Consider the following 130000-nt stretch of genomic DNA (forward strand, 5'->3'; position numbering starts at 1 on the left):
ACTATTTTGTATCGTCTAGACATAAGTCCATGGGAAGGAGGGTGGAAATGTACAGATTATCAACATCAGGCTAAAAATTTCCATTTATAACTGACTTCTAGAGAAGGAAACCAAGGTAATTTATAACTTAAACATAATATAAACAATTAAAATTTTCCTAATTACATACCAATGTACCTCAACACCATATAACTAAAACCAGAATTTTTAAATATATCAATCAACTAAACCCAAAAATTATCCTCATTATTACTAAATAAACTACAACCCTAGTTGGAAAAGCAAGATGCTGTAAGCCCAAGGGCTAAATGGGAAAAATAGCCCACAAAGGAATGAAAATAAGTTAATGAACTACTTTATATGAAAAGATATTTACAGAATATATATCTCAAAAAACAATGTTAAATGACTGTAGATCTGTCCTACATAAACTATGGAAACACTTATGTCAGCCTCTTCAACATAGCCTTATGATGAAGGCATGACAATTAGAATTAACAGCATACCTAGTATTGCATACAGGATGGTATAGTCTGGCAAGGTATGAATGCAAAAGATGGTCAAAATTATGAAACATCTTATGCGACATGTATAAAGAACTATGGTAACTGAATGATGATATCAGTTTAATATCTAGACCATGAATAAGAAATTTAATATGGCGAAGTCTGTCTAACAAATCCAGATCAGAATCAGAAGGTGAGGACCAGAGAGGAGAATTAAACACATTTCTTCAGAACAGATTGATCACCAAAAATCGGAAAACTTCCTAAGTAAGCCTATTTTTTGTGCAACTGAAGAAGAAACAGACTAAATATGTTTCCCCAAAGTAAATTAACAATCAAGAATCACACCTAATATTTTAAAAAGTCGTAGAGTTAAAGAAACGTTATCAATCCCGAGATCTGGATACAATCATACTTCGAATTTTGTTAGGATTTAACTTCATGTCCCATAATTAGCACCATGCACTAATTTTAGCTAGATCTCTATTAAGGAATTCAGCCAACCCAGATCTACATTCAGGAAAAGCAACCGAGGCAAAGAGTAGCATCATATGCAACAAGCTATTTTCTAAGCCATACCACATCTGAGTATATTTTGTGAAGAATAATAGGCCAAGAACACTACCCTAAGGAACATGAAATATCCCATTCCTATACTCACAATGGTGCCCATTACCAGTTACTCTTTACAATATGCTTGAAAATAAAGGCTTCATGGTTAACACGGCCAAAAGCAGCACCACAAGGTAAATCATATGAACTTCCTGAACACAATAAAGGATTTCTGTACAGCATTGGAAATTTTAAATAGGGCTTCACATGCTCCAAGACCTTTGCGAAAACCAAACTGCAAACTAGGGAACAGGCGATTACCTTCAACAAACCTATTAGAATATTTTGCCAAAAGGCATTAAAAAAATTTAGATATGGAGTTATGAAAATTGGGCAGTAATCAGCAGGGCTAGAACCTGTTCTTGCTAACTTGCAGAAAATAATAAACAACTTAGGAGCTAAGAAATTAGTGGTCTTTATAAAGAAAAAAAAAAATAGAAAAGCACGGCAGCTCATTTCTCAAAACCAACTTGTCTTTCCCAGATTAAATTTAAACCATAAGGGTATTTGAAGTATGTGACAACCATGGACAAAATTGGGGTTAAGGTTGGGGTTAATTCAGTCGACCTTGACCTTTGACCTACAGTAGAGCTTTCAAAATTGAATCATTTCCACATCTCAATATAACAATTAATCCCTGAAAGTTCCACTACGCTATGAGTAAAAGTGTGGCCAAGTAGTTGTTTACAAACAAGCAAACAGGCAAAAGCCTAACCTCTTCCCCACTTCGTTGGCAGAGCTAAAAAATACCATTTGAGTCTACACCTTCGTAAGGATCAAGGTCCATTAAGAGTATTTTAATTTCAATGGACCGAACAGCTAAACTAGAAAGTTTAGCCTCGGAAAAACAATAATGAGGAAGATAGTTTCTCATTACTGTGCTTACTGTCAAACACATTAGCCAAAAGGGTTGCCTTTTCCTTTGGACTGCGGGTGACAGGGCCATCTGGTTTAAGTAAAGGAGGAATTGTTACATCAACAGCAGAAAGTGCAGATTTAAGGGTAGCCGACCACTCATGTTCCTGGGTTATACCAGAAAGGAATTCTTTTATGATTAAATTGTATTCCTTTTCATGTGAAAACTAAACTCTGAGCAAAAGCTCTTAACTATTATCCTTCCAAAGATGATAGGCCTCCTGCTTCTCCAAATAAGCAAGTCTACAATCATCATTGAACACTGGTTTGTTTTTCACTTAGTACCAAACAAGAAGGTATAGGCCTATCAATTATGTTGACCAGATTCTCATTCAAGAGAACAACAGGCTCAATACTTCTATGCAAATGTGATCAATTCAAATGCAAAAGATCCCTCGAAAGGCCATTCCAATCTGCCCAAGATTTCTTATCTATTTTACATAAATATGACACATCAGGGACAGGCTGCTAAGTCTTAATTACTAATGAAATCAAGCCATGATCAGACGTCCTAATTGGAGAATCAACCTTACTTGCCAAAACACCAGTGAAGTTGGTGTATACAAGGTATAAGAGTTACCACACCAGTGAGTAGCTTCACTTATCTACTTTAAGCCTGATTTGGAGGCAAAGTCCAAAGCTCTTGAGCCATGGCAATCAAGAGAAACAGAATTCAACCAATCCCTATAGTGAGTATTAAAATAAAGGTCCCAAAGCCCACAATCATAAGCAAATCAGCATTCTTCACAGTGAGGCATAGCAAAAGGAGACTTGTGCAGAAATTAAGAGCTGCCACTGCCTTACAATTTAAGGAACCTTAACCTTCAAGGCTTTCATTACACTTTGATCCAATTCTTTGAACATTTTGACACACAAAATCTTAAAAAAAATGGCATTGCAATTTTGGACAGGCCAATTTTGGACTCTAATACCAGAAAAACAAATTAGGAATACTACCTCTAACGTCCACAGTTTTGCACAAAAAATTATTCTTAATGGCTTTTATCAGACAAAACAAATCTATTTTCTGGCAATCACCAGGCAAGGACATTACCACAAGGCCACTGCAATATGTTTCTCAAATCCTATCTAGAAGATGTTGCTTCCTTTACCTACGAGATCTCAAAAGATTTTTCAACAGTTTAAAAGTTGGGAATAGAGTAGGTGGATGTAAAAGGGAGCTAGTGAGGGTTGAAGAGCTAATAAAACCTGGGGTAAAAAGTAAACATCAGGAAAGGTTGAAAATGGCATATGACGAAATGAAAGTAAGAGAAACTGGTAATTTAGAGGAGTGGAAGTTAGTAAAAGAAAATTTTGTTGGGATTGCAAGTGATGTGTGTGGCAAGAAGGTTGTTGGAGGCAGCATGAGGAAGGGCAGTGAATGGTGGAGTGAAGGAGTGAAGGTAAAAGTGGAAGAGAAAAAGAGGGCTTTTGAAGAATGGCTGCATAGTAATAGTATAGAGAAGTATGAAAAATATAGAGAAAAATGTGGAAGTAAAGAGCAAGGTACGTAAGGCAAAGAGGGCAGCTGACCTGAGGTGGGGTCAGGGATTGGGTCATTCATATGAAGAAAATAAGAAGTAGTTTTGGAAAGAAGTGAAGAGAGTAAGGAAGGCTGGCTCAAGAATTGAAGAAACAGTGAAAAATGGAAATGGAAGGTTGTTAAAAGGAGAGGCGGCAAGGAAAAGGTGGGCGGAATAATTTGGAAGTTTACTGAATGTTGAGGATAATAGGGAGGCAGATATAATTGCTGTTGCAGGTGTTGAGGTGCCGGCGATGGGAGAGGAGAATGAGAGAGAGATTACAATAGAGGAAGTGAGGAGAGCACTAGATGAAACGAGAGTAGGAAAAGCATCTGGTATGGATGGTGTGAGAGCTGAGATGTTGAAGGAAGGGAGTGTGACTGTACTTGAATGGTTGGTGAGATTGTTTAATGTGTGTTTTGTGTTGTCAATGGTACCAGTAGATTGGGTTTGTGCATGTATTTTACCACTATATAAGGGTAAGGGAGATGTGCACGAGTGTTGTAATTCAAGAAGTATTAGTTTGTTGAGTGTAGTTGGAAAAGTGTATGGTAGAGTACTGATTAATAGGATTAAGGATAAAACAGAGAATACAATTTTAGAAATACAGGGTGGTTTTAGAAGAGGTAGGGGTTGTATGAATCAGATTTTTACAGTTAGGCAGATATGCGAGAAATATTTAGCTAAAGGTAAGGAGGTGTATGTTGCATTTATGGATCTGGAGAAAGCGTATGATAGATAGGGAAGCAATGTGGAATGTGATGAGGTTATATGGAGTTGGTGGAAGGTTGTTGCAAGCAGTGGAAAGTTTCTACAAAGGTAGTAAAGCATGTGTTAGGATAGGAAATGAAGTGAGCGATTGGTTTCCGGTGAGAGTGGGGCTGAGACAGGGATGTGTTATGTCGCCGTGGTTGTTTAACTTGTATGTTGATGGAGTGGTGAGAGAGGTGAATGCTCGAGTGCTTGGACGAGGATTAAAACTGGTGGACGAGAATGACCATGAATGGGAGGTAAATCAGTTGTTGTTTGCAGATGATACTGTACTGGTTGCAAACACGGAAGAGAAGCTTGGCCGATTAGTGACAGAATTTGGAAGGGTGTGTGAGAGAAGGAAGTTGAGTTTATGTGGATAAGAGTAAGGTTATGAGATGTACGAGAAGGGAAGGTGGTGCTTTTAGTAAAATCCTAACATAGATGTGAGACACTGAGTGGTACTGCTTATTTCTATAAATGATACCCTAACCTTTAGATGGCACAAGACTTAAATTAGGGTAAATTATAGAAATTTGATGGATCGCCGAAGTTGATCAAGGGCTATGCAGGGCTGTTATCTTCCACCAATCCATCTTGATCCAAAATACTGAAGGATTATCTGCAATAAGTTGATCGAGGGCTATGCAGGACTAATCTCCCATCACCCCATCATGATCCAGAATACTGAAGGATTATCTGCAATAAATTAGAAATGTTATCAAGAAGTCACTACCTTTGTTTCCTCAACTATCTAGGATTATGTTTAGACTTCTCACATGAAATAGTAAAAACGCATTCATTAGTAGTCTGACAAAATGAAAAGTAGTTGCTTTGTTAAGTAATAGGTTGTCACAATTCATGGTAAATAGACCACAAAGTTTAGACCCCCTCTTCCTCACACTACTGTACCATTGACATACCCTTTTCTTTCCCACTTTTATCTCTATGTTACAGTTGTCTTTTAACAAAGACATCCTCTTCCACCAAGCCTCTTCTCTCCATATCATCCTTTACCTTATATAGTCATCTAATTCTCTGCCTGCCTCTGATCATCTTCTCTTAACGAGAAACTCTCCTCACTACCTCCTCACCATCTTCTTCAACAAACGTCCACACCATTTCAGTTGTGACACATACTGTGTCTCTTTCAATGATTTAAACAGATTGAAGAGTACAAACATTGAATGACCAATTTTTCCCATATAAAATTGTTTTTGCCCAAAGGCTTGACATGACCATTATTTATACACAGTATATTTAACTAAAAACAGAATTATTGTTATTGTTATTATTAGCTAAGCTACAACACTAGTGGGAAAATTAAGATGCTTTAAGTCCAAGGGCTCCAACAGAAAAAATAGCCCAGTGAGGATAGGAAGTAAGGAAATAAACTACGAGAAGTAATGAAAAATTGAACAATTTAAATATTTTAAGAACAGCAACAACATTAAAATAAATCTTTCGTATATGAACCATAAATACTTTAATAAAACAAAGAGGAAGAGAAAGAGAACAGAATAGTGTGCCTGAGTGTACTCTCTAGCAATAGAACTCTACCCTAAGACAGTGGAAGGCCATGGTACAGTCTATGGCACTACCCAAGATTACAGAACAATGATTTAATTTTGGAGTACCCTTCTCTAAGAAAAGCTGCTTGCCATAGATAAAGTGCCTCTTCTACTTTTACCAAGGGGAAAGTTAATTACTTAAGCAAACAAGAATTGTTTGGTAAACTTGCGTGCGAGTACACTCAGGCACACATTCTATTTACTTTCTCCTATTTTACTGAAGTAGTTATAGTTTATATATGAAAGATATATTCTAAAGTTGTTATTGTTCTTAAAATACTTAAATTATTCAATACTTCTCTTGGAGTTTTATTTATCACCTTATTTCCTTTCCTCACTGGACTATTCTTTCCTGTTGGAGCCCTTGGGCTTATAGCATCTTGCTTTTCCAACTACTGTAGTGTTGTAACTTAGCTAGTAGTAATAATAATAATAATAATAATAATAATAATAATAATAATAATGCTGTTTTGTAGTTAAATATATCTAAATAATGATCATGCCAAACCTTTAGGTAAAAATAATTTTGTAAGGAACGGTCAGTCTGTCTGGAGAAATGCTCCCACTGATCTGTGAACATATTCCCCCCCCCCTCTCTCTCTCTCTCTCTCTCAGGAGAAATGATGTGTACATATCCCCCCCTCTGTGTGTGTGTGTGTGTGTGTGTAAGAATCCTTATGTTACGTATATTAAAATTAACATCTCTTTTCAAATATCTTATCTACAATATTTTCAGCCTATTATTTCCTTTTAATAATATTTTATTCCTGCCTGCAAAATATATCAATACAAGCATTTTAGATTAAATATTAGATAAAATTAAAAGGACACCACATCCAAATCTTAAGTAGAATTTATATTCTACGTAGAAAAATAATTCTGTGTGATATCACTGCCACCTGGCTGTTGTAAGCAGATACAGTACAGCGTCACTTTGTTTCACAAATCAATGTTTTCCTCTATCTCCCTTATTCCTAAAAGGAAAATTCTAAATAAATCTCTCATAATAAATCTCTTTAAGCATCGCATAAGATGAAAACAAGAAATATGTCTCACCATATTTTTCAGCTGTTGCCAGCTTTGAGTAATTTACGAGGAAGGGGCCGGATATGGTCAAATGTTTGCTTTAAACTGCTACACTACACATAATGCACAGTATCAAGAGTTGAGATAATTATATATGTACAAATTTCATATCAAAAGATGGTAATTTTGAAAAGATTCCTTTAAGAAAATATTTTCATTTTTTCGTTGATAAGGAAGTTACTGATAATTCTTTGTTAACTGTAATTTACTTATATTTCTTCATTGAAATAAACCTTCTAAAAGAAAATGGTTCAAGCATGCATAATTAAATCAAAATAATCCAATGGCAAATCTACATTTGTTGAGAGAGAGAGAGAGAGAGAGAGAGAGAGAGAGAGAGAGAGAGAGAGAGAGAGAGAGAGAGAGAGAGAGAGAGAGAGTTATATTTTTTCTCCCCATTTTATATAATATGATATTTTAATTATAAAATAAATTTTTGAATATACTTACCCGGTGAATATATAGCTGCAACTCTGTTGCTCGACAGACAAAAAACTGTACAAAAAACTCGCCAGCGATCGCTATACAGGTTGCGGGTGTGCCCACAGCGCCAACTGTCGGCCAGATACCATACTCTATGTAAAGAAAGACTCAATTTCTTCTCATCCCACTGTGTCTCTATTGGGGAGGAAGGGAGGGTCGTTTAATTTATATATTCACCGGGTAAGTATATTCAAAAATTTATTTTATAATTAAAATATCATTTTTAAATATTTAACTTAGCCGGTGAATATATAGCCGATTCACACCCAGGGTGGTGGGTAGAGACCAGTTAAATATGTTTACATCTTATGAGCTAAGAGTTTTTATTTCATTTTAGAAGTTATCAAAATAACAAAAACAAAATAAATAGGTACCTGGTAAGGAAGTCGACTTAGACGATTACTCTGCCTTATAAGTACGTCTTCCTTACGGAGCCTCGCGATCCTCTTAGGATGCTGACAGACCCCTAGGAGCTGAAGTATCAAGGGCTGCAACCCATACAACAGGACCTCATCAAACCCCTAATCTGGGCGCTCTCAAGAAATGACTTTGACCACCCGCCAAATCAACCAGGATGCGAAAGGCTTCTTAGCCTTCCGGACAACCCATAAAAAACAACATTTCAAGAGACAGATTAAAAGGACATGGAATTAGGGAATTGTAGTGGTTGAGCCCTCACCCACTACTGCACTCGCTGCTACGAATGGTCCCAGTGTGTAGCAGTTCTCGTAAAGAGACTGGACATCTTTCAAGTAAAATGACGCGAACACTGACTTGCTTCTCTAATAGGTTGCGTCCATTATACTTTGCAGAGATATATTTTGCTTAAAGGCCACGGAAGTTGCTACAGCTCTAACTTCGTGCGTCTTCACCTTAAGCAAAGTTCGGTCTTCCTCACTCAGATGTGAATGAGCTTCTCGTATTAACAATCTGATAAAGTATGACCAAGCATTCTTTGACATAGGCAAGGATGGTTTCTTAACTGAACACCATAAAGCTTCAGATTGGCCTCGTAAAGGTTTAGTACGCTTTAAATAGAACTTAAGAGCTCTAACAGGGCATAAGACTCTTTCTAGTTCATTGCCTACGATCTCCGATAAGCTGGGAATATCGAAAGATTTAGGCCAAGGCCGAGAAGGCAGCTCATTTTTGGCTAGAAAACCAAGTTGCAGCGAACAAGTGGCTTTTTCCGACGAAAATCCGATGTTCTTGCTGAAGGCATGAATCTCACTGACTCTTTTAGCCGAGGCTAAGCATACCAGGAAAAGAGTCTTAAGAGTGAGATCTTTCAGGGAGGCTGATTGAAACGGCTCCAACCTGTCTGACATGAGGAATCTTAGAACCACGTCTAAATTCCATCCAGGGGTAGCCAAACGACGCTCCTTGGTGGTCTCAAAAGACTTGAGGAGGTCTTGCAGATCTTTATGTTGGAAAGATCTAAGCCTCTATGCCGGAAGACCGATGCCAACATGCTTCTGTAGCCCTTGATAGTGGGAGCTGAAAGGGATCGTCCTTTTCTCAGGTATAAGAGAAAATCAGCTATTTGAGCTACAGAGGTACTGGTCGAGGATACAGAAACTGACTTGCACCAGTCTCGGAAGACTTCCCACTTCGATTGGTAGACTCTAATGGTAGACGCTCTCCTTGCTCTAGCAATCGCACTGGCTGCCTCCTTCGAAAAGCCTCTAGCTCTCGAGAGTCTTTCGATAGTCTGAAGGCAGTCAGACGAAGAGCGTGGAGGCTTTGGAGTACCTTCTTTACGTGTGGCTGACGTAGAAGGTCTACCCTTAGAGGAAGACTTCTGTGAACGTCTACTAACCATCGAAGTACCTCGGTGAACCATTCTCTCGCGGGCCAGAGGGGAGCAACTAACGTCAACCTTGTCCCTTCGTGAGAGGCGAACTTCTGCAGTACCTTGTTGACAATCTTGAACGGTGGGAATGCGTAGAGATCCAGATGTGACCAATCTAGGAGGAAGGCATCTATATGTATTGCTGCTGGGTCCGGGACTGGAGAGCAATAGATTGGAAGCCTCTTGGTCAGCGAGGTTGCAAAGAGATCTATGGTTGGTTGACCCCAAGTAGCCCAAAGTCTCTTGCACACATCCTTGTGGAGGGTCCATTCGGTTGGAATTACTTGCCCCTTCCGACTGAGACAATCTGCTATGACGTTCAAGTCGCCTTGGATGAACCTCGTTACTAGGGAGATGTCTTGACCTTTTGACCAGATGAGCAGGTCCCTTGTGATCTCGTACAACGTCAGTGAGTGGGTACCTCCTTGTTTTGAGATGTACGCCAAGGCCGTGGTGTTGTTCGAGTTTACTTCCACCACTTTGCCTCGAAGGAGATACTCGAAGCTTTTCAAGGCCAGATGAACTGCCAACAGCTCCTTGCAGTTGATATGCATGCTCCTCTGACTCGAGTTCCACAGACCTGAGCATTCCCGACCGTCCAGTGTCGCGCCCCAGCCCAAGTCCGATGCGTCCGAGAAGAGAACGTGGTGGGGAGTCTGAACAGCCAGGGGAAGACCCTCTCTTAGGTTGATATTGTCCTCCCACCAAGTCAGACAAGACTTTATCTTTCCGGAAATCGGGATCGAGACCGCTTCTAGCGTCTTGTCCTTTTTCCAGTGAAAAGCCAGATGGTATTGAAGAGGACGGAGGTGTAGTCTTCATAGGGATACAAACTGTTCCAGGGATGACAGTGTCCCCACCAGACTCATCCACAGCCTGACTGAGCAGCGTTCCTTCTTCAGCATCTTCTGGATGGATAGCAGGGCTTGATCTATTCTGGGGGCTGATCGTCTTGTTGTTCAGCAACGTCCTCATCAGATAGTTCCTCATCCGAAAACTGATGAGGAAACGGCAACGGAGTGGGCAACGTCTGGCTCGCTGAGTCCGGTCGCACTGGTGCATGCGTGACGGAGCCGGACGCAACGTCATGGAACTGCTGCACAGTCTGTGAACTGTCAACAACCATGGGTGCGCGAGGAAGCACAGCGTCCACCCGAGACTGTCTAGACCGTCTGGGTTGTGCAGTCAACACCATACCGGGTTGCGGAGGTTGATGCACCGCGTCAAAACAAGTCACCTCTGATGGTTGTTGAACGTCCTGAACGTAAACAACCACCTCCGAGCGTCGCTTAACGTATACGTGCGGCTGGCAATCCACACTGGGTCGCATCGGTGGAGGAACCACCTCAACTGGTAGACGCGAGAAGGTTACCTCAGCGTCAACAGGACGCACAACCGACCGCTTGGAAGGTTGTTGGCCAGAAGGTTCAGCAGCAACCTTCTCCGCATTAAAGTCCTCTATCAAGGACGCAAGCTTGGACTGCATGTCTTGCAGCAAAGCCCATTTAGGGTCTACGGGAGCAGGTGCGGCAACAAACGGGGTTAGCGACTGAGGCGGTACCGCTTTCCATCCCTGAAAGCCTTGTTTATGCATGACATAATTGTACAGCAAAACTTCAAAGGCTCGAAAACAGCAGTGAAGTTGACCTGTAAAAAACTTGGAGCGTCTCCTGGCCAGGCGCCAGGGAGAGTCTACGAGATTTGAGAAGTCTATCTGGGCAGAGGCAGGAACTCCCAAGCCGAGAACTACTCTCGTGTCATATCAGACTCTCGCTCTATAAGCCAGTTTAAAAGAAGGGAAAGCAAAGGCAGTATCCCCCAAACTCCTCCTGGTGATAAACCAGTCGCCTAGCAAACGTAAAGCTCTCTAGGAGAGCGAGAGAGCACTAGCTTATAAACAACGGCTTCGAAGTAGCTAGGCCTAGTGTAAGCTCTGACGTTTAGGCGAACGAGGAGCAGCAGTTACAAAAAGATCCGGACAAAGATCCTTAAAAAATCAGCATGATTTAATTAAAGTCCATAGAGGGCTAAGCAGCTTTAGGCTCCTCTCCGTCTGACAGAGTCCTCAAAGGAATATCAGTAGGAGGGGGAACAGCAACTTCCTCATCTAAAGGAACCTTGTCCGATAATAGCCGAGTCTCAAGCAAGGGAGAGACCTACCGTGGTGGCAATGCTTTACAAGCAGAGTCCACACGCACTGGTGCATTAGTAGCGGACCAGGACGCAACGTCATGTAACTGCTTGACAGTCTGTGAACTGTCAACAACAACAGGTGCGTGAGGATGCACAGCGTCCACTCGAGACTGCTTTGACTGCCTAGACTGAGCAGTCAAAACAACTCTAGAATGCGGAGGTTGACGCACAGCGTCAAAACAAGTCAACTCCGATTGTTAGCGAACGTCCTGAACGTCAACAGGAGCATCAGCAAGTGGCCTAACGTCCAAATGTGGCTGAAAAACCACACGAGACCGCATCGAGTGTGGTTCTAAACAACCTGACTGACGTGACTTAACTACGCCAACGTCAACAGGATGCACAAAGGAACGTTAGGTTGGCTGAAAGCCAGGATATCGATGCGATAAACGGCTAGGCTCAACGGACTAATCGGCAGAATAGTCTTCCGTAAGGGAGGCAAGCATATTCTGCATGTCTTGCCGTACAACCCATTAAGGATCAACGGAAATGGTTGCGGTAAGAGACGAGGGTAACGTCTGTGACCGCAACACTTTGCCAACAAAAAAGACTCTCGGAGTCTGTGTTACGCTTTTGTTAGGCGGAGAGAAGTTTTCCGATGACTGCATAGGGTCAGAGCTGTCCTAATGGCTGCAACCAGGACGCTGGACCTGTCCTGAAAGGACTGACTTTCGCTTAAGGGCCTCGAAACCTTGTTTCAGGTTTCTTATGCGAAAAGCCTTCGGATGACGAGGAGAAAATTGTCTCTCTCGCCTTATGGTAGGGGAGATCTTGGTAAGATACACCCGATACCATAGAGGGAAACGTCTGTTCGCTGATCGAGGCCTCTCGAACCCATAAGTCGTACGACATTACTTCTCCCCTGGGCTTGGGAGCTTGCAAGAGGTCCCGGACTAGGTGAACGACAGGCACGAACAGACGAACCCTCGGACGCAAAACTGTAACACTTTGCGCAATATCACTTTATCACTACGATTTTCTGTTTTGCACTTATTTCACTGAAATCGAAACTTTTACTGCTTTCTACCTGAAGCACGCAATTCTACCCTCATCAAAAGGTAGTAAATGCGAAATCAGTCGTATAATGCAAGCACATTAATACCAGCAAAAAAAAAGAAAAAAAAAAAAACAGTAAACATCTTTTAAGATAAAAAAATTCAGTGGTTGGGGAAGAGAATAAATACTAGTTCATTCAAAACTACGTTTTCAATCTCTCACCGTACATTGCCTGGGGACGAGAATAAAACTAAAAACGTTTTATCCTTTCTCCCCGTACAGAGACTAGGGACGAGAGTAACTCGAGAACAACGTTACCCGCTTGAACGGAACGTTTTCTCTCCTCTCTCTCCCTCCGTCTCTATCTCTCTCTCTCTTTCTCTATTGATTTCGCACCTAAGAGAAGAGCCCAATTACGTTTCGTCAAAAAAACATGTTATTTGACCAAAGGAAAAAACTGAAAGGTTTTTCAATTAAAAAGTTCCTTTAAAATAGAATTTAAAACATTCAAGCTTTGAAAGAAGAATGAACAAAACGTCAGAATCGATTTACTCTTTCTGCAAAGTGAAACCGTGATACACTCTCTCTCTATCGTAACGATAGAGCGCAAACTGCGTAGCATAAATAAACTAAACGTTAGTTCATCTTTGAAAACAGTACGAAGACTATTCAAAGAAATTCTTTCATAAAATATTTCATTTAAAAAGTTTTAAATCATTAGCTCTTTAAAAACTATTTACGATTGAAAGGGCTCAACGTTGATTAACTTCGGAATCCAAGTTAGGACCGCCTACTCTCAGGAAAGGTCGCATACAAACAAAACATTAAAATTTATTTTTTATGTTTATTATAAATGGAAAGTTAATCGAAGAGGCCTAATAAAGGCGGTGAGATATAAAATATATAGAGGAAAATCTATAATTAATTTATAACGTGATAAGTAATTACTAAAAGCCTAAACACACTTCCGTCTAAGAGAAGGGTCGGCCATTTAAAAGTCAAAGAAAGTCCATACTCTCTTTGTCACCAAAAAATAAATCTATCCAAAACGAGTTCAAGATTTAAGATGATAAAACACCTGCACTGCGAAAGCTCAAACCAAAATGAAGTACTTCACCAAATATGTTGAGAAAACTCCAGGTTCTACAGCGAGTAAAAGTACGTCTTGTCGACACGTCGACAGAGAAGAAATTGAGTCTGTTTACATAGAGTATGGTATCTGGCCGACAGTTGGCGCTGATGGGCACACCCGCAACCTGTATAGCGATCGCTGGCGAGTTTTTTGTACAGTTTTTTGTCTGTCGAGCAACAGAGTTGCAGCTATATATTCACCGGCTAAGTTAAATATTTAAAAATACACTATTGTAAATCAAATATTAATCAAACATAATATATGTATGAACTTCTTTTAATAGTTTTATGACTAAATTAGAATTACTGAACAAAGGGTTTATCATTAAATAATGTACATGTGTTAGCTTTAAAAATCAAGCTGTTCTGCTTTGCCCGGTTGGTTTGAAAACTTGGTCAGCGAGAGTAATCATTGTGAAACCGCGAGGGATTTTTAAAAATACTGTATGTTATATTATTTGATTTTCTGTATCATGAATAACCAAATCAAAGATCGAACCTGTGATTAAGGAGGGCAACTGAATAACATTACTAACGATATCAAAGTAATTTTATTTTACTTTTTTTAATTGATAAGATTTTTAAAGCTACAAATTATCGATAAAAAGTATGTAAATTAAAATCTTTATTTAAACCGAAGTGTGACATAACTATTTTATTTGTTATCTTCGAAAATTCATTCATCGAAGGTTCATATACACACAGTGGGGTGTAACTACAGTCATAACTAAGCCATCTGTACCTCCTAACCAGACATTTGGCAGCAAACTCATCTTAATCTTGAACTTGACAAATATTTCTCAATGAATAATTTAATAAATACAAACCATACATGGTGATAAACTGATTTAATTTCCCTTTTTTTTCCACAAAGCTCTCTCTCAATGATGCAATAAAAACTGTAAACGTGTAGTCATTCCAGACCCCAGAACACTACTTACGGGTAAATTCCAAATCAACAATGGCAAACGAAGCTGAAAAAATCCTGTGGAATCTTGAGGCCATTGGAGCTGGATCAATCTACTATTGGAGGCCTCTCAACCATCGATGGTTTAATGCACATTAGTTTCATCCTGGAGAAAAAAAAACACAAAAGTCAGCATTATAGAATACTGTATATTCACTGAAACCTTGTACACACTTGTAAAGTATGCTGTTGGTATTTTAATGTGACATACAGTAATAGTATATATACTGTATGTGTGTATATCTTCTTTCCCACCTTTATCCCTACATTAAGGGATCGGTTGCCTGAAGTGCCCCTCTCCAATGCCATCTATCAAAAGCAACCTTTTCCACCGAACCTCTTCTCTCCATATCATCCTTCACCTTACCTTACCATCTAATTCTCTGCCTCCCTCTCAATCTCCCCTCCATAACAGGTTGCTCCCATACCCCTCACTCCCTCCCCACCATCCATCCTCGACATAAGCCAAAACCATCTCAGTTGTGTCACTTATCACCTGTAATCTTTACTACAACTTACATTCCTCTTATATCATCATTTTCCAAAGTTTCAAGCAGTGATATCCCCATAATCGACCTCAGCATTCTGATGTCTGCTCTCTCAAGCTTTGCTTCCTCTTTGTCTCAAGAGCCCATATTTCTAACCCATACATTAATGCTGGTTTTAATACTGTTAAAATAATTCTTGACTTTCAGAGCTTCTATGGCATTTCTCAAACTGGAACAAATTTTGTACATTAAGCTGTACTTATCATTATACATATTTACCCAAGGTGACTTATATGCCTACCATTTGAATTTAATGGTTGACCTCATGAAAAATAAATTTACAGCATTGGAGGTTAGGTCAAAATACATGATGACAGTAAGGCTTTAGTTCATGAGAACTAGGCCCCCATCTCCCTATCTCCTGAATATACTCAAGCTACATCTTACTGCAGTACTTTACTATCTTAATGATCATAACCTAACCACAAAGTCAAACTATCATTAAGGAACCTGCACTACAAAACTTGATTTGGTAAAAAAATTTAACCCTTTCACTACGAGGCCATGGATTCGCTACTGGAGCTCTATACGAGATTTGTCATCATCGGATATACCCGCTCATTTATCCTATAATAAGCTACATGTCCATGTTTATTTGTTTTACTGCTGATTGCAGAATATTCTATTTCAAAAGTTTGCTTTATTCTCCATTATATTTCACTCTAAACAACGGAAATGTTTTTCAATTCATTGGCAAGTGATTATAAAATAATTTTGAAAAAAAAGTTTTATATAATCATCACTAAAAAGTGGTAAAGCACTGTGATTTTTTGTAAAAAAACTTTATAATCATTAATGTGACTCTCATTAGTAATAATGAACTTTATGTTGTACAGAAATGTAATGAAAATATCCATTTATTTCCTTCAACACAATAAGGATTATATAATCTATAATTATAAGGTATGGTAAACCACTGTGAATTATGTGTAAACAAAACTTTATATATTTATTGAAGTGATCGTGTTATTCCGTAATAATTCCACGATACAGCCGTCGAAAGATATAAAACAGCTCAACAGTAATAATGAAATTTACATTATACAGAAATATAATGAAAATATCCATCTGTTTCCTTTGACACAAGAAGTACTCTAAAATATAAAATTTATAAGGTATAAATGCGATAAACAAGTACGAATAAGCAAAGAACATATTTTTCAAAAAATTCAATCAAGAAAGAGAGAGAGAGATAAATTTCGTTCATCAAACATAAGGTTTGCTAGTTTGTTTGTCATTCCACCTTGCATGTGACTGTGACAGTCACTATGAACTGGATCATTCCTGTTTTGGGTATTTCCCGAGCTTGGAAATAGTGTAGACTGCGCATTTAAGAACATCATGAATGCTGCGTAGAAATGGTAGAATGGCAATAAATGGAAATAATCACAATAGGCTAACTTTTACTTGTGAACACAATGAACAATACTAATATGAAATATACAAAACATGATATTATTTTGTAGAAATGATAGGAATAAAATAGGAAAAAATTATAAATCTCATCTTCTGACAATTATTTTCTTTACTGGTAATGTTAAGTTTTTATATCATGGGTGGGACTTACTGTATATTTGAAGGCAGGGAGACTTTCTCTGTGATTTGAACACTGTGAGAACATAGAAAAACAATAAAAGGTACCTTAAATAATCATGAATTAGTTCTGGAATTGCAAGTATTGTTGGTTATTGATGAGGTTAGATGTAAATACACTAAATTAGACATTATATAATAATAAGGACTAGAATCGCAAGTATTTTGGTTGGTGGTAGCATGACCGTCTCCCAATTTGGGGGTGTCAAGAGGTGGGGGGGGGTGAGTAATGCCCAAGGTAGGGAATGTCACTATTGGGTAGAGAGAGTGTGGTGTGATTATTCTATGGTAACATAAAAAGACTAAAATAGCTCTTATATAACCAGAAAATAAAGGCTAGAATCCCAAAAATTTTGTTGGTTGGCTAAAGACCGGAGGAGGAGGGGCTAATATTAGGGAGAGGAAGTTTTTTTTGAGAAATTTCCCCTAGTGTGAACTTGTGTGATAAGACAGCCATGTGCTATACTCTTTCATAGCTTATAAAAATTATAATAATAATGATAATAATTATAATGATAAAGATGACGTATCGTAACGTCACCGTCTCTATTACCGGGCATGTTTTGATGTATACTGACATCAATGAGGTGAAGGGGTTAAATTGGTAGCAAAGTGGAAAGAAAGCACAGAAATATGACAAATTCGTAGATAATTTGTATTTTTCCTAACTATACAAACCTTAGCTATTTACATGGGGTAATTACTTCGGCGCAGCCGATGACGAGCCTTGAAGTTTTAACGAGGGTTTCCTACCCCACCGCTAGTTAGCGGGGGGTAGGGAGGGGTATCTAGCTACCCCTCCCCCCTCACACACTGGTGAATAGCTCACTTTACTTAGAGGTAGGACTTATCATGGGGGACAGGGCTGGCGGCCACATAACTGTAAATAGCTAAGGTTTGTATACTGTAGTTAGGAAAAATACAAATTATCTACGAATTTGTCATTTGTTCCGTAACTGAAATACAAACCACGCTATTTACATGGGGTGACTTAACCCTTAGTAAGGGAGGTAAGTCCCCTGCCATACTGGCTTTGGCTTGCCCGGGGGCCAGAACCCAAGTTCGAAGAGCAACTCAAGGGTTGGGGCCCCTGCGCCTCGCAGGCAGCTGAGAGGCTGCTGCGGCCTACGTAAGTTGTGTGTGAAGGTGAGCAGTGACACGTCCTAGGAAGTTGACCTGGAGTTCTCTAGAAGAAAATCTAGGCTAGGACTTACCCAATACCACCTCGTCAGGGTATGGGAACATGACAGTATTACAACTTAATACTAGGAACACAAGGAAGCATGGCTTACCTGCAGAGGTTCGAGGTCAGCTGTTTTTCTCCAAGGGAGGAGAGGATGAAGAAAAGATCAGGATCAGCCAGCCGTCCAGATAACGAAGGAGACGGATGCCGATCCTGTGAGCCCATGAAGAGATGATGGTGAAGACTCTGGTGAACACCTGAGGAGCTGTGAAGAGACCAAAACACAGCACCTTGAACTGGTAGATCTTGTTGTCTAGGCAAAATCTCAGGTACTTCCTTGAAGATGGGTGGATTGGGATCTGGAAGTACGCGTCCTTCAGGTCCAGTGTGCACATGAAGTCTAGTGGTCTCACTGCAAGCCTGACCGTGTCTGCCGTCTCCATGCTGAACGGAGTCTGCTTGACAAACCCGTTCAGGGTCGAGAGGTCGATGACTGGTCTCCAGCCTCCAGACGCCTTTTTCACAAGAAAGAGTTGACTGTAGAAGCCTGGGGACCCGTCCATGACCTCCTGGAGAGCGTCCTTCTCCAACATGGTCTGGACTTCGGCCCGGAGGGCCTGCCCTTTTGCCAATCCCATGGCAAAAAGAGCTCAACGACACTGGATTCGCTGTCAGGGGAGGTAGAGATGCTGTGAACGGGACGCGATACCCTAGAGAGATCACGGAGATCGTCCAGGCATCCGCCCCGAGTTGCTGCCACCTTGCTGCTCAACTCTGAAGGCATCCCCCTACTGGTGGACATGCAGGGGGATTGCCAACCCTTGCGTTTCCGGCCTCGGCCGATACCTCTAGGGTTTTTGCCTCCCCTGGAGGACTTCTTGCCCCTCCTGCTCTTGGCAGGAAAGGGCTTAGACACCTTGGGCTTCGCTGCTACGGTCGTCTTCTTTGTGTCCTTGGCAGGACGGGGCTGCTGGACTGCCGGAGGCTTGTAGGGCCTCGATGTCAGGGCCCTATGGATGAGGGAATCCTGGTTGGATTTCCTCCACCTCTCGGCAGTGAGCTCCAAGTCCTTAGGCTCGAACAGGCTCTTACCGAGAACGGAAGTGTGTCTGAGCCTGCTAGACTCCGCGCTGGGAACCTTATGGTGGAACCTCTCGGCCACAGCGTCCCGGCGCTTGGGGATCGTGTTGGCCCACAAGCGCCTGACTTGGTGGGACAGAAACTCAATGGTCCGAGTGCCCGAGAGGAGAAAGGTTTCCAGTGCTTTCCTGGTGCTTTTCTTGGAGAGGTCCTCGGACTGCACCAGGATGCCCAGAGACCCCAGCCAGATGTCGAGCCATGAAGTGGCCTGCATGGCGCACTTGACCTTCTCCTAGCTCTGGATCTCAGTGGCTGAGGACACGTGCTGGTTGGAGTGTCTCTCAAGAGGGACTCCCCCTGTGAGTTCTTCCACGGAGTGATGCAAGGGAAGACTCAGCGAAGACTCCTCGAGGATCTCAAAGTACCTCCTCTGATGGACTCGAGGAGGAGGGAGGAGCTTATTCCCGGCACTCTATCTGCTGGAGGAGGCAAGCTCCGCGAGCTGGCCCTCGATCTTTTCCCTGGCACTCTTCATCCCTTGGGACCAGGGCAAAGCTGCGCTGGCCCTAGAGGGTTTCTGAGTGCCATAGACGCGATCCAGAACCGTGTCCTTTCCTTCACGAGGTGGGACCTCAGGGTCTGGGATCCCATTAAGGTTCCTCATGAGGGTCAGGACTTGCCAGAACGCATGTTTTGACTCCTGGTGCTCTCCTCCTGATGGACTTGCAGTGAAGTCTCCCATCCCCAGGGGCTCTTCCTGGGGGGAAACGTGGGCATCCTCGACGGCTCTGGACTGTTCCTGCCTGATCCTAGCTGACGATTTGGGAATCGTCTTAGAGTCCTTAGGTTCCCTCCTGGGCGGGATACAGGACTCGAGAAGCGAAGGAGGCAGGTCCTTCTCCACCTCGGGGCGAGGAGACCTCTCGGGAAGAGGAGGAACCTCCTCCATTGGTGCGATGGGGGAGTATTCCTGCTCAACCGACTCTCCTGAGGAGGGGTAATCCTCCTCCGCAGGGGAGGGCGAGAAGGTCTGAGGGGGAGTAGGAGCCTTGCGTAAGGATCTGCGCGGGGACAGCCTAGGCCTCGGAGGAGGATCCACGGGAGAGACTCCTCTCTTCCTCTTCAGGGGGGAGGAAGCTGCCGCTGGCTCTCGACCCGAATCAGAGAGGGTTGGCTTAATAGCCCGCACGAGAGCTCTGAGTAGGGTGTCGAACCAGGGCTGTTGACTAACAGCAGCGCTGTCTGACACTCCCTCTGGAGGGAAGGGGATCGAGGGATCCCTAGGAGGAGTCGACAAACGAGGGTTCGCCTGCAGGGCTGAAAGAGAAGATTACCTAGACCTGTCCGGGGAGTGTTCCCCCTCTGGCGAGCGCGCTGGTCTGCGCTTGCGGGGAGGGGAACGCGACAAGGAAGAATCCGCCTGTTGGCGATCGCGCTGGGGCTCGTGCATCGGGCCCAGAGCAGGGTCGCGCGTGGATGGGTGGCGCGATGCTGGAAAATGGCGCGCGTGCGCACCCGCATGGCGCGGTGGCGACAGAGCGGGAGCGTGGGCCCACGGCAGCTTGAGCGGGAACATGGTCGCGAGAGCGCGTAGGCGATGGTGTAGGCGTGCGGCAATCAGGAGCTGGAACAGGAGGAGGCCGAACGCGAGGGCACGCAGTGACCTGGTGCGGCTCCGGAGGGCGTGAGATAACAGGGGCACCTGAGCGCGTGTCCGGAGGAACCGGCCGAGGGCGCGATAGCGCTGGAGCAGGGTCGTGAGCGACCTGGGGGCGAGAGGTATGGCGACGGTCTGGAAGGACCGGTCTACTACCTGTGGGTGCGCTAGTTGCGCTGGCGATCGTGGGCGCGCATAGCGCACATCAGGAATAGGTCGCACCGGGGTTCGCTGCTTTGGAGGTCGCGCGGTGCGAGCCGCGTGAGGGCGCTCTGGAGTTAGTTGGGCAACCATCGTTGTCTTAAATACAGGCACGGGGCGTGAAGCAGGAACAGGGCGCGATATTGGTGCGTCGGGCGCGATACTGGTGCGTCGGGCGCGATATTGGTGCGTCGGGCGCGATATTGGTGCGTCGGGTGCGATCGTGCCTGAAGCAGACTCGCGCGGTTCCAGAGGCAGCCGTGAGCGCCCGTGCGCTGACTTGGCAACCTCTGGGGCGACGCGTGGTCGCGTTGGTGCTGGTACAGGAACTGCGCGCGGACGCGCATCGCGAACCTCCCTCGTATCGCGAACCTCCCTAGGTGGGCATGATGGGTCCAAGGCGACACGTGGGCGCGTTGGAGTGCGCGTGAGCGCTGGAGCTGTTATCGCGCGGGGACGCGTGTCGTGTCTATCCCCCGAGGGGCGCGACGAGTCCGCAGGAAACTGAGGGCGCCTGTGCGCCAACTCAGGAACCTCCTGGATCCCGCGCGATGAAACAGGAACTAGGGGGCGCCGAGGCGCTGGAGGGCGCGTGGGCGCAGGAGGCCGCTGGGGCACCGGTGGACGCGTAGGCGCCATATCAGGAACTGGCCGCGAGTGCGCAGGTGAGCGTGGCGGCGCTATATCAGTAGCAGGGCGCGTCTGCGCAGTTGGGCGCTTGCGTGCTACTTCAGGAACTGCTGGAGGGCGACGGGGCGCCGATGGGCGTGGGCGCGCAGGGGAACCCTGGTGCAAAACAGGAACAGCGGCGCGAACGCCTAAGGGTGAGCGCCGAGGCGTTATGTCAGGAACATCAGGAACGACAGCAGGAGGGTGCGCAGGTGGAGCCTTACGCTTAGGGGCGAGAGGCGCAGTTTCGCGCTCAGGTCCCTGAGACCCCGAAGGGCCTGGAGATTGCGCAGTGGCAGTCTCAGGTGGCGCGTAAAGCTCATCAGCAGCTTTGGATGTCGAAGGTCTGGGCGACAGTTCACCTTGTCCCGAAGGACAACCATCCTCCGAAGGGGATCGCGAACGATCCCCGGAGAGGTCAAGGTTGGTAGCAGGCAGGACAGGAGAGCGGCGAGTCGTCTCCTCCGCAGAGGACTGTGGTGACGATGAGCCGAAGAGGCGCCTCCTAACCCCTTTAAAGGGGGAAAGGAAGGCCTCTACGGCGAAGGGGAGGACGAGCCTTCCGCCTTATACGCCCACGAGGGGCCGTGGGATCAGCAGGCTGACCATCAATGGGCCTCCGAAGAGGAGTCTCTACCAGAGAACTCCCCCGAGAGGGAGTCTCTACGGAAAGAGAGACCGTAGGACTAAGCTCCTCCCTCGAAGTATGTTCGGAGGGGGAGACAGAGCCTTCCGCTACCGTAGCCACAGGAACGGGCATTTGGCCAGACCCACGGGATGTTTCCGACACAACAACGTCAACCACACACAGAGGATCTATCTCCGCTGAAGTTGACAATTGTTTGGCGGCCGCACCCCGTTTGATCATGTCAAACAGGGCTTCCTTGGAGGGCAAACCCTGCAGCCCCAAGGAAGCCCAAACCTGAAAAAGATCATTATTAGAATCAACCACCTCCTCCGAGGGGAAGGGGCAGCCGCCTCGCTATGGGAGGCAACGACCTCTCCCTCACCACGGGATCGGTTAATGACATCAACATTACGGTCTACGCTACCACTCGCCGGCCTCTTGGAAGAGGCCGCCCGAGCGGGAGCTTCGGAGGAGGAATGCCAGTCTCGGGGTCTGAGACTGGGGGGAAGAACAGCGGAAGCTTGAGGTTCCAAGCTGTCGCGATCAGGTCCCCCAGACCAGTACTTGCTGGTTACCCAAGGTCAAAGACCCCCAGGTACACTCTCTCTACGAGGCTCTGCTCAGATAGTCGGAGAGAACATTCCCCTGTCTGGAATGAGAGAGCCGATGGTGGTATTGAGAGAATCTCAATCATCCCGGTATCTCTACTGCAAGATGTGAAGGTGTGAAAATGCGTCCCCTGCTGGTTAGAATACGCCAGAATCATGAAGTCGACGCGCACTGGGCGACTCGGCAGGAGCTGTAGGATCTGCAGAGGGGCCAGACTACGGCCCCTAAGCCTGCCTGAATGATGGAGAGGTATCCTTCAGGTCTTGACCATAGGCCTGGACCGGAACATGCCCCCCCCCCTTCCTTTGACGAGTCCGAGAACAGCATCAAGAATGTGGGGAAAGGACGAGAATATCCACTACCATCAAGAGGCTCCATAGGTCAACACCCATTGCAGGTCTAATAGTTCCGCTGGTCCCATAGGGGCCAGGAAGTCCGGTTAAACATTGCCTGAAGCCACCGGAACTTGGACCGCCCCACATGGAACTTATCCTGAGGCGACCGTTCGGACTATAGATGGGTCAATGAGGAAAGGAGAACTAGGAAACGTTCCAAGGTAGGGCTGAAAGCTCTGCTTGACTGAGAACAGGTACTGCGACTCTCCTCAGTCTTGCCACAGTCAACTGAAAGGAAGGCTCGGAGGATGTGGTAACAGAATCTGGCGTCCCCAGGTGGTCACCCATCCAAGTACCGACGTTGCTTAACCTCGCTGGACGGACGAGAAGCGGGGTTTCCAACGTGGTAAGGCCGTTGACTCAATATCATGGCCAGATACTCCAGATGCTGAGGCAGAGGAAGAGAAGGCTCCAAGCAAAATACCATGAGCCCACACTCATGGTAAGCATCCGGAAGCTTGTCCCGGCGCTGAAGAAGGTCGAACCCGAGCCTACCGGAGTTGACCAGCCCTCCAAACAGCAGAGGAGGTGGAAGCCTGCACCTGAGCGGCCAAGAGGAAGGCAGGGAGAGTTCTCTGGGGAAACAAACCTGCTATGCCACGGCGGGATAGCCACACTGCATCATAAGCAGGAATACTTGCAGTCTAAGCTGAATTCGACGAGCTCCCTGGAAGATGGATGGAATGGAAACTGAAAGAACCCGTCCTTCCGATCCAGGGTTTAAGGAGTCCTGTCGCCTCGTTACCAGTCTGATCGATTCTGCTGGTCTACGCTGGCCGAAGTTTGTTCGACAAACTTGATCAGGGCTGAGAGGTCAACTACGGACATCCCCTCCCAGATCCTTCCTTACAAGAAAGGATCGACTGAAGAGGCCGGGGGCGAAGCCGTTGATGATCCTAAGGAAGACCTTCGCCTAAGGAATGGATCATTCTGCCCAACCGGGCAACTCTTGCTGACGCTATGGCATAGAGCTTCAGAGACACTGAATTCGCTGACAGAGACGGCAGGCGCGATATCCTTGGCTGATCACAGATTGTGCGGGAATGGGCATCGGGAAGCTGTCATCCAGATGAGTAACCTTAAGCATCCTCCCAGCGAAAAACCTGCAATCCTAGAGTTCGTGAACTCTGCCGCTGCTTTTAGGACTATGCCCCCCCGGGGGAGCCTCCCGTGCCATCTGTTCCTGACATGAGGAAACTGCAATTGGACACCTTGTCCCAGTTGTCGTAGCCGATAACTTAGGCCGACGTGGTTGAAAGAAAAGGGCGCTGGAGCCCTGCAGTCTGGAAGAAAGCGCCTTGGAGGAGTGAAAACGGAAGTCGATTTCCTCCGCACAGCCGCTGTCCAAGTCTCTGTACTTGGGCACAAACAAACTCTTCTCAAGGATGGAAGGGTGTCTGAGGTCGTCGACCTCCACAGATGACACACCCGAAGGAAGCCCTCAGTCAGCGCGTCCAGATGGTACAACATCGAGCTTGTCCGCAAGTTAGATACTTACCGACGAAAGGCCAAAGTGCCTGAGCTCGAGAGGAGGAAAGTACCCATGATCTTCCTGTAGCTTCCTTGAACCAAACCTCGGGCCGTAACCGAGGAGGGGAAGGACCTGGTAAGTTCCCAGAGGAAGGGGTAAGCAGTCACCCCTTGTCCGATGGAGAAATCTCGAACGGAAAGCCCCCCTGCCAAAAATCCTTCCAGGGAATGACGGGGAAGGGCTAACCCAGGTTCAGGAAAGAGGAGTGTTGCTCAGATCTCCCTGAAGTTTCTCCTCTTCGTGCAAGTGCCATGCTCTGCGTTTACGGGGTGAGGCCGTGTTCTGGAAATACGCTCCAGAAGAACTCGCCAGGCTGGCCATGCTGCGAAAACCCCATTGGAAATCGTGGTCGCAATCGCCCTGGAGCTCGCGCGACGGTAATTCAAAGATTTGCGCGTGGGCGAACGTGGAAGCGCCCATGCACGGTAACGCAGGAACGCAAACGAAGGTGAGCGAAGGAGGACGAGCGTGGTAAGGAGGGCAAGAGCTGGTGGTCAGCGAGCGATAACCCATATCCGAGCAATGGATACTGCAAGGCATAAGCCGACGTTTGTGCGAAAAAACACTGTAGGTTCGAGCGACGGAACACCGTCGGTTCGCGCGACGGCTTGCGACGGAACACCGTCGGTTCGCGCGACGGCTTGCGACGGAACACCGTCGGTTCGCGCGACGGCTTGCGACGGAACACCGTCGGTTCGCGCGACGGCTTGCGACGGAACACCGTCGGTTCGCGCGACGGAACACCGTCGGTTCGCGCGACGGAACACCGTCGGTTCGCGCGCGGGCGAACATTGGAGAGCATGGGCGCGTGGGCGTGGTGGCGCGCGAGCGAGCGGTCGCGCGGGCGGGCGGGTCGCGCGGGCGCAGGCGAGCGGTCGCGCGGGCGAGCGGTCGCGCGGGGCGGGCGGTCGCGCGGGCGGGCAGGCGAGCGGTCGCGCGGGCGGGCAGGCGAGCGGTCGCGCGGGCGGGCAGGCGAGCGGTCGCGCGGGCGGGCAGGCGAGCGGTCGCGAGGGCGGGCAGGCGAAGGAGCGCGAGTCCGAGGCGGCGAACGCAAGCGTTAGCGAGGAAACGCGCTGCCGCGTGGGCGAGGAAGACCGCTGGCGATATGGATCAACAGGCGATCGGTGAGTGGTGAGCGGCTGCGCAGGGTCGCGCGATGGCGAGCGGCCTGCGCAGGGTCGCGCGATGGCGAGCGGCCTGCGCAGGGTCGCGCGATGGCGAGCGGCCTGCGCAGGGTCGCGCGATGGCGAGCGGCCTGCGCAGGGTCGCGCGATGGCGAGCGGCCTGCGCAGTTGAGGGTCGCGCGATGGCGAGCGGCCTGCGCAGTTGAGGGTCGCGCGATGGCGAGCGGCCTGCGCAGTTGAGGGTCGCGCGATGGCGAGCGGCCTGCGCAGTTGAGGGTCGCGCGATGGCGAGCGGCCTGCGCAGTTGAGGGTCGCGCGATGGCGAGCGGCCTGCGCAGTTGAGGGTCGCGCGATGGCGAGCGGCCTGCGCAGTTGAGGGTCGCGCGATGGCGAGCGGCCTGCGCAGTTGAGGGTCGCGCGATGGCGAGCGGCCTGCGCAGTTGAGGGTCGCGCGATGGCGAGCGGCCTGCGCAGTTGAGGGTCGCGCGATGGCGAGCGGCCTGCGCAGTTGAGGGTCGCGCGATGGCGAGCGGCCTGCGCAGTTGAGGGTCGCGCGATGGCGAGCGGCCTGCGCAGTTGAGGGTCGCGCGATGGCGAGCGGCCTGCGCAGTTGAGGGTCGCGCGATGGCGAGCGGCCTGCGCAGTTGAGGGTCGCGCGATGGCGAGCGGCCTGCGCAGTTGAGGGTCGCGCGATGGCGAGCGGCCTGCGCAGTTGAGGGTCGCGCGATGGCGAGCGGCCTGCGCAGTTGAGGGTCGCGCGATGGCGAGCGGCCTGCGCAGTTGAGGGTCGCGCGATGGCGAGCGGCCTGCGCAGTTGAGGGTCGCGCGATGGCGAGCGGCCTGCGCAGTTGAGGGTCGCGCGATGGCGAGCGGCCTGCGCAGTTGAGGGTCGCGCGATGGCGAGCGGCCTGCGCAGTTGAGGGTCGCGCGATGGCGAGCGGCCTGCGCAGTTGAGGGTCGCGCGATGGCGAGCGGCCTGCGCAGTTGAGGGTCGCGCGATGGCGAGCGGCCTGCGCAGTTGAGGGTCGCGCGATGGCGAGCGGCCTGCGCAGTTGAGGGTCGCGCGATGGCGAGCGGCCTGCGCAGTTGAGGGTCGCGCGATGGCGAGCGGCCTGCGCAGTTGAGGGTCGCGCGATGGCGAGCGGCCTGCGCAGTTGAGGGTCGCGCGATGGCGAGCGGCCTGCGCAGTTGAGGGTCGCGCGATGGCGAGCGGCCTGCGCAGTTGAGGGTCGCGCGATGGCGAGCGGCCTGCGCAGTTGAGGGTCGCGCGATGGCGAGCGGCCTGCGCAGTTGAGGGTCGCGCGATGGCGAGCGGCCTGCGCAGTTGAGGGTCGCGCGATGGCGAGCGGCCTGCGCAGTTGAGGGTCGCGCGATGGCGAGCGGCCTGCGCAGTTGAGGGTCGCGCGATGGCGAGCGGCCTGCGCAGTTGAGGGTCGCGCGATGGCGAGCGGCCTGCGCAGTTGAGGGTCGCGCGATGGCGAGCGGCCTGCGCAGTTGAGGGTCGCGCGATGGCGAGCGGCCTGCGCAGTTGAGGGTCGCGCGATGGCGAGCGGCCTGCGCAGTTGAGGGTCGCGCGATGGCGAGCGGCCTGCGCAGTTGAGGGTCGCGCGATGGCGAGCGGCCTGCGCAGTTGAGGGTCGCGCGATGGCGAGCGGCCTGCGCAGTTGAGGGTCGCGCGATGGCGAGCGGCCTGCGCAGTTGAGGGTCGCGCGATGGCGAGCGGCCTGCGCAGTTGAGGGTCGCGCGATGGCGAGCGGCCTGCGCAGTTGAGGGTCGCGCGATGGCGAGCGGCCTGCGCAGTTGAGGGTCGCGCGATGGCGAGCGGCCTGCGCAGTTGAGGGTCGCGCGATGGCGAGCGGCCTGCGCAGTTGAGGGTCGCGCGATGGCGAGCGGCCTGCGCAGTTGAGGGTCGCGCGATGGCGAGCGGCCCTGCGCAGTTGAGGGTCGCGCGATGGCGAGCGGCCTGCGCAGTTGAGGGTCGCGCGATGGCGAGCGGCCTGCGCAGTTGAGGGTCGCGCGATGGCGAGCGGCCTGCGCAGTTGAGGGTCGCGCGATGGCGAGCGGCCTGCGCAGTTGAGGGTCGCGCGATGGCGAGCGGCCTGCGCAGTTGAGGGTCGCGCGATGGCGAGCGGCCTGCGCAGTTGAGGGTCGCGCGATGGCGAGCGGCCTGCGCAGTTGAGGGTCGCGCGATGGCGAGCGGCCTGCGCAGTTGAGGGTCGCGCGATGGCGAGCGGCCTGCGCAGTTGAGGGTCGCGCGATGGCGAGCGGCCTGCGCAGTTGAGGGTCGCGCGATGGCGAGCGGCCTGCGCAGTTGAGGGTCGCGCGATGGCGAGCGGCCTGCGCAGTTGAGGGTCGCGCGATGGCGAGCGGTCCTGCGCAGTTGAGGGTCGCGCGATGGCGAGCGGCCTGCGCAGTTGAGGGTCGCGCGATGGCGAGCGGCCTGCGCAGTTGAGGGTCGCGCGATGGCGAGCGGCCTGCGCAGTTGAGGGTCGCGCGATGGCGAGCGGCCTGCGCAGTTGAGGGTCGCGCGATGGCGAGCGGCCTGCGCAGTTGAGGGTCGCGCGATGGCGAGCGGCCTGCGCAGTTGAGGGTCGCGCGATGGCGAGCGGCCTGCGCAGTTGAGGGTCGCGCGATGGCGAGCGGCCTGCGCAGTTGAGGGTCGCGCGATGGCGAGCGGCCTGCGCAGTTGAGGGTCGCGCGATGGCGAGCGGCCTGCGCAGTTGAGGGTCGCGCGATGGCGAGCGGCCTGCGCAGTTGAGGGTCGCGCGATGGCGAGCGGCCTGCGCAGTTGAGGGTCGCGCGATGGCGAGCGGCCTGCGCAGTTGAGGGTCGCGCGATGGCGAGCGGCCTGCGCAGTTGAGGGTCGCGCGATGGCGAGCGGCCTGCGCAGTTGAGGGTCGCGCGATGGCGAGCGGCCTGCGCAGTTGAGGGTCGCGCGATGGCGAGCGGCCTGCGCAGTTGAGGGTCGCGCGATGGCGAGCGGCCTGCGCAGTTGAGGGTCGCGCGATGGCGAGCGGCCTGCGCAGTTGAGGGTCGCGCGATGGCGAGCGGCCTGCGCAGTTGAGGGTCGCGCGATGGCGAGCGGCCTGCGCAGTTGAGGGTCGCGCGATGGCGAGCGGCCTGCGCAGTTGAGGGTCGCGCGATGGCGAGCAGCCTGCGCAGTTGAGGGTCGCGCGATGGCGAGCAGCCTGCGCAGTTGAGGGTCGCGCGATGGCGAGCAGCCTGCGCAGTTGAGGGTCGCGCGATGGCGAGCAGCCTGCGCAGTTGAGGGTCGCGCGATGGCGAGCAGCCTGCGCAGTTGAGGGTCGCGCGATGGCGAGCAGCCTGCGCAGTTGAGGGTCGCGCGATGGCGAGCAGCCTGCGCAGTTGAGGGTCGCGCGATGGCGAGCAGCCTGCGCAGTTGAGGGTCGCGCGATGGCGAGCAGCCTGCGCAGTTGAGGGTCGCGCGATGGCGAGCAGCCTGCGCAGTTGAGGGTCGCGCGATGGCGAGCAGCCTGCGCAGTTGAGGGTCGCGCGATGGCGAGCAGCCTGCGCAGTTGAGGGTCGCGCGATGGCGAGCAGCCTGCGCAGTTGAGGGTCGCGCGATGGCGAGCAGCCTGCGCAGTTGAGGGTCGCGCGATGGCGAGCAGCCTGCGCAGTTGAGGGTCGCGCGATGGCGAGCAGCCTGCGCAGTTGAGGGTCGCGCGATGGCGAGCAGCCTGCGCAGTTGAGGGTCGCGCGATGGCGAGCAGCCTGCGCAGTTGAGGGTCGCGCGATGGCGAGCAGCCTGCGCAGTTGAGGGTCGCGCGATGGCGAGCAGCCTGCGCAGTTGAGGGTCGCGCGATGGCGAGCAGCCTGCGCAGTTGAGGGTCGCGCGATGGCGAGCAGCCTGCGCAGTTGAGGGTCGCGCGATGGCGAGCAGCCTGCGCAGTTGAGGGTCGCGCGATGGCGAGCAGCCTGCGCAGTTGAGGGTCGCGCGATGGCGAGCAGCCTGCGCAGTTGAGGGTCGCGCGATGGCGAGCAGCCTGCGCAGTTGAGGGTCGCGCGATGGCGAGCAGCCTGCGCAGTTGAGGGTCGCGCGATGGCGAGCAGCCTGCGCAGTTGAGGGTCGCGCGATGGCGAGCAGCCTGCGCAGTTGAGGGTCGCGCGATGGCGAGCAGCCTGCGCAGTTGAGGGTCGCGCGATGGCGAGCAGCCTGCGCAGTTGAGGGTCGCGCGATGGCGAGCAGCCTGCGCAGTTGAGGGTCGCGCGATGGCGAGCAGCCTGCGCAGTTGAGGGTCGCGCGATGGCGAGCAGCCTGCGCAGTTGAGGGTCGCGCGATGGCGAGCAGCCTGCGCAGTTGAGGGTCGCGCGATGGCGAGCAGCCTGCGCAGTTGAGGGTCGCGCGATGGCGAGCAGCCTGCGCAGTTGAGGGTCGCGCGATGGCGAGCAGCCTGCGCAGTTGAGGGTCGCGCGATGGCGAGCAGCCTGCGCAGTTGAGGGTCGCGCGATGGCGAGCAGCCTGCGCAGTTGAGGGTCGCGCGATGGCGAGCAGCCTGCGCAGTTGAGGGTCGCGCGATGGCGAGCAGCCTGCGCAGTTGAGGGTCGCGCGATGGCGAGCAGCCTGCGCAGTTGAGGGTCGCGCGATGGCGAGCAGCCTGCGCAGTTGAGGGTCGCGCGATGGCGAGCAGCCTGCGCAGTTGAGGGTCGCGCGATGGCGAGCAGCATGCGCAGTTGAGGGTCGCGCGATGGCGAGCAGCATGCGCAGTTGAGGGTCGCGCGATGGCGAGCAGCATGCGCAGTTGAGGGTCGCGCGATGGCGAGCAGCATGCGCAGTTGAGGGTCGCGCGATGGCGAGCAGCATGCGCAGTTGAGGGTCGCGCGATGGCGAGCAGCATGCGCAGTTGAGGGTCGCGCGATGGCGAGCAGCATGCGCAGTTGAGGGTCGCGCGATGGCGAGCAGCATGCGCAGTTGAGGGTCGCGCGATGGCGAGCAGCATGCGCAGTTGAGGGTCGCGCGATGGCGAGCAGCATGCGCAGTTGAGGGTCGCGCGATGGCGAGCAGCATGCGCAGTTGAGGGTCGCGCGATGGCGAGCAGCATGCGCAGTTGAGGGTCGCGCGATGGCGAGCAGCATGCGCAGTTGAGGGTCGCGCGATGGCGAGCAGCATGCGCAGTTGAGGGTCGCGCGATGGCGAGCAGCATGCGCAGTTGAGGGTCGCGCGATGGCGAGCAGCATGCGCAGTTGAGGGTCGCGCGATGGCGAGCAGCATGCGCAGTTGAGGGTCGCGCGATGGCGAGCAGCATGCGCAGTTGAGGGTCGCGCGATGGCGAGCAGCATGCGCAGTTGAGGGTCGCGCGATGGCGAGCAGCATGCGCAGTTGAGGGTCGCGCGATGGCGAGCAGCATGCGCAGTTGAGGGTCGCGCGATGGCGAGCAGCATGCGCAGTTGAGGGTCGCGCGATGGCGAGCAGCATGCGCAGTTGAGGGTCGCGCGATGGCGAGCAGCATGCGCAGTTGAGGGTCGCGCGATGGCGAGCAGCATGCGCAGTTGAGGGTCGCGCGATGGCGAGCAGCATGCGCAGTTGAGGGTCGCGCGATGGCGAGCAGCATGCGCAGTTGAGGGTCGCGCGATGGCGAGCAGCATGCGCAGTTGAGGGTCGCGCGATGGCGAGCAGCATGCGCAGTTGAGGGTCGCGCGATGGCGAGCAGCATGCGCAGTTGAGGGTCGCGCGATGGCGAGCAGCATGCGCAGTTGAGGGTCGCGCGATGGCGAGCAGCATGCGCAGTTGAGGGTCGCGCGATGGCGAGCAGCATGCGCAGTTGAGGGTCGCGCGATGGCGAGCAGCATGCGCAGTTGAGGGTCGCGCGATGGCGAGCAGCATGCGCAGTTGAGGGTCGCGCGATGGCGAGCAGCATGCGCAGTTGAGGGTCGCGCGATGGCGAGCAGCATGCGCAGTTGAGGGTCGCGCGATGGCGAGCAGCATGCGCAGTTGAGGGTCGCGCGATGGCGAGCAGCATGCGCAGTTGAGGGTCGCGCGATGGCGAGCAGCATGCGCAGTTGAGGGTCGCGCGATGGCGAGCAGCATGCGCAGTTGAGGGTCGCGCGATGGCGAGCAGCATGCGCAGTTGAGGGTCGCGCGATGGCGAGCAGCATGCGCAGTTGAGGGTCGCGCGATGGCGAGCAGCATGCGCAGTTGAGGGTCGCGCGATGGCGAGCAGCATGCGCAGTTGAGGGTCGCGCGATGGCGAGCAGCATGCGCAGTTGAGGGTCGCGCGATGGCGAGCAGCATGCGCAGTTGAGGGTCGCGCGATGGCGAGCAGCATGCGCAGTTGAGGGTCGCGCGATGGCGAGCAGCATGCGCAGTTGAGGGTCGCGCGATGGCGAGCAGCATGCGCAGTTGAGGGTCGCGCGATGGCGAGCAGCATGCGCAGTTGAGGGTCGCGCGATGGCGAGCAGCATGCGCAGTTGAGGGTCGCGCGATGGCGAGCAGCATGCGCAGTTGAGGGTCGCGCGATGGCGAGCAGCATGCGCAGTTGAGGGTCGCGCGATGGCGAGCAGCATGCGCAGTTGAGGGTCGCGCGATGGCGAGCAGCATGCGCAGTTGAGGGTCGCGCGATGGCGAGCAGCATGCGCAGTTGAGGGTCGCGCGATGGCGAGCAGCATGCGCAGTTGAGGGTCGCGCGATGGCGAGCAGCATGCGCAGTTGAGGGTCGCGCGATGGCGAGCAGCATGCGCAGTTGAGGGTCGCGCGATGGCGAGCAGCATGCGCAGTTGAGGGTCGCGCGATGGCGAGCAGCATGCGCAGTTGAGGGTCGCGCGATGGCGAGCAGCATGCGCAGTTGAGGGTCGCGCGATGGCGAGCAGCATGCGCAGTTGAGGGTCGCGCGATGGCGAGCAGCATGCGCAGTTGAGGGTCGCGCGATGGCGAGCAGCATGCGCAGTTGAGGGTCGCGCGATGGCGAGCAGCATGCGCAGTTGAGGGTCGCGCGATGGCGAGCAGCATGCGCAGTTGAGGGTCGCGCGATGGCGAGCAGCATGCGCAGTTGAGGGTCGCGCGATGGCGAGCAGCATGCGCAGTTGAGGGTCGCGCGATGGCGAGCAGCATGCGCAGTTGAGGGTCGCGCGATGGCGAGCAGCATGCGCAGTTGAGGGTCGCGCGATGGCGAGCAGCATGCGCAGTTGAGGGTCGCGCGATGGCGAGCAGCATGCGCAGTTGAGGGTCGCGCGATGGCGAGCAGCATGCGCAGTTGAGGGTCGCGCGATGGCGAGCAGCATGCGCAGTTGAGGGTCGCGCGATGGCGAGCAGCATGCGCAGTTGAGGGTCGCGCGATGGCGAGCAGCATGCGCAGTTGAGGGTCGCGCGATGGCGAGCAGCATGCGCAGTTGAGGGTCGCGCGATGGCGAGCAGCATGCGCAGTTGAGGGTCGCGCGATGGCGAGCAGCATGCGCAGTTGAGGGTCGCGCGATGGCGAGCAGCATGCGCAGTTGAGGGTCGCGCGATGGCGAGCAGCATGCGCAGTTGAGGGTCGCGCGATGGCGAGCAGCATGCGCAGTTGAGGGTCGCGCGATGGCGAGCAGCATGCGCAGTTGAGGGTCGCGCGATGGCGAGCAGCATGCGCAGTTGAGGGTCGCGCGATGGCGAGCAGCATGCGCAGTTGAGGGTCGCGCGATGGCGAGCAGCATGCGCAGTTGAGGGTCGCGCGATGGCGAGCAGCATGCGCAGTTGAGGGTCGCGCGATGGCGAGCAGCATGCGCAGTTGAGGGTCGCGCGATGGCGAGCAGCATGCGCAGTTGAGGGTCGCGCGATGGCGAGCAGCATGCGCAGTTGAGGGTCGCGCGATGGCGAGCAGCATGCGCAGTTGAGGGTCGCGCGATGGCGAGCAGCATGCGCAGTTGAGGGTCGCGCGATGGCGAGCAGCATGCGCAGTTGAGGGTCGCGCGATGGCGAGCAGCATGCGCAGTTGAGGGTCGCGCGATGGCGAGCAGCATGCGCAGTTGAGGGTCGCGCGATGGCGAGCAGCATGCGCAGTTGAGGGTCGCGCGATGGCGAGCAGCATGCGCAGTTGAGGGTCGCGCGATGGCGAGCAGCATGCGCAGTTGAGGGTCGCGCGATGGCGAGCAGCATGCGCAGTTGAGGGTCGCGCGATGGCGAGCAGCATGCGCAGTTGAGGGTCGCGCGATGGCGAGCAGCATGCGCAGTTGAGGGTCGCGCGATGGCGAGCAGCATGCGCAGTTGAGGGTCGCGCGATGGCGAGCAGCATGCGCAGTTGAGGGTCGCGCGATGGCGAGCAGCATGCGCAGTTGAGGGTCGCGCGATGGCGAGCAGCATGCGCAGTTGAGGGTCGCGCGATGGCGAGCAGCATGCGCAGTTGAGGGTCGCGCGATGGCGAGCAGCATGCGCAGTTGAGGGTCGCGCGATGGCGAGCAGCATGCGCAGTTGAGGGTCGCGCGATGGCGAGCAGCATGCGCAGTAGGCGATCAGCATGCGCAGGGTCGCGCGATGGCGATCAGCATCCGCAGGTGTGCGGTTGCGCGATGGCGAGCAGCATCCGCAGTTGAGGGTCGCGCGATGGCGAGCAGCATCCGCAGGTAGGCGAGCAGCATCCGCAGTGTGCGGTCGCGCGATGGCGAGCAGCATCCGCAGTTGAGGGTCGCGCGATGGCGAGCAGCATCCGCAGTTGAGGGTCGCGCGATGGCGAGCAGCATCCGCAGTTGAGGGTCGCGCGATGGCGAGCAGCATCCGCAGTTGAGGGTCGCGCGATGGCGAGCAGCATCCGCAGTTGAGGGTCGCGCGATGGCGAGCAGCATCCGCAGTTGAGGGTCGCGCGATGGCGAGCAGCATCCGCAGTTGAGGGTCGCGCGATGGCGAGCAGCATCCGCAGTTGAGGGTCGCGCGATGGCGAGCAGCATCCGCAGTTGAGGGTCGCGCGATGGCGAGCAGCATCCGCAGTTGAGGGTCGCGCGATGGCGAGCAGCATCCGCAGTTGAGGGTCGCGCGATGGCGAGCAGCATCCGCAGTTGAGGGTCGCGCGATGGCGAGCAGCATCCGCAGTTGAGGGTCGCGCGATGGCGAGCAGCATCCGCAGTTGAGGGTCGCGCGATGGCGAGCAGCATCCGCAGTTGAGGGTCGCGCGATGGCGAGCAGCATCCGCAGTTGAGGGTCGCGCGATGGCGAGCAGCATCCGCAGTTGAGGGTCGCGCGATGGCGAGCAGCATCCGCAGTTGAGGGTCGCGCGATGGCGAGCAGCATCCGCAGTTGAGGGTCGCGCGATGGCGAGCAGCATCCGCAGTTGAGGGTCGCGCGATGGCGAGCAGCATCCGCAGTTGAGGGTCGCGCGATGGCGAGCAGCATCCGCAGTTGAGGGTCGCGCGATGGCGAGCAGCATCCGCAGTTGAGGGTCGCGCGATGGCGAGCAGCATCCGCAGTTGAGGGTCGCGCGATGGCGAGCAGCATCCGCAGTTGAGGGTCGCGCGATGGCGAGCAGCATCCGCAGTTGAGGGTCGCGCGATGGCGAGCAGCATCCGCAGTTGAGGGTCGCGCGATGGCGAGCAGCATCCGCAGTTGAGGGTCGCGCGATGGCGAGCAGCATCCGCAGTTGAGGGTCGCGCGATGGCGAGCAGCATCCGCAGTTGAGGGTCGCGCGATGGCGAGCAGCATCCGCAGTTGAGGGTCGCGCGATGGCGAGCAGCATCCGCAGTTGAGGGTCGCGCGATGGCGAGCAGCATCCGCAGTTGAGGGTCGCGCGATGGCGAGCAGCATCCGCAGTTGAGGGTCGCGCGATGGCGAGCAGCATCCGCAGTTGAGGGTCGCGCGATGGCGAGCAGCATCCGCAGTTGAGGGTCGCGCGATGGCGAGCAGCATCCGCAGTTGAGGGTCGCGCGATGGCGAGCAGCATCCGCAGTTGAGGGTCGCGCGATGGCGAGCAGCATCCGCAGTTGAGGGTCGCGCGATGGCGAGCAGCATCCGCAGTTGAGGGTCGCGCGATGGCGAGCAGCATCCGCAGTTGAGGGTCGCGCGATGGCGAGCAGCATCCGCAGTTGAGGGTCGCGCGATGGCGAGCAGCATCCGCAGTTGAGGGTCGCGCGATGGCGAGCAGCATCCGCAGTTGAGGGTCGCGCGATGGCGAGCAGCATCCGCAGTTGAGGGTCGCGCGATGGCGAGCAGCATCCGCAGTTGAGGGTCGCGCGATGGCGAGCAGCATCCGCAGTTGAGGGTCGCGCGATGGCGAGCAGCATCCGCAGTTGAGGGTCGCGCGATGGCGAGCAGCATCCGCAGTTGAGGGTCGCGCGATGGCGAGCAGCATCCGCAGTTGAGGGTCGCGCGATGGCGAGCAGCATGCGCAGGTGAGCTAGTAGCTGGCGAACCATGTTCCTTCAGAAGTGTTGGAGAACGTTGGCGTGCCGGCTGTAACACACGCACGCGGGCGATCCGGAGATCGCCGAGAGACAGGTGATCGCTGGCGAGCTGATGATCGCTGACGAGCAGACCTGAACCGCGAACGTGGGCGCACAGGGCGCGTAACAGGAACAGCAGGGATGATCATCATGAGAGCGCTGACAAACAGGAGAGCGCTGATGAGCAGGAGAGCGCCTGTGCGCTAACACTGAGCAGGAGCAGGAGAGAACACAGCAGAAGGGCGCGCAGGAGAACCCTGACACGCAAGGGAAGAACCCCCGTGGGAGGCAACCCTTCGCCCCGAAGGGATCGTTGTCCGCCGGGAGACTGATGTCCGTCGGAAGACCGTTGTCTATCCGCCGGAGACTGATGTCCGTTGGAAGACCGTTGTCCGTCGGGAAGACCGTTGTCCGTCGGGAAGACCGTTGTCCGTCGGGAAGACCGTTGCCCGTCGGAAGACGAGATCAGACTGCTGTCCATCTGCACCAAGGCGGAAGATCAAGAAAAAGGAGTTGTAGGCTGCAAACGGAGATTCAAAAAGGCGCCTCTAGCACCCTTATAGGGAGATGAGAGGCCCTTACGACGAGGCGGACGGTGGGCCTTACGGCGAGGGAGGCCAACAGCAACAGCAACAGAAGAATCCTCCGAAGAGGAGTCTCTATGAGTGTACTCTCTCGCGAACGAAAGAGAAACACTTCGTAGAAGAGACTGGTCAGCCAGTGACCTAAAAGGAGCAATCCTCCGAAGAGGAGCTCCTGCAGTTGCCCAGCCCCTTGAGCGAAACTGCAGGTGTGATCGCTCAGCACCAAGAGCATAGTCGCACGAAAAAAAGGCAAGAGAAGAACCCCCCAAAAGGGGAAAAACTCAAGCCTGGACAGGAAAAAAAACTTCCCTCGGAAGGAAAGTTACCCGCCCAAGGAGGCAAGCCTCCTGAGAGTTCTAAAATGAACTGGAGAGCTGTCCGTCGTCACGGGAGTACTTCCAGTAGAAGGAGACACGCCCCTAACGAAAATACAAGGGGGGAGGCAGCAACAGCCGAATCCCCAGGACTCAACAAGACAGCTCACACCATTGCCATATTACAGAACGAACTAGATCGGTAACTGTAAAAAAATAAAACAAATAACATTAGTACTGTACACATTCATTCCCCCGGGAAGGCTCCGAAGAGGAATCCCGAGGGAAAGGAAACAAGAATTACACAACAGGCACGTGCCCTCACAACCACTTACACTCACGGAAGGAGAGCTGTAACCAAAACAGAATTATAACAATTATAATTATGTAACTATGTAATTATGTAATTTAAAAATGAATGAACACTAAAGAAAGAACGAAAACCCCGAAAGGAATCGTTCTACAAGCTGAAAAAAACAACTACAATTAGATTCATAAACTAATTGAGACAAACGTACGGCGTAGCAACCCCCCCACACGGAAAGGAAGCTACAAGGGCGTAGTAACACGTAGTAAAAGGGTGAACGACCTCAAGAGAGAGAGAGAAAGACCGGAGTCAAACTCGATCGCCACCCATAAAAATACGCCGTGGAGGCCTAACTGCCGAGGACACCACGTAGAAATCGTACACTACACACACAAATCTGAAAAGGAAACTTACTGATTTCTATACTCAAATGTATATACAAACATGAAAACATGTTTACATATATATTGAGTAAAAGAAAAGTAAGTGATTAAGTAAAGACAAAACAAACAATGGCTGCCAGAGAGGACCAAGACAGAGACGTCTGTCACAGTCCGAGCCAAAAGTGAAAGTGAGCATTCATCTGTGTGTGAGGGGGGGGAGGGGTAGCTAGCTACCACTCCCCTACCCACCCGCTAACTAGCGCGGGGGTAATACACCCTCGTTAAATTTTAATGGCTCGCCATTTCAGCTGCGCTAAAAGGTAAACCCTCTGTAAATAGCGTGGTTTGTATTTCGGTTACGGAACAAAGCGTGGTTTGTATTTCAGTTACGGAACAAACCCTTATTTACATCCAATCAACTTACGTTAAGTCTCTCGTAGTCAAATATTTGATACAGAAACGAAATCCGTTACTTTATTTTTCTTGAACTTTCGTCCGTTTTTCTAACTTATAATAGAAATTAAGATACGTACTGAAACAATACAATACTGTTCTCCACATGGTACCTTGTTTTTATAAAATGACAGAGTTAAAAATACTTTTCCGAGTTACGAATGAGTACATTACGAGGAACACACATCCTTCCATTAGGGGAATCAATTAATAATGTACTGTACAGCGGGTTAAGGAGACTATGAATGCTATAAATGCCATACCCTATCTGGGAGGCAGTAGGAAACCCACAAAACCACTAAGTAACTTTCGTTAACCTGTGGACCCCACATACTGGTCGGGAATTTCAAGTTATAGCAGATACAGAGCGACCTTTCATTTCTAAGTAATTAAGAAAGTATGTATTTACTTTTTCTAAGCTGTTCCCTTCCTTCCATGGGTTTTTTTTTCAACAACCCTTAAGCCATAATCTAAGCTTTCCTTAATGCAGATTTTCATCGCTTCCCCTTGTCCTATTGAAAATGCCCTAGCCTAGCAATCTACTGGACTGGGGTTGAGACTGGCTCAAGCTCAATAGTTTCTTGTAGTGTCTGCAACCTCACCATCATTGTGAGCTAAGGATGGGGTCTACCTATTGAGTCATCAGCAATCATTGACTGGTTTTCCCTGGTCCTAGCTTAGGTGGAGAGGGGCTTTGGGGCTAATATGTATATACATTCAGTCTCAAGGGCATTGTCCTGCTAGGTAGGCCATTGTAACTGTCAATTGTCTCTGCCATTCATGAGCAGCCTATAAGCCTGATAAAGATTTGTCTGTACATTTGAATTGTGTAATGTAAGTCTTATGTCCTACATTTTCTATCAGTGCTGCCTGACGAGTCAGGTTTGAATACTGTACTGTTATCGTAAGAATTATTGTTACTCACTTGCTAACATCATCAAGACTGCAGGCAGCTAAAGGCGTGACGAAATCAAGAGGTTAGAAAAGTAGCATTCAAAGGATAGATGTCTGAAAGCAGCTTTGATTTTTCGTAAGCTGAGATGTCTTTTGTAGAATTCCTGCATTGTGGCAGCTACAAAGATGATTGCCACCATTCTCGGACTCCCTAGTTAATGATAGAAATATTTAATTAAAACTTTAAGGCATAAATCAAAATAGAACAAGAAATACAATTTATAACATATTGAATTGTAAATAAACACTACAATAGAATACAGTAAATCTAGGTATTGTACTATACAAAGATTAACTTTAAGGTCTAACAATAATGTTAGTAAAACCACTGGTCTAAATCACATACCCTTTTCTGGGAAATTATAAATTTAAAAAAAAATTTAATTTATATTTTTCCTAACTGAACAAACCCAAATCCTTTAATAGGCGTAAATATATGTGAGAGCTCTCCATTCCGTAGGAAGAGAAGCCCGAACTAATAACCCAGAAAAATCCCGTTCACGACTCTGTCTCTTCCGAACAACAGTTGAACGTGGCGGGCGTAAGCGGTGGGAAAGTATTCATATCTGTGGTAATAACCACGCAGGATTACGTCTAACGAGAATCATTATGCCCTGGGAGTACAATGTTGGCATACGGTAGGTGCAAGCGGTTGGCAATAATCTTTATTTGTGGTAATAGCCCCAATGGGGTTTGCCTTGGGTGAGCGTGCATGCGTAACCAAAGAAGCTTGTATCTGCTCCCTTATTATGGGGGTGTTAGCGAACACCTGTAGTTGTAGACCTCCTCAGGGAGGGGAGTTTGGCTACAAATCTTGCTATGCTTAGTATCAGCCAGGCTCTCCTCCCATGAAGAAGCGTCTCGCATGTAAGGGTTTGTTGGCCGAGTACGCAAAGAACAAAACTAGCCAGGTTCCAAAAGGAGGTTGCAAAGTCAGGACTAGTAAACTAGTTATTTGTCAAGGCTTGCACACCAGCAAACGTTGGCGAGCATTAGCGAATGCTGGTAAGGAGAATTGACTCTCTCCCGTCATGATGGGTACTGTATAGGTAATTAAGTGTAAGTGCGGGCTACCGAAGTAGCGCATACTAGAAGCAACAGTAAGCTGAAGCTCTGTGCGCTGGAGAGCAGTCTCACAAACTCGCAATGGGTTCTATGGTAAGCACCCCGGTTGTTCGCAGACCTTCATCAGGCAGAAGAGCTAGTTCACCCACCTCGCTAGAGCTCAGTGGATGGGTGCGTAACACTACTGTACACATGACTTCTCTGTGAGACTTAGGTCTTTGCAAAGTACTCAAGATTGTTTTAACCCCACATGGTGTTGGTAAGTAGCCTTATGTCCTCCCATCGCAAGGGGATGAAAAAGGCTGTGTTGTACTTGAAGAACAGCAGTTTCTCCCTCTTAAGAGATTGAAACCATGAGGCACAGGTCCCAAAGGGCCTAGCCTCACAGGCCATAATCTTGAAGATATACAGTACACAGTAGTTTACGACTCATCGATGGGAGAGGTGGCGACCACAATCTGTAAGCATTTATCACCATCTGCGGCAAAGACCGCAAAGGGAAAATGCTCAAAATTTGTCTTTGTACACAGAGGGTACGACAGCGAGGACAGGAACTGCAAGCAGTCACATAACTCCGTCGTTGCCAAGCTCCGAAGAGCAAGAGCAGGGCATAGATGAATCCAATTCCCGCTGGAGGAATCCCCGGGGGAACTACTGGTGAAGACAGTCTCTCCCACAGACGGGAAAGAGGAACAACCCCTATTGCCACTATTGGCAATTCTCCTCATAAGTGGGAAGATTGCTGTTAAGTGGCTGGTGGAGGGAACTCGCTCTTGGAAGGTAAAGTTACCCCAACACCTGGAGGTGAACCTCCGGGCAGAGCACATTGCTTTTCATCAACGAACTGAGCTCAAATTGAAGGTCGGCATAGAGAGCTGCCTGTGAAATGTAGTAAAGGCTAGTCTCTGGGTTCAGCACAAAGGGATCCCCGACTGGAAACCATGATGGGAACCAGACTGCCACTGCTCTTGTTCCCACGCTGGAGCTGTAGGAACAAATGTGAGCTAAAGCAGAGTGCTGCTGTTAGCTATAGCAACCTTGGAAACCATTTTTTAGCAGGGAGACCCAAACGCCCCATGGAAGGTAGCAGTTGCCTTTGTAGCAAAGAAAGACTCCCGCAGTGTTGCCTGCTGTTGCTTTGTTAAGGGAAGTCCAGGGCCAGAATCTGAAAATAAAAGTTTTAAGCCAGTTGCTTCTATAATTGTTAGTGGGTTAAAAGATTTTGACAGGAGAATAAGGCTACGTCTTTACCAAGCTGAAATAAAAAGTGACGGTTTCTTACTCGTGCAGATGTGAGCAGAGTGGCTGGTCTACTGCCAGCTAACTAGCGGAGGGTAATTACACCTCGTAAAAAACTTAATATGTTATTTTCATTAGTAAAATAAATTTTTGAATATACTTACCCGGTGATCATATAGCTGTCAGCTCTGCTGCCCGACAGAAAAACCTATGGACGAAATACGCCAGCGATCGCTATACAGGTGGGGGTGTACATCAACAGCGCCATCTGTCGAGCAGGTACTCAAGTACTCCATGTCAACACAGAACCAATTTTCTCCTCGGTCCACTGGGTCTCTATTGGGGAGGAAGGGTGGGTCCTTTAATTTATGATCACCGGGTAAGTATATTCAAAAATTTATTTTACTAATGAAAATAACATTTTTCAATATTAAACTTACCCGGTCATCATATAGCTGATTCACACCCAGGGGGGTGGGTAGAGACCAGCATATATGTTAACATTAAGAGCTAAGTATTTCGTATTTCATTTTAGCAGTTATTCAAAATAACAAACATAAAATTAATAAGTACCTGGTAAGGAAGTCGACTTGAACAATTACTCTGCCTTTTTAAGTACGTCTTCCTTACTGAGCCTCGCGATCCTCATAGGATGCTGAGCGACTCATAGGAGCTGAAGTATGAAGGGTTGCAACCCATACTAAAGGACCTCATCAAAACCTCTAATCTAGGCGCTTCTCAAGAAAGAATTTGACCACCCGCCAAATCAACCAGGATGCGAAAGGCTTCTTAGCCTTCCGGACAACCCAAAAACAAAAATAAAAAACATTTCAAGAGAAAGATTAAAAAGGTTATGGGATTAGGGGAATGTAGTGGTTGAGCCCTCACCCACTACTGCACTCGCTGCTACGAATGGTCCCAGGGTGTAGCAGTTCTCGTAAAGAGACTGGACATCTTTAAGGTAAAATGATGCGAACACTGACTTGCTTCTCCAATAGGTTGCATCCATTACACTCTGCAGAGATCTGTTTTGTTTGAAGGCCACTGAAGTTGCGACAGCTCTAACTTCATGTGTCCTTACCTTCAGCAAAGCATGGTCCTCCTCATTCAGATGGGAATGAGCTTCTCGAATCAAAAGTCTGATATAATAAGAAACTGCATTCTTCGACATAGGTAAAGAAGGTTTCTTAATGGCGCACCATAAAGCTTCTGACTGTCCACGTAATGGTTTAGTACGTCTCAAATAGTACTTAAGAGCTCTTACAGGGCATAGTACTCTTTCTTGTTCATTTCCAACCAAATTAGCAAGGCTTGGAATATCGAACGATTTGGGCCAAGGACGAGAAGGAAGTTTGTTTTTGGCTAAAAAACCAAGCTGTAAGGAACATGTAGCCGTTTCAGATGTAAATCCAATGTTCCTGCTGAAGGCGTGTATCTCACTGACTCTTTTAGCTGTTGCTAAGCAGACGAGGAAAAGAGTCTTCAAAGTGAGATCTTTAAAAGAGGCTGATTGAAGTGGTTCGAACCTTGCTGACATAAGGAACCTTAGTACCACGTCTAAGTTCCAACCTGGTGTGGCCAACCGACGCTCCTTCGAGGTCTCAAAAGACTTAAGGAGGTCCTGTAGATCTTTGTTGTTGGAAAGATCTAAGCCTCTGTGACGGAAGACTGCTGCCAACATGCTTCTGTAACCTTTGATCGTGGGAGCTGAAAGGGATCTTTCCTTCCTTAGGTATAAAAGGAAGTCAGCTATCTGAGTTACAGAGGTACTGGTTGAGGATACTGATTTCGACTTGCACCAGCTTCGGAAGACTTCCCACTTCGACTGGTAGACTTTGAGAGTGGATGTCCTCCTTGCTCTAGCAATCGCTCTGGCTGCCTCCTTCGAAAAGCCTCTAGCTCTCGAGAGTCTTTCGATAGTCTGAAGGCAGTCAGACGAAGAGCGTGGAGGCTTGGGTGTACCTTCTTTACATGCGGCTGACGCAGAAGGTCCACTCTTAGAGGAAGTGTTCTGGGAACGTCTACTAGCCATTGCAGTACCTCGGTGAACCATTCTCTCGCGGGCCAGAGGGGAGCAACCAACGTCAACCTTGTCCCTTCGTGAGAGGCGAACTTCTGCAGTACTCTGTTGACAATCTTGAACGGGGGGAACGCATAAAGGTCTAGATGGGACCTATCCAGAAGAAAGGCATCTATGTGAACTGCTGCTGGGTCCGGAATCGGTGAGCAATAAATTGGGAGCCTCTTGGTCATCGAGGTTGCGAACAGATCTATGGTAGGCTGACCCCATAAGGCCCATAGTCTGTTGCAAACATTCTTGTGAAGGATCCACTCTGTTGGGATGATTTGACCCTTCCGGCTGAGGCGGTCTGCCATGACATTCATGTCGCCTTGAATGAACCTCGTTACTAGGGATACGTTTCGATCTCTTGACCAGGTGAGGAGGTCCCTTGCGATCTCGTACAACGTCATCGAATGAGTCCCTCCTTGCTTGGAGATGTACGCCAAGGCTGTGGTGATGTCGGAGTTCACCTCCACCACCTTGCCTAGAAGGAGGGACTTGAAGCTTCTCAAGGCCAGATGAACTGCCAGTAGCTCCTTGCAGTTGATGTGCAACGTTCTTTGATCCGCATTCCACGTGCCCGAGCATTCCCGACCGTCCAATGTCGCACCCCAGCCCGTGTCCGATGCGTCCGAGAAGAGAAGGTGGTCGGGGGTCTGAACAGCCAGTGGCAGACCCTCCCTGAGGAGAATGTTGTTCTTCCACCAAGTCAGTGAAGACTTCATCTTCTCGGAAATAGGAACCGAGACCGCTTCTAGCGTCTTGTCCTTTCTCCAGTGAGCAGCTAAGTGAAATTGAAGGGGGCGGAGGTGGAGTCTCCCTAACGCGATGAACTGGTCCAGTGATGAAAGCGTCCCTATCAGACTCATCCACTGTCTGACTGAACATCGGTCCTTCTTCAGCATGGACTGGATGCATTCTTGGGCTTGACTGATTCTGGGGGCCGACGGAAAAGCCCGAAAAGCTTGACTCTGAATCTCCATTCCTAGGTATACTATAGTTTGGGATGGGACGAGTTGGGACTTTTCCATATTGACCAGGAGACCCAATTCCTTGGTCAGATCCAGAGTCCACTGTAGATTCTCCAGACAGCGACGACTTGACGCAGCTCTTAAAAGCCAGTCGTCCAAATAGAGGGAGGCTCTGATGTTTGCTAAATGCAGGAATTTGGCAATATTCCTCATCAGTTTGGTAAAAACTAGAGGTGCCGTGCTTAGGCCAAAGCACAGGGCTTGGAACTGGTATACAACCTTCCCGAAAACGAACCTTAGAAAAGGTTGGGAATCTGGGTGGATGGGAACGTGAAAGTAAGCGTCCTTTAGGTCTAACGAGACCATCCAGTCTTCCTTCCTGACCGATGCTAGAACCGACTTTGTCGTCTCCATGGTGAACGTCTGCTTTGTGACAAAGACATTCAGAGCACTGACGTCTAGCACCGGTCTCCACCCTCCTGTCTTCTTCGCCACTAAGAAGAGGCGGTTGTAGAAGCCCGGGGATTGATGGTCCCGGACTATGACTACCGCTCCCTTTTGTAGTAAGAGAGACACCTCTTGCTGTAAAGCTAGTCTCTTGTCCTCCTCTCTGTACCTGGGAGAGAGGTCGATGGGAGTTGTTGCTAGAGGGGGCTTGCGCAAGAATGGAATCCTGTACCCCTCCCTGAGTAACTTCACAGACTGTGCGTCTGCGCCCCTGTTCTCCCAGGCCTGCCAGTAGTTCTTGAGCCTGGCTCCCACTGCTGTCTGAAGAAGGTGGCAGTCAGACTCTGCCTCTAGAGGACTTGGAACCCTTCTTCTTGCTCCCACGTTGACTTCCGGCACGAGCACCTCCTCTGCTGGAGGCTCTGCCACGAAAGGGCGGAATGAACCTTGACGCTGGAGTGTCCATCCTGGGTCTAGGCACGGAGGGCAAAGGGGTGGCTTTGCGTGCGGATGACGCCACCAGGTCATGAGTGTCTTTCTGGATCAAGGAGGCAGCAATCTCCTTGATCAACTCTTCAGGGAAGAGAGACTTCGAGAGCGGAGCAAACATGAGTTCCGACTTTTGACATGGGGTGACTCCAGCTGACAAGAAGGAGCAAAGGTGATCCCGCTTCTTGAGGACCCCGGACACGAAAGAAGCCGCAAGCTCACTAGAGCCATCCCGTATGGCTTTGTCCATGCAGGACATAATGAGCATGGAAGTTTCCTTATCAGAAGGGGAGGTCTTCCTGCTCAACGCTCCCAAACACCAGTACAAGAAGTTAAAGACTTCGAATGCACGGAAAACTCCCTTCATAAGATGGTCCATATCCGAAGGAGTCCAGCAAATCTTGGAGCGTCTCATAGCCAGCCTGCGGGGAGAGTCTACCAGACTTGAGAAGTCGCCCTGGGCAGAGGCAGGAACTCCCAAGCCGAGAACTTCTCCCGTGGCATACCAGACGCTAGATCTGGAAGCAAGCTTGGCCGGGGGAAACATGAAGGATGTCTTCCCAAGTTGCTTTTTGGACTGCAACCACTCTCCCAGTACCCTTAAAGCTCTCTTGGACGAGCGAGCGAGTACGAGCTTCGTAAAGGCAGGTGCTGCTGACTGCATGCCTAAAGCGAATTCAGAGGGAGGCGAGCGTGGTGCTGCAGACACAAACTGATCCGGATATAAATCCTTGAACAGCGCAAGCACTTTCCTAAAGTCTAAGGAGGGAGGCGTGGTCTTGGGTTCGTCGATGTCCGAGTGTTGGTCGTCAAGATGTGCAGCTTCGTCATCATCAGAGAGTCCATCGTCTGAATGTTGAGGAGGAAGAGGCAAAGAAGTAGGTAAAAGCTGGACGGCTGAGTCCGGCAGCACGGGTGCATGCGTGGCTGCACTGGACCCAACGTCATGCCACTGTTGGTCAGTCTGAGAACTGGCAACAACCATAGCTGAGTGGGGGCGCAAAGCGTCTACTCCCGACTGTGGTCGGATAGCGGAGACCACCGTGGGTTGCGGAGGCTGACGCACTGCGTCAAAACACGGCAGCTTAACTCCACCCTCCTGTTGTTGTGGTAGCACACGAACGTCAACGGAGGGTTCCGTGCGTCTGTGAACGTCAGCATGCGTCTGGCAGGGTCGACTGCGCATGGGTGGAGGAGCTCTCACAGCTGGAGTGTGGGAGCAGGCAGCCTCAGCGTCTGCTGGGCGCACAACCGTGGTTGGTTGTAGGCTAACGGGTGCAGCGTCAACCTTCTCCGCACGATACTCCTGCATAACAGCAGCTAACTGAGTCTGCATAGACTGCAGCAAAGACCACTTAGGGTCTACAACAGCTGGTGCGGCAACAGACGGAGTTACTGCCTGTTGCGGTACCACTTTGCCTCTCTTAGGAGGTGTGCAGTCGTCGGAGGACTGCAGCGAGTCCGAACTGACCCAGTGGCTACACCTGGGCCGTTGGACTTGCTCGGAAGGGACCTTGCGTTTAAGAGGCCGTGAGACCTTGGTCCATCGTTTCTGGCGTGAAACCTCTTCCGCAGACGAGGAATGAACGGGCTCACTCGTCTTCTTGTGGGTGGGACGATCTAGGCAAGATACGTCCGAAACCACGGAGGGAACGTCTGTCCGCTGATTAAAGCCTGTCGAACCCTTTGGTCGTACGATATTGCTTCTCCCCTGGGCTTGGGAGCTTGCAAGAGGTCCCGGACTGGGAGGACGACAGGCACGAACAGACGCACCCTCATGCGTAACACTGACACTTTTCACTGCACTAACACTCACTTCACTTCCCACTGCACTTTTACCTTTCAACTCCCTGACGTCAGCCATGAGTTGATTGCGGTCATTCGCCAATGACTCGACTCTCTCACCTAGAGCCTGGATGGCACGCATCATATCTGCCATCGAAGATTGATGAGAGCTAGCAGGGGGGTCGGGTGCAACCACTACAGGGGAAGGAATAGGTTGTGGGGCATGGGGAGAGGAAAAATCAATTGAGCGAGACGAACTCCTCCTGATCCTATCCTTCTCTAGCCTACGTGCATATTTCAGGAATTCTTGTAAATCGAATTCCGAAAGCCCAACGCATTCCTCACATCGATCTTCCAATTGACAGGCTTTACCCCTACAATTGGAACAAATGGTGTGCGGATCGATAGAGGCCTTCGGAAGACGCCTTGAACAGTCCCTAGCGCTACACTTCCTGTACTTGGGGACTTGAGAAGGATCAGACATCTTGAATTAGTCAAAGGGGGGAATTCAAAATCTATCCAAGTCGTCAACAAATAATCCAAAATCCAATAAAAGAATGCAAGGAAGTATTGAAGATAACTTCTGCACAGCGATAGCTAATAACCAGAAATGAATACTTCACCAAATAACGTGAAAATCAATCCAGAAAACAACAGCGTATTTAGTAGGTCTTGCCGGTGGCACGACAGAGAGAAAATTGGTTCTGTGTTGACATGGAGTACTTGAGTACCTGCTCGACAGATGGCGCTGTTGATGTACACCCCCACCTGTATAGCGATCGCTGGCGTATTTCGTCCTTAGGTTTTTCTGTCGGGCAGCAGAGCTGACAGCTATATGATCACCGGGTAAGTTTAATATTGAAAAAGGCAGGTTTCAGCTATATATCTCCAGTAAAGACCGCAAGGGTTTGTATATAGTGTGAGACCAAATAAAAGAGTGCCAGATTTATCTACTGTAGATTAATTATGTCGTCATATACCTGTCACAATTCATTTTATTTCCTTTTCTCATTAGGCTATTTTACATGTTAGAGCCCTTAAAGGGCTTATAGTATTCTGCTTCTCCAACTAGGGTCATAGCTTAGCAAGTAATAATAACAACAACAACACTACCCCAGTATTATTATTACTACTACTTGCTAAGCTATAACCCTAGTTGGACAAGCAGAATGCTATACGCCCAAGAGCTCTAACAGAGAAAATAGCCCAGTGAGGAAAGGAAATAAAGCAAACTAAAAGAAAAGTAATTAATCAAAATAAAATATTTTATGAACAGGAAGAGAAATTGAATAGAAGTGTGTGCCCAAGTGTACCCTCAAGAACGAGAACTCTACCCCAAGACAGTGAAAGACCATAGTACAAAGACTATGGCACTATCCACGAACAGAGAACAATGGCTTGATTTTGGAGTGTCCTTCACCTAGAAGAGATGCTTACCATAGCTAAAGAGTCTCTTCTACCCTTACCAAGAGGAAAGTAGCCAGAGAACAATAACATTACAGTAGTTTACCTCTTGAGTGATGAAAAATTGTTTGATAATCAAGTGTTGTCAGGTGTATGAGGACATAGGAGAATATGTAAACAATAGGCCAGAATATGTTATTTTTATTAATAAAATAAATTTTTGAATATACTTACCCGGTGATCATATAAGCTGTCAGCTCTGCTGCCCGACAGAAAAACCTAAGGACAAAATACGCCAGCGAATGCTATACAGGTGGGGGTGTACATCAACTGCGCCATCTGTCGAGCAGGTACTCAAGTACTCCATGTCAACACAGAACCAATTTTCTCCTCGGCCCACTGGGTCTCTATTGGGGAGGAAGGGAGGGTCCTTTAATATATGATCACCGGGTAAGTATATTCAAAAATTTATTTTATTAATAAAAATAACATTTTTCAATGTTAAACTTAGCCGGTGATCATATAAGCTGATTCACACCCAGGGGGGTGGGTAGAGACCAGCATTACATGTTGACATTATTATGAGCTAAGTATTTTGTATTTCATTTTAGCAGTTATTCAAAATAACAAACATAAAATAAATAAGTACCTGGTAAGGAAGTCGACTTGAACAATTACTCTGCCTTTTTAAGTACGTCTTCCTTACTGAGCCTCGCGATCCTCATAGGATGCTGAGCGACTCCTAGGAGCTGAAGTATGAAGGGTTGCAACCCATACTAAAGGACCTCATCAAAACCTCTAATCTAGGCGCTTCTCAAGAAATGACTTTGACCACCCGCCAAATCAAGTAGGATGCGAAAGGCTTCTTAGCCTTCCGGACAACCCAAAAACAATAATAAAACATTTCAAGAGAAAGATTAAAAAGGTTATGGAATTAGGGAATTGTAGTGGTTGAGCCCTCACATACTACTGCATTCGTTGCTACGAATGGTCCCAGAGTGTAGCAGTTCTCGTAAAGAGACTGGACATTCTTAAGATAAAAAGACGCGAACACTGATTTGCTTTTCCAATAGGTTGCGTCGATTATACTTTGCAGAGATCTATTTTGTTTAAAGGCCACGGAAGTTGCGACAGCTCTAACTTCGTGTGTCCTTACCTTCAGCAAAGCTTGGTCTTCCTCATTCAGATGGGAATGAGCTTCTCGTATTAACAGTCTGATAAAAATAGGATAAAGCATTCTTTGACATAGGCAAAGATGGATTCTTAACTGAACACCATAAAGCTTCAGACGGGCCTCGTAAAGGTTTTAAATAGAACTTAAGAGCTCTTACAGGACATAAGACTCTTTCTAGTTCATTTCCAACCATACGATAAGTTTGGAATATCGAACGATATTGGTCAAGGCCGAGAAGGCAGCTCGTGTTTGGCTAGAAAACCAAGTTGTAGAACATGTAGCCGTTTCGGATGAGAATCCGATGTTCTTGCTGAAGGCATGAATCTCACTGACTCTTTTAGCTGTGGCTAAGCATACAGGAAAAGTGTCTTTAAGGTGAGATCTTTCAGGGAGGCTGATTGTAGCGGTTCGAACCTGTCTGACATAAGGAATCTTAGTACCACGTCTAAATTCCAATCAGGTGTAACCAAACGACGCTCCTTCGTGGTCTCAAAAGACTTAAGGAGGTCCTGTAGATCTTTATTGTTGGAAAGATCTAAGCCTCTGTGACGGAAGACTGATGCCAACATGCTTCTGTAACCCTTGATAGTGGGAGCTGAAAGAGATCGTTCTTTCCTCAGATATAAGAGAAAGTCAGCTATTCGAGTTACAGAGGTACTGGTCGAGGATACGGATACTGACTTGCACCAGTTTCGGAAGATTTCCCACTTCGATTGGTAGACTCTAAGGGTGGATGTTCTCCTTGCTCTAGCAATCGCTCTGGCTGCCTCCTTCGAAAAGCCTCTAGCTCTCGAGAGTCTTTCGATAGTCTGAAGGCAGTCAGACGAAGAACGTGGAGGCCTTGGTGTACCTTCTTTACGCGTGGCTGACGTAGAAGGTCCACCCTTAGGGGAAGTGTTCTGGGAACGTCTACTAGCCATCGAAGTACCTCGGTGAGCCATTCTCCCGCGGGCCAGAGGGAAGCAACTAGCGTCAACCTTGTCCCTTCGTGAGAGGCAAACTTCTGCAGTACCTTGTTGACAATCTTCAACGGAGGGAATGCATACAGATCTAGATGTGACCAATCTAGTAGAAAGGCATCTATATGAACTGCTGCTGGGTCCGGGATTGGTGAGCAAAATATTGGGAGCCTCTTGGTCATCGAGGTTGTGAAGAGATCTATGGTTGGCTGGCCCCAGGTGGCCCAAAGTCTCTTGCATACATCCTTGTGGAGGGTCCATTCTGTTGGAATTATTTGTCCCTTCCGACTGAGACAATCTGCCATGACATTCAAGTTGCCTTGGATGAACCTCGTTACTAGTGAAATGTCTAGACCTTTTGACCAGGTGAGGAGGTCCCTTGCGATCTCGTACCATGTCAGAGAGTAGGTCCCTCCTTGCTTGGAGATGTACGCCAAAGCCGTGGTGTTGTCCGAGTTCACCTCCACCACTTTGCCTTGAAGGAGAGACCTGAAGCTTTCCAGGTCAGACGTACTGCCAGTAGCTCCTTGCAGTTGAAATGCATAGTCCTTTGACTCGAGTTCCATAATCCCGAGCATTCCCTACCGTCTAATGTCGCACCCCAGCCTACGTCCGATGCGTCCGAGAAGAGAACGTGGTTGGGAGTCTGAACAGTCAGGGGAAGACCCTCTCTAAGGTTGATATAGTCCTTTCACCAAGTCAGACAAGGCTTTATCTTTCCGGAAACCGGGATCGAGACCGCTTCTAGCGTCTTGTCCTTTTTCCAGTGAAAAGCTAGATGGTATAGAAGAGGACGGAGGTGTAGTCTTCCTAGTGACACAAATTGATCCACGGATGACAGTGTCCCTACCAGACTCACCCACAGCCTGACTGGGCAGCGTTCCTTCTTCAGCATCTTCTGGATGGATAGCAGGGCTGGGGGTTGATCGTCTTGTTCAGCAACGTCCTCATCAGAGGGTTCCTCATCCGAAACTGATGAGGAAACGGCAACGGAGTGGGCAACGTCTGACTCGCTGAATCCGGTCGCACTGGTGGATGCGTGACGGAGCCGGACGCAATATCATGGCACTGCTGCACAGTCTGTGAACTGTCAACAACCATGGGTGCGCGAGAAAGTACAGCGTCAACCCGAGACTGTCTAGACTGTCTGGGTTGTGCAGTCAACACCCTACCGGGTTGCTGAGGTTGACGCACTGCTTCACAACAAGTCACCTCTGCTGGTTGTTGAACGTCTTCCTAGTGACACACTGAACGTCAACAACCACCTCCGAGCGTCACTAAACGTCAACGTGCGACTGGCAACCCCCACTGGGTCGCATCGGTGGAGGAACCACCTCAACTGGCAGACGCGAGTAGGATACCTCAGCGTCAACAGGGCGCACAACCAACCGGTTGGAAGGTTGTTGGCCAGAAGGTTCTTCTCCGCATTTAAGTCCTCTATCAAGGACACAAGCTTGGACTGCATGTCTTGCAGCAAAGCCCATTTAGGGTCTACGGGAGCAGGTGTGGCAACAGACGGGGTTAGCGACTGAGGCGGAACCATTTACCATCCCTGGAAGCCTTGTTATGTGTGACATAATAGTACAGCAAAACTTCAAAGGCTCGACAAAAGTTGAGAAGTTGACCTGTAAACAACTTGGAGCGTCTCCTGGCTAGGCGCCAGGCCGAGTCTACCAGAATTGAGAAGTCTATCTGGGCAGAGGCATGAACTCCCAAGCCGAGAACTTCTCTCGTGTCCTACAGACTCTCGCTCTATAAGCCAGTTTAAAAGAAGGGAAATCAAAGGCTGTATCCCTAAAACTCCTCCTGGTGCAAAAACCAGTCGCCTAGCCAACGTAACGCTCTCTAGGAGAGCGAGAGAGCACTAGCTTAACAACAACGGCTTCGAAGTAGCTAGGCCTAGTGTAAGTTCTGACGTTTAGGCGAACGAGGAGCAGCAGTTACAAGATCCGGACGAAGATCCTTAAAAAATCATCATGATTTAATTAAAGTCCATAGGAGGCTAAGCAGCTTAAGGCTCCTCTCCAAATGACAGAGTCCTCAAAGGAATATCAGTAGGAGGGAGAACAGCACTTTCTCATCTACAGGAACCTTGTCCGATAAAAGCTAGGTTATCTTAGTGAGTCTCTCACTGGTGCATAGGTAGCAGACCAGAAGGCAACGTCATGTAACTGCTTGACAGTCTGTGAACTGTCAACAACTGAACTGTCAACCACAACAGGTGCGTGAGGACATACAGCACTGGTGCATTAGTAGCAGACCAGAAGGCAACGTCATGTAACTGCTTGACAGTCTGTGAACTGTCAACAACTGAACTGTCAACCACAACAGGTGCATGAGGACATACAGTGTTCACTCGAGACTGCTTTGACTGTCTATACTGAGCAGTCAAAACAACTCTAGAATGCGGAGGTTGACGCACAGCGTCAAAACAAAGCAACTTAACTCCACCCTCCTGTTGTTGTGGTAACTCGCGAACGTCAACGGAGGGTTCCGTGCGTCTGTGAACGTTAACGTGCGGCTGGCAGGGTACACTGCGCATGGGTGGTGGAACTCTCACAGCCGGAGTGCGGGAGAAGGTAGCCTCAGCGTCAACTGAACGCACAACCGTGGTTGGTTGTAGGCTAACGGGTGCAGCGTCAACCTTCTCCGCACGATACTCCTGCATTAAAGATGTTAACTGTGTCTGCATGGTCTGCAGCAAAGACCACTTAGGGTCTACAGTAGCAGGTGCGGCAACAGACGGTGTTACTGCCTGTTGCGGTACCGCTTTGCCTCTCTTAGGAGGTGAGCAGTCGTCGGAAGACTGCAGCGAGTCCGAACTGACCCAGTGGCTACAACTGGACCGTTGGACTTGCGCGGAAGGGACCGACTTGCGCTTAATAAGCTGCGAGACCTTGGTCCATGGTTTCTTACGAGAAAGCTCTTCCGCAGACGAGAAGTAAATGGGCTCTCTCGTCTTTGTGTGGGTGGGGCGATCTTGGGTAGATACGCCCGAAACCACGGAGGGAAACGTCTGTTCGTTGATCAAGGCCTGACGAACCCATAAGTCGTTCGACATTACTTCTCCCCTGGGCTTGGGAGCTTGCAAGAGGTCCCGGACTAGGTGAACGACAGACACGAACAGACGAACCCTCGGACGCAACACTGTAACACTTTGCGCATATCACTTTATCACTTTGATTTTCTGTTTTGCACTTATTTCACTGAAATCGAAACTTTTACTGATTTCTACCTGAAACACGCAATTCTACCCTTCATTAAAAGGTAGTAATTGCGAAAACAGTCGTATAATGCAGCTCATTAATACTAGCAAAAACAGAAAACATATATAAAGATAAAGAATTCAGTGGCTGGGAAAGAGACTAAACACTAGTTCAAATAAACTACGTTTACAAACTCTCACCGCACATAGCCTGGGGACAAGAATAAAACCCTAGAAACGTTTTACCTTCTTCCCCGTACAGCGACTAGGGAGGAGAGTAACACGAGAACGTTACCCGCTTGAACGGAACGTTTTTACTCCTCTCTCTCCCTCCGTCTCTATCTCTCTCTCTCTTTCTCTCTTGATTTCGCACCTGAGAGAAGAGCCCAAATATATATCGTCAAAAAAACATGTTATTTGGCTAAAGGAAAAAAACTGAAAGGTTTTCCAAATAAAAAGTTCCTTTAATTTAGAATTTAAACCATTTAAGTTAAGAAAGAATGAACGAAACGTCAGAATCGATTTACTCTTACTGCAAAGTGAAACCGTGATACACTCTCTCTCTATCGTAACGATAGAGCGCATGTTGAACGTCCTGAACGTCAACAACTGCGTAGTCTAAAAAAACTAAACGTTAGTTCATCTTTGAAAACAGTACGAAGACTATCAAAGAAATTCTTTCATAAAACATTAAATTTAAAAAGTTTTAAATTCCTTAAAGGCTAAATACGATATAACGGGCTCAACGTTGATTAACTTCGGTTCCAAGTTAGGACCGCCTACTATCAGGAAAGGTCGCATATAAACAAAACATAAAAATTTATTTTTATATGTTTATAATAAATGGAAAGTTAATCGAAGAGGCCTAATAAAGGCGGAGAGATATAAAATATATAGATCTATAACGTGTTAAGCAAAATTACTAAAAACCTAAACACTTCCGTCTAAGGGAAGGGTCGGCCATTTAAAAGTGAAAGAGAGTCCATACTCTCTTTGTCACCATAATTAAATCTATCCAAAACGAGTTCAAGTTTTGAGATGAAGATAAAACCCCTGCATAGCGAAAGCTCAAAACTAGAATAGTGTACTTCACCAAATAGTTGTGAAAACAAATCCAGTTAGTAACAGCGTATTTAGTAGGTCTTGCCAGTGGCACGACAGAGAGAAAATTGGTTCTGTGTTGACATGGAGTACTTGAGTACCTGCTCGACAGATGGCGCAGTTGATGTACACCCCCACCTGTATAGCGATCGCTGGCGTATTTTGTCCTTAGGTTTTTCTGTCGGGCAGCAGAGCTGACAGCTTATATGATCACCGGCTAAGTTTAATATTGAAAAAATTGGTTTATGTGTAGGAAAAGGAAAATGAGCCATAACCACAGAAGGATCCAATGTAGTACTGTCTGGCCAGTCAAAGGACCCAATAACTCTAGGCGGTAGTATCTCAACGGGTAGCTTAGCTAACATTATTATTATTAATAATAATAACACTACCAGCATAATCGACCTGGCTTTTAATTTTTCTAACACTACCGGGGTCCTCAGCTAACACGCCATGGAATATAAAAACCTCTAGTACTTAAAAATGTTATTTTCATTAGTAAAATAAATTTTTGAATATACTTACCCGATAATCATGTAGCTGTCAACTCTGTTGCCCGACAGAATTCTATGGAGGGATACGCCAGCTATCACAATACTAGAAGGGGGTGTTCTTACCAGCGCCACCTGTGGCCAGGTACTCAAGTACTTCTTGTTGACACCTCCTCAATTATTCCTCGGTCCCACTGGTTCTCTATGGGGAGGAAGGGAGGGTCAATTAAATCATGATTATCGGGTAAGTATATTCAAAAATTTATTTTACTAATGAAAATAACATTTTTCAATATTAAACTTACCCGATAATCATGTAGCTGATTCACACCCAGGGGGGTGGGTGAAAACCAGTGTACAAGATTAAAGGATAGCTAAGTATCCCATATTTCATATAACAGTTATCTCAAATAACAATGAAATAATAAGTACCTGGTAAGGAAGTCGAATTGAACCGTTACTCTGTCTCTTTTTTAAGTTCGTCTTCCTTACTGAGCGCAGCGTTCCTCTTGGAGGCTGAATCAACCCAAAGGTGCTAAAGTATACAGGGCTGCAACCCATACTAAAGGACCTCATCACAACCTTTAACCTCGGCGCTTCTCAAGAAAGAATTGACCACCCGCCAAATCAACAAGGATGTGGAAGGCTTCTTAGCCGACCGAACAACCCATAAAAAGTATTCAAGAGAAAGGTTAAAAAGTTATGGAATTATGGGAATGTAGTGGCTGAGCCCTCGCCTACTACTGCATTCGTTGCTACGAATGGACCCAGGGTGTAGCAGTACTCGTAAAGAGACTGGACATCTTTGAGATAGAATGATGCGAACACTGACTTGCTTCTCCAATAGGTTGCATCCATAACACTCTGCAGAGAACGGTTCTGTTTGAAGGCCACTGAAGTAGCCACAGCTCTCACTTCATGTGTCCTTACCTTCAGCAAAGCAAGGTCTTCTTCCTTCAGATGAGAATTTGCTTCTCTAATCAGAAGCCTGATGTAGTAAGAAACTGAGTTCTTAGACATTGGTAGAGAAGGCTTCTTGATAGCACACCATAAGGCTTCTGATTGTCCTCGTAATGGTTTTGACCTTCTTAAATAGTACTTAAGAGCTCTAACAGGGCAAAGTACTCTCTCTAGTTCGTTCCCCACCATGTTGGACAGGCTTGGGATCTCGAACGACTTAGGGCAAGGACGGGAAGGAAGCTCGTTTTAGCCAAAAAAACCGAGCCGCAAGGAACATGTAGCCGTTTCAGATGTGAAACCTATGTTCCTGCTGAAGGCGTGGATCTCACTTACTCTTTTACCTGTTGCTAAGCACACGAGGAAAAGAGTTTTTTAATGTGAGGTCCTTAAAAGAGGCTGATTGGAGCGGTTCAAATCCTGATGACATTAGGAACCTTAGGACCACGTCTAGATTCCAGCCTGGAGTGGACAACCGACGTTCCTTTGAGGTCTCAAAAGACCTAAGAGGTCCTGTAGATCTTTGTTGGAGGAAAGATCCAAGCCTCTGTGGCGGAAAACCGCTGCCAACAAACTTCTGTAACCCTTGATCGTAGGAGCTGATAGGGAGCTTACGTTCCTTAGATGTAACAGGAAGTCAGCAATCTGGGTTACATTGGTACTGGTTGAGGAAAACTGCATTGGCCTTGCACCAGCTTCGGAAGACTTCCCATAAAGACTGATAGACTCTGAGAGTGGATGTCGTCCTTGCTCTGGCAATCGCTCTGGCTGCCTCCTTCGAAAAGCCTCTAGCTCTTGAGAGTCTTTCGATAGTCTGAAGGCAGTCAGACGAAGAGCGTGGAGGTTGGGAGTACCTTCTTTACGTGAGGTTGACGCAGAAGGTCCACTCTAGGAGGAAGAGTCCTGGGAACGTCGACCAGCCATTGCAGTACCTCAGTGAAACATTCTCTCGCGGGCCAGAGGGGAGCAACCAACGTCAGCCGTGTCCCTTTGTGAGAGGCGAACTTCCGAAGTACCCTGTTGACAATCTTGAACGGCGGGAATGCATACAGGTTGAGATGGGACCAATCCAGCAGAAAGGCATCCACGCGAACTGCTGCTGGGTCTGGAATCGGAGAACAATACAAGAGGAGCCTCTTGGTCATCGAGGTAGCGAATGGATCTATGGTTGGCTGATCCCACAGGGCCCAAAGTCTGCTGCAAACATTCTTGTGAAGGGTCCACTCTGTGGGGAAGACCTGACCCTTCCGGCTGAGGCGATCTGCCATGACATTCATATCGCCCTGAATGAGCCTCGTTACCAGCGTGAGCTTTCGATCTTTTGACCAAATGAGGAGGTCCCTTGCGATCTCGAACAACTTCCTCGAATGAGTCCCTCCCTGCTTGGAGCTAAAATAGAAGTTTCCAGTAAAGCGACAGCCGAAATCAAAGAGAAATACTTCACCAAAGTCGTGAAAATACTCCAAGAACATAAGCGTATCCCAGAACGTCTTGTCAGAAGCACGACAGAGGAATAATTGAGGAGGTGTCAACAAGAAGTACTTGAGTACCTGGCCACAGGTGGCGCTGGTAAGAACACCCCCTTCTAGTATTGTGATAGCTGGCGTATCCCTCCATAGAATTCTGTCGGGCAACAGAGTTGACAGCTACATGATTATCGGGTAAGTTTAATATTGAAAAATTGATGGTTTATCTCATTCAAGTAGACTTTAATATTTTGTCTACGTTCTAGTAGCTTCAGGGTCAATTTATCCTTTGATACACTCGTAATCTGGCTTAATTCAACGGAGACTCGAACCCAGCCCGTTGTCTCACCAACAGCCCCAATTCTCTTTCAAAAGACATCTTCAAAGACTAAAGGTCGACATATGAAACTATCAATTTCCTCAGTGCCAAGTATCTTATTCAATATAGATACTGTAACTCTTTGCTACATGGGAAGACTATGAAACCATAAATCCAAGAAATATACAGAATATTGAACAAATGCAATCAATGACCCATAAATCCTAAATACTCTAGCCTAACTTAGGAGCTGTATCCTTACCTAATTACCTACCCGGCCGAGTCTAAGGCCCATTGCAATCTCCCCGTAGAGTACCATATTCTTAGCTTACCCTGTCCAAACAACTACATTTACCTCACCAAAGCATAACCTCGGTACTGTATGTTATGGGTTACCAACCTTTCAGAAAACTTGCCTATGAGTTTACAAAAAACAGTATTATTATAGATCTGGTTGTGACAATTTCAAATAAATTAATTCCTATAAGAAAACTTCCCTTTCCTTTGAAAATACAATTATTTTCATCCTAATATATCTGCCGACAACAAGGGCCACCCAGTGAGAAACAGAGAACCCAATTTTCTCTCATATTCAAGTACTGTATTCTACCAAAATTGATCCTAATAATTCCATTTTGTGGGTGTTCACCGATGCAATATCATTATTGTTATTACTTAGTAATCTACAACCCTAGTTGGAAAAGTAGGATGCTATAAGCCCAACGGCTCCAACACGGAAAATAGCCCAGTGAGGAAAGCAAATAAGGAAACACTACAAGAGAAGTCTAAGAACTCCTATACAGTATAAATTTTTCATCCTGACAAGTTTAAACGGATCACTTTCTCGTGTATTATTTTTGCGCCAATTTGGCCGTGATTACTCAATTACACATACTATACAGTGGTCTGTTCACAAGGAAAATACCTGCTTTTGGACAGGGTGTGCTCTAAGATGGCTTATATTCATAGTTTCATTTCTTGTTAACTAACCACAGCCCATAAGTAATGAATCTGACCACATTTAGCAGTTTCTCTATTTCTTACAACAGAGATCTTGGTATGACTTACCCAATGTTGCAGGTTAGTGTATATTTACTGTGTTGTTCTTTGGTGAATAAGGTCTCTTTGTCATGGATCGTTCTATACCCAGGTGTAATGGTTATCACAAACCTTCTACATCTCAAACATAAAGCAAGGAAATCATGCCCCACATGGTTGGCAAATGCAACTCAGCATGTACCACTTGCCAGAACATAGGAACAGTTTTTTTATGTTTTGCGAACGAAATAAGCCAGAGCAAAAACCATTATTAGCTTTAATAATCATCCCCAAAATAATGCCCAACAGGGTAGGCAAGTGCAGTCCAACTTGTACCATTTTCCAGAACATACTTTAGAAGCAGTGGTGTTTTTCTCATTTGCGAGCAAACGGGGCCACGGCAGAGCAAAAACCATTGAAGTTTTAAGATATATCCCCAAAATAGTCACATGGTGTTGGCCAGCACAGCTCAACATGTACTGCTTGCCAGACCATAGGAGCAGTGGTTTTTTTTTTGCAAGAGAAGCAAGCCACAGCAGAGCAAAACCCATTAAAGTTTTAAAAAGCTTCACCAAAATAGACCCACACAGCCGTTGAGTGAACCATTCTTAATACTGTAGTTTGCTTATGGGAAAAAACTTTTTTTTCGAGTTAATATGTTTTCAATGAATTTAACCTTATTTCAGTCACTCCCACGATACATCCTAATGATCGAAGATATTAAGGCTTTCAAGAGGAAATTGAAGACTTTCTTATTTTGCGAGTGCTTCGATTCTGACGATTTAACAGTAAATGAGCAATGTGTGATGTGAAATGTTGAATGCTCTAGAATGAACATGATAAAACAACTATAGAGGTCCTGTAGAGAGTAGGGTTACCCTGCTATACAGGACCAGAAAGCAGCCCTTAAGAGTTAATATTTTTTTTCTGTTTTTCCTGGCCAAAATCCCTGGTTCCCTCCTGGGTCTGGTGGAAAAGAGGGGATAATGGGAGAACAGCTTATTTACAATGAAAATAAAGGTAAAATTTGATGAAAGCACACCATTTACTACAAGTATAAACTTTTTTCATAGTCTTGTAGTTCATCAAAGGACTAAGAAACCACATTTTACAAGGGAAACAGGGTAAATATATGATGCTTTAATTTGTAGCCAAATACAAGAACCATATATTCATCCTACTCGCTGTCTTGTGTTTTATGCATTTCAGACCATGATTATTTAGGCAAATCATCGGTTTAAGAGTTTTTGGAACCCCCCTTGTATAAAGACAATTATGGGGAACACCAGTGGCAAGCCAGGGTTTCTTGGGTGGTGAAATGCCAAAATAGAGTAATTTGCACCAATAATAATGGTCAGAAATGCAAAATAAACACAAGATAAGCAGTTTGAAAAAGTAGACAAAAATTAAAGTAACCAAATTCTCTACAATTCACTTCATGTCTTTCTAATGGTTTTTGCTCCGCCCTGGCTCGGTTCACTGGCAGATAAACAATTTCCCTGCTATGTTCTGGCAAGCGATACATAGATGTGCTGCGCATGCCAGCCCCGTGGGTTACTATTTCAGGGATATTTTTCACTTTCACATGAGCAACAATAGCTGTACAGTACAGTGACGGAGAGCGTTTTCTTAACCAATTGCCAACACAGAGGAAATAAGGAGAAAAATTAAGGAAAAAAAGGAACTTAATAGTAAAAAGAGAAATGAAAAAGATGTTAGGTTAAAAACAGAATTAGAAGAAAAATACTATCATAAAAAGAAAGAAGTACAAATACTGGTGAAAGATAGTATAACTTTATATGAGAAAAAGACGACCAGTGAGATAAGAAATGATAAAAACAATAAACTATGGGAAAACATAAACAAATTAAGAAATAGCAACGAAATAAAAAGCAAGGCAATACAATTAAATGGAGGAAGAGGAAATAAACTAACAGATGAAGAGGCTAAAGAAGAATTAGTAAAATTTTGGAAAACAGTCTACAATATACATGAAAATAGAATAACAGAGATCTGGAATGAGGAGAAGGAGAAAATGACATTATAATAGTAAATGAATTTAGTATATCAGAACACCTAAGAGAGCATTATGATGCTGTACTAAATGTCAAAGGAGTAATTAAACCTATGCCTGCCACTGAAATGAATAAAGGTAAATTAAAAAAAATGCCTAAAACGCCTAAAGAAAGGTAAAGCAGCTGGGCCAGATGGACTAAAGCCAGACTATTACAAAGCTATGATAAGTGATGTATGTAAGAATACACTAGTGAACAGCTACAAAGAGGAATTAGCCAGTAAAGAAAAACACAAAAGCTGGAAAGAATCCAGAACAAAAATGTTAAAAAAGAAAAACCAACCAACAGCAAAGGAATTGAGACCCACAGCACTCACAAATGTATCATATAAAATATACATAGCTTTTATCAAGGATGAAATAGAAGGACACCTAAAAAGTAATAATGCCATAGAGGATAGTTAAGCAGGATTTACAGAGGGAGGAAGGATTGAGGATAATGTATTCATCTTACAGTACATGGTCCAAGAAATTTTCAAAAATAAGAAAAAACACATAGGTGCCTCTCTAGATTTCAAAAAAGCTTTTGATTTCATAAAAAAGGTTAACACTGATAGAAACATTAAAGCAATATAAAGTACATACAGTACAAGTATAATGAACTCTATAGCAGAAGTATATGTAGGAGACTACTACGTTTGACATAGGGGAAAGAGTAGAACAAAAATTGAGCGTAAGTAGTGGAATAAAGCAAGGCTGTACTGGCTCTACAACATTGTTCAAATTAATCACTTATCAGATTATAAAACAAGTAGAAAGGGAAGGTAATGGTTTTAAAAATATTATTAAGCTAGTAGTAGTATTTTTTTCTGATGATGTCCTAGTGCTTGCTGAGAGTATAGAGGATGCTGAATTGAACATAAGGAAAGTGATAAATATAGGAAAGCAGTGTGGTTTAGACATAAATAGAGATAAAAGTAGCGTCCTTATATAAAATATGAAGGAGAAACCAGATAACATAGAGGAAATAAGAGTAGTAAGCAATATTTAAATACCTAGGTATCAAGGTAGATGACAGTAAGAATATGTTCAAAACACAGAAAAGTGAAATGATAGTCAAGGCGCAAAGGCTAGCTAATCTTACATATTCAGTCATAGAAAAAAGTTGCAATAAAATACTGATAGGAAAAACATACTGGAAAAGTGTACTGCTACCTTCTATTTTGTATGGAACAAATGTAATTAACCTAACGGAATCTGAAATAGAAAAGTTGCAGAGAATAGAGAATGGAGTGTATATGATATTAGGGGGTGTAAAGAATACAGTAATTGTAGCCTTGAGAGGGGATGTAGGAGCATCTGCTATGAAAACAAAGGTAATGGATGGAAAGCTGAGGTACCTTAATAGCATTTATAAGGGAGAGAAGGACATACTAACAGCAATAGTCAATGATAGGGAAGAAAAAGAGAGTAAGTGGTGGATACATGTGAAGAAGTATGCTGAAGAATGTGGGATGGCGATGTGAGAAGTCAAGAGATGTACGAAAGAGGACATAAAGAAGAGAACAAGAGAATGGGACACAAGCAAATGGAAGAGTGAAATGGAGTGCAAATAAAGGCTAAACCTGTATAAAAACTGGAAAAGTGAAATCAAAGAGGAGGAAGTATATGACAACACATTTTCGTCAATTTTATTATTAAGAGCAAGGACAAACACATTGGGCTTGAATATAAAAAACAGACAGCAAGATGGAAATATAAACTGTGTATTCTGTGATGTAGAAGAAAATGCTAACCACCTCAAGTTATATTGTCCACAGTTTAGTGATACAAGAATAAAAGCAATTGAGCTCAAACAACCTTTCTAAGAAGATAGTGAACAAACAGATGGAAAATTCCTTTTTTGTGAAGAAAATATTGAAAATAAGAAAAGTGTACAACAACAAATGTGGGTGTAGAGAAAAAATAGTGAAAATAAGGAACACACAAAACTAAAAGACACAGAGGCACCATTGCAAAGGCGAAGCCTCAACCTGAATCTGATCTGATAGATTGAACTTCCCTCTTGGAGACATCTTTATAGGATGGTAATTGAGTAGAAACTGAAGGGGAGGGTGAAAAAAAAATTGCTGTTGTCAAACATCCGGCAACTTGTGCATAAATATTTGGAAGCTTGTAATTGGTTAATAATCCAGGTAATGATTACGTCATGGAAAAAAAAAAAAAAAAAAAAAAATAAAAATAAAAAAAAAAAAAAAAAAAAAAAAAAAAAACAGCTTGCAAAAGCGAATCCACACAACGATGTACAATGCCAAAAACTCGCCATCAGTCTCCCAAATGAAACCAAACAACGTAATTAAGAGTGAGAAATGTTTCACATTTTAATCGCCTGATATGCAAGTTATTATGGCCCAGCCTCCATTAAACATAGAGAAAAATGCCAGACTAGCCATCATTCGTCTATTTCTTATAGTGAATTCCAGTTTTGCTAGTAATCATAGAATCATACATGAACGAGAAACAAACAAGAACTCTGCCTAACCTAAGGTTCTCGACCTAATGTAACCTAGGTGCCGTATCCTTACCAACTTACTTGAGGGAGGCTATGCCCCCAGCAACAAATGGATTTTGACTTACGAAATATCTATTTTTGGGTGAGATAGCCATGTCATCCTGATGGAAGGTGGAAGGTTTTTCTGGGAGTGATATTACAAGAGAATTACCGTCAGGTATCACGGGGTTCTAACCCCCGTAACGACCATCCTAAGATATCGTGTATAATCATGGACGTATCCATAGATAACTGCACCTCTAATAGACTTCACCTAGTCCAGGAAACTAGGGGGAAGGATAGGTGAGGAGCCCCCCCTATACAATCGTATTCTCAGCTTACCCTGTCCCAATGAACTACAGTAACATGTAATTTTTTCAGGATAGCCTACCTCCTAATGTATGCGCTATACAAAGCCAGCCTACTTGATGAACAAAGCGTCTTTCCATTATAAAATATGCCAAATCGTAATAGTTCAAGTGAAATGACCAAAAACAGACATTTCAGAAGGCATTCAAAACGTAAACAAACAAATGGCTCCCCAACGACATACATAAAGAAGTACATAACTTTGGTTAATGACAAGAGCTTGCAAACACCAATAACTAAAATTTTAGGTATTATTTTAGAAAGAGGAACCAACTTAGCGACCTATAAATACTTCAGAAACGCATAAATCGCACTTTTCTGATTAGGAATATACCATTAGTTATGCCCGGAGATGAATAGAACATAAGTAATTGATTTTTGTTACGTTTACATAAAATGAGGACATTGTTTTTTACTAAGGGGAGTGGCTATTAAAGAGAGATGTTCACCTTTTGACTCCCGGCAAAAAATGACTTCATAGCTCTGCCCCCTCTTTTTGGTCCACCTATACAATTCGTTTGATTGCCCCACGTGACTTATTCACGCACCACGTGACTTGATACTTTGAAATAATTGGCTCATTTTAAACAAACGAAAGCTAATTACATTTAAATATTCCTACCATTGTGGCACTTCAGGCAGTACTAAGCATGGCCATCGTTCAGATAACTTGTCGTGGTTGTGATATAGACTATTTTGAATTTATAAGACGATATCACTCGCAAGATTCCGAATTCATCACATTTTTGCAGGCACATGGTGTTTTACCTACAGCAGTAATTTGTCCTCACTGTGATATAACTTATACATATGGTGAAACAAGGCATAAATTTTCGTATGGCCGTCAAAGGAAGCTTAATAAGCAGAAGGGAAGTAGAAAGTGCGCGTATTCGGTTAGCCTTTTTTAGACAGTATTCATGTGAAACCCTGGGCAGTTACTTTGTTTGTAAATCATTGGTTAAGAAAATCTTTTGATCATACCACTATTATAAGGTGCCTAAAGTGGTCAAGTAGAACAAGCGTAGATTGGCGATCGTTTTGTTCCGAAGTCACAGAACAATGGTTTTCCAACCAACCGCAAATTGGTGGTCCTGATGTCATTGTGGAAATCGACGAAACGCTCTTCGTACATCGCAAATACAATCGTGGTCGACAACTTACCCAAGTGTGGTTGTTTGGGGGAATAGAGCGAATCTCTAAGAAAAAATTTGTTATTCCTCTTAACAAAGAAGGCCAAGACAGAAGTGCAGGGACGCTTATTCCACTTATTACCCCTGGAAAGGTATGATGGGTCGTATGCGACCCCTACAGCATTTTCAAAACCTGTTTTTTCCCCATAAATTATCAGCTGTCTCGAATATGGAAGTGATCGACCTGCAAGGGGTGACTAGTCTACATGCAATTGTCTGCTTTAGGACTGATTTTCGTCTAACTTCCCTCCTTCCCCGTTTTTTTACCCCCCCCAGGGGTCGACCTCGACCCTGACATACCTTTATAGGGGTAAGTGATCAAACAGCAAAGTTATTACATAATTATAAATTGTCGAACAGTGTTGATACATGTTTGGTTCTTTATAATTGGAAAGTGTGGATGGATGGTGTGTCTACCACTTGCATGACATTGGTTTTGGCTTAGATGCCATATATTGCCATGAGGTCCATTTTCCCTCAAATGCTAATTTCTGAATTTTTTTTATTTTTTGCAAATTTAATTTTTTTCTATTTATTTTGAATTTATCTTCAATAATGGCCAGCAGGCAGTATTCCCTCGGCATGGATGTCATCAACACACTTCTAATGGAGTTAAAAAGAGATGTTGATGATAATATGGAGTTTGCAACCCCATTCTTCATTTCAAGAGGTAGATTGGGCTGTAAGAGTTGTTGCGGTCTGCGGCCATTTTGTTGACAAACCCGAAAGGTAAGTTGGCATATCTCTATATATTCTTGTTCTGTATAGAATTTGTGATATTTTGGTATATTTTAATCCATAAATATCATATTTTATAGGAGATACAATGATTTTCATAAGAAATTTACGTTGTGAAACTAGGCCATCAAAAAATGACCTTTAGATTTCGCCCCTGATATAACAGTAAATTACATCTTAGTGCACATTTTTTTATGTATTTCTGTTCTAGGATAATATGAGTTTATTCTATAAACGAAATTAGCCTCTTCCTATTTCATTTGGGTACCCAAAAAAATTCATGAAATTTGGACAAATTTTCTTGGCCAAAAAAAGTTACCCTTTTTTTCTCATTTCAGATCTTGACTTCTATGGGTCCAACTCATTTCCAGCAATTACACGCTGTTGCTTTGCCATCTAAGAAGGTGTCCCTAAAGGGATTTATGTGTATATGTATATTTCTATTTTCTGTGAATATTTACGTCGTCTTTTTTTTGTATACTTAAATTTTTGTAGATGGGTATCATTTATATTTTCAGTAGTTTTTAGCATTCTTTGAAGTATTTTTAGCAAGTCAAACAATACAGATTGATGCATAACTAAATTTTTCCTGAATATTTTTCGGAGTCGGGGTCGCGCGTGACCGAGTATACCCTTAAAGGGGTGTCCGGGGAGCGTACCTATCCAGGGTTAAACAATTTATTTTACCTGGTTTTGTTGTGATTAGTGATGGGTGGGCAGGGTATCGTACACTTGCTGAAGGAGGATATATGCACAAAGTGATCAATCACGGCGAACATTTTGTCAACAGAGACGATAATAAGTGTGCACACGCAAAACATTGAACACCTTTGGCGTGATATAAAAGAGTGGTCGAGACGCCCTGGTAACCGTAAACAATATCTCAAACAATATTTAGCGAGATATTTGTTTATAGACAATTTCAATAAAGAACAGGGTCAGATGCATCACAACTTTTTTATTGAAGCTGGGAAATTATATGTACCCCATAGTGACCGACAACGACCACAGGCCGATACCGATAATTCATCAGTAATTTTTTATTGTATTACAGGGTGAGATTTCGAACAGAAAATATATGTTTCCCTAAAGTAAATAACGTGATTTAACCGAATTTGCTGTTCATTTCAATCGGAAACAAACAGATCAACCAATTCGGCTAACTTTAAGTTGCACGGTGTCACTTCTCTTACGAATGTACTGCGAACGATAACATTAGAAACGTTACCAATAATACACAGTGTTACCAACGTTGACGTATGGTACACAGAGTTACCATTACTAACGATAGCAATGATAGATATTTCCATGCGAATTTTAAATAATTTCTCCATATACCCAATACATAAAAGTACAAAAAGGGCACAGAACCTAACAAACCCATCTAACCTAGCCTAGTAGTATGACAGGTTACAAAATAACATTTGATCTACATCGGACGTTGGCAGCACTGGTTACTGTATTTTTTCATGACAATCTTTGCAACGGCGCCTCCAAAGTTTATTCAGATAAACTGATTTGTATTTTCCTCTGGTTATTATAATTTCAAGAAGGTAATGAATAGAGAAGAAAAGGCTTGTTTTACGTTTAAATATCGATTCCCCAGTATGTTTTCCCCACCCAAAACCCCGAGTTCCTACTGGGGGTCCCCCATTATCGGAGGATATAGATGTATATATATTTCTGAAACTATTCATTTGCGACGGGAACGAGTGTCATTTTCGAAGAGCGTAATTTTTTCTATAAGAAAAAATAGTTGTTTTTCTAGGTTACATCGCCCTGTAATACACTACAATGAAACCAATTCATCTTCGGACAGCGATATCGACCAACCAGGGCCTTCTTTTTAAGGTAAATATAAACTTAGGTTCAGGCTGTAACTAGAATTGGGTGTTATTTTACTGCCTTAGGTTCGGTAGTGCCCCGAAAATCACTATGGCCTTAAGGGGGGGTCGTAGGGGGGGGCGGAGGCCCCCCGCTAGGCCTATTATTATTATTATTATTACTAGCCAAGCAACACCCCTAGTTGGAAAAGCAAGATGCTAAAAGCCCAAAGGCTCCAATAAGGAAATATAGCCCAGTGAGGAAAGGAAATAAGGAAATAAATAAATGAGAATTAATTCAAAATATATCATATTAAAAACAGTAACATCGTCAAAACAGATAAGTTCCATATAAACTATTGACGTCAAAAACAGATATGTCATTTATATAAACTATAAAAGGACTCATGTCAGCCTGGTCAACATAAAACAGGGGGTAGGGGTACAGGGCCCTAGGTTAGGTTAGGTGGTTGTGTTAGGTTAGGTTTGATATACAGTAAAGTCTAAAACCGTTCATTTCCGAGGAAAATGAAGGTGATATTCGTGCAATACACATCAAAATCACCTAGAAAAACATATTTACATGTCATTTTGGGCTGGTTCTTCTTTCTAAAAACTTACCAAATCTTATTCAAACTAGGATAAAGGGTCACATTATCATTTAAAAAAAGGTGTTCAAATCTTTTTTTATTTTTATAACTTAATGCTGTAAATTTTGATACCAATGTGTGTATTTAACGTATAAAATTAGGGTATTATCTTACTGAATATAGCGGTAGTATCTCTTTTCAAAACGAGGGGGACAGCCGAATTTTGTAACCTCTAGTGAGCGCCATCACACCTGTTCAGCAATACACTTAGTGTCTTGGCAGTGTTGCCAGATGACCTTGGCAAAATTTCTGTATATTTTGTTAATTTTTTTCTGTAGATTTAATGAAATTTCTGTAGATTACTCATATGAACTTTATTTGCTATCTAATACAAATATTCGAAATTACTGATGCATAACTAAAAAAAATACCATAAATTTGATCCTTTTACATGTACAGAAAGACTTTAACGTAATTCTGTAGAATTGTGTTTTGATGTTTAAATTTGCATAATTAATATAAATGTTAGTCCCTTTATATGTAGACACACTACCATAATTTTAGAGATTAATAAATGCAAACTTTTCTAGGCCCACAAAGAATGACACTAATGAAAACAAAATTATATGTCATAATTAAAGCTTATGTACAATTCTGGCTGTACCCCTTAATGATATATAGGTACTTGGCAAGTTATTAGTAAATCAAAAATATTAGTTCACCAATTATACTCTTAATTACTACACTAGTCTGGGAGTTATGTTGTTGGAAATTACCATACTAACCCTCATCACTATCCTCTGTATCCTTATTAATGCCCTTTTTATACATGCTGCTATTGAATTTAGCTCTACCAGGGTAATTTCTTGAGAATTCCTGAGTCATGTGCAACAAAATCCAGTAGATTTATGATGAAAATGAAAAAAAAAAAATCTTTATTTCTGTAGATTTGTGGAAAATCCAGTAGAAATACAGAAATTTCTGTAGATCTGGCATCACTGTCTTGGTACCACCTGCGCAAATAATTTGCGCAGTATCAGGTGACTTTGGCGAGAGCTTCGGTTTAAGACAGGTGTTTTGAGTAAATGAAGATGATTAAAATAATAATGATTAAATAAAAACAAAGTTTTCACATTATACTATTGATTTCTAGCAACTTACACGAACCATATACTGTTCCAACTGGTAATCTTATTTGTAATTAATTTCTGACCATTATTATTGCTGCTAATCACTATTTTTTTTTTCACTAAACAAGACAATTGAACCGGTGGTTTATCCAAATATTTATGGTCAGAAATGGACAAAACATAAGAAAGCAACTTGGAATAATATATGGTCCGTGTTTTTGGCTAGAAATTAGTGTATCATATTTACCTATATCTTGAACAAAAATAAATCAATGCAATTAAATATTTACACGAATAATTAGTGAAATAGGTATAAACCACTAAAACACAAAATCATGAAACCTATGTAAACACAACCTAAACGTCATGCAGTCTTTTCAGAAATACCTATTATTATTATTATTATTATTATTATTATTATTATTATTATTATTACCCTAGTCGGAAAAACAGGATGTTATAGGACCAAGGGCTCTAAGAGGAAAAATGGCCCAGTGAGAAAAGGAAATAAAATTCATGAAAAGTAAAAAAGTTAAAATATTTTAAGAATAACAACATTAAAACAGACCTTTCTATAAAATGAGACTTATGTCAGCCTGTTCAACATGACAAAACATTTTCTGAAAGTTTGAACTTATGAAGTTCTACCGATTAACTACCAGAATAAGAAAATCAGTCCACAACTTGGTCACAGCCGGAATAAAACTTCTAGAATATTGTGTAGTATAGAGCTTCATGGTGGAGAAAGCATGACTATCAGAATTAACTGCATACCTAATATTACGAACAGGATGGTACTGTCCGGGAAGATTTGAATGCAAAGGATGGTCAAAATTATGAAAAAAATCTTATGCAACATGCATAACGAACTAATTAAACAGTAGCGCCAGAGATTAATATCTAGATGAGGAATAATAAGAAATTTAATAGACCGTAAGTTTTTGTCCAACAAATTAAGATGAAAATCAAGGAGCTGAAGATCAAATAGGAGAACAATACTCGAAACAAGGTAGAGTGAAAGAATTAGAAGACTTCAGAATAGATCGATCTCAATTGGCCATTTTATTTTTGTTTTCTTTTGCAATTGAAGAAGACAGTAAACTTGTTGTCGAGAATCACTCCTAAAATTTAGTCATACAGTTAAAGAAACATATCAATGCTAAGATCAGGATTTTTCTTTTTCTTTTAAATTTCAAAAACATTGGAGGGATATCTCTTCAATATGTCCTTTTCCGAGAACTCGTACAAAACCTTACAATAAATTATTTCTCTAGCACTATCAAAAGTATGTGTGAATATACCCTCTCAATAACATCATAAAGAAGAGATGTAGTTTTGTTTGTAAGAAGCACTGCTTGTGTATCATTGCCAGCCTTGACCAGCACACACACACACACACACACACACACACACACACACACACATATATATATATATATATATATATATATATATATATATATATATATATATATATATATATATATATATATATATGTGTGTGTGTGTGTGTGTGTGCATATATATATATATATATATATATATGTGTGTGTGTGTGTGCATATATATATATATATATATATATATATGTATATATATATATATACATATATATATATATATATATATATATATATATATATATATATATATATATATATATATATATATATATATATATATGTGTGTGTGTGTGTGTGTGTGTGTGTGTGTATACAGTATACGTGAGGAGCAATTGTCCTTGACCTATTTACAACCATACTTTGAGTTTTGTTAAGATTCAGCTTCACGCCTCATAATTTGCACCATGCACTAATTTTAGCTAAAACTCTATTAAGAAATTCAGCAAACCCCGATCTATCGTCTGGAGATGGAATTGATACAAAGAGAGTAGCATCATCTGCATATGCAACAAGCTTGTTTTCTAGGCCAAACCACATGTCGTGTGTATATAGTATGAGAAGTAATGGGCCAAGAACACTACCCTAAGGAACACCAGATATCATATTTCTATACTCACTATAGTGTCCCCAACAACAACTCATTGCAATTTATTATTTAAAAATTCAATAAAGATGCTAAAAAATTACCCACCCACTCCCAACGGTTTGAGTTTTAAAACAAGGGCCTCATAATTAACACGGTTAAAGGTAGCACTAAAATCAAGGACAATCATACAAACTTCCTGACAACAATCAAGGGATTTCTGCACCGCATTGGAGATTGTAAGAATGGCATAACATGTTCCAAGGCCTTTACAAAAGCCAAATTGCAAACTAGGGAACAGATGATTACCTTCAGCAAATCTATTTAGACGTTTTACTAAAAGACGCTCAAAAACTTTAGATAATATGGGAGTAGTTAAGGAAACTTGAGCTACCACAAACACATTCACATAGAGGAATAACATTACCAATTCTTCAGCAAGGGCTAAAAGCTCCTCTTCTTTTTAAATTTTGCAAAATAACAGAAAAATTTGGAGCTAAGAAATCTGTAGTCTCTATAAAAAAAAAAAAAAAGGAAAATACCGTTTTGGTCTACACCTCCATAAGCATCAAGGTCCATCAAGAGAGTTTTAATTTCACTCGACAATCAAAAAGCTAGACTAGTTAGTTTAGCCTCAGGAAAACAGGAATGAGGAGATCAAGTTTCGCATAACTCTGTTTACCGTCAAACACATTCAGCCAAAAGGATTACCTTTTCCTTAGGAAAGTGAGTGACAGAGCCATCTGATTTAAGTAAAGGAGGAAGTGTTGCATCTACACCAAATAGTGCAAATTTAAGGGTAGCTCACCACTTATGTTCCTAGGTTGTACCAGAAAGTGTTTTTTTATGGCTCAATTGTATTCCTATTCTGTTGAAGCATAAATGCTCTGAGCAAAAGCTCTAAGCTGAGTATAGTTATTCCGAGTCAAATCTGATCTGTTACCCTTCCGAAGATGTCAGGCTGCCTGCTTCTCCAGGTATGTACGTCTACAATCATCACTGAACCATGGCATGTCTTTCACTCAGTACATTAGCACACAAGAAGGAATACGCCTATTAATTATGTTGACTAGATTCTCACTATAAGGAACAACAGGTCAACACTATTATACAATTTGGACTAATTCAAGCCAAAAAGATTATTCAAAAAACAATTCCAGTTTGCTTGAGATTTATATAAATCTTACTTGAGTATGATACATCAGGGACAGGCTGCTGTCTTTACCACTAATGAAATCAAGGCATGATTCCATATCCCAACTGGAGAACCAACCTTACTTGTTATAACGCCAGGGGAGTCGGTGTATAAGAGGTCCAAGCAGTTACCAGACCTATGAGTAGGTTCACTCATGATTTGCTCACAGCCTGATTCAGAGGCAAGGTCTAAAGCTCTCAAGCCATGGCGATCAGTAGGAGAAATGGAATTAACCACGCCCTGTGGTGAGCATTGATATCACCAACAAAAATAAAAGGTCTTTCTACAGTATCATCTTTTTGTATCTTAGCCATAATGGTAAGAAGACAGTCAAAGATGGAAGTTGTTATGTCTGTCACAAACTTACATTCACTGAATCTCATGACATCCACATTCATAGCAGGGCATATGAAAAGCAGGGTACTTGGTCCTAACATACTCCGCCATTCCCCTGGCCCTAGAAATGGCATCCCGTTTCAAAATTATTGGCTTCTTAAAACCAATTATAAGGAGCTCAGATGAGTACCTCATATAAGAAACCAAAGTTTCTGAGCATAAAATAATATCAAACTGCCTGCAAGCAACTTTAAGGTCTTGATTATTTGCATGAAGACCACGAATATTGCAATACAGTAGACGACACTGAAGAAGTCTAGGACGTACTGGTCCTGGATTTCGCTCAATGTCTCTAGACAGCATAAAAATTAATGGCAATACAAAATACATCATACTTCAAACTAAATTAACAGTAATAATAATAAAACCAGTATATATAGAAATATAAATCAAGTGATTGATAAAACTCATAGACTAGAGTTATAAAGTCGTAAAAACTGGTCAACATGGCCGAGCGATACACCATGTAAGGCCAAATACCCTCCAGGAAAGCCACTTCAACTGAAGGGAGGACAATAATGATGGTTTTGAGAAGAAAAATAAATAGATAAGGAAAAGACAACCTCTTGATAAACCACCAGGCATCCACGGCCCTTCCATTAATCCTGCCCAACACACCATTAAAAAAAAGAAAAGAGGAAGAAACAAATAAGATGGAATAGTGTGCTCAAGTGTAGACTCAAGCAAGGAAATAAATAGCGTAAAACAACGTAAAGGAGTATAAAATTTGGATGTCACTAGTCAATACTAGTCAGAAAGTGATTGGTAGTAGCCTACACCTTGCGATGAGCATTGGTGATTTCCCCTAACCCACTTCTAACAGACATGGACAGACAAAACTTGGAACAGTTATTAGCCTTTCTCTACGTAGGCACCACCCATGGTTATGAGTTTTTCCCATCATTTTATGCAACTCTGGAGACCTTGTTTGTAAAAGTCAGTGGGTTGAGCCTCAAACCATGACTTCACCTTAGAAATCAGTGTCTCATCATATGGAAAACGTGTTTCCTTCAAAAATTACTTCATGGTTGGAAAAAGGTGAAAGTCAGATGGTGCCAGGTCAGGAGAATAAGGGGGTAATGGAAGAATTTCATAGCCACAAGAGTGCACTTCTGTCTGGGTGATATGCAAGTTGTGGACTGGAGTACTGTCTTGCAGGATTCGGACTGCTCTGGTCAGCATGCCGCCCCTTTGAGTTTGATGGAATCTAGCAATTTACGCAGAAGTGAAGCATAGAAAGTCCCGGAAATTGTGGTACCCTTGGCCACAAAATCCGTCATCACTACTCCGTGGTGGGCCAAAAAAAATGTTAAACATGACTTTTCCTGCAGAGGGTTACACTCTTGCCTTCTTTAGGGGTGGTGAGCCAAAGTGCTTACAATGCATAGACTTAGCTTTAGTCTCAGGATCATAGTGGTGGACACATGTTTCATTCTGTGTGATAAGTCTGTCAAAGAGGCTTCCTGGTTTTGTTGACCCATGTCCAAAAGAGCCTTCGATCAATTTACTTGTTTCTGCTTCTGAAAAGGAGTAAGGCGCCTGGGAATCCACTGTGCAGACACCTTATGCATGTGCAAATAATCCAGAATGATTTTTTCCACAAACCCTACACTTATCTTCACAATTTGGGCTAACTGGCGAATAGTTATATGGCAGTCTATACTTGATGGATGATCTCCTCATCAATGGCAGAATGGGGGTGTCCAGAAACAGGCGCTGTTGCGACATATGTTTGGCCATGCATGAACTAGAGATGACAGTGTTTTATATAATCATATGATGGGGCAGTATCTCCATAAGTTTGTTTAATTTCATTAAAGGTTTGTTTCAGTGAACAACCTTTCAAATTTAGAAACCTTATCACTGCTAGGTACTCGACTGGGTCCATAGTCACACCTTACTTCAATCTAACACCCGTAAAAAAAGGAAGCAAAGTTAGTTCAGTGCTGAAAATTATCATTTGACCTATACACTAATGTACCAATACACAGGTGAAATATCAGTCAGATATAATAATCCTAAGTGGGTCTAGGAAATCTTTAAAGAAAGACTCTCGTAAAAGACTTTTAATCTGCAACCCTCCAATGTGGGTCCAGTCTTACTCGTGTTACAGAGTTTAATAGACTTAATCTGCCTCCCTGTACAGTACTGTGGTTTCATTCTTGTGTTGTTGAGTCTAAAAGACTTTTAATCTTCCTCCCTACACTGTGGGTCCAAACTTACTTATATGGCCGAGTCTAAAAGACTTTTAATATGCCTCCCTGCACTGTGGGTTCAATCTTACTTTTGTTGTGTCTAAAAGACTTTTAATCTTCCTCACTGCACTGTGGGTCCCGTCTTACTTGTGCTACCAAGTCTAAAAGACTTTTAAATTGGTTCCTCCACAGTGGTTTCATTTTCACTTGTGTTGTAGAGTAAAAAAAGACATTTAATACGCCTCCCTACACTGTGCGTCCAGTCTCACTTGTGTTGCCAAGTCTAAAGAATTTTTAATCTGCCTTCCTGAATGGTGGGACCAGTTTTACTTGTGTTGCCGAGTAGTTTCAGTTCATGGCTACAAATATTGGGGCTGTTGCTCATGAAAATTTGTTGCTTTTGTTTTGATTCTGAGTAAAAGGAAACCAATAGTTATAAGAAAATTTATCAAGAAACTTTATAGAATCCTTATAGCACATTTTTTTTTTTAATAACTATAACCTAAATTGTTACAGTTAAAGATTTATTCATTCATTCAAAATTAAATCCACTTTTCTTGTTTTAATTTGTGCAAAAAGATAAATAATTTTCTCCTTGATCTTTGGATGACAACTGAATAGATTTTTCTCCACTAAAAGCATTGCAATTGTATTTAGTCTTTCCAAATTCATAGTGCTTCTTAGAAAACTTTTGATTTTTTATTCAGAGTTGAAAAGCAACATTACGTCTCATGTTGTCATAATGATCGTTACTAGAACCGGAAAAAAATAGTAAAAGAACTAAAAATAGAATTAATCAAACAGAATAGCTGGAAGTAGTATATTAACCTAATTCTACACGTTATAACATTCAATATTATGATAAATGGTTTGCTAGCACAACACACGTGGAGTAAAACAAATAATTACCTTCCACCAACACGCCAAGGTCGGCACTGCGGGAGTGACAGTGCTGCTCTCCCTCTCAACCTCACATGCAGCTTACTAAGTGCACATATGGGCAACAGTCAAACAACACGCAGCTGGAACTATGGCGTGCACAGTTCTGCACGGTTTTTTTGTGTATTTTTTCGTAAATTGAAGAATGGCTACTGACATAAAGTTTAGGGATTATCGGCTATATTGTACAAGTATGGAGAAATAATTAAAGAAAATATAATTAAATTGAATATTCTTTTATAATATCGAGTGAAAATCTTAAGCCAGGCAGGATCAGGAAATGATAGTCAGTATGGTTTTGTATCTTCACTGCAACCGATTCACAGTGGAAGGAAAACAGATAGCCCGTGACGTGCACAATGACGTCATTTTTGAGGGCACTGCTCAGGCGCTACAAGCAGCCTCATCTTAACACATGTTCAGGTATTGTAGCATAATGATACCTTGCCGTTATCGACGCTTCAAGTCCCACTGATACCTGTTCTAATTATCCTCTTTGCGGACTTAATTGCAGCCTTGGCTCTCCCATTTGACTGCGAGTAGTGGGCCGATGATAGGCGTATGTCAACTCTCCATCTCCTGTAGAAAGTCATCATCTCTTCACTCAGCAGGTTGGTGCTGCCGTTGGTAGAAAATTGTTCAGGTGCTCCCTATCGAGTGAAGTGATGCCTAAGTTTTGTCATGACCTTTGCAGATGAGGTGCCATTAGGGAAGTGGGCTATTTCTAGCCAGCCTGTAAGCCTGTCACAATACGCCATACACATGTGCCCTTCAAGCTGAAACAGGTCCATGACAGTCTGTTGGAATGGATACTCTGGGGCAGGGGTCATTTTCATGATTTCGGCAGGCAGTGATGATGAGTGGGCGTCGTACGATGTACACCACGAACAATGATGCTGGAGGTCACCCTTGATGCCCGGTCAATAGACCGAATGTCTCTCTTCTCAACATTGTATCTAGGCCTTGATGTCCAACATAGAGGTTGGCGGTCATCTGATGGTGGAGCCCTTCGGGAATGACAAGGTGGATGCAGTTGTCGTTGAAGTAGTGTGTGACCAGGTTACCAGATATAAAGAAACGTTCTCTGATGCCATAGAAGGGACTCAAACATGCAATTTCTTGAGATTTCTTCGGGTTCCAGTCCCCTGCAGTCACTCGAGCAACTAGTAACTGATATGCTGGGTCGTCCACAGCTGCCTCTTCAAAAGTTTTCTCGTTTATGGTGCACTGCTCCTGTAGGTTTTCTTTGATTGCTGACACCATAGCAATCGAAGCTCGCATCCTGTCTATCTGGCGCTGTCCTCAGGGCAAGAAATCGAAAGGAGGAAGTCAGCATCATGATTTCTCTTGCCTGGTAGGTATTTAACGTTGAAATTATATAATAATATTTTCTCCTTTAATCTAAATAGTCTGGGGTTGGTAATATCGCCGAGACTTCTATCGCTTAGTAACTTGACTAAAGGGCGGTGGTCCGTGACAATGGTTAAATTCGGGCAGCCCAATGAGAATAATCGTGTCTTTTTTAAGCACCAGACCGCCGCAAGGGCTTCCCCCTCCACAGCTGCATACCCAGACTTGGTGGGAGTGAGGAAACGACTGCCACAAAGCGCTATTCGCCAACCATCTCTACAACAGAAGGAAGTTTCGACGGAGGTACAACTGCAATATTGTTGGAGGATGATGAAGCCTACGCCCTCCTTATTCCAGTCGGTGACTGCAACAGCCAGCCGCAGCTTGTCGTAGTAGGTGAGGCCGTCCTTGGCCAACTTGCAGACGATATCTTGCACTTGACAAAACTTCTCCTGAAGGTGCTCATCCCAATAGATCTGTTTACTGGAGGGCTTTTTCAGCAGGTCTCTAAAGTGAGTTATGATGGGTGCTGTTGTCAGGAAGGGGGCCAGCTGATTGACAAAACCATACCATGACCTGATGTCAGATATTGTGAGCTTTTGGGGCACAGAAACTTTTGATGGCAGATAAATAATCTTCAGAAGGCTTGTAGGAGTCCAAACCAATGTCGAACCCAACGAATTCAACTTCTTTCTTGCAGAACTTGAATTTTTTCTGGTTTCAAAGTGATGCCTTTATATGCACAGACTACGAGGAAGTCACACACATGCCAAAGGCGCTTTCTACACTCAAATCATACAGAAGTGTGTCGTCCACACACTTAAAATGCTTGGGTACTTCTTGAATTACATCATTGAAATGGCGTGTACATGCATCGGAGGCAGAACAATATCCCATTGGTGTCCTTCGGTATTGGTACCTGCCCCAAGGTGTGATGAATGTGGTTAGGGGTATGCTTTCCTTATCCAGTTCTACCAGGTGAAATCCCAAATAGGCATTGGCCACAGTCTTGTATGAACAAAAAGGAGAATGCTAGATACCATATCGAAGGGCGTAGGGGTATGGTGCGTCTCCCTTCTACAACTTGCGTTGAGTTTTTGATAGTCAACTGTACGCCTTGGTTGCCACAATTTCTTGGCCATGACCACCATACGTGAACACCATTCTGAGGGCTCTCCAGGGGGAGCTCTTTCTAAGACCCCTTTCTTGTCGTCCTCCTCTAACTGGGCTTTCACCTCCTTTTCCCAGTGCTTAGGTACTGATGCAGGTGTGTGGCAGGCATAAGGAACTGCATCAGGTAATAAGTGGATATGATGGGCTTCCCAATCCATTACCGGGAGGGGTTCTCTCTCGGTGTTAAAAGTTGTACTTGAAAAATGGGCTAATAACTAATCTGGTAATATTCTCCTCACTAGGGGGGAAACGGAATGGCCAACAGTCTTGCAGGTTCATCGGTTGCTTCAGCTAATGTATGGGTTGCTGCTGTGGGGGTAGAGTCCGTGAAGGGGGCGTGGTTTGGAAACGTTTCTGGCACAAGACCAAGTTTCTTGCAAGCATCCAGGGATAAATAAAATCAATGGAGGACTTTACAAAGTCTACTTCCTGAGTTGTGTGCATCCCCTTGTATTCTATGATACAAGAGGTCGACTCTAAACACTTCAGATGCAGGTTGGCAAAGTCTCGTAATCCTCCCTTCAACCTCAGTTTAGCAGGTTTTATGTTCAACGTCGCAAGAATAGCGGCTCCCGCAACACAAACCTGGGCACCAGTGTCCGGCACCGCTTGTACACAGGACCACTTTCCCAAGTTGCCCAAGCATACATCGACACAAATAGTGGGTTGCGGGGACGGCCCATTCTGCAACCTTGCCTCTGCCGCTACGACAACCGCGATCACTGCACCCGCTATGTCCGACTACGTTGCCAGACCACTAACGTTATTCGTGGCGCTCCTCCCTCTGCAACACTTCTTCGGGTGACAGGTTTTACCGCACCCGTGACATGTCATTTTCCTTGCGGGACATGAGGAATACCCAGGGGTATGACGACATACGATTGTACTTTTACAGGGATGCTCCTGTCACAATTACTGAGGGCGGCTGCCACCTCCACCTCGTGTTCCTCCTCAAACCCACCAACAGCAGCTGCTCTAGGGGAGTTGCTAAGCCATGCCCTATTACGAAGGGCGTCGTCACAGGCGGCCTCGAATGCACTGCACATGACTCTGAGGGAGTCGATATCACGAATATTATTGCACTCCTGTTTTACTGTTATCTCCCCTATGTAAAGGACCCAAATTTGTATAGACAAGAAAATTTTCTCATATCCTACCAATATTATTGTGTCTGATTTGCCGACTCACACAGTGGCAGAGAGATTGGTCCCCTTTGCATAGTGATACAGTAAAATTTTCTATGACATCTGTTTGGACTATGCCTTATTCTTTGAGAACTCTGCCCACTGCAAAGGAAGTCTCTCCACAACTGGAACAGGGGGAAGTCTGCGAGGATTTATACCCCATGCAGAATCTAAATACATATCTGCCTTACTCGTGTACCAGCTGCAGCCTAAGCATGGCTTACCAGGGCACAGCTGCATGTCTGCCCAAGGGCTCAACATCATCAGAGCACAAGTAAACAGACGAAAAAAAGGGGAAAAGCATAAATTTGGTTAATGCAAGAAAAAGTTAAAGTGTAGGTAGCACTACCTGTCTATTAAAAGACAAAGGTTTGAATTATGTTAAAGACATGTATAAGAGCACAATTAAAAAACAAGGAATAGATGAATCTTATGTTAGAATAATTGAAGATATCTATAAAGGAAGTACAGGAATCCTAAAATTACATAAATACTGTTAGAAAATTCCGATTGAGAAAGGAGTTAGACAGGGAGGCCACATCTCCCCTAAATCATTCACAGGATGCCTAGAAGAAGTTTTTAAGAATCTAAATTGGGAAAATGTAGGAATAGATATTAATGGGGAATACCTTAACAACTTAAGATTTGCAGATGGCATAGTAATGTTTATTGAATCATAGGAATTACAAAAGATGATAGAAGATTTGAATAGAGAGAGCAGAAATGTGGGACTGAAAATGAACATGAGTAAAACTAAGATAATGTTCAATGAAAATGCAGAGACAACAAATAAGTTATGGATAAACCTGAAAAATGGTAAAGTATTCGGAATCTCGGTATGATTTCGAACAGAGAGCATTTGGTGAACAAAAAGAGATTATGAAAAGAAACATGCAAATTTCTCTAAAAGGAAAAGTATGTAATGAGATGATCCTACAAGTATTAACCTAAGCATCAAAATTTTGGAGCCTTAGAACATAAGCTAGTTACAACTCAAGAGCTATGGGAAGAATAATGATGGGAATTAATACTAAGACACAGAAAAAGAGCAACATGGATACGAGAGCAAACTAAAGTATAGTAGAGTATATTTTAACATGTACGAAAAAGAAATGGACATGAACAGGACATATAATGGTAATGACGGACAATAGATGGACATTAAGAATAACATAATGGGTCCCTAGAGATTATAAAAGAAGCAGGGGAAGGAACGGAAGATCGACTAAGGAAGTTTGCAGACATGCACCGGCACAGAAAGACCATAAATAAATGCAAGTGGAAGGATATACCTGAGGCCTTTGTTTTGCAGTGGACTAGTAACGGCTGATGATATATTGGTAGATATTAGAGGGCAGGAATGACCAGTCTAACTAAGACAATACAATAAACGTCAACATTCACAAAAGAACAGAAGTTGTCTTTATATTTCTACCAATTATAGGTGCTTCCAGTTTTCAATGTTTTTCGTTGAAAGGGATTGTCAAGTTAACTAGCTGTCGCTGACGACCTTGCAAACTGATACTGCTGTCAGAGAAACTGAACCCCGCAACCAAAGAAGGCAAATTTAAAGTATAAAGATGTCGTAAGAAAATAAATGACACCTGGTCATATAGTCATTTTGGTTTGAATATTGGAGTACCTCAACATCATACATTTACTTTAATGGCAGACAACAGACGAAATTACTGAGTCATGCCATTTCAAAAAGTAGTTTAAGAATGAAATTAACAATCTTTAAAGGTTTCACATAACCCTATCTTCTGCTGGATGATCACTTTTATTTCAAATTTATACTTGTATGTAATTAACTACAATTTCAAGGGAAGGGAAAAGTTTTTTAGATATTATTACAATACTCATAATATTGCAAATAATAATTTAGTTTCTATTTATTCATCATCATCTCCTCCTACTATGCCTATTGACGCAAAGGGCCTTGGTTAGATTTTATCAGTCATCTCTATCTGGGAGCTTTTAACTCATTACTTCTCCATTCAGCATCTCCTACTTCACGTTTCATAGTCCTCAGCCACGTAGGCCTGGGTCCTCCAACTCTTCTAGTGCCTTGTGGAGCGCAGCTGAACATTTGGTGAACTAATCTTTCTTGGGAGTGCGAAGAGGATGCCTAAACCATCTCTATCTACCCCTCATCATGATCTCATCCATATATTGCAATCGAGTAATCTCTCTTATAGTTTCATTTCTAATCCTCTCTTGCCATTCAACTCAAAATATCCTCCCGAGGGCTTTGTTCTCAAATCTACTATATCTATTAGAGATTGTTTCATAGTCATATCATGACTCATGTCCATACAGTAACATCGATCTCCCCGAACTGATATATAGTCTGATTTTTATATGTAATTTCAGGTGGTTTGATTTCCAAATTTAACTCAACCTAGCCATTGTCTGGTTTTCTTTTTGAATCTTTCACTAAACTCTAATTCTAAAGACCCTGTATTTGACATTATAGTTCCTAAATACTGCAATGATCCTACCTCATTAATCCTTTCTCCTTCCAATAATATTTCATCTTCTATTGCATACTCTGTTCTCATTATCTCTGTCTTTCTTCATCAATCTAAATCCTGCTTGTTCATCTCTAAGTTTTTCATCAATCTTTCTCTCCAGTCTCTTCCGAATGAGCATACTATATATTTTCATAACTGACGTAAGTGTTATGCCTCTGTAATTATTGCAATCAGTCAGATCTCCTTTCTTCACTATTTTCACCAACACTCATAACTCCCATTCATCAGGCTTTGATTCTTCATGCCACAAAATAATCTTATAAGTAGTCTGGGAGTCACTTCATTTTCGGCCAGTATCATCTCAGGAGTTATTCCATCGTATCCAGGAGCTTTCCATGACTTTAGTTTTTTTCAGGATAGCTTTGATTCCTTACTTCCGGGGAATCATATGTTGGTGCATAGCAAACTACAATACTCATATTGCACTGCTTTGATTTGAACTTTGCTACTAATAATCTACTATTTACAGCTCTACCCTTGGTTAATGTCTTTCCTGCTCTTGGTATAATTACCATTCCTAGACCCTTCTATTCTAACTTCATCTCCTATTCCTGAGTAGATATTTACTTTGCATTGGTCTAAAGTTTCCTTACCAATCCCCTTACAATGTGTTTCACTTACGGCCAAGATATCCAACCTATATTTCATAAATTCACTCTCCACTTGCTGTAACTTCCCAATCTGATTCATAGTTCTCATATTCCAGTTACCCATTTTCACATTTTCTTTAGCATTTATAAACCGGGAGATTCTTGGCATCCTGCTACGCCCTGGACTGGGGGGCCATTCCGTCATTTTCTCTTTCCATGACTGACTAAATCCACAGAGGATTCATTGGCTAGATACATCAAATGATAACCAGTTTCTTGTGATGCGCAGTGCTTATCTAACTAAGGTAAGTGACCCCTGCCAATCCATACTAATTCTAGTAAGATCAACAGTCCGGTATCAGGAGTAAAAGCCGACGAGACAATTTGTCCACAGCCTTAAACACAATCCGTCACCCTTCTGCCATCTCCTCCAAACCCAACGCTCTCATTACTCCACCAAGTTGCTCATCTGCTTATATGAGTATAACCGTTGCCAAACATGGATTGCTATGTTATAACGGCTAACACGGTAAATATATATATATATATATATATATATATATATATATATATATATATATATATATATATATATACATATATATATATATATATATATATATATATATATATATATATATATAGCAAGGCACTTTCCCCAATTTTCAGGGGTAACCAATATAAAAAACTGAAATAAATGGGGAATTTTCTTCTCTTTGTTCTTCCCAACCTGACGAGGGATTCAGCCGAGTTTTGTTGGTAGTGCTAGGGTGCCACATCTCACCTTCCCCCACTATCCACCACAAATGAAGCTTCATATTTTTAATCCCCTACTACTGCTACCTCAGCGGTCACCAAGGCAACCGGAGGAAGAAGCAGGGCCTATCAGAACTGCGCCACAATATCTCGTCATTCATTCCTATTTCTATCAAGCTCCTTTGCCTCTCTCACATCTATTTTCCTATCACCTAGAGCTTTCTTCACTCCATACATCCACCCAAACCCTCGCCATCCTCTTGTACTTCTCCCATCAACTCTTGCTTTTATCACCACCTTTAGCAGACGGCCATTTTCCATTTCTTCTTCATGGCCAAACCACCTCTACACAATCATATCTACTCTAGCAGCGAATTAATTTCTTACACACCGTTTTTCACCGTCAATACTTCTTTCATAACCCTATCTAATAGAGATATACTGTAGCAGCCATACTCCTCAGACAATTCTTATTGAATTCATTCAATTTCTGTTTCTCCGTCACTTTCATTCCCCACAACTCTGATCCATACATTACAATTGGTACAATCACTTTCTCATACAGAAATCCCTTTACATTCATTCCTAACCCTCAATTCTTTATCACTCCCTCCAACACTTTACACCCTTCATATACTCTCTGACGCACGTTTCCACTCCACCATTTGCAGCAACAACAGACCCCTAGTATTTGTGTTGCTAGCGATAAGTCATATATTCAATTTATTAGATTTTCAGAGGAAGAGTTTCCATTACTCTTAACCTTAGAAAAAGTGATTTATGTTTTGGTAGAAAAGTCCTGTATTATCCATTTTGGGGGTTCCAGTTCTTTCTTTAAACAAGAATATACAGATATAAGATGATTATATAAACATAAAATAACCTAACAATTATTTTAAAAAATGCCATAGGATATACCCTTAATATAAATATTAGTAACTATTTCGATTGATTTATTTTGAAAATATTTCATTGTGTTAATTTAGGAGCTGTGTTCATCACCCAAGTTATCTGTGACTGACAGAACCAGAACCTCAATTGAAGAGAAGGAAACGTTCGTAGTGTATTAAAGCCAACTCTTCTCGTTGGCAAGGGCCTTTCCCTTGGTCGGCCCGTAGTGAAGGAAATGGGTTCCTTCAGTTTATATAGGATTCCTGGCAGCTAAGTTTCTCAAGTCCCTGACATAGGTTAGGGGGGGTTGACTTTATGTGCCTAGAGGTCAGGCGAGGTCCTTTTATAAGTTGCCCAGGTGTCAGCTGTCACTTGCCAAAGTGCAAGATTAGGCAGAGACAGCAGATAAAGGTGTTACTTAAGGTATTCTAAAAATCATATTTCGTATAAATTAATATTGCTACTAGCATCTGAAAACACAGGAAAATGTACATTTTCCACACGTTTTGACATGACTGCCCCATCATTGCCAACACTAAACTCCACAATTGTTATAATTTGTATATTCTTGACCCCCAAAATAACATGCCAGCCCTAAACAACAACTATCATTGCCATTAATGAATGTCATTAACACACAAAACACCTGAAAATGCAATATTTAAAAAAAACTCAACATTCCACATAGTAAATCCCAAATATATTGTTAATATGTGCAGCTTTGGTCACAAGCCCAGCAGTTTACCTCCCAGAGAACTCTACTACATTTGACCACTGATTCTTCTACAAAGGCCACAAAACCCACCAATAACTAGATTTAACAATAATATCAGCACCATGCTAGGTGGTATATCTTAGTAATCCATGTTTGCCAGCGTTCATACTCGTATAAGCGGATGAGTAACTTGGTGGTGTAACGATACCTTTGGGTGTGGATGACATACCCTCCAAAATCTCAATGAAATCACTGGCAGCAGGATAACAGATTGGGTTTAAGGCCAAAATATCTCTTCAGCTTTTACTCCTGATGCCTGGCAGTTGATCTTACTAAAATAAGTATGGATCGGCAGGGGGCCATTGCCTTAGTTAGATAAGCACTGCGCATCACAAGGAACTGGCTATCCTTTGATGTATTTAGCCAATGAATCCTCTATGGATTTAGTCAGTCATGGAAAGAGAAATGACAGAATGGCCCCCAGTCCAGGGCGTAGCAGGGTGCTAAGAATCTCCCAGTTTATAAATACTGAAGAAAAATTGAAAATAGGTAATTGGAGTGGTAGAACCATGTATCAGAATGGTAAGTTACAGCAAGTGGAGAGTGAATTTATGAAATATAGTTTGAATAACTTGGCCATAATTAAAACCCGTTGTAAGGTGATTGGTTAGCAAACTTTAGACCAAGGCAATACATACATACATATATATATATATATATATATATATATATATATATATATATATATATGTATGTATATAAATATATATATATATATATATATATATAAATATATATATATATATATATATATATATATATATACATACATATATATATATATATATATATATATATATATATATATATATATATATATATATATATACACTTACTCAGGAAGATGAGATGGAGTTGGAAGAGAAGGATTTAGGAATGATGATGACACCTAGAGCAGAAAAGGCATTAACCGAGTGGAGAGCTGTAAATAGTAGATTGTTACTAGCAAAGTTCAAATCAAAGCAGTGCAATATGAGTATTATAATTTGCTATACCCCAACAAATGATTCCCCTGAAGAAAGGAAAGATGAATACTATGAAGAACTGCAGAGGGTAATAGATGATATCTCTGAGAGATATATTAAAATTGTGATTGGCGACTTCAATGCTAAAGTTGGAAGAAAGAAATAGAGAATGTGATAGGTGTCGAGGGTCTTAGCAAAGTTGCAAATAAAAATGGAGCACATTTATAAGTTCCTGTTCAGCAAACAATCTTGTCATTTGACACTCTTTTTCAACTCAAGAACATTCACAAGTATACATGGACTTCACCATGTGGCAATTACAAAAATCAAATCACATTACCATTAATAAAGAGAGAAGGAGGACTCTGAGAAATGTAAGAAGCTATAGAGGTGCAGATACTGGTAGTGATCACCAGCTCATCATTGCCACACTGAAATTAAAACTGAAATTACCCAACAGAAAGATAGATAGAATACCTAGGTTTGATACAACTAAGCTTTTAGAGGAAGAACACATATAAACATTTGCAATTGAATGTAGAAATCTATTTGTAGTCTTAGAGATTTTAAGAGACGATGAACAGACAATTAATGAAGAATGGTGTTATATTGAAAACATATATCAATCAGTTGGTAGTGAAGTCTTGGGACACGCAGTTACAAGGAGAAAGCCATGCCTATCAAATGATACTTGGGATACTATAAAAAAGGAGACTACAAAAGAAATTGATTGTTAAATATTTTCGAGGAAGTAATGTAATTACAAGGTAGAGTATGCTAAGTATTCCAGCATTGACAATGAGGTCAAAAGAAAAGCAAGGAATAACTGGAGAGAATACCGGGTGACAAAAAAAAAAAAAAAAAAAAAAAAAAAAAAAAAAAAAAAAAAAAAAAAAAAAACGGTCATCACCTAAACTTGAATAACTTTTCAAATGAATAATCAATTCCTTTTATTTTTCAGATTTATCAAGAAAAATTAATGTTCTAAGAGTCTAACAAATTCGACCTTCGAGATGCCATGGACTACTGAGGAAAACACATTTATAGTTGAGGCATATTTTCGGTTGAAGTCTATCCACGCAGCTCAATTGCAATTCAAAGAACGGTTCAGATGTCACGTGAACTCGAAGAACAATATCTTCTGGGGTAGTACACCCCCTGAGCACTGTCTGCAAAGGCCATTACACTCGGTGAAGAGCATTGCCTGGGTCGCCATCTCCAAACATGGCATCCCTGGACCATCTTGGTTGGAGGACGACAGCGAGCGGTCTGTGACAATCAACACCGAGTGATATGTCCAGGTGCTTGGCAAGTTCTGGACAGCACTTGGTCGATGGAGAGGAGTCATCAGGGTCCTCCAGTGGTTCCAGTAGGATGGTGCCACCCGCCACACTTCAAACGAATCATTGGCATGGCTACAGCAGTGTTTCCCTGACCGACTGATCAGCCGCAGGTGTGACCCGGAGTGGTCGCCGCATTCACCGGACCTGAACCCCCTAGATTTTTATCTCTGGGGATACCTTAAGGACAGGGTATATGGAAACAACCCCCAGACTATCCCTGACCTGATGGCAGCAATCACAGTCGCAATAAGAGTGATCCCAAGGGAGGAATGCGGGATTGTCATTGCGAACTTTGCCCGCCGGATCCAAATAAGCCTGCAGCGTCGGGGAACTCATTTGGAGCACATTTTGGAGAGCCAGTGAAACAAAGAGTTTTTGTTGCACAGACTTGAAACTTTGGAGATGTCTGCTACACAGGCTTGACCTAATGTAGCTAAAGTTTTGTGTCGATCTAAATAAAATATTGGAAGTTATTCATCTTTTGGTGATGACCGTTATTTTTGTGTCACCCTACATTTCGACAGTAAAGCAGATGAAGCTGACTCTGCTTTGAATTAAGGAAGTAGCTATGGTATAAAAATTACTCATAGAATTATTAATGAAATCTCGACTGGGGCAAAGAAGAAGCATATACCCATCATAAAGAGAGATGGATCTGTTATAGCAATAGAAGAGACAACATTGGATGGAACACTTTAGTGAGGTTATAAATATGAGATATGAAGGGAATAATTTGAATGATATACTTGAAGCTGATGAAGACCTTGATGTACCCATGAAGGAATTCAGTGTGTTTGAATTCGAAGCTATCGTAAAAAAAACTCAAGAGATGGAAAGGCCCTGGATACTATGAAATAACTGCTGAGATGATACTGGCCGAAAATGAAGTCACCCCTCAGAATACCTACTAGATAATTTTCTAGAATAGGGCATGAAGAAGCAAAACGTGATGAATGGGAGTTTGGAGTGTTGGTGAAAATAGGAAAAAAGGAAACCTGACTGATTGCAATAATTACAGAGGCATCACACTTACATTAGTTATGAAAATATATAGTGTGCTTATTCTAAAAAGACTAGAGAGAAAGATTGATAAAAAGCTGAGAGATGAACAAGCAGGATTTAGAAAAGGTACAGGTTGCACTGACCAAATTTTCCTTTTGAGACATGTTGTACAGCAATGCATAGAATATAGAAATCCCCTTTTGATGGCATTTGTGGACTATGAAAAAGCCTTTGATAGTGTGCAATGGCCAATTTTGTGGAGAGTCCTGCACTATTATGGAATTCCTCTTAAATATGTAAATTTGATTGTCTGTTCATGGGCATAGCGAGTGCAAAGTTAATGTTAATGGAGTCTTACCAAATGTATTTCCAGTGAACAGCGGAGTACTCCAAGGGAATATGTTGTCACCAATGTTGTTTATCCTCCTCATGGATTTTGTAATGCGTAGAACAATCAGAGACGGTGGAGAAGGATTGGATTGGATTGGTGATAGGAATTTAGAAGACCTAAAGTATGCTGATGATGCTGTCCTTGTTAGCATAACACCTCAGGATTTGCAATGCCTTCTTACCAGAATGCATGAAATCAAAGAATTTTGAGCTGAAGATAAATAAAAGAAAAAAAGAAATGATGAGAACGGAATATACAATGGATGATGAAATATCATTGCAAGGAGAAAGGAATAATGAGGTAGGATCATTTCAGTATTTAGGAACTATGATTTCAAATACAGGGTCTTTAAAATTAGAGTTTAGTGAAAGATTGAAAAAGCAAACCAGACAATGGCTAGGTTAAGTAAAATTTGGAAATCAAACCACATGAAATTACATATAAAAATCAGACTATATATCAGTTTAGTGAGATCGGTGTCACTCTATGGACATGAATCATGGTATGACTATGAAACAATCTCCAATGGATTTAGTAGATTTGATAACACAGCCCTCAGAAGGGTATTTTGAGTTAAATGGCAGGACAGGATTAGAAATGAAACTATGAGAGAGATTACTCGAGTGCCATATGTGGATGAGATCATGATGAGGGGTAGATGGAGATGGTTTGGGCATGCTCTTCACACTCCCCAAGAAAGATTAATTCTCCAAACGTTCTGCTGGGTTCCACAAGGCATTAGAAGAGTTGGATGACCCAGGCCTACATGGCTGAGGACTATGAAACGTGAAGTAGGAGATGATGAATGGAAAAGTGTTGAATTAAAAGCTCAAGATAGAGATGACTGGCGAAATCTAACCAAGGCCCTTTGCGTCAATACGTGTAGGAAGATATATATATATATATATATATATATATATATATATATATATATATATATATATATATATATATATATATATATATATACACATAAATTTATATGGTATACTCCTTCATCAGAGAATGTCTAGCCTACACTATATAATAGAAACCTGTTGACTGCAATTTAGTAGGATTAGAAATTTTTATATAACAGCAATTATCATTGAAAACTAGCAGAGAAAATATCATCATATTTCAACACCCGACTCATTTATCCAATGGACGGCTCTCTCATTTGCTTCCTGCATACAGTAAGGTAGAAACTCAACCAGAACATTTTATGTACATGATAAAAATGCCTATTGGTTACATCCTCTTTCTACATTGAAGCGTGTTGAAATTAAGCAAGTATGATGGATTAGCTGAAAGAAAAAATGAACTCTATAACATCACCTTACGCTAGGATGCACCGTTATCCCTTTAGGAGGGTTTACTGATTAGGTTCCTAAAGTTATGCCACATAATTGCTTATAGGTCAAGTCACCTAGCTAAAGTAGTCAAGTCACTTAACTGAAGCTAGTCTTATGATTATTCTCTATTCTGTAAGTAAAATTAAATGCTTACAAATAATCGCACTATCAGTAACTCTCTACAGTATTAATGCCTGTCAGCCCTTGTAGTGTTGAAAGTGCATTGGGCAATCTTGGAAAATCATATTTGCCCCCAAACCATCTACAATTAGTCCTCCAACTTAGCAACTGGTTCTCCTTACGGAAAAGTAAGGAGACTAATTTGAATCTACTGTTGTCTGATTTTATTTGAAGGTTATGGTTCAAATCCAGACTTGGATAAAAGCATTTAACATAAACCATTTTGAAGGATTAAAGTATTTGCAGAGCTGCATTTTGGCAATAATAGAAAGACTGAACTCACAGTGTACGGATGCAAATTTACCCTTTTTTAAACAAGTAAGAGAATTCAGCTGAATTTCATTGGTAGACAATAACAGACAAAATTGACTAAAGTCTATCATCATCATCATTATCTCCTCCTACGCCTTTTGACGAAAACGGCCTCGGTTAGAGTTCACCAGTTGTTTCTAACTTGATCTTTTAATTCAATACTTCTCCATTCCTAATCTCCAACTTCACGTTTCAAAGTCCTCAGCCATGTAGGCCTGGGTCTTCCAACTGTTCCAGTGCCTTGTGGTGCCCAGTTAAACGTTTGGTGAACTAATCTCTCTTGGGGAGTGCAAAGAGTATGCCCAAACCATCTCCACCTGCCCCTCACCATGATCTCATCCACATATGGCGCTCGAGTAATCTCTTATAGTGTAGACCCCTGTCGTTAGCCCAGCCCATGGAGGATAGGGATTGGAAAGAAGTCCACCTTACCTTCTCAGTTGGGAAGTTGGAGGCAGATATCGCTGGACGACAGTTCAACGAGAATCTCCCAAAGCTGTCAGACTTTCTCTTGCGTAGGGAGCAAGAGACGAAAGAAAGACTAGCGGCATCCCTATCCCTATAGAACTGTATGGAGATGTGCGCAAGCTTGAAGAGCACCCCAGACATGAACATGGTCATGGCCAAGATGCACATGGCTACCTTGGTAAAGGCCCTGTATGGCTTTATGAAAGCCAGAAGAGCATGCAGAGACTTCGTGTTTGCCTCAGCAACGGTAAAACACGAACCCAGGAAGCTGATAGCTTCCAATATCAGGGGCAAAGACCTCTTCCCTAATGAAGTGGTCAAGGAGGTAGTTGACAGAGCTGCCACGGAGAATAGGAACCTTCTCCAGAAGTGGGGCATTTCATCTAAGCGGAAGTCTTCCCCGGATGCGGGTCCCCAACCTAAGAGGAAGACCAAGAGGCCTACACTACCTTCTCGGCCTACCCAGCAACAACATCCCACAGTCACCATGACCGCGGTGCCCAAAGTGGCTGCTCAACCGCAAATCACTTTCCAGGTGGTGCCTCAACAGCTGGTTGCCCAGTCACCAGCATTTAACCCTGAGTTCGAGAGGCAGACCACTACATTTCGTCCCAAAGGTAGAGGCTCCAGACGGGGCTCCTCAAAACACCCCTCACGAGGTAGGGGAGGATGCGGTCAACGAGGTAAATCCTCCGGACAAAAGAAGCAATGAGATGCTTCAGGTAGGAGGGAGGCTCCAACAGTTTCAGGATCGTTGGACCTTCGATCCTTGGACCCCCAGCTTAATCAAGAACGGACTTGGATGGAGTTGGAGCGAGGCTCCACCATCATTTCCTCAATTCTTCCAACACTCCACCCCCTTACTGGAAGAATATACCCTAGAACTACTGAGCAAACGGGTAATAAGGAGGACAAAGTCCATCAAATTTCAGGGAAGGCTGTTTTGTGTTCCCAGGAAGGACTCAGACAAACTCAGAGTCATTCTGGACTTGTCGCCACTCAACAAGTTCATCGAGAACAGAAAGTTCAGGATGTTAACCCTTCAACACATAAGGACCCTGTTACCAAAAGGGGCGTACACAGTCTCAATAGACCTAGCAGATGCTTACTGGCATATTCCAGTCAACCACCCCCTCTCCTCCTATCTAGGATTCAGGCTACAGAAGAAGAAGTACGTCTTCAGAGCCATGCTCTTCGGACTAAACATAGCCCCAAGGATCTTCACAAAACTTGCAGACGCAATCGTTTAACAACTACGCCTAGAAGGTGTTCAGGTAGCAGCGTACCTGGACGACTGGCTGGTGTGGGCAGCATCCAGGACGGCTTGTCTGCAAGCATCCAAGAAAGTGATCCAGTTCCTAGAACATCTGGGATTCAAGATCAACATCAAGAAGTCTCGACTTTCTCCAGCTCAGGAGTTTCAATGGCTGGGAATCCATTGGAACTTGAAGTCACACCGTCTCTCCATTCCCCCAGGGAAGAGGAGAGAGATTGAACGATCTGTCAAGAGACTACTGAAATCCGACAGGATCTCAAAACGCCAATAGGAAAGAGTACTGGGCTCTCTCCAGTTTGCAGCAGTGACAGACCCAGTGCTAAAAGCACAATTAAAAGATGCGTCAGGAGTCCGGAGAAGATACGCATCAAATGCTCAAAGAGATCAAAGAACACCGATACCGACCTTACTATGATCACTTCTCAAGCCATGGTCAAAGGCCAAGAACCTAAAGAGGACTGTACCGTTACAACCACCTCAACTATCGATAACCATCCACACGGACGCCTCGACAGAAAGATGGGGAGGTCACTCCCATCAAAGGAAAGTCCAAGGGACATGGTCTTCTCTGTTCAAGACCTTTCACATCAACATTCTGGAAGCCATGGCAGTCCTTTTGACATTGAAAAGACTCTCTCCTCGCAGATCAGCCCACATCAGGCTGATCCTGAACAGCGAAGTGATAATGAGGTGTTTGAATCGACAAGGCTCCAGATTGCCCCATATCAACCATGTGATATTAGCCATCTTCCGTCTAGCGGAAAAGAAGAGATGGCACCTCTCAGCAGTTAACCTTCAAGGGTTCCGCAATGTGACGGCGGACGCTCTATCCAGGCTCAGGCCGATAGAGTCGGAATGGTCCCTAGATGCAGAGTCATTCTCCTTCATCTTGCAACAAGTCCCGGAACTGCAGATCGACCTCTTCGCGACGAGCGACAACAAGAAACTACCTCGATATGTAGCCCCATACGAGGACCCTCGACTGGAACAGATGGAACCGGATTTACCTGTTCCCTCCAACCAATCTCCTACTGAAGGTCCTCAACAGGCTGAGATCCTTCCGAGGAACGGCAGCTCTAGTGGCTCCCAAGTGGTCCAAGAGCAACTGGTTCCCTCTAGTAATAGAACTGAAGCTGAAGCTGGTCCCTCTACCGAACCCAGTACTATCTCAACGAGTGCAGAAGTCGACTGTCTTCGCTTCATCACAGAAAACCCAAAACCTTCATCTCATGATTTTCTCGCCCTAGCGGTTAAGAAAAGATTTGGGATCTCAAAAGGCAGTACAGACTTCTTAGAAGAATACAAGTCCAAGTCAACTAGAAGATAATATATGAATCGTCTTGGAAAAAGTGGGTTGCTTTCGTCAAAGCAAAAGGACCAAAATAAATCTCAATGGATTTTTGTCTGTCCTTCTTTATCCACCTTCAAGAGTAAGGCCTGGCAGCCAATACGATAACTACGTGTAAGTCGGCGCTGACTAGACCTCTTCTATACGCCTTTCAAGTAGACCTGTCGAACGAAATCTTTAACAAGATCCCGAAGGCATGTACTACACTAGGCCTGCAGCTACTCCGAAGCCCATTTCATGGTCCTTGGACAAGGTCCTACATTACGCTTCAACGGTGAACAATGAAGAGTGCTCTCTCAAGGATCTAACTCAAAAAGTTATTTTCCTGTTTGCTATAGTCTCAGGGGCTAGAGCTAGTGAAATAGTGGCCCTATCCAGAAACGAGGGCCATATTCAGTTCACAGAAGTGGGAGAACTGAATCTCTTTCCCGATCCAACCTTTCTCGCCAAAAACGAGCTACCCACTAAGAGATGGGGTCCCTGGGGAATCTGCCCTCTGAAGGAAGATATCTCTCTATGTCCAGTAGAATGTCTAAAGGTCTATCTTCGAAGAACTTCAGACTTCAGGGGAGGACAGCTCTTTAAAGGAGAAACTTCAGGATCAAACATATCCCTAAAACAACTAAGTGCGAAGCTCACCTACTTTATTCGCAGAGTGGATCTGACAGTACACTCGCAGGTCACGATCCAAGAAAAATTGCTTCGCCACTGAACTTTTTTCAGTATATGGACTTTGAGTGTCTTCGCTCATATACTGGATGGAAATCATCCAGAGTGTCCTACAAACACTATGCAAAGCAAGTCCACGAACTGAAGCATTGTGGTGGCAGCAGGTAGTGTATTAAAACCTGTCGTCTAGTGCTGCGATGAACAGTTAATTGATGGGGACTATCAACTAGGGTGAAAAGGTGTTGATATTTCTAGTGCGATACCTTTTAAGTGAGTGTCACCATGGATAAATGAAGCATTTCACCCAGATGAAGGTTGGTGAACAGCATCATCAAAGTTATTGTCAGGGTGTTGTGTCCTTGACTAGTGCTCCCATCCTCCCCTGATTAATTCTTTGTTGCATATTGTAGGGAGACATTCCCGGAACAACAATTAGCTCCCACTTAAATACAATAAAAACTTACTTTCTCCACAAATGGGTGTGAGAAGTTAATTAGCAGCTAGAGTGGATATGAAAGTTTTGAGGTGGTTTGGCCATGCAAAGAGGACAGAAAATGGCCATCTGCTGAAGGTGATGAAGGCAAGAGTTGATGGAAGTGCAAGAGTAAAGCCAAGGATGGAGTGAAGAAAGCTCTATGTGACAGGAGGGTAGATGTGAGAGAGGCAAACTAGAGCGTGTTAGAAATAAGAATGAATGGTGCGCAATTGTGACGCAGTTCTGATAGGCCATGCAGCTACTTCGGGTCACTCTGGTAACTGCTGAGGTACATAGTAGCAGTAGGGGACTTAGCATATGAAGCTTCCTTTGTGTTGGAAAATGGGAGAGGGTGGGCTGTGGCACCCTAGCCGTACCAGCCAAACTTGGCTAAATCGATGAGAAAAAGAATCTTTTTTTGTTTCTTTTTTATGTTGGCTACCACTCAAATTAGGAGAAGTGCCATGGTAGATAGATTGATATGCAAGTATAGATTTCTTTTTTTACTATCAGATGTATCAATAACACTAATTCAGTATATACACTTAAAAATTCGAAATATAAGCTAATACAAAATTTAAAAAATTTCTACTTCAGAGATTGAGTAAAAAGTCATATCTTGCGCGCAAGCTCGCTCTCTTTCTCTCAAGTTTGATTTTATTATTGAATGAATATACAAGTACAATTATTGTAAAATACTTAGTAACCTCAATAAATTCAATTATATATATTGTTTTGCATAAATCTTTTCCATCGCAATAAATTGAATATTGAAAAACAGCAGGAACTACCCCAACAACAACGACAAATTCGCCAACCAAGGGAAAGGCCCGTGCCAACAACAAGTGTTGGCTTTAATACCCCAACAACAACGACAAATTTTAACCATCATACCTTACTTAATCAACAAATTGGTGCCAGTCGATTGGTGTCCTTTTGCTTAGCGTGAACCAACTGATCAAGTCTTTAAAGAGGTTCAACTTGAACAAATGACAGACAGTTGTATTGTAGTCATTTGGTTAATCTATGACACTGTTTTAGTGGTACACATTAAAAGACAGAATTGCCAAATGTCGTATCATTCTAAATTTTCCCTAAAATTAAAAATATTTTCCCACTGACGAAGTTTTCCACAAAATTCTAACTTAACTGGACTGGTCGCCTTCAGCTCAGACACTTATATGTGATTATTTATTAAGTTTTCAGTGAACAAAATAAATTCAAATTCCAGATTCTCATGTTAATTATGTTAACATTAATGGTTAATTTTTATTTATAACAAAAGAAAAAAAAAAGAATTATACACAAAATAAATTTCGACATTTTCTGTTTCAATCACCACTGCATAATGCTAAGGATTGTTTTGGAGGATGAATTTCTTAGTTGACCATTTTCCGTATCATATGGGATGGTGTCTATTTAGTAATTCATGTGGATTTTTTACCATCTTCGACTATATATAGATACATCCTACCGTTATTATTATTTTTTCTGTGCAAACATCATACATCTGGCAGAAGAACCTAGTGTGAAATTGTTGTTATATAATTTCAGTGTCATAAAATGCTACGATTAAAATTGAAACTAGAAACTTTCATAAACCAACGAGAATCACTTATTCAAGATTCAAATTGCAATAATGAAGGTATCACAAATTTTTTTATAGTTACGGACGGGGAAAACTTTCCTGCTAAAAAAATATTTGTCCTATAGAAAAACGTGGTTTTTTTTTCGAAAATAACACTAATTTTCACATCATATATATATATATATATATATATATATATATATATATATATATATATATATATATATATATATATATATATATATATATATATATATATATATATATATATATATATATATAGTGGGGGACCACCCAGTGGCAAAAAGATCCTGGGAAAATGGTGTATAATGGTAAAAACAAACCTTTTCTTCTCTATACATATACGTATAATAAATCCATGGAAAAAAGCACAAATTATCTATATCCTATACTACTGGTATATTTTTTCATTTGTTTGTTAACATTCTACAGAGCGGTGTAAACGCTTCCCATTCATTCGTAGGTACTGTACATACCTGTTAACCAGTTTTAGAACTTCTGGGCATCAACCTCGCCCACCTTTGATTTGACCAATAGGGTTACTGGTTTGCTTTTAAGCCCTACCCATTTTTATACGCGATATTCAAATATTCGACCCTTCTAATACTGCATGTATGTATTCGTTGTTGCGATATCCACGTGTACATATTTCTTTTTACTCGCGACATTCAAGTATACGAGACTTAACGCTCCTAGTACCGTTTGTATGTATTCATTGACGCAAAACCCACAAGTATATATCTCATTTTATCCAGTTTAAAGTCATTTCCTCCAATATTACAACATTTTAATGTATTCCCATAAAATAATATCTGTTGAATTGAAGTGAGGATCTCTTCGTTCTTGTCGGCATGTACAACTGGTTGTGGAGTTGGGGTTGAGGAAGTTGATGGCATAGGTTGGTATACCGTCACGGCGAACTGAGGGTCTTCAGTTGCCGTTGAAACAGATCCTTCTTCCTCCGTTTGTGGATGTTCCACATTTTCTTCAGGGCCGCCTTGCAGTAGGTCCTGCTCAGTGTCAGTGGACACTTCTGACATCCTTTCTTGGTGGATGTCAATGCCTTCCAGTGCTTACTTATGTCCACGTCGATCTGCAGTTGTATGAGGGGAGGCTGGACCTGTTCCTGGGGCACCACCACGTTTGGTAGAGCCTTGAGGAACAGTAGGCACCTTAGGGAGTCGTTGGGTAAGTACGGTCCCGGAGAGTTCTTCTGGAACCCTCTTACCCATTTGCGAAGGGTTTCCCTCACTGTATCCCTGGTCTATATGTTGACTGGGGGGTGGGGCTTCTACGAAACCGATGGCCGCAGGGTCGAGCAGGTGGGGCAACCCTTCGGGTCCCAATACTTGAGGACCACTGACACAATGCAGCAGGGGCATGAGTCCTGCACATTGTGTGGCCACAAAAGTCTTTGCCTTTGTGGTTGCAGAACAATGCTGCACACTTCTCCATCAGCTCCTCCTGTGAAGGAAAAGAGGCCCAATGAGTATTCATGTTTTTTATATCAGTGATATAAAAGCATACAGTTTTATTAACAATAGTAATAACTATTGTTTATAATAGCTTAGGATAGTAAGCTTGAAAGGAAGTAGAAAAGACACATATCTGTTTCCTCTCCCAGGCCATTGCTGAGACCTCCCTCAATAATAATATTTAGTTTCCCTGATAGGGAGAATACAAGGTAGAACAAATTCTAGGAACTAGAGTTAGAGTTAGTAAGTGTCTATACTAACATTATCCACCTGTAGTATATATTAATACTTATCGGTGATTTTGGGGTCCTGATGATAAAAAAAACCATCTGGGAGTTGAGGGAGTACTCAGCTTCAACATAATATCGTGGTCCCAACAATTGACTGTGATAGAAAACACAGAGTATGTTAGAAAACATGTGCACTACTATATAGTTGTATACTGTAGTTTAGCCGGTGGCACTGCTGGTGTTAGGGAGAAAAAGTATTAAGGAAGGAGAGTTTCCTACTATTATGATTAAACATAACAGTTGGAAGTGTAGGATGACTATCGGGCTGCCTACTATCTCCTTGCCAGAATGAAAGTTCCAATGGAAGGGGGAAGAATCTGTCGGACTCTGGCTTCCACCCATCCACAAGAGGATTGTCGCCAGCTATGACATCGGTGGCAATAAATGTGCATGGCAGCTCAAGGGAGGACTGAGGACTTCCCAAAGTATGTTAGATTTCCCACCGGCAGCTGTCAGGAGCTGTCTCAATCATCCCCCAATAATATTCACTTCCTGTGAAGGAAGGAACTAAGGTGGAAGATGGCAGAGACGGCTGAACTAACTGCTACCGGCAGGGTACCAACCGGTAATGCAGTCACCCTGGCAAGCCGAAATGACTGTCAGAATACCGGTGAAGGAGTTTTGTGACGGCTATGACAACACCAAAGGACAAGAGGGGAAGGGTAGAGGGTCTTGTAGTTCAATGATATGAGAGGTGGCGGCAGGTATGCCGCCTACCTTCAACAGTGAAATGAGGAACCATGGCTTCCTGTGCTAACGACATCGTCGGCGGCAAAGGAAGCATGGTTCCTTTGCTGACGACATCGTCGGTGGCAAGACAAGGGTACCCGGAGTTAGTCACTATCTAAATCAAAGCCGAAGGCAGCAAGAACTTTGTTCTGCTTGACGGCAATGTAGAAAGACAGTGGTTGCCGCCTATAGCGGCGGCAGCACTCAGGGAGGGAGGAAAGGTTTAGCCTCTTCTCTCTGAGAGAGAATGAATATCATAACTTATCTATAGATTCTAGAGAATGTAAATTCTCATCTGAATCATGAAAGAACGACAGGATGAGGCCAAACGTGGGGAATTGCTTTACTAACGTATATATGAGCGAGAGTAGCCTAGCTCTGGTAGGATCCCCGGCCAAGGTAGTTGGTACCACAGAGGTTCCCGCCGTATACGATAAGTAAGATCACATAAAAGGAAGAGGAATAATATTCATGTATGCAAAATCACCACTTGTATAATTTGCCTATATAGCTAACATTATAGCTTAATACCGGCAATTGTCGCCCTACTGACTAAATAAAATGCAATTGTAACGGGCGACTGCAGTCGTAAAAGGACTGCAGTCGTAAAATGGCTGCCTCTGGTTCTTGGCAACGCTCACCCAAAAACACTTAAATTATTGAAATTTAACTGTGAAAAGGGAGACTACAATTATACACAGGAAAGCATTAATACTTAATTTTCCAGAAGATGAAGATGCTGGTGATTGCAAGATAATTATTCCAATAACTTGTAACAAAATAGCGGGTTAACGTGGAAGCACAACTCGCTTAGAGCTACAAGAAAAGGAATGGCGTCGCGATAATAGTAGGGATGGAGGTCAACCGGGTACCTAGAACGCCACCCCCTTCTTTTGACACTCTTCACCCTTACATCAAAGACTTAAATCTATTCGGGGTGAAGATTGCTATGTGTTGTATCTAGTATACATCCCCTGGTTTTATGCAATATCCTTTACTGGATACTCGCGCCAGGAGTAAGAATCCTGGAGACCTTCGGTTTAATTCTCTGAGAGTATCACTGTAGCAAATATCCCTTAGAAAGCTACCTAAAGGAACCTTCCATCAGGACGACATGGCCCGAGCCCAAATATTGATAGATTGATTGATTTAAAGTTTTCAGGCATCCTGACATCTGAGGTCATTGACGCCGGTAACATTTAATTTATGTATACAAAAATAAAAAATAAAATAAAATAAAAAATAAAAGAGTATTCAATTAAAATCATAAAAGTTGAATGTCATAAAAGTTAAATATTTTTCAGAAGACCTGCTTCTGAAATAAATCTAAAAATGCCACTTGCATGGTAGGACACATCATTTCCAAGAATCTTGGCAAGGATGAACCTTCCACCCTCACCTCGAGCCTCAAACAAATATCTATTCCTTAAGTTGTTATAATTGGGGCATTCGGTCAACAAATGCCTTACTGTTAGAGGTACTAAACAGTCGTCACAATACGGTTGGTGTTGGCCCTTCAGCAGAAACTCATGTGTCAACCGAGTGTGACCAATACGGAGATGACAAAGAGACGTCTCCCATTTTCGGGGCATCATATTATACCTCCAAAGAGATATGTCATTTGTTACCTCTCACATTTTATTCCCATCTAGGCTATCCCATTGCTGTTGCCATTTATTGCAAACCAATTTCTTGATGTCAGGTAAGAAATCATTACAGGGAATGGGATACCTTCTTGGCAGCAACTCGGATGCAGCCTTCTTAGCCAGTAAATCTGCCTTCTCATTCCCAGACACAGCTACATGTGCTGGAACCCAACAAAATTGAACTGTTATACCTCTCTGTCCAATAATAAAAAGCCATTCTAAAATCTTTAAAACTAGAGGGTTATTAGAATTAAAAACTTCCATAGCTTGAAGGACACTCCTTGCATCACTAAAAATTGTAAAATCACCCTCCTTCTCCAATGCTATTTTCTCAATAGTGGTTAATATGCCATACAGTTCTCTCAACCATTGCCATTCTAGTGCCAGCAAATGATATTGAGAGATCATCCACAAATAATGTTGAGAGAACATCCTGGGGAATGGCTGAGGATATCCCATTAATTGCTAGTGCAAAAAGGGTTACACTCAACACACTACCCTGAGGAACTCCTTCTTCCTGGCACTTACTCTCTGATAGAGTTTCCCCCACTCTCACTTGAAAAACTCTACGTGAAAGAAATGCCTGAATAAATAGTGGCAGCTCTCCTCTCAATCCCAATTCATGAATGGTTTTAAGTATACCATATCTCCATGTGGTATCATATGCCTTTTCAAGGTCAAAAAATACTGTCACATGGTGCTGTTTGGAAGCAAAGGCTTCACAAATAGAAGACTCAAGTCGTATTAACACATCAGTTGTTGAGTGCATTTTTCTGAATCCACATTGAATCGGTGATAAAATACTCTTCTTTTCAAGGTACCACATCAGCCTTGCATTGACCATCTTCTCCATGATTTTACATAAACACGAAGTCAATGCTATAGGTCGATAGCTTGCTGCTAAAAACTTGTCCTTACCAGGTTTTAAAAAGGCTAAAATAATGGCTAGTTCCCAAACACTTGGGTAACTATGATCATGCCATATTCTATCAATAATACTTAAAATAAATAACTTTGTATTAAAATGTACATGTTTAACCATTGCATATGGAATTCCATCGGGTCCAGGAGCTGTATCGTTGCAAGTAGCGAGTGCGGAATCAAGTTCTCTTTCAGTAAAAGGAGAATTATAAGATTCTTCCCTTTCTGTTGCAAAATTTAAAATTTTCTTTTCTTCAATGCTCCTGTACTGGTGACCAGGAGCTGCTACACTCTTGCACGATACATTTGAAAAATGGTCAGCCAGGGCATTACTAACTTCATTTCCTTCAGTCACAAACTGACCATTCACTTTCATCACTGGTGGTGGGTTCGGGGTAAATTTGCCTGCAATTTTTTTTATTTTCCTCCATACAGAAGATGGTGGTGTTCTACTATTAATGGAGGAAACAAAAGCCACCCAAGATTGGCGTCTAGCTTCTTTCATGGCAAGGCGGAACTGTGCTCTACACTTTTTGTATGATATCAAATTTTCATCAGTACGGTGTCTACGCAATCTAGTCAAGAGATTTTCTGGTGGCTCTGTGCAAGACTGTTAATTCTGAGGACCACCACGGGACTGGTCGTCTTTTGAATAGTCCTGTGGTTTTGGGAATCGAATTGATTCCTGCTGTATGAAGAGTTCCATTCAGTAGGTCTATGGCATCATCAATACTTTCAAACTGTTCTGCTCTCCCTTCGATTTCACTTAGCTCAGAAAATTTAACCCAGTCTGCCTTGTCTAGATTCCAACGTGGCGATCTTTGCAAAGGCGGCCCCTTGTTGGTGTTTATAATAATTGGTGCATGATCACTAGTATGCCAATCATCTAATGTCCTCCAATCAAAATCAAGAAGGCAGTTAGAGCTTGCAATTGAAAGGTTAATGCATGACAAAGTACCTGTCTGAACATGGAAGTGCGTGGGCTCTCCTGTATTAAGGAGCCCCACATCCTCATTCTCCACAATTGATGAGATAATATTGCCCCTTGTGTTGGCCAAAACATCACCCCATAAAGGATGTCTACCATTCATATCTCCCAGTAAGAGAAAAGGTTGAGGGAGTTGTTGAATGACTTCTGCTAAATCATCATATAAAATATTATCATTTGGAGGTAAGTACAGAGAGCATATTGTATATTTTCTCCCTATATCAATTTGTACAACAACTGCCTGCAGGGTTGTACGTATAGACATTGGTATTTGGGGAATATCTCGACGAATGTACATGAGACTTCCGCCATGGCTCCCTGCTTGTTGATTATATGGTGTTCTATAGCTAACATACTCTCGAGGACTAGGAGTGTTAGAATCAAGCATACTTTCCTGTAGACATACAATTATGGGGGAATGTTCATGAATTAGGAGCTTAAGTTCTTCATATTTCGCCCTCAAACCCTGACAGTTCCATTGCAAAATGGAGGAGAAAACTATGGATTATTTCTGGAAGACATCTTGGATGAGGTCTTCCCATTAGCAGTTTTTAATTTAACATTTTTACCAGTAGGTTTCTTCAGAGGTGGTCTTGTTATGTTGGGTTTTACATTTGTGTTTTTCTTTGTATTCTTTTTATCTATTTGTTGAGGTGGATGGTGGACCTCAACTTGAATTTCTGATTTATTCAGTTCATCTCCTGGTTCATTAGAAACATCAACAGACAAAACATCAAATTTATTTGATGTCATAACCTTAACGTTTCTAATGGAGGGTGGAAAGAGAGATGGAGGTCTCTCTCTTTTACGATTAATAGATGGTGGGATTCGAGGTTTTTGCACCTTTCCCACAACAGGTGCATCAGGTAAGTTAGTCTTAAGTGGAACCTCCATCAGATCAGGCAAGGACATGGCCTGAGAGAGGTTTGTATTATTTTTTGCAATGGCAGCTGAAGGCTGTACAGCAATGGGCAATGACCTAGTGTTAATACACTGTGGTAAAGCCTCAGGAGGTAATATGGTTACCTCGTTATTTGACATTTTGTCAGATAGTATACTTTTTTTTTGAGCTATTGGCAGCGCTAGGTTGGTTTGATTTTAATGCCTTCGCATATGTATTTGATTTATTTAATAGTCTTTTGGCATGGGTCACACTTATATGTTCTAAGTTTGATTTGTTGAGGGCAGCTTCCTCCAACTTATATAGCTCGCAGCTCTTAGTCTGTGGATTTGTGATTTGAGCTGCAATTTAAACACCTGGCTCCAAGTGCACACTCTCCATGGTAAGATTTGAAGCAAATACCACACATCTCATTTTTGCAAACTTTGGACGGGTGCCCAAATTTAAAACAATTAAAGCATTGCAATGGCTTCTGCTTGAAGGGTCTTACTTTAATCCCTTCGTTCTCAATAATAATATGAAAAGGTACATCAGCATCCTGGAACGTAAGGATTATCATTGATGTACCTGGGACTTTATGAACTTTCCATACATTTAATGGACACATGGCCAGTATCTCCTCCTCTGTAAAATCATATAGATCTCTGTTAAAAACTACGCCCCTTCCGTAGCTAAAATTTAGGTGGGGTTTGACATCTAACTTAATGTCATCATTACTTATTTTCATATTGGACAATATTACCGACTGTGTACTGGATTTGGCATGGATAAGGAAACTATTTTTTCCGAAACGAGATATATCGCCTGGTGCAATAGTTCCTACTTTTTTCTGAATCAATTTGTCATATTTTAAAATAATTCCCTGTAACCCCCTTTGATTCAGCTATAAGCCACATCGGTGGTTTTGGATTTCTCTGGGAGGGCATAACCAAATCTGCGTCTTTTTCCAACCAATCGGCAGGCCTGTACACATCCAAATCTTTTGGTACCTTATCGCAGAGAGCAGCCGCGACATTCAAGTTATTAATTTTAATATTATTCAAGTTACTTATTGCACTAAATGCTTCGTCATAACTACTATAAGATATCCATGAATCCCAAGTTTCAGCTTCAAGTTTCATCCTTATTTCTTTTATACATCCATAGCATTCAAATGCTTTACATAGATCATCATAATTTGTCTCTATTGAAATTTGTGTAACATGGAGGATTCGAAGTTTCCTCGTGTTACCCAAATTACTTGATTTAGAAATATCAGTAGAATGGTCCTTTCCCGTTCCGAGGTCATCAACAGAGCTTTTTCTTATCACATTAGCAGAGGTCGTCAACAGTGCCAGGGGAGAGTCAGCGTATCCAGGGGATGGGGGTTCGTTCCTTAAAGAATCCATTAGACGAAAGAGAGAGAAAAGGGTAAGTTTGATGTACCTGCTCGAGAATGTTAGGCCATCACACGTCGGGAAGAAAATTTGCACTCTCCACTATCGGCACAATGAGAGTATACTTCCCAGATGGTCCACTCCATACCCTACCCGAAGGATAGCATCAAAACAGATATAGAGGCACAGGTGTAAGCTGAACCTGCCTGTTAGGACTGAGACCAAGAAATTATGGAATCATCCTCCCCATATATATATATATATATATATATATATATATATATATATATATATATATATATATATGTATATATATATATATATACAGTGGAACCTCTACATACGATTGTCTTTACATACGAATTTTCCAACATCCGAAGTAAAATTCGATCAAATTTGCATCTCGACACCCGAAGTCGTGCTTCAACATATGACGTAAATCATACGCATAGAATTTTCTTGAAGCGTCGATCGTGGTTTCTTGTTTACGCCAGTAGACGGCAGCACATCGGAGGACGCCAATCGAGGTCGCCTTGATCAGTCCTCTCATCTCGTGCACATCGTGTGGTTGTTCTCTATTCGCTCCGTTATTAACAGTGTTTTTTATCTTCCTTTTCTCATGTTTCATTTTGGATTTTGCGTATAATCATGGGTCCTAAAAAGATTAGTTTCGGTGCAGGAAGTAGTATTGGTGAGAAAAGAAAGAAGTCGATGCTTTCATTTGAACTAAAACAAGAAATAATAGAAAAACATGAGCGAGGTGTGCGTGTTAGCGATCTGGCTAAACAATATGGCCGGAATATGTCTACGATCTTGACGATCATAAAACAGAAGGCAGCCATTAAAGCAGTCAAACCATCGAAGGGGATCACCATTATTTCTAAACGTCGTAGCCCTACTCTGGAAGAGATGGAATGCCTTTGTTGATCTAGATAAAGGACAAGGAGATTGTTGGCGATAGGATCACTGAAACGATCATTTGTGAGAAGGCCAGCGCTATCTATTGTGACTTGAAGGCGGCGGGCTCTGGGGTTGATGCGGGGGAGAGTTGAACGATCCTACGACAGAGGAATTCAAGGCGTCTCGAGGTTGGTTCGAGAAATTTAGGAAACAGACCGGGATTCATTCAGTTGTTCGACGTGGAGAGGCTTCAAGTTCGGACACCAAGGCTGCTAATGATTTTGTTAAAAAGTTCGAAAAGCTCATGGAGGAGGAAGGCTACGTAGAGCAGCAGGTTTTCAACTGTGATGAAACCGGTCTGTTTTGGAAAAAGATGCCTAGTCGAACATACATTACTGCCGAAGAGAAGAAAATGCTTGGACATAAGCCTATGAAGGATCGGTTGACTCTTGCGCTTTGTGCCAACGCCACCGGGGACTGCAAAATAAAGCTGTTATTAGTTTACCATTCCAAAAACCCTAGGGCATTTAAAGCACATACAATTAATAAAGACCTGCTGCATGTTCTATAGCGTTCTAATTCTAAGGTTTGGGTCACTAGGCATATCTTTGTGGAATGGGTAAACGTAGTTTTCGGCCCTGCTGTCAAGAAGTACCTTTAGGAGAGGAATTTGCCTTTGAAGTGCTTGCTTTGTTTGGATAATGCACCCGCTCACCCCCCAGGAATCGAAGATGATATCATCGACGAATACAAATTCATCAAAGTGTTGTATCTTCCACCGAATACCACCCCTATCCTCCAGCCCATGGACCAGCCAGTCATCTCTAATTTCAAGAAGCTCTACACCAAGCACTTATTTAAGCAGTGCTTTAATGTCACGCAAAGCACCAAGTTAACTTTGCGTGAATTTTGGAGGAGCCATTTCAATATCGTGCACTGCTTAAAGATCATAGATCAGGCTTGGGAGGGAGTAACTCGTCGGACCCTGAATTCAGCTTGGAAGAAGCTTTGGCCTGATGCTGTTGCTCCCAGAGATTTCGAAGGTTTTGGCCCCGAGCCTGGACCTGTGCTTACCGACGAGGAAGGCGTCGAAGAGATTGTATCCCTTGGCAAGTCCATGGGTCTGGATTTCGATGAAGATGGCATCACCGAACTCGTCGATGAGCATCATGAAGAGCTCACCACCCAGGAACTCAAGGAGCTGCAAGCCATGCAGCATGATGAGTTCCAAGCGCAGTTGAGTGAGTCGGAGGAGATCGAGGAGGTAGGTCACATCTTAGGTTTGGCTGAAATAAAACAGATGTTGGAATATCATCAACACGTGGTTGATTTCATCAATAAGCATCTCCCACAGAAACTTCAGGTTTGCCGTGTTGTTGCACAGTTCGATGATGTTTGTTTAACACACTTTAGAAAAATTCTCAAAAGCCACACCAAGCAACTTTCCCTTGATAGTTTCTTTAAAAAAATCTACGAAGCGGTCTAGTGATCATGATGAAGAGAAAGAAAGTGAAGCAAAGAAAAGTAAGACCAAATCGAGTGAAAGTGATGCAAATTAAAAATAGAGAAAAAAATGTAAAAAAAATATAAAATATAAAAATGAAAAAAAATAAGCTAAGTTAGGTTAAAGTTCATGTAGTGTAAGTTAGAGTAAGTTACGGTACATTATGGCAGTAGCCGTCACTACCTCCTCGCTGATCTTCCGTCTCCTCCTGAGTAGAAATTCCTACAACTGCGCTGACACTAAGGTAGTGTCAATAAAAACCCCTTTTTTATTTATTATTTCTTTATTATTATTCTTTTTTTAGAAATTTCTGTATTATTCAATTGTATTAATGTTATGTGTAATTATGTGTAGCAATTTATTAAGGAGTCATCATGGGTTTTTAGGCCGAGGAACGAATTAAGATCGTATGTAGAGGTATCACTGTGTGTATATATATATATATATATATATATATATATATATATATATATATATATATATATATATATATATATATATATATATTACAGGTACTAGGTTGGGCAACCACCTTCACCATCAGTCACCATCCATACGGATGCCTCGAAGGAAGGATAGGGAGGTCACTCCCATCAACGTAAAGTTCAAGGGACTTGGTCTTCCCTAAGCAAGACCTTCCACATCAACTTTCTGGAGCCCATGGCAGTCTTTTTGACACTGAAGAAACTCTCCCCCCACAAATCAGCCCATATAAGGCTGATCATGGACAGCGAGGTGATAATGAGACGTCTGAATCGTCAAGGCTCGAGATCACCCCAAATCAACCTCGACTGGAACAGATGGAACCGAATCTACATGTTCCCTCCTACCAATCTCCTAATGAAGGTCCTCAACAAGCTGAGATCCTTTCGGGGAACGGCAGCTCTAGTGGCTCCCAAGTGGCCAAAAAGCAACTAGTTCCCTCTAGTATTGGAACTGAAGCTGAGGCTGGTCCCTCTGCCAGACCCAGCACTGTCTCAACAGGTCCAGAAGTCGACTGTCTTCGCTTCATCACAGAGAACCCAAAGCCTTCATCTCATGATTTTCTCTCGTTAGCATTTAAGAAAAGATTTGGGATCTTGAAAGGCAGTATAGACTTCTTAGAAGAATATAAGTCTAGGTCAACCAGAAGACAATATGAATCGTCTTGGAAAAAGTGGGTTGCTTTCGTTAAAGCAAAAGGACCAAAAGAAATCTCAATGGACTTCTGTTTGTCCTTCTTTATCCACCTTCATGAACAAGGTCTGGCAGCCAATACAATAACTGCGTGTAAATCAGCTCTGACTAGACCTCTACTATATGCCTTTCAAGTAGACTTCAAAGCCCATTTCATGGTCCTTAGATAAGGTCCTACACTATGCTTTGACAGTGAGCAATGAGGATTGCTCCCTGAAAGATTTGACTAAGTAAGTCATTTTCCTGTTTGCTATAGCTTCAGGGGCTAGAGTTAGTGAAATGGTAGCTCTATCCAGAGATGAGGGCCATATTCAGTATACAAAAGTGGGAGAACTGAATCTTTTTCCTGATCCAACATTGCTCGCTAAGAACGAGCTACCCTCTAAAAGGTGGGGTCCCTGGAGAATCTGCCCTCTGAAGGAAGATGTCTCGGTGTGTCCAGTTGAGTGTCTAAAGATCCATCTTCGAAGAACTTCAGACTTCAGGGGAGCACAGCTCTTTAAAAGAGAAACTTCAGGATCAAACCTATCCCTAAAACAACTGAGGGCGAAGATCACCTATTTTATTCACAGAGAGGATCCTGACAGTACACCTGCAGGTCATGATCCAAGGAAAATCGCTTCATCACTGAATTTCTTTCAGTACATGGACTTTGAGTGTCTTCGCTCATACACTGGATGGAAGTCATCCAGAGTATTTTACAAGCACTATGCGAAGCAAGTGCAGGAGATTAAGCGATTCGTGGTGGCAGCAGGTAGTGTGCTAAAACCTGTTGTCTAGTGCTGCGAAGAACAGTGAATTGATTGGGACGATCAATTAACAAGGTGAAGATATTGACACCTCTTAAGTGCAATATTTTAATATGAGTGTCTCCAAGGGGACACTAAGGACTGTTCTAATTAGATAAGGTGAAGAAACATATATATAACACTAGTGCTGTGTGTACTTACACAGTGTGAATAGATATTTAACATTATGAAAATTCATATTAGAAAATTTATCAAATTTTCAAATTACTGTGGCAATGATTAATCAAGCTTTTCCTTTCAGGTGAAAACAAGAATTTTCTATGTTTAATTTACTTGTTATGTTTCTCATTATATATACTAGAATGTTTATCATACCTGTTACTTCATGTTGGTTAATTCTTGCCATTAGTTTGCTTACCCTTCAATAAAACTGCATATATTTTATTATGAACAAAAAAGTATAGATATACCCTTGTTCTGACATATAATACAACATTATCTAATAATGATTGTTCCAACACGCAATACATACAGAGACACCTGTATGTACGGATACTATGTTTGTTCTGATACTATATGCAAACCTTGAGACTTCCTTTCCTAAGTTTAGTATGACTCTTCCCTACAGGGGGCAGGAAGCACTAACATGGTTTATGCTTAGCAGTAATGACGTATTACGGTAACACCATATGTCTCAATGGTCTGGATGACCAAATGGGAGAGTTTTCCCAGGGTTAAGGCACTTTTAAAATATCCACAGATACAGTACTTTCTAGTAATTCTCTGGTAAGCTTCCATCACAACGACATGGCTTGAGGTCAAAAAACGTATTTTGAGCGACGCGAAAAATCTATTTTTGGGTGAGATAGCCATGTCATCCTGATGGACCCGCCCTCCTTCTCTATAGAAAAGGCCTTGGCAGGATCCCTCCCGAAACTACTATATCTGTAGAACCACGCTCAACGCTACAAGGAATAGCGCGCTGGGTTGAATACAGCCCCATCAGATATCCTTCAGTAGTACGAGAGGAAAGGGTACCATGATAACGGCTCCCCTTCTAAATTTGCCACTTTCCCCCTCGAAGTGAAAATGCTATTCAGGGTGAAGATCGCTATGTGTTGTATCAAGCATACGTCCCCTGATTATGCGATATCCTTGAAAGAAATTTAAGGATATTTGCGCCAGGTGTTAGAATTCTGGAGACCTAATGGTTAATTCTCTGGGAATATCACTATAGCCAAATATCCCTTAGAAAGCTACCTTAAGGAACCTTCCACCAGGACGACATCTATCTCACCCAAAAATAGATTTATTAGGAACAATCAATTACATGACTGGCAAAAAAAGAAAGGATCTTACTGAAAACAATTGGTGAATTAAAAGAAAAAAATTATTTGTTGTAAATTGTCTTTGCTCATGGATTTGATCATATGTGTTGGATGAAATTTAGTACATTCACCTGCTTCTCTTATGCCTTATTCACATAGAAGTTAATTTCTCAAAGAAACATTAGACAGTCTGTTTCGCTTCTCATTGTTTGTTATGTTGGCTAAAGAAAATAGAGCCTACAATCTGCATTTGAAACTGGGATACTGAGCAAGGAAGGATCTAGCAAATTTGGAGAGGGTGGGATATGAACTTTTGACCAAAATGACTCTATGTTAGTATCTTGAGACAAACATCTATCAGTGTCACTGCTTAGTAATAACGAGCTCCATTCACTGTCTTACTCTTGTTGCTCACTCTAAAAAATTATATGGGGAAACTGAGAAAGTTTCAAAAACAGATGTTATGCCCCTTCATAGTAAACATGCAGGATCAAGAAGGGAAGACACCTCCAACAAAGTGTAATCTTTTAGCGGAAGCCGTTTTTGCAACTGCAAAGATAATTGTACCAAAAATTTCAAAAGGTGTTCAAACATCTTATTTGTCTGTTGATCATCCCTTGCATTTATAGTACTCTTAAGCAAGCCAGCAACTTTCACACCACCATAACTCTGCACTACATAAAAATGGTTACGTGGATACTTGGGGTCAGTTTTAATCAGCTGTTACATGGGGGTTTTATAACTTGATGAAACAGCTGGGAATCTTTCTTTTTCTTCAACATAATTAGGTGGGTTTGATGAGAACAATGTGCAATATTCGACTTACAAGAACAAATATGTGGTGACAACTTGTAGTGCAAGACACTAGGACGGCACTGGCAACTGAGTGGATTGACACTAACTGTTTCATGTTCAGAACATTACCGAGCAGCTGTCGATACATGTAGTGAACGGTTGCAGTCATTAGTCGTTCAGTATGCACATAATATTTGGAATTCTTGACACACCCATTATTCGTGCATTTTATTTGCTACCACTTTCACATTTTACTATTATACATCTAAACTTTCACCAACTATTCTGTAATTATGCCAGATAGACTAAAATAATGCCAGATATTATGCTAACCTAGGCACTCCCCTTAAATTTATGCCAAATCTGGTAACACTGGCTCAGTCATAATGCCGTTTTAATCTCTATTTTAACATTATCTTAGAAATATTTTATAAATTTGTGAATTACTACTTATATTCTTTACAAAGATCATTTTAGCCCGCATCTGTCCTTTTTCAGTAAATGGTTAGTCTCCAGGAGCCAATCATATAAGGCAATCCTGAAGAAAAGTAATTGAATTTAAAGGTCTTTCTCTCAGTCACAGGGCACTAAGGTATAAATGGTACAGGTATCAGGCTGGTAGATATATCCAGACAAGTTTGCTAGAGGGTCTTCCCATTGAAAGTGTAATATCTAGTACTTAGTAACCCTCTATTATCCTTGAAATAAAACCTAGTGAACTCGACTGGGTACTTTAGTAAGGAAAAGATATCTTTATGTAAAAAATTCTCAGACATGAATTGCATGATAAAATTATTAAATGTTTGATTATCTATTTCAATTTTGAGTAAAATTTACAATTGTTTCGGGCGAAATAGTCTACACGGGATGATGAGTTCAAGCTGTTTTTTTTTTTTTTACTGCGAGGGAACTACTGTGGCTGGGCACTGCATGCAGTGGGAGTTGTAAACGTGATTGCCGGTACAAATTGTCAACAACAACAACTGGGGAATTGAAACCAAAAACCTTTACCTTCATACAGATGCCTGCAGAGAACCATTTTACTTAACAAAAATATGCATATTTTCACACCCTAATTACACATAACTTGCATCTTGTCTTAACAGGCCATAAACACCTAAGGTCAAAGGTCAAATTGTATGTATAATAGATGAAATACTTTTCTTATAAATGATTCATGAATTCAGAACCAATCTGAAAACATATTAAGTTTTGACAAGCTAAGCTACAACCCTAGTTGGAAAAGCAATATGCTATAAGCCCTAGGTCTCCAACAAAGAGGAATGTAAATAAGGATATAAACTACAAGAGAATTAATGAGCAATTAATATATATTCTTTAAAGAAGAGGAAGGCCATTAAATTATACCCTTCATATGTAACTATTAAAACTTAAGAAATAAAAACAAGAGGAAGAGAAATAAGATTAAATAGTAGGCCCCAGTGTACCCTCAAGCAAGAGAACTCCACCCCAAGACAGTGGAAGACCATGATACAGAGGCTATGGCATTACTCAATGTAATGACAGAAATGCTTCATTTAACTGAAGGGTAATTCCCTTGACGGTGATTGGACTTAATAAAATAATTGGTTTTCCTCTCGTCAAAACGTTAAGTTAGCCACACGTGGTTAAGATTGTGTAGGATCGAGTGTACATAAGCAGAGGTGAAGAAAGGTGTAACAGAGGAGTAGTTGTGTCTACGATCGAGTGTTCGTGAATGAATGCAAAAGGTAAAGAAAGGCATAGTTGTGTGAGCTTTGTACGTAGCTGTGCAAGGTAAGCTCAGAGCGACTCTTCAAGTCGACAACGATAAGTGGAGAGAGGAAACGGTGTTGCTCCCCTTATTACTATGTGAAACTCGTATTTTCTCCCTTGTAAAAGGCACGCACTTGTCTTAGTTATAATGTATGTGTTTTAATAACACTTGATATTGTCCATTGTGATTATTTTTTTAAATACAATAATAGAATTATCAAGTAAAGTTACGATAATTTTGCCAGAATTAAAATTGTTTCCTGCTGAGCTTGCATGTGGTTTGAATTTTGCCACCAACCATAAGGTAAGATGTGCAATATTATTCCAAGATTTGTGAGTGTTTATTCTTGAGTTGTCAGGCTAACTGTGCAGCATAACCAGTAGGTTAGGTAGGAGTACAGTATAGCCTAATCTACAAACTGCATGTTGTTTGACATAGGATCGTTGTCCTAAATGAAGATTTTGTATTACAGGGTACCAGTTTGGAGTACCTGTCATGTACTAGCACTTGTAGAAGTAAGACATCTCATGTACTAGCACTTGTAGAAGTAAGAAATAAAAAGACCCTGGGGATCAGCCTTTCCCTCAAACTCCACTACAAATAGAGATCTGTCCTTCTTCACATCAAGTGCCAAGTTTAATTTAAGACTAGGCTTAGAGTATTAACCTATACCTATGAGGCAAACAGTATTAGCCTATGCCAAGGTTTGGTTTGTTACAGATAGGCTAGCCAGGAATAAGTTGATTGTCCTAAACTGAATGGTAGCCTCTGGATGAAAGTCAGGACAATTGACATTGGTAAGGGTTTAATGAAAAGTCATTTAAATATGACACCAACACTAGACAACAATGGTTTGATTTTGGAATGTCCTTCTCCTAGAAGAACTGCTCACTATAGCTAAAGGGCCTCTTCTACCCTTACCAAGAGGAAAGTAGCTACTAAACAATTACAGTGCAGTAGTTAACCCTTGAGCGAAGAAGTGTCAGACCCGGAGACAGCATTCGAGGATGCTTTTTAACATCCTTGAGCTGGCTTCTATGTGTAGGCTATACTTCTCCTTTCCCAACCTCAACATGACAGTTATTGCTTTGAAATGGCTAAAAGTAGCAAGTAGGATGGTACCCAGACTTTCTACTTCTGCTAATGGAGACTTAAGGGACCCAGCAGTGGCGTTTTCGATGAATTTCGCTCAGAAAATGGTAAACAAGCTAAGCACACTGAAAAATACTACCATGAATGGCAAAACACCACAAGAAGTTTCATTGCCAAATTGTTTTTTTTAGAGGTGGGCGTGGTGGTAGGACATTTAAATGGCAGCCCTTTAACTTGTAAATAAACAGCACAATAAATGTATCACGTTTTAAAAATTTAAATAATCCCAATCCAACAGCGTTAAGAATACAATTGTTCTGCGCGATGTTAGAATCTGCTCCAATTTCAAATTGGGTTGCGCAGTGATATAATTCTTCCTTCACATGGCTAAGTTGGAATATGCAGTGTTTGGTTCCTGTGGGTGTTGCTGTCCATATAACGGATTTTGAGCGAAGCGAAAAATCTATTTTTGGGCGAGATACCCATGACGTCCTGATGGAAGGTTCCTTTTTGGTAGCTTCCTTGGGTATATTGACTACAAGGATATTCCCAGAGAATTAAACCATAGGTTATCACAGAATTCTAACTTCTGGAGCGAGTATCCTAAAGGTTTCCCTTTAAGACATCGTATATCAACAGGGAACGCATGTATTAACACGCCACATAGCTATCTCCACCCCATATAGAGTTAACACTTCGATATGGAGGGGCGGAGAATAACTGGGGAGCCGTTCCACAGTTACACTCGTCCGTGGCTACTTTTGGTACTTGAAACGTAAACAAACGGGCGTCATTGCTAAATGACGTCACGTCCGTCCTCATCCTGATGCCAGCTGCTTGCTAATCACCATGATACAACAGGACAGGGCGGGGCCTGAAAGGCTGGACTAGAATAGCAGGGAGGGTCCATCAGGACGTCATGGCTATCTCACCCAAAAATAGATTTTCCGCTTCGCACAAAATCCGTTTTTTGGGCTCAAGCCATGACGTCCTGATGGAAGAGTACCAGAGAATCAATATATCGTGGTAGATTTTCCCTTATAGAGTAAGTGCCAAGGGCTTTGAATAAAGGTAAGCATTGTGACCTCGATAGAGGTTCCGTGGGGATGCAGCTTCCTGCCCCCCTGGCAGAGAAGTCCCAACGGGTCATACCAAAGTTCAAAGTGGTCATCGAAGGGCTACTCACCCTGCGTAGAGTACGTGAAGAACTCGGAGACAAGACAGAATGGTCGATATTCGTGTAGGAACATTCTCAACAATAGATAAGTGGTGGTTAGGCACTAAATTCCATGGCTAGAGAATAATCTGGTCTCGAAGATATGGCGCAAGTAATTATTCAATTAGGAATATTACACAGCATAGGTGAGTATATAATACAGATAAAACATATTATTCTTCTTATTTCAAAGAAAGGGGTAATGAAACTATGACAACCATGTATTTCATAGTATGAATAGGAGCGGAGAGAGACGCACAAGTAATAAAATAGACATTTTATTTCACAATTGCAGGTTATAGTAATAATAAATGCAATAAATGATGTAAAGTTAATTTACAAACAATTTATAATGTACATAGAAATGAGAAGACTTCGCTCTTGAATCTGGAAGAAATTTCAAATTATTAGAAAGCACAAGTTCCATAGGAACGTCAGTCTTTAATAAGGAAAAACACATCATGCTCTAGGCATGTGGCACTCATGTGACGACTATGACATTTCACCTTGTAAAGAACAGTCTATGAGAAACACTAAGTGTCCATGAAATCACTATGTATCATAGGAGGGTCAACACAGGCACCCGTAGAGTTAAAGTCCAAAGTAACTCACTGTTCTATGCAGAGTTAACTGCAGGTTTCATAACACTACCTGCGGATACCACGAAATGATTGACTTCATGCACTTGCTTCGCGTAGTGCTTGAAGAAAACGCGCGAAGATTTCCATCCTGTGAAGCTCTTGAGGCTTTCGAAATCCATACTCTTTAAAAAATTCAGAGATGATGCGACTTTTCTAGGATCGTGACCTGCGGGTGTACTGTCAGGATCCGCTCTGCGAATGAAGTAGGTGATTTTCGCTCTTAGTTGTTTCAGTGACAGGTCGCTACCCGATGTTTCTCCTTTGAAGAGTTGGCCTCCACCAAAGTCTGAAGTTCTCTGAAGATAGACCTTGAGGCTCTCTACCGGACATAGAGAGACATCTTCTTTCAGGGGGGAGATTCTCCAGGGGCCCCATCTCTTGGTGGGTAATTCATTTTTCGCGAGAAACGTCGGATCAGGGAAGAGGGTAAGGTCTCCTGAGTCTGTAAACAGGATATGACCCTCGTCTCTTGATAATGCCACTATTTCGCTGACTCGAGCTCCTGAGGCGAGAGCAAAAAGAAATATAACTTTTTGAGTCAGATCCTTGAGAGGGTACGAATTGTTGTCCAAGTTGGAGGCAAAATGGAGCACCTTGTCCAGGGACCAGGAGATAGGTTTTGGCGGAGGTGCTGGGCGTAGATGAGCGCATGCCTTTGGCAGTTTCTTGAAGATATCGCTGGACAGATCAATCTGGAAGGCGTACAGTAGTGGTCTAGTCAAGGCCGATTTGCAGGTAGAAATCATGTTGGCTGCTAAGCCTTGTCCATGAAGGTGAATGAAGGACATGCAAAAATCAATGGTGATTTCCGTAGGATTTTTTGCCTTGACGAATGAGACCCACTTTCTCCAGGATGATTCGTATTGCCGTCGTGTGGTTTCGGTCTTGTATTCCTCGAGGAAGTCTAGACTTTTCTTCGAGATCCCAAACCTTTTCTTCACAGCTAGGGAGAGAAAATCATGAGATGAAGGTCCCTGACTTTCGATGATGAAGCGAAGACAGTCGACTTCTGTACTTGCTGGGAGAGAACTGGGCCCGGGAGAGGGATCAGCTTGGGCTGCAGCTCCAGGACCAGGTTGTACCAATTGCTCCGGGGCCACTTGGGAGCCACTAGGGCCGCTGTCCCTTTGAAGGTTCTCAGCTTGGAGAGGACTTTCAGCAGAAGGTTGGTGGGAGGGAACAGGTAGATCCTGGACCATCTGTTCCAATCCAGTGACATGGCGTCCACTGCTTCTGCCTTGGGGTCCTCGTACGGGGCCACATAACGAGGAAGTTGATTGTTGTCGCTCGTTGCGAGGAGATCGATCTGAAGTTCCGGGACTTGGTGAGAGATGAAGGAGAACGATCCTGCGTCTTAGAGACCATTCCGACTCTATCGGGCTTGTCCGAGATAGAGCGTCCGCCGTCACGTTGCGGAATCCTTGTAGGTGAACTGCAGACAGGTGCCATTTCTTCTTCTCTGCCAGGCGGAAGATTGGGAGAAGCTCCTGATTTATCTGGGGCGATCTCGAGCCCTGATGATTGAGACATCGGACTACCACCGAGTTGTCCAGAGTCAGAAGAATGTGGGTCGAGGAAGGCGGAGAGAGTTTCTTCAGGGTGAGAAGGACCGCCATGGCCTCCAAGATGTTGATGTGAAACGTCTTGAATAGGGGAGACCATGTACCTTGAGCCTGTTGTTGGTGGGAGTGACCTCCCCAACCCTCCAGCGAAGCGTCCGTGTGGATGTTGAGTGATGGAGGTGGGTGTTGAAGAGGAATGGACCTTTTCAGGGCCTTTGCTTCCGACCACGGCTTTAAGAGTAACTGAAGTCTGTTTGGGAGCCGTCTCTTGAGGTCTCTTCGAGCGATGGATGCAGAACGTCTCCAGACTCCCGCGGCATCCTTTAGCTGTGCACGAAGCACTGGGTTTGTCACTGAGGCGAACTGTAGAGAGCCTAGAACTTGTTCCTGCTGACGTCTTGAGATCCGCTTGGATTTCAGCAGTTTTTTTACAGACCCTGCTATTTCTTTCCTTTTCTTCTGTGGAATGGAAAGGCGGTGTGACTGAAGATCCCACTGGATTCCTAACCATTGGAACTTCTGAGCTGGAGAGAGGCGACATTTCTTTCTGTTTATCTTGAATCCCAGGTGTTCTAGGAACTGGGTGACTTTGTTGCAGGATCTTAGACAATCTTCGGGCGATGTCGCCCAGACCAGCCAGTCTTCGAGGTAGGCCATCACCTGGACGCCGCGGAGGCGGAGCTGTTGAACGATGGCGTCTGCCAGCTTGGTGAAGATCCGTGGGGCCACGTTGAGCCCGAAGGGCATGGCCCTGAAAGCGTAGCTTTTCCTTTGGAGTCGAAATCCTAGGTAGGAGGAAGCGTGGTGGTTCATTGGAAAGTGCCAGTAGGCATCCGCCAGGTCTATCGAGACCGTGTAGGAACCTTGAGGCAGAAGGTTCCTTATCTGTTGAAGAGTCAGCATCTTGAACTTGTTGTTCGCTATGAACTTGTTGAGGGGGGATAAGTCTAGAATGACTCTGAGTTTGTCGGAGTCCTTCTTGGGGACGCAAAACAGTCTCCCTTGGAACCTGGTTGACTTTACCCTCCTTATCACCTTCTTGTTCAAGAGTTCTAGGACATATTCTTCCAGGAGGGGGGTTGACTGTTGGAAGAATTGCTGGAAGGTTGGGGGTGGTTGAGTCCAGCTCCAGCCTAGACCCTTCTTGACGATGCTGTGTGCCCAGGGATCGAAGGACCAACGATCCTGGAATTGGCGGAGTCTTCCTCCCACCGGAAGCACTTCATTGCTTCTTGCTTCCCGAGGGTTTGCTACCTCGGTCGCTAGCTCCCCTTCCTCCTCTGCCTCTGGAGGGGCGGCGAGATGCATCTCTGCCTGCACCTCTGTTTGAGCCTCTACCTTTGGGACGAAAGGTAGTTGACTGCTGCTCAAATGCAGGGGTGAAGACCGGTGACTGTGACAAGACCGGTTGAGTGACCAATTGAAAGGTCTGTTGTGGCTGAGCTGCCAATTGGGGAGTAGCGGATCCCGGAAACTGCCGTCTCTGTTGACGTTGCTGGGGTTTTGGTTTGGTGGGTCTCCTCTTAGGTTGAGGGCCGTCGTCCTGAGAGGATTTCCTTTTCTTTGACATGCCCCATTTGTGGAGAAGGTTCCTGTTCTCCGTGGCGGCTTTGTCAGTGATCTCTTTCACTAGGGAGGAGGGAAAGAGGTGTTTTCCCCAGATGTTGGAGGAAATCAGCCTCCGGGGTTCGTGTCGTACTGTCGCATTTGCAAACACGAATTCACGACAGGCTCTACGAGCCTTTGTGAAGCTGTACAGATCCTTCACGACCATTGCCAGATGTGTTTTGGCAAGGACCATGTAGTAGTCAGGGACCCTAGTGTCACCGCCCATGACTTCGAGCTGTACTTGGAGGGACATAGATGCGGCGAGCCTTTCCTTCGTATCATGTTCCCGACGAAGGAGGTGATCGTTAAGTTTCGGGAGGTCCTCGTTAAACTGACGACCAGCGACGTCAGGCTCTAGTTTCCCCACTACGAAGGTTGACTGGACGTCTTTCCAGTGTCTAACATCAGGGGGAGTGATCAGGGAGAAGGGCCTGCACTCCTCCAGTACAGGGCAAGGTTTCCCTTCTTCCACTGCTTTATGTACCGCAGTGAAGGCCTTTTCCAGAAAGGGGAAGGTCGCATTGTCTGGTGCAACGAAGGTCGGGTGCTTTTTGCTAAGCGCCAGCATTTTCGAGTTGGTGAAGCCCCTACTTTTCACTGTGCTGGCTAACATAGCCTGGGCCTTCGAGAGATCGAACACGCTAACCTCCTTTGGTTCGGCCTCTCCTTTAGAGGCGGGTTCGGACCTGAATCGGATGTAACAGTCCGGGTAAGCCTCAAAGTTCGGGAAGAATTCCACTTCTTCCAACGCGATCGAGCCGACCTTCTCACTGATAAAGATCTTGCCCGTGGTGATCGGCATGTGCTCGGCATACCTCCATGGGTTAGTATCTGAGCATGCAGGGAGGTCCTTAACCGAAATCCTTTTCGGTTGCTTCGAACTTCCGAGGTTGGACCTGAAGAATTCATGCGTCTCGCGAAGTTTCTTATCCATGAGAGCTTCAAGCATCTTGAAGATCTCCTGAGTGCTAGATGGGGTAGGGTCCGGGGTAGCGGATGTAGAAGGAAGTGATACTTCTGTCGGTGTAGGAGTTGGTGCAGGGGTAGAAGCTGGAGCGACCTCATGCTCCGAATCAGGGTATTCCACCTGATCTTCCTCATAGTCGAGCTCGTCGCCCATGAGGTTCCTCTCCGTGGTCTCCGACACTTCCGACATACGGTCCACATTGTCGGAATCTAAACGGCACTCATGCATGGACTGAGCCATGACCACGTCAGGTTCCACCACTATCTGGACGGCGGGAATCTGATCACTAGGGACCACTGAGTCTTTTGATGCCTTTGGAAATAGCAAGGCCCTCAAATCTTTGGTAGCGAGATACGGTCCGGTGGCGTTCTTCTGGAAGCCACGCACCCACTTGCGTAGCTTCTCTCGAGCGTTGTCCCTTACCTCCGCTGAAGGAGGATCGTCGAACGCTTCGACCAGACGACTCTTGCAGACTGTACAGTGCTGCGGGTCCCAATACTTTAGGTCGCCTTTCTTGGCGGCGCAGGGGGCGTGGGTCCGACACGCCGTGTGCCCGTAGAAGTCCGGGCGCTTCACTCCACAGAAGTTGTGGTCACACTTGATGTACTCCTCCTGTAAAAGAAAGAGATCATGAGTATACGGAAGGCATAAGAATGACTTACATTACTCTAAAAGTTAAATTTTAAGTAGTTAAACTTTCACTTAACATTAAATAATTCAAGAATATTGTAATGTTATAGAAAGGAGCGGGAAAGGGAAGTAGATAGCCACATACTTGTGGATCCCGCCCAGTTGGTTACCGTAACCTTATCAATAGGAAATTTCATTTGTGACCGAGGACACAAAAACGGAAATCTTCATGGATCACTGTAGTGGGTAGAAGATAATTCTAGCAGAGATTGCCTGCGAGGTGTATCAAGGACTGAGACCACTCAGACCCTTAGGGTAAAGGGGTAGCAAGAGATCCCATATAGATTTGGGTTCCGGCAACCAACCGTGCTAAGACACACACAGTATGCTGGAAATTTGTAATATGCAAGAAGACAGCACAGCCACTAATAGAATGGTAAGACAATACCTATCCATCGGAGTAGCCAAGCTATCTGGTTGCAGTGTAGGGCTATCGTCATGTAGCCGACAGCTAGTAGAAGGGGTGCAAGTCCCTTGGTGCTTCCAGGGGGGCGCCGGCAGACCGGCATGACGCCGGAGGCCGCTCCAGCAGGGTTTATGGCATTGAGGTAGACACATTGAGGATTCAGGCATAATGCCAGCTTGGCGGCCGCCGTCGGGCAGCCGAAGGCTGCCGGCTTGGTGACCAGTTCATAAGATAAGGCAGAGTTGGTTAGTATACCCAGGCCGCCGGCAATCAATGCCGGCACGCCGGAGGCCGGCCCGAAGGACGGACAACCGAAACTAGGTAAAGGATGGGTGGGCCATCGGCAGCCCTCCGGACCAAGGAAGGCTGGCGACTTAGGGGAGGGAGGGTATCTCAAGAATGTGTCACCAAGGGAAGGGCAGTATCGCCGGCAGTAGAGGCGGCAAGGGACCGGCACCAGGAAAGGTAGAGAGACAGATAAGGAGGGATTGGAGGGGTAAGATCACATACCCCTCTGGCATCCCACCTGAGTGAGTGTACCCATGATAGGAGTGGGTCCTATCATCCAATGGCAGGGGGCCGACAGTCAGCCGGGTGCCAGGGTAACCCAAGGGAGGGTTAGGGTACACCCAAGGGGGGGAACCCCTGTTGGACAAATCGCTTCCAGTGGCTAACCCCATAGGACGCTATGAAGGGTATATGTACCAGAGCGGTCTGCTCAACAGGAGATCAAGATAGCCCTATCGCTCCACCCGAAGGAGGAGTTGTAGGACTAGGGACAGATATGTATAGGCTAGGCTATGTATAGGCTAGTCTATGCCAAGGGATAGGTGGGGAGGGAGAAGAAGAGGGGTCTTCCATAAGGGAGGCTCTGTACAAGAACGGCCACCAAAGAAGGGAGGACGCTCCCTAGCCTAGGGTAGGTAACCTGAATGAGAACGGTACACGAGTACCGTCTCAAACTATAACAGTACAGAACTAGCGCCCCCCCCCCCCCCAAGGCCTAACCTAGATATGGAGTGTTAAATCCCAAGCTAGGTAGGCTGAAAGACACATCGCAAGTTGCATGGAAGGTTAAGTAACCTAACCGAAGCAACTGAGGAAGGACAGGCCGTTCCTCTTTCTCGGACGCAACCCTAAGGGGGGATCATTCCTTTAGGGAGGACAGAGAAGAGATAAATACTCTGATTACAGACATGATCCCCCTATATAGAAGGGGGAGCATGGCCACACAGAGGGAACGCCCGTAGGCAGGGGATGAAGGGAGCATATAGGGGTACCTACATTTAGGTTAGGTTAGAAAGGCACACCAGTCCCTATATGGTCCCTGAAGGCGAAATGCACTTGCATCACAGTAAACAGTATGATAAATAATGCCACTATCTTCATAACTTAACCTAGGATCACTGGAATATATCATGCATGAACACTGGTGCTAGGCAATCTGGCCTAATGGCTAAGCTATCAATCTAGTATGGGGTCAGGCGATGACCGGATAATAGAGCGTTAAAACACGATATATGAAGTTCCTAGCTATGAAGACTAAATAACTAACAATATCAATTAGTTAAGAGGCCGGAATAAGCGGTTCTGACTAGCTAAATAAGGCATGCAAGAGAACAGAGACGCCATAAAATGGCATGTCCGGTAGCAGCACAGCTCTGCCAGAAAACACGAAATATCACGAAAAGTATAAGTTACTTTACGGCCAGAGCTTATTTAAACAATACTGGGACCTGGTACTCAACTTTCCAGAAGAAGGCGAGGCCGAAGGTAGCGACATTTTGAAGATGTAAGCCGATAAAAAACACACAAGGGGAAATCCGTTTATGCAAGGCAGCTACAAGCAGAAGGATGAGGACGGACGTGACGTCATTTAGCAATAACGCCCGTTTGTTTACGTTTCGAGTACCAAAAGTAGCCACGGACGAGTGTAACTGTGGAACGGCTCCCCAGTTATTCTCCATATCGAAGTGTTAACTCTATATGGGGTGGAGATAGCTATGTGGCGTGTTAATACATGCGTCCTCTGTTGATATACGATGTCTTAAAGGGAAACCTTTAGGATACTCGCTCCAGAAGTTAGAATTCTGTGATAACCTGTGGTTTAATTCTCTGGGATTATCCTTGTAGTCAATATACCCAAGGAAGCTACCAAAAAGGAACCCTCCATCAGGACGTCATGGCTTGAGCCCAAAAATACCCACAAGCAGACCACAAATACATCGAGTGTCTGTCAGTCAGGGTGCTGTCACGACATTCTCAAGCTGCTAACAAGTGTTCAGTTACCAGTTAAGTATTATTATATTACCTTCTGTATGAATAACTAAGTAATGAGTAATTAGCAAACTTTTCCAAGTCATATGATTGGACTTGATGACATCTTAAACTTTGAGAGAAGTAGTGTGTTTGTGCAATATAATCTCATACCTTTTCCCACATTGAAAGAGTTGATTTGCATTGATATGGTTGCATTTTCAGCTGGTGTAAATTAACCATTGCTTCATAAAGTGTGTCACAGATATATTGTGATTGATGTGAATTATGAACTAATTTATAAGAAGGTTATCTCCAACTCCACCTGTAATTATGAGTTTCGCTTGAATAGAGTTCCCTTGTATCATGCTTAGTTAAATTCAAGGAGATTTTAAGGAGATATTCTAGAATCGAATAGATTATTCACTGGCAAAGTCAAACATGGATCTACACTGTGAACATATGACTGCTGAATTAGTTCGGCTTACAGAACCCAACAATACCATCATCCTGTTAGAGTTTTGTAATTCTACACCAATGCTAAATAGATATTTTGTCCACCAAACCACATCTTTATGAATGATAGAAACCGGATACGGATAAGGGTAGGGAGGTGCGGAAAATGGGGAAAGGATAAGTACCCCTGGATAAGTAATTTTCAGTAACCATTTGTGCTAATCCTTCATAACATAGGCTACTACACTTTTTGACTTTTCAATTAGACTATTTGTATATTCCGTCTGTGTTGTGCAACAGATTTTATATGCGGTGATCGCCCAGAAGAACCCTATGCAGTTAACATAGCTAAATAAGGTAAAACAATTCGGTATGCATATTACTTGAATCAGGTTTCAATCAACACGAAGCAAAACCGATTCCAACTTGGTCATAAGATATTGGAATCTTCACACTGCCAGCGACATGTGAGAATATTCTGACACTGCAGATTCTAATATGGGTTGCAACACAATCTTCCCCACTCCAGCTGTGTTAAAAGGTTGGAATTCCTGTCCCTAAAACCTGCAAATCTTATCATTAGATATTGATAGTTGCAGATCAGGACCCAGGGAGTGTTGCAATGTTAAAGCTCAATTTCTAATCATCAATACAAAGTTATAAAATTTGGTAATAAATGATAGGAATATTTTTATTCATATTATTTTCACAAATATGATAGGGCTTTGCCAAACACAAGCCCTATCTACGGGTTCTTATAAGTGTTTTCCTTTTGTGTCTCAGGTTTAGTTATGAAATGAGAGAATTCAAGTGATGCCTTCATTATTGCAATTTAAATCTTGAATAATTGAATTTCATTGATATTATGTCAGTTTCTAGCAATAGATGTTTCACTTTCAATTGTTAGCCTCGCATTTTATGACACTGAAATTATATATCAACAGTTTCCTACTATGCTTTTCTGCCAGATGTATGATGTTTGCGAAGAAAAAATATAATGATAATGGTAGGATGTATCTATATATAGTTGAAGATGGTAAAAAATCTACATGTATTACTAAATAGATACCATCCCATGTGATAAGGAAAATGGTCAACCAAGGTATTCACCCTTCAACAAAATCCTTAGCATTTTGTAGTGTTGATTGAAACCTCAGAAAAAGTCGAAATTTTTTTGGGTGTATATAATTCTTTCCTTTGATAAGAAATAGAAATTGATCATGATTTTTAACACAAATAACTTGAAAAATTGGAATTTTGTATTATTTCTTATATTGAAAAATGGTGAATTTTTCACATAAAAGTAATTATCTGAGCTGAGAGCGACCAGTCCAGTTAAGTTAGGATTTTGTGGATAAATTGTTCAACGGGAAATTTTTTTAAATTTTAGGGGAAACTTTGGAATGGTATGACATTGGACAAATCAGTCTATTAATGTTTACCACTAAATCAGTGTCATAGCTTAACTAGATGACTACAGTAAAACTCTGTCGAATGTTCAAGTTAAATCTCTTTAAAGACTTGATCAGCCTTCAACTGCAGCAGCAGAAATCAATATCATGGCCACTGCTTTACATAGACAACAATGACAGTTGATTCACATGTCCAATAAAGTCAAAGTCAAAACCCTTTATTCCATTATAAAATGGTTATTCTGTTACATAATATAAATTATTTACATAAAATTCACAATAATTGGATTGTAAAATTCTAGGATATATATACATTCAAGTAAAATTTAAAAAATATTGCTTAAGTTTCTTTTTGAATAAATCTGAATTAACATTTATACATTTTCTTATTTCCAGAGGTAGTTTGTTCTAGCAAGCTGGGCCCCTTATTGCCATTGAACGTGAACCCAAATCCGTTCGATAGCTGTCTACATATAGATTTTCATTCTGTCTGGTTAATGCATTCCTACAATTACCAACTGTAGGAAATGTGAAGAGCCAGTTGGGAATGCATTCCTACAATTACCAACTGTAGGAAATGTGTAGAGCCAGTTGGGATATTCTTTTCTCAAACTTTTAAAAACAAAAACACAAACATCGTACATACACTTTTCTTTTAATTTTATCCACTTTAATTGCTGGAGGGTTGGGGTGATGTGATCGTGTTTTTTTACCCCAATAACGGCTACTCTACCAGCAAAGTTTTGGATTTTTTGAGCTTTTTCCATGTGCATATCATTAGTTGACCCCCATATCTAACTACAGTAGTTTATTAAACTCAAGACCAGACTTTCCACAATCAAAGCTCAAGTGGTATCATCAAAGTAATCTTTTACTCTACTTATATACATTAGAATGCCACTCACTTTTCTACTCAGCTCGTCAATGTGAGTACTGAATGTCATGTACCTGTCCATGTGTAGACCTAGATTTTTCGCATGTTGACTTACCTTTATTTCATCACCATCGCATTTTATTACAATGTCATCTTGAATTTTGCTAATATACAGGGAGCTACCCACAAACATGCACTGTGTTTTGGTGGCATTTAATAATCGCCCTTTTCTTAGAAAATATTGCTTAATTTTGAGCAATATTAGTTCAGCCCTTTTAATCAAGGCATCTAAATTTTCTATTTGATCAGCCAAAAGAACTTTGGTGTCATCAGCATATTGAATTAGCAGGCAGTTTTTTTATGTATTTAATCATATCATTAACGTAGAATAAAAACAGAATTGAACCTTCATATCACATACAGACGATACAGTAGTTTCTGTTTCACTGTTCTATGCCTGGTATTGAAAGGTATACTCATTATTGTTATCAAATGGAACTATATCATTAGTGTAAATCTTTTCTTGGTAGATTTCTTAACCAGTTATAAGGGTCAAGAATCATACCTAGCAAATTAACCTGTTTTGTTGTTATAACTTCAATTTATCCTCTTTTCAAAGAAGGCACCTGTTTTTCAATATTCAATTTATTAAGATAGAAAAGATTTATGCAAAACAATATATATATAATCAATTTATTAAAGTTACTATTTTTCATTGATTTTACTTGTTTATCTATTCAATGATAAAATCAAATTTGAGAGAGAGAGAGAGAGAGAGAGAGAGAGAGAGAGAGAGAGAGAGAGAGAGAGAGAGAGAGAGAGAGAGAGAGAGAGAGAGAGAGAGAGAGAGAGAGAGAGTATGCGCACAAGACTATGACTGTTTTCCCTTGATCTCTGAAGTAGAATTTTTTTTATTTTGTATTAAATTATATAAGTTTTAATTTTCATGTGTATGTACTGTAATTTGTATTATTGGTACATCTGATAGTAAAAAGAGAAATCTATACATGCATATCGATCTATCTACCATGGCACTTCCCCAAATTTGGGTCGTAGCCAACATAAAAAAGAAACAAAAAAGATTTTTTTTTTCTCATTGATGCTCTTTTTCTGACAAGGGATTTAGCCATGTTTGGCTGGTACTGCTAGGGTGCCATAGCCCACCTCTCCCATTTTCCAACACAAAGAAAGCTTCAAATGCTAAGTCCCCTACAGCTACTATGTACCTCAGCGGTTACTAGAGTGACCCAAAGTAGCAGCATGGCCTATCAGAACTGCGTCACAATTGCCGCCATTCATTCTTATTTCTAACACGCTCTATTTTGCCTCTCTCACATCTACCCTCCTGTCACATAGACCTTTTTTCACTCCATCCACCCACCCAAACCTTGGCTTTCCTCTTGCACTTCTCCCATCAACTCTTGCCTTCATCACCTTCTTCAGTAGATGGCCATTTTCTGTCCTCTCTACATGGCCAAACCACTTCAAAACTTTCATATCCACTCTAGCTGCTAATTAACTTCTCACACCCGTTTATTGAGAAAAATTATATTTTCATAATAAAATAAATTTTTGAACATACTTACCAGGTAGTTATATATATATAGCTTTACGTCCCTGACGTCATGGCAAAATTTCAAAACTTGCGGCAATCGCCGATTGGGTAGTCAGGTGTACCACTTGTGCGCCCTCTACCCAGGTACTTTCCAACTATTCCTCAGATCTTCCATACCCTTAGTCTCTAGAGGGGAGGAGGGTGGGAATCAAATTATATATAACTACCAGGTAAGTATGTTAAAAAATTTATTCTATTATGAAAATATAATTTTTAAACATCTGACTTACCTGATAGTTATATATATATATAGCTGATTGACACCTTTGGTGGAGGGTCAGAGACAGCCAACATCGTTGGAATTTACCTAAGAGTTAATAAACAAACTTGAAGGTTCGTACCTGTTAAGGAAGCCGACTTCAATGATCTCCTGCCTCATTTTGTCTGCTTTCCTTAAGAGACCCAGCGATCCACCCAGGGGGCTGAAGACCTCTAGGAGCTGTCAAACCGGTGTATAACCTCTATGTGACAGGATCTCCTCCAATACCCTTGTTCCGGGCGCTCCCAAGAAACAAACTGACCACCTGACTGCAAATCAATGATTGTGGAAGACTGCGCCCAGTCTCCACAAACAACTATAAAAATTCAACAGTTCCAAGAGAAGAAAAAGGGTATTAGGTTGTGGGATTGTAGGGGTAGATCCTTCTCCCACTACTGCACTCGCTGCTACGAATGGTCCCAGAGCGTAGCAGTCCTCGTAAAGAGTCTGTACTTGTTTCAAATAGTGTGAGGCAAACACTGATTTGCTCCTCCAGAATGTTGTGTCCATGATACTCTGCAAGAACCTATTCTGTTTGAAATCTACAGAGGTTGCTGCTGCCCTAACCTCATGTGCTTTGACCTTCAGAAGCTTGAGATCCGCCTCACTACATTGGGAATGAGCTTCCCTTATTAAGTGCCTGATGAAAAAGGATAGCGCATTTTTTGACATTTGTAGAGAAGGCTATTTGACTGAGCACCAAAGTGCTTTGACTTACCACGTAAATCCTTCGTTCTTTCCAGGTAAAACTTCAGAGCTCTTACCAGACACAGGACCCTCTCTAATTCCTCTCCAACCAAATCCGAAAGGTTCGGAATCTCAAAAGCCTTGGGCCAGGGTTGTGAAGGGCGTTCGTTCTTTGCTAGATACCCCAGCTGTAAGGAGCAGATAGCCTTGTTATGTCTAAAGCCTACAGTTTTGCTGAAGGCATGTATTTCACTGACCCTTTTTGCTGTCGCCAAACTGACTAAAAAGAGTGTCTTCACGGTGAAGTCGAAAACTTACGCCTCCTTACAAGGTACAGAAGGAAGTCAGCTATCTGAGTCACAGAGGTACTGGAAGAGGAAAGAGAGTTGTCTCTTCACCATTCTCTAAAAAACTCCCACTTGGATTGGTAAACCTTTATGGTGAAAGATCTCCTTCCTCTCGCAACCGCACTAGCTGCTTCCTTCGAAAAACCTCTAGCTCTCGTGAGTTTTTCGATAGTCTGAAGGCAGTTAGACGTAGAGCTTGGAGGTTTTGGTGATACCTTTCCAAGTGGGGTTGTTTAAGTAGATCTACTCTCATAGGGAGACTTCTCGGTGTGTCCACCATCCATTCCAGTACCTCTGTGAACCACTCTCTT

General features: G+C 44.4%; 1 long non-coding RNA gene across 1 annotated transcript; it reads right to left on the reverse strand.

Moving 5' to 3' along the window:
• Positions 1–2493: 2493 nt before the first annotated feature.
• LOC137629504 (uncharacterized) lies at positions 2494–68913 on the reverse strand. Its single transcript, XR_011041522.1, has 4 exons — positions 68776–68913; positions 39126–39305; positions 14560–14691; positions 2494–5005 (listed from the first exon to the last, which is right to left on the reverse strand). It is a non-coding gene; the product is annotated as an uncharacterized lncRNA (long non-coding RNA).
• Between the last annotated feature and the right edge of the window lie 61087 nt (positions 68914–130000).

The sequence above is a fragment of the Palaemon carinicauda genome, chromosome 37 (assembly GCF_036898095.1).
Source record: "Palaemon carinicauda isolate YSFRI2023 chromosome 37, ASM3689809v2, whole genome shotgun sequence".
NCBI lineage: Eukaryota > Metazoa > Arthropoda > Malacostraca > Decapoda > Palaemonidae > Palaemon > Palaemon carinicauda.